The sequence below is a fragment of the Amblyraja radiata genome, chromosome 33, assembly GCF_010909765.2.
Source record: "Amblyraja radiata isolate CabotCenter1 chromosome 33, sAmbRad1.1.pri, whole genome shotgun sequence".
In the NCBI taxonomy this organism is placed as follows: Eukaryota; Metazoa; Chordata; class Chondrichthyes; order Rajiformes; family Rajidae; genus Amblyraja; species Amblyraja radiata.
The window spans coordinates 23,277,576-23,421,754 of record NC_045988.1 but is presented as its reverse complement, the minus strand read 5'-3'; the positions used below and the strand labels follow the sequence as shown (position 1 = coordinate 23,421,754).

General features: G+C 45.3%; 1 protein-coding gene and 2 long non-coding RNA genes across 9 annotated transcripts; 2 read left to right on the top strand and 1 right to left on the bottom strand.

The window, feature by feature from the left end:
- Nucleotides 1–47,650: 47,650 nt before the first annotated feature.
- On the bottom strand, nucleotides 47,651–117,728 carry fli1 (Fli-1 proto-oncogene, ETS transcription factor). Of its 7 annotated transcripts, XM_033049912.1 has the most exons (10): nucleotides 117,251–117,728; nucleotides 116,576–116,659; nucleotides 107,945–108,150; nucleotides 104,604–104,761; nucleotides 103,927–104,130; nucleotides 87,202–87,270; nucleotides 64,198–64,260; nucleotides 62,926–62,985; nucleotides 59,797–59,844; nucleotides 47,652–49,624 (listed from the first exon to the last, which is right to left on the bottom strand). In XM_033049912.1, exons 1-10 carry the CDS (start codon nucleotides 117,308–117,310, stop codon nucleotides 49,095–49,097), a joined length of 1,482 nt encoding a protein of 493 aa, XP_032905803.1. In that variant the 5' UTR covers nucleotides 117,311–117,728; the 3' UTR covers nucleotides 47,652–49,094. The 7 variants fall into 7 exon arrangements, with proteins under 7 accessions (XP_032905801.1, XP_032905807.1, XP_032905806.1 ...); XM_033049910.1 differs by lacking the exon at nucleotides 117,251–117,728 and having other exon boundaries at nucleotides 47,651–49,624; nucleotides 116,576–117,184; XM_033049916.1 differs by lacking the exons at nucleotides 116,576–116,659; nucleotides 117,251–117,728 and adding an exon at nucleotides 111,981–112,126 and having other exon boundaries at nucleotides 47,651–49,624.
- On the top strand, nucleotides 115,658–118,060 carry LOC116991349. The gene is made up of 2 exons (XR_004416765.1): nucleotides 115,658–115,737; nucleotides 117,728–118,060. It is a non-coding gene; the product is annotated as an uncharacterized LOC116991349 (long non-coding RNA).
- An 11,685-nt stretch (nucleotides 118,061–129,745) lies between these two features.
- On the top strand, nucleotides 129,746–137,589 carry LOC116991233. The gene is made up of 3 exons (XR_004416717.1): nucleotides 129,746–129,756; nucleotides 132,599–132,604; nucleotides 137,455–137,589. It is a non-coding gene; the product is annotated as an uncharacterized LOC116991233 (long non-coding RNA).
- The last annotated feature ends 6,590 nt before the right edge of the window (nucleotides 137,590–144,179 follow it).

The window sequence follows — 144,179 nt, the reverse complement described above, 5'->3', positions numbered from 1 at the left end:
GAGGGAGGGTATCCCTCTTCCCCGGACTCATCTGAGTCGACAGGTTTGTCAGACTTGCGGGTGGTTTTTACGTCCCGCAGGACCACCACGGAGCTCCTCCTCCTGCACCAAGTCTTCTCCTGCCGGTTCTGCTGCCGGTGCTAATGTCGGGAACAAGACCGTCGCCCGCTACTGGGAATGCTGCGGTCTTCGGCAGCCGACTTCCCCGCGGAGCGTCTCCTCGACATCTGAGCTCTGAAACAACAAAAAGCTTCAAGCCCGAATAAACGCAGGTAAGTAATTCAGCTTTCCTTACCTGCCCATCCCGACGGACTGGGAGGACGCAGTGCCTCTGCCAGTCCGTCGTGCACGTTGCGTTCAGACGTAATGATGCGCACGCAGACAGATGGCCCTTCTTCACCTAGTCACTCACGTGACTCCGAAGTAAAATTAATAGTTACTAACAATTGAGTCATGGATACTCCACAGAATCACCGAGCCCAAAGGTTTCAAAGGTCTTTTATTGTCACGTGCACCAATTAAGGTACAGTGATATGTGAATTACCATACAGCCATACTAAAAAAGCAACAAGACACACAATTACATAAAAGTTAACATACTGTAAACATCCACCACAGCGGATTCCCCACATTCCTCAATGTGATGGAAGGCAATAAAGTCTAATCTTCCCTCATTTTTCTCCCGTGGTCGGGGCAGTCGAGCCACCCACGGTCGCGGCGGTCGAAGCTCCTGCGTTGGGGCGGTCGAAGCTCCCGTTCAGGTCGGTCGAAACTCTCACGTCGGGGCGGTCGAAGCTCCCGCGTTGGGGCGGTCGAAGCTCCCGCGTTGGGGCGGTCGAAGTTCCTGCAGCCGCTGGTTGAAGCTCCCGTTCAGGGCGGTCGAAACTCTCACGTTGGGGCGGTCGAAGCTCCCGCGTTGGGGCGGTCGAAGTTCCCGCGTTGGGGTGGTCGAAGTTCCTGCAGCCGCTGGTTGAAGCTCCCGTTCAGGGCGGTCGAAACTCTCACGTTGGGGCGGTCGAAGCTCCCGCGTTGGGGCGGTCGAAGCTCCCGCGTTGGGGCGGTCGAAGTTCCTGCAGCCGCTGGTCGAAGCTCCCGTTCAGGGCGATCGAAACTCCCACGTTGGGGTGGTTGAAGCTCCCACATCGGGGCGGTCGAAGCTCCTGCTGCTTCGATTTCCCAAAGTCGGTTTCTGACTAGAGACCATGGCTCCACAATGTTAAAGCCCGCAGGCACCCGCGTTACAGCGCAGAGGTCGATCCCTGGTAAAGGGACTGAGGGTTCCACTATGTTAAAGTCCCGCAAGCACCTGCGGTGGAGCTCTCGAAGTTGGTCTCCAGCAAAGGCCGGCTATTCCTCGATGGTGGAACTCCTATTTGAGTATAGGAGCAGGGAGGTTCTACTGCAGTTGTACAGGGTCTTGGTGAGACCACACCTGGAGTATTGCGTACAGTTTTGGTCTCCTAACCTGAGGAAAGGCATTCTTGCCATAGAGGGAGTACAGAGAAGGTTCACCAGACTGATTCCTGGGAGGTCAGGACTTTCATATGAAGAAAGACTGGATAGACTCGGTTTGTAATCGCTAGAATTTAAAAGATTGAGGGGGGATCTTATAGAAACTTACAAAATTCTTAAGGCGTTGGACAGGCTAGATGCAGGAAGATTGTTCCCGATGTTGGGGAAGTCCAGAACAAGCGGTCACAGTTTAAGGATAAGGGGGAAATCTTTTAGGACCGAGATGAGGAAAACATTTTTCACACAGAGAGTGGTGAATCTCTGGAATTTTCTGCCACAGAAGGTAGTTGAGGCCAGTTCATTGGCTATATTTAAGAGGGAGTTAGATGTGGCCCTTGTGGCTAAAGGGATCAGGGGGTATGGAGAGAAGGCAGGTACAGGATACTGAGTTGGATGATCAGCCATGATCATATTGAATGTCGGTGCAGGCTCGAAGGGCCGAATGGCCTACTCCTGCACCTATTTTCTATGTTTCTATGTTTCTATGTTAGGCCGCAGTGCGGACAGAGATATGATAGGGAAAGAAATCGCATTTCCGTCGAGGTAAGTGATTAGAAAAAGATTCCCCCAACCCCCACATAAAACAAGCTAAATAACAGTAAAAACATACATTTAACACATACTAAAAAAACAACAAAGAAGAAAGTGACCGGTAGACTGTTGGTGAGGCAGCCATTGCTGGCGCCACCTGGTGATAACACCAAGTATGAGCACCAAGTTTCTGCTAGTCACCCATAGAGTTCCATTTAATGAACACATACATTTTGTTCCCTTTGGCAATTCCAAAGACTATCTGGAATATTGTATATTTTTAAGTTTTAAAAGACATATCGTGGAATCTGGCCCTTTGGCCCACTAGGTCCATGCCGACTATCAAGCATTCGAAAAACATGTGTGTTCTATGTTATCCCACTTTTTCCTCCACTACCTACACATTGGGGGCATCTTACAGAAGTTAATTACCTACGTCTTCAGGATGCTGGAGGAAACTTTAGCATCTGAAATAAACCTACAGGGAGAATGTGCAAACTCCATTCAGACAGCACTGGAAGGCAGTATCAAACCCAGGTCTCAAGCGCTGTGAAGCAGCGGGTATTACCAGCCAGGGCCGGCCTTAGGAGGTGCGGGGCCCAATTGGGAACAATTTTGGTGAGCCCCAGGTTCCCAGCCATGGTCTCTAGAATCATAAAAAATATAAATAAAGTCTATTATATTTATATCTCTATGGTAGAATGGAAAGTAATCAAAATGTGCGCTTAAAAAGTGCGTGCGAGTTACTGAACCAAACAGATCTAAGCTACATTTTAATAGAAAATTGCATGCATGTACCTACAAGTAACAAACAAAATGTGTAGATCAACTCTGAAAAGTACATAGTTACAATACCACTTGTTTTAGTGACTGTGAAATGAAAAAAAAAAGTAATTTAATTAACTAGATCCTGGAAAACCAATAACCATTGGCGAAAAACCAGTCCAGGCATTAAATGTTGGGCTTCAGCCCCATCCTAGCCTTTGGGCTTCTACCCCATCCTAACATCCTAGTGGGTGTGTGTGTGTGTGTGTGTGTGTGTGTGTGTGTGTGTGTGTGTGTGTGTGTGTGTGTGTGTGTGTGTGTGTGTGTGTGTGTGTGTTTGTGTTTGTGTGTGTGTGTGTGTGTGTGTGTGTGTGTGTGTGTGTGTGTGTGTGTGTGTGTGTGTGTGTGTGTGTGTGTGTGTGTGTGTGTGTGTGTGTGTGTGTGTGTGTGCATTATGTGTGTTAGTTGGCTGTGCGTTATGTGTGTGTGTAGGAGGGAAGGAGAGAAGGGAAGAAGGAGAGAAAGGGAGGGAGGGAAGGAGAGAAGGCAAAAGAGAGAGAGGAAGGAGGGAGGGAAGGAGAGAAGGGAGGGAGAGGGCCGGCGGCAGGAGCGGATGCTGGGGTCCGGGCAGATGGGTGTGAAACTGAGGCCGAGGTTTGTAAACTTTGCTCTATCCCCGGCCCGGCCCTCCCTGTATTGTTCACCACGTCTCCGAGGGGAGAGAGAGGGGTGGAGCCGGGGCTGTGTGCGTGAAGCACGGCGACTGGAGGGGCGGGAGCGCTGCCCCAGGACTCCCCCTCTCCCCTTCTCCATTATCCCTCACACCCCCCTCCCCGTCTACCCCTTTCTTCCACCTCCACCCCTCTACTCTCCCTCCACCCCTCTCTCCCCCCTCCACCTGGGGTAGATCTACCCGAGCCGAGAGTAGATTACTCCAGCGCGGGGTCCTCTTAGGCCCGGGGCTCAATTGGGAACAATTGGTCCAATTGGCTTAAGGCCGGCCCTGTTACCAGCTGTGTGTAGAGGGCATCAGAATGGGATTAGCAATGATACCTGCCCTACTAACACCCCTGCCATCCAGGAGTTGCATTCTGACCTTCCAATCTGACAAAATGATGTCATCTTCATAATCTAAATGTTCTCAATCGATCATCTTCACCTCTTATCTTCTCAAAGAAAAACAAGACCAATGAACTTTCCCCATTCGTGAGAAAATTTTATATTTATTCAGGTTAAGGGTTCTCATTATGTAATTGTAGAACAACAGTTTACTTGGAGAAATGTATATGGTAACAGCACCAGTCTTGATATGGGGAAACCAATAAGACTGAAGGTACTGGAATCTGAAACAAAAACAGAGGCACAAGTCAACTTTTCTGGTCAAAGACTATTCATTTTGTTCCAACAGTTCAAATGCAAGTTCGCAGACCTGAAACAATACTGGGTTTCCCCTGCCACAGTTGTTGCTTGTCTGGGTAAGTTCTTCCAGCATGCCTGTTTTTGTACCATATCATGATATAGTCAGAAGCTTACACGAAGTTGTGGAGTACCTCAGCGTCATCTCTGGAGAAGATGGAATGACGATGTTTTGGGTCGGGACCCAACTTCAGACTCGGTCTGAAACGTTGCCTATCCATGTCCTCCAGGGATGATGCCTGACCCGCTGAGTTACTCCAGCATTTTATGTCTCTTCTTCGTACATCAGCTCCAGCAGTTCCTAGAGTCTCTGTGATATAGTCAGGCTAGAATATTTTAGACTTTAGACTTTATTGATACAACGGGGAAACAGTCCGAGTCTGCGCCAACTAGCGATCACCCCGTACACTAGCGCTATCCTACACACTGGGGATAAGTTACAATTTACAGAAGCCATTTAACCTACAAACCGGGACATCTTTGGAGAATGGGAGGAAACAGGAGCACCCAGATAAAACCCACGCGGTCACAGAGAGAACATGCAAATTTCAACAGACAGCACCTGTAGTCAGGATCGAACCCGGGTCTCTGGCGCTGTAAGCCAGCAACTCTGTGCTGCCCCCACTGTATTATACCTAATATATAATCATGAATTTGTGGATTTCTCGGGCTAAAGGTCACTCAAGATTTAACTTTTTTATTCATTCAAAAAGAAGAAAAAATAAATCAGTTAGCTATGAAGCTCCTTTCCACCCTTCAAGTAAATTAGATATTGACTTATCTGTAATCTTTCAACTGTGTCCTTCAGTCTGCAGTCACTGCCAGGTCTCAGTTTGAAAGTGTCAATGGCATAAGAATGTATGCAGCTCGCTATAGATTGTGTCTACACTTAGTAAGATCAGATTTAAGTGGTTTTGCTCTCATTTTGTTTGAGCCTCCAATTCTGGGTTACTCGTGAGAATAATTCCACTCCTGTTACACATTCAACTCCCTTAATCATCAATGCTCGCATTCGATCATCTATTTAACTTCAATTCTCAAGAAAAAGATGAAGTAAATTTAGGTTTGTCCTCGTTATTTTAACCATTAGATGGCATTAAATAATCCGCACTTGATTTGATTTGATTTGATTCAATTTATTGTCATTGCACTTTTCAGTGCAACAATATGGTTTAGCCTGCAGTCATAACATAGAATAAATAACACTCAACACAGTTTAATGTCCCAAAGTCATTGTCTCTTCCCTCCTTGCTTTCCCTCTGCGCTGAGGTAATCCAAGCCTCCGATGTTGTGACCCCGCCGGGTGATGGTAGGTAAGTCCCGCGGCTGAATCCGTGCTGCGCAAACGGGCCGGTTCAAACTCCGCGGCCCGGGGCGGTCGAAGCTGCCGAAGCTGCCGTCCTCCAGTCCAGCGGACGCAGCTGTAGTTGCGGGAGCTCCGGAAAACAGAACTCGAGCTCCCGATGATGTCGTACACTGGCCCGCGGCCGAACCTCCGAGGCTCCAAAGTCGGGTCGGAAATTGGGTCGCCCCGCAACCACAGCCCCAAAGTCGGCCAGCCTCACGTTGGTAAGTCCTGGCTCTGCCTCCGCAGCCTTGAGGTCGGTCGCAGTTGGAGGCCGCCAGCTCCGCGATAGGCCTCAGCGCAGACAGACACGGAGACGGGGGATACGGCAGGAAAGGTTGCATCCCCCCCGAAGGAAGAGTCAAAAAACACACCACACCCACCCCCCCACACACACACAACTAAATAAACCGAAATAAACTGTAAAAACGGGACAAAAGAAAACAAAAAAACAAAAAAACAGAAAAGACAAACGGACTGCAGGCGAGCCGCAGCTGCAAGGCAGCGCCGCCACTTCATCCGCCATTTGCGACACATTCTTTTTGAAGTGTAACATCCAGAAATGAAAGCAGTGAACAAAATGGGGTCAGACCAGTGGTTTACATAACCTTATCTAACCTCAACTCATTTTTCACCCAGATCTCTGAGAAAGAACATATTTAGCAAACGTCCTAGCTCATGACTATATAGAAAACAACCTGACCTAGACAAGAGTCATGTGTAGGAAGGAACTGCAGATGCTGGTTTAAACCGAAGATAGACACAAAGAGCTGGAGTAACTCAGCAGGTCAAACAGCATCTCTGGAAGAAAGGATCTTCAGAGTAGAAGAGTCTCGACCCGAAATGTCATCCAGTCTTTTTCTGCAGAGATGCTGTCTGACCCGTTGAGTTGCTCCAGCTTTTTGTGTCTATCTTCCAGTCAAGAGTCAAGCGTGTTTAATTGTCATCTGTAACGACAATTGAACAATGCAACAACTTTCTTAGATTCAAATAGAACAATAGTCCAGGAATCCATACACTCCCACATTGTATGCCACCCGGTTCAACTTTGCCTTCTCTTGCCTACTCACTAAATCCCTCTATGTTTGAGGGGGGATTGAGGGGGGATCTTATAGAAACTTACAAAATTCTTAAGGGGTTGGACAGGCTAGATGCAGGAAGATTATTCCCGATGTTGGGGAAGTCCAGAACTAGGGGTCACAGTTTAAGGATAAGAGGGAAGTCTTTTAGGACCGAGATGAGAAAATCATTTTTTACACAGAGTGGCGAATCTGTGGAATTCTCTGCCACAGAAGGTAGTTGAGGCCAGTTCATTGGCTATATTTAAGAGGAAGTTAGATGTGGCCCTTGTGGCTAAAGGGGTCAGGGGGTATGGAGAGAAGGCAGGGATGGGATACTGAGTTGGATGATCAGCCATGATCATATCGAATGGCGGTGCAGGCTCGAAGGGCCGAATGGCCTACTCCTGCACCTATTTTCTATGTTTCTATGTTTCTATGCCCCATTGCAACAGTCTAACACTAACCTACACTCCAGGGACAATTCACAATTTATGACGGCAATTAACCTGCAAACCTGGACGTCTTTGGAATGTGGGAGGAAATCGGCGCACCCGGAGAAATCCCACGCGGTCAGAGGGAGAACGTGCAAACTCCGTCCAGACAGTCCCCGTAATCAGGATCGAACCCTGTGCTGTAAGACAGCAACTCTACTGCGGCGCCACTGTGCCGCCCTTGAATCTCTCCTGCCTCTTAATAAATTCCTTACACTTTTACAAGCTATCTATTACCATTCTTACCTTTGTCATGTGGAACACTTTGTATATATAAATATAAACCCCATGCTTAGATATTGGAGCTGAAAACAAACTGCTGGAGGACATTAGTAGGTCAAGCAGTATCTGTGGGGGAAAGGAAATTATTGAAGGTTTGGAACAAGATCCTACATCAGGGTGGCACGTTGGCGCAGCGGTAGTGTTCTGACTGAAGAAGGGTCTCTGCCCGAAATGTCACCCATTCCTTCTCTCCAGAGATGCTGCCTGTCCCGCTGAATTACATAGAAACATAGAAACATAGAAAATAGGTGCAGAAGTAAGCCATTCGGCCCTTCGAGCCTGCACCGCCATTCAATATGATCATGGCTGATCATCCAACTCAGTATCCTGTACCTGCCTTCTCTCCATACCCCCCATTACTCCAGCATTTTGTGTCTTTCTTCAGTTTAGACCAGCATCTGCAGTTCTTTCCTGCACAAGGACTAATGTTTCACCTCTTGCAGTTGCAGGAGAATGCACCAGGGCTCAAGGAAGTGTGGGTGGAGAGGGATGTGGAGTCACAGGATGAGGAAGGAAATGGGAGTTGTGTCTGGTGGTGGGATCCCATTGTATCTAGCGGAAATGACAAGAGATGATGTACTGGATGGGGAGGCTGGTGTGTGAAAGGTAACATCTATGGCAGCTCTATCTCTGTTCCATTTGGAAGGAGGTGGGCTGAGAGCAGAAATCTGAGAAAAGGAGGGAACTTGATCAGTGGCTCCATTAAACACACTTGAAGTACAACAAAGATTAAAGATGTCACCAAGACTGGAGGATTTTAGTTGTAAGAAGAGACCAGACAGGCTGGGAATGTTCTCCCAGGAGCGTATGAGCTGAAGGGTGATCTTATAGAGGTTAATAAAATCACGAGAGGCATAGATAAGGTGAATGGCCAACCTCTTTTCCCCAGGGTAGGAGAGCACAAAATTAGAGTGCATAGGTTTAATAAGAGAAGGGTAGGATTTAAAGGGGGCGTGAGAGGGGACTTTGTAACACAGAGTGTGGTGGGATGTGGAACGAGCTACCAGATGGCGACAGATGGCACAATGGGCTAAGTGTTCGGCTGGCGACCGGAAGGTGGCCGGTTCGAATCCCGCTTGGAGTGCATACTGTCGTTTTGTCCTTGGGCAAGACACTTCACCCACCTTTGCCTGTGTGTGAATGTGTGTGAGTGATTGGTGGTGGTCGGAGGGGCCGTAGGCGCAGATTGGCAGCCACGCTTCCGTCAGTCTGCCCCAGGGCAGCTGTGGCTACGGAAGTAGCTTACCACCACCGAGTGTGACTGAGGAGTGAATGAATAATGCGATGTAAAGCGCCTTGAGTATTAGAAAGGCGCTATATAAATCCCATCCATTATTATTATTATTACAGAAAGGTGGTGGAAGCGGGTACAACTGGAACGTTAAAAGCCATTTAGTTATGTGGAGAGAGAAGGTAGGGAGGAATAAAGGTCCAGTACTGGGTTGGGCAACTTGGTTGGCATGTATAAGTTGACCTGAAGGAGCAGAGGAGTGGGGGGGGGGGGAATCCGATGGAGCTACATACAATTATGAGAGGCAGGGATGATCATAAGAAACCTTTCAGCATATCAAAGGTGCTGAAGACCAGAAGGAATAGGTTTAAGGTGAGAAGGAAGAGGTTTAGAACGGATCTGAGGAAGGATTTGTCTTGTTTCACCCACACAGTAGTTACAGTCTCTAACTCAATGTCTGAGAATATATTGGGGGCATGTTGTCTCACTACATTTAAGAAACATCTAGATGAGAACTTACTGTGATGCAGTCAGAGCAGCACCATGGCGGCAGCGGTAGAGTTGCTGCCTTACAGTGCCAGAGACCCGGGTTCGATCCTGACCACGTGTGCCATCTGTAGGCGGTCCATATATTCTCCCTGTAACCATGCAAGTTTTCTCTGGGTGCTCCGGTTTCCTCCCACATTCCAAAGACGTGTAGGTTAATTGGGTTCTGTAAATTGTCCCTGGTGCGTAGGATAAAAATAATAGCGTATGGCTTATTGATGGTTATGGTGGTTGAAGTGCATGTTTCCATGCTGTATCTCTAAAACCACCATTAAAACTAAAAGGCCACAGATCAATAGATGCTAAATGGGATTAATATGGATCAGTACTTGATGGAACCTATAGTCTTATAACATCACCTATTCCTTTTCTCCAGAGATGCTGTCTGACCTGCTGAGTTACTCCAGCTTTTTGTGTCTTATTCCATGACCCTTGTACAATCTACTGTCCAACCTACTGCAGCCATTTTCTGCCTCAACTCTTCAAAACCAGTCTTTGATAAGTTTAAAACGATGGTTCTTACTATAATTTATCCTCCCCTCTCCCTCATCTACTATCAAATTCAGTCATGTTGTGATCTCTGGAGGTGCATCTTATTTTATATTATTGAGTTATTCATAAGGTCATGAGGTCATAAGTGATAGGAGCACAATTAGGCCATTCGGCCCATCAAGTCTACACCATTCAATCATGGCTGATCTATCTCTCCCTCCTAACCCCATTCACCTGCCTCCTCCCCATAACCTCTGACACCCGTACTAATAAAGAATCTATCTATCTCTGCCTTGGAAATATCCATTGACTTGGTCTCCACAGGCCTCTGTGGCAAAGAATTCCACAGATTCACCACCCTTTGACGAAATAAATTCCTCCTCACCTCCTCAACTAAATCTAAAGCTGGGCAAGGATTCCTGCACTTATTGTTCAGCAGAATGAAGGTTATTTATTATGCCGATGCAGTCAATGTTTATTTAGCCAGAGTACAGTTACATTGTAAATCGCAATGTTTATAGCAGTGCAGTGTGGAAAGCTCATGCCAAAGACCAGTCTAAGTGGAATGTGTTGAATGTTGTGTTGCTTCCTATTGAGGATCCTTTATGTGTAACATATGATAAGTGTTAAGCACTTTAGCTCGATGTGTCTGGGAGACTTCTGCCAGTGGGAGTATTCAGTACCGAGGGCGATTCACTGCTTCCTCGGATGTCATGTGGCCTAGCTCTGCCCTCAATCTCATGGGGGGGGGGAGGTACCAGCTGTGGGGGCGGGAGGTGTCTGCCATCAGGATCTGATTAATCTAAAAATAAACCAGCCTCTGGAAAACTTACTGAGAACCAACAAGAGCCTTGCTCTCGACAAATAAAAGACCCCTGCGCCACAAACAGCATGGTGGCGTAGCAGTAGAGTTGCTGCCTTACAGCGCCAGGGACCTGGGTTCGATCCTGACAACCGCTGCTGTCTGTATGGCGTTTGTACGTTCTCCCCGTGACCTGTGAAGGTTTTCTCCTGGTGCTCCGGTTTCCTCCCACACTCCAAAGATGTGCAGGTTTGTAGGTAAATTCGTCCCAACGCCAGAGTTTCGATCATCCCGACGAGAAGGCCTCAACATCGGACCGTCGGCAACGGCAAGTGCGGAGGGTTCAAGGCCCCGACCAAGGTGAACAAAGAGGAAGATGCCTGAACTTTATTACCTTCTACACGTTCTCCATTGATGCTGACTGACCCGCTGAGTTACTCCCATCACTTAGTGTCAACAATAATTTTCTGTTAGTTCTCCTAACTACTTACTCCACATGCATACTGGAAAGTAACAAATCATATACTCAAACACCCAGATAGACACAAAATGCTGGAGTAACTCAGCGGGGCAGGCAGCATCTCTGAAGAGAAGGAATGGGTAACGTTTCGGGTTGAGACCCTTCCTCTACAGAGATGCTGTCTGACCCGCTGAGTTACTCCAGCATTTTGTGTCTATCTTCGGTATAAACCAACATCTGCAGTTCCTTCCTACACATTAGGTCTGCTTTACTGTGAAATCTCCTCAAGATATGCCTACTTTGAAGAAGTCCAGTCTGAACAAGAGTCCCGACCCGAAATGTCACTCATCCTTTTTCACCAGTTCCTTCCTGCACATTCCCAGGAGCAGCAGCTTACATTAGGGGAGTGATAGTGGGGGGGAGGGGGGGGGGGGGGGGGGGGGGGGGGGAGTGGGATAGTAAAAAGTTTGTAGACAAGTGAGGGTGGGTAACATTTTATTGAGAGTGGAAATGGACTCTGGAAAATGTGGGGCTTTGTGATGAGCTGATATCCTGTATTGGCACCTTGTGTTTCATGTGCGTGTGCTAAATATGTACGCTGACATCTTGGTTACATATGAAATTCATGCACATTTAATGTATCTGTTTATATATGAAGGAAGGAACCGCAGATGTTGGTTTAAACCATTATCGTACCTCCTCCACTGTCAGAGTTTGGCCAAATGCAAATAGGAGGAGCAGCACCTCATATTTTGCTTCGGCGGCTTACAAACCAGCGTTATGAATATTGATTTCTCTGACTTCAAGTAACCCTTGCATTCCCTCTCTCTCCATCCCTCTCCCACCCTAGTTTCACTGTCGTCCTGCTGAATTATTCTGTCTGTATTACTCTGTTTCACCTTCTCCACAGCCATTGTGGGCTCCACCTTCCCTTGATCACCGTTGCTGGCTTTGATCTGTCCTTATGCATATCTTTCTTTTTTTTTCCAATGTGGCCTTTCCTATCTCTCGTTGCCCTCTCCCCTGACTCCCAGTGTGAAGAAGAGTCTCGACCAGAAACGTCACCTAATCCTCAGCCTGACCCGTTGAGTTACTCCAGCTCTTTGTGCCTATCTTGTGTGTTTATATATGTCTGTGTGTTTGTGGTGCATAAGCACATGTATGTGCATGTGTGTAAATGCAAGTGTGAATGCATATATCCAGTTGTGTCACTATATGAATGTGTGAACTTGCACTCACCATTGTAAACACCTAAATATATAGAACATAGAACACATAACAGAAACATAACAGGAGCAGGCCCTTCAGCCCACAATGTCTGTGCCAAATATGATGCTAAGAATGTAAGATACATTCATCTCTACCATGCATGATCCATCTCCCTCTGCTCCCTGCATATCCATATGCCTACCTACTTAAACACCACTATTGTATCTTCCTCCTCCACCATCTGGGTAACGTTGTCCAGGCACCCACCACCCTCTGTGTAAAAAACATGTCCACACATCACCTTTAAAATTTGCCTCTCTCACGTTAAAGCTATGGCCTCTAGTCGTTGATAGACCACTGAGCCTTTTGAACCACTGAGGATGTCCTGCTGAAGATGCTCCCATATTTCATCTTTTCTCCCCATATTGCATTTTGGTTACCTTCTGTTGTTAATTAAAAGTTTCCCAATTGTCTAGCCTCCCACTAATCTTTGCAATGTTATACCCCTGCCACTTTAGTTTTAAGCTGTCTTTAACTTCCCTTGTCAGCCACAGTTGCTTCATTCTCTCCTTAGAATCTTTCTTCCTCTTTGGAATGAAAAGATCCTGCGCTTCCGAATTATTCCCAGACATTTCTGCCATGGCTGTTCCACCGTCATTCCTGCTAGGGTCTCTTTCCAGTCAATTTTGGTCAGCTCATGCCTCTGTAGTCTCAATAGACAATGGACAATAGGTGCAGGAGTAGGACACACGACCCTTCGAGTCAGCACCGCCATTCAATGTGAACATGGCTGATCATCCCCAATCAGCACCCCGCTCCTGCCTTCTCCCCATATCCCCTGACTCCGCGATCTTGAAAGTATCCAGAGAATCAGCCTCCAAGCAGACGCAGAGAATTTCACAGACTCACAACTCTCTGTGAGAAAAAGTGTTTCCTCATCTCCGTTCTAAATGGCTTACTCCTTATTCTTAAACCGTGGCTCCTGGTTCTGGACTCCCCCAACATCGGGAACATATTTCCTGCCTCTAGCGTGTCCAAACCCTTAACAATCGTATATGTTTCAATAAGATATCCTCTCATCCTTCTAAACTCCAGAGTGTACAAGTCCAGCCGCTCCATTCTCTCAGCATATGACAGTCGCGTCATCCCAGGAATTAACCTTGTAAACTTACGTTGCACTCCCTCAATAGCAAGAATGTCCTTCCTCAAATTAGGGGACCAAAACTGCACACAATACTCCAGGTGTGGTCTCACTAGGGCCCTGTACAACTGCAGAAGGATCTCTTTGCTCCTATACTCAACTCCTCTTGTTATGAAGGCCAACATGCCATTCGCTTTCTTCACTGCCTGCTGTACCTGCATGCTTATCCTTTGCTCAGCTGTAAAAGCAACACATTTGCTTTCAACTTCACCCTCTCAAATTGCAGGTTGAATTTTATCATATAATGGTCACTACCTCCAATCAAATCCGGCTCAATACACTTCACCAAATCCAGAATTACCTTTTCCTTGGTAGGCTCAACTACAAGCTGCTCTAAGAAACCATCTCGTAGGCACTCTACAAATTTTCTCTCTTGGGGTACCAGCCTGATTTTCCCAGTCTACCTGCATATTGAAATTGTCAATTGTCTCCTGATATAACTTGTACCCTATATCCTGGCTACTGTTCATAAGGATTCTACATCTAATCATCTGTCACCCCTTGCTAAGGACCGAATTGCATTCCTTACCAGCAAAGCTACCCCACCCACTCTGCCCACCTGCCTGTCTTTTCGATAGGACATGTAGCCTTAAATATTTAGCTCCCAGCTCTGATCCTCTTTCAGCCACGTCTTTGTACTGCCCACAATGTCGTGCCTGCCAATTACTAACTGTGCTACAAGCTCATTCACGTTGTTCCTTATACCTTGTTCCTTATTCAAACATAACACCTCATGTGGAGATAATTAAATTGTTGGGAGACTATGCTTTGGGTTTACACAGGAATGGAACGAGTAGGCATGAGTAGGTTAACATATGATGAGTGTTTTGACGGCACTGGGCCTGTACTCGCTGGAATTTAGAAGGATGAGGGGAGACCTTATTGAAACTTACCGAATAGTGAAAGGCTTGGAAGGAATGGATGTGGCAAGGATATTTCCACTAGTGTGAAAGTCTAGGACTGGAGGTCATAGCCTCTGAATCAAAAGACATTCCTTTAGGAAGGAGATGAGGAGGAATTTCTTTTCTCAGGGGATGATGAATCTGTGGAATTATTTGCCACAGAAGACAGTGGAGGCCATGTCAATTGATATTTTTAAGGCAGAGATAGATACTGTAGATTCTTGATTAGTACGGGTGTCAGGGGTTGAGGGGAGAAGGCAGGAGAATGGGGTTAGAAGGAGAGATAGATCAGTCATGATTGAATGGCGGAGTAGGCTAGATGGGCCGAATGGCCTAATTCTACCCCTATCACTTATGACCTTATCACCTTATGTGATGGTAAGGATCTCAGGAGGAAATCAAATCACATATTTGGAACTTCCGGCTGTACACATTGTAAATGCTTCACCTGCTCTTTACCAACCACATGCTGGCCCCAGTATTATTGAGAATGGGGATATTCCGAGAGCCTCCCTTTTAATCGCTGTTTAATTGGGCACCATTATTTTATTTTTAGTTTAAGGTTTGGTTTTAGAGATATAGCAGGGAAACAGGCCCTTCGGCTCACCAGGTCCATACCGACCAGAGATCCATGCAAATTAGCACTATCCTACATACACTAGGGACAATCGACATTTATACCAAGCCAATTAACCTACAAATCTGTACATCTCTGGAGTAAGGGAGGAAACCAAAGACATCAGAGGAAACCCACGCGGTCAAGGGGAGAACGTTCAAACTCTATACAGATGGCACCCGTAGTCGGGGTCGAACCCGAGACTCGGGCTCTGCAAGCATAGTAAGGCAGTAGCTCTAACCGCTGTGCCACCATGCCCATTCACAAGTTTATTCACAACAGGATGTGGTAGAATTGCAGACAATTTATGATTGTGACGTTTCTTGGCTATCTATCGCACATGGAGCATTTCCAGCAGTTTCTCCTTTTGCCACAGGATGGCAATGTGGTTCTTCACTGAACTCATTCAGGAAGTGTTAGATCGAGAAAGTTCAACCACAAGTAATATTATTTAGTGAATAATATACATGATGCAGCCTGTCCCGCTGAGTTACTCCAGCATTTTGTGTCTATCTTCGGTGTAAGCCAGCAGCTGCAGTTCCTTCCTACACAATATTATTTAGTTCCATTATGAAGATTATTTAATGAAACCCAACTAGTCCAAATAATGTGGTGCTATTTTCATTTCCATTATTTATATCTAATATTGATCCTTCTTTGAATTCTTTGTGATTACCATTCCAAGTGATGTTGTACGACTAAAGCCGTCCTTGACCTGGTATGATGCAGTTGGTTTATTATTGGCACATATGCCAAGATACAGAGAAAATCTTTGTTTTGCTTGCTCTCCAGGCAAATGATACCATAAAGTATAATCAAACCATACATAATTTCATCAGAGAGTGTAAAAGGGAAAATAAACTTAAATTCAGAATATAAGGTTAAGGGCCTGTCCCACTTGGGCAACCTAATCCGCGAGTTCTGGTGAGTTTGCCCTCATACTCGCAGCATGGTCGACACAAGGTCATAGGAGGTCTTCGTAACTCTCCTTCGTGTTCGAGAGTGGTCTCCGTGTACTCGAGGACTTAGCTAGGTCGCGAAGTTTTTTACAATATGTTAAAAAATGCCCGCGAGTAAAAAAATAAGTCGCCATGGAAAAAATCGATACTTTTTTGCATTCGTAGGTTTAGTCGTAGTAGGTCGAGGTATGTCAGCATGTTAGTCGTAGGTAATCGAGGGTAGTCGAAGGTAGTCAAAGGTAGTCGTAGATAGTCTTCATCATAGTCGAAAGGAGGGTGAAGGGAGGTCGAAGGAAATCGAAGGAGGTCGTCATCACTCTCCACTATTCGGTGTCCAATTTTTCCGAAGTTAGTCGTAGCTAGTCTTCAACATAGTCGAAGGAGGTCGAAGGAGGTCTTCAACATGTCATTTTTTTCAAACTCTTCTAAACTCGCCAATTAGGTCGCCCAAGTGGGACAGCCTCTTTACAGCTGCAGAGAAAATGCAGTATAAATAAAAGTGTACAGCCACCATGAGGTAGATTGGAAGATCAGGAATTCATCTTTAGCTTGTGAGAGCTCATGATGTCTTAAGGAAATAAGTGATATGAGCAGAATTAGGCCATTCGGCCCATCGTATACTTTGGCATTCAATCATGGCTGATCTATCTCTCCCTCCTAACGCCATTCTCCTGCCTTCTCCCCATAACAAGAGCGTTTTATTGTCGTAAGTCCCAGATAGAACAATTAAATTCTTACTTGCATCAGCACAACAGAATGTGTAAACATAGTACACTGTAAACAATATAATAAACGAGAGAGAAACAAAATTGGGCGTGTATATATACACACATATTCACAAATACACACACATATATATGTCTACACACACACATATGTACACACAAAAAACAAACAATAATAGTGCAATAATAACAATAATAGTCCACGTAGCTCAGAGTTTATTTGAGGTTGTGGTGTTTAATAGCTGAATGGCTGTAGGGAAGAATCTGTTCCTGAACGTGGACATTACAGTTTTCAGGCTCCTGTACCTTCTTCCCGATGGCAGGGATGAAGTGAGAGTGTGGCCAGGGTGGTATAGAAGTAAAAGCAGCAAGTTGTGTTGTGATGAAGTGATATTGGCTTGAAAAAATAATTCTGTTTCTCTCCTCACAGATGCTGCCTGATCTGCTGAGTGTTTTAATTTTGATCTAATTTCAGATTTCCAGCAAATGTACTTTATTTTTATTTTTACCGATCTCTGTAAATGTTTTGTTTCCTCTCCCTCCCCTCCATTGATAATCTTTTGCATAATCTCCCAATTCCTTTCACGCCTCTTTCTTCCAAGGTCAAGGTGACATGACAGCCTTTTGTTCTGCTCATTTCCTTTTCCTTAGTAATCACGATTTCTCTGTGTTCCTCTCTCCTTTTGCCCTGGATTTCCTGGAATTACGAGTTTGTTCCCATGGTTTTCTATTATAAAGGCAGATGAAACATAATTGTCCAAAGTTTCTGCCATTTCCTTTTCAGGCTCAGGTTTAGGTTTAGGCTTATTATTGCTATGGTTAGTTTAGATTAGTTTAGAGATATAGCGCGGAAACAGGACCTTCAGCACACCGAGTCCGCGCCGACCAGCAATCCCCGCATATTGATACTATACTAGGCATTAGGGACAATTAAAAAATACACAAAGCCAATTAAACTACAAACCTGTACATCTTTGGAGTGTGGAAGGAAACCGAAGACTTCAGAGAAAACCCACGCGGTCACGGGGAGAACGTACAAACTCCGCACAGACAGCACCCGTAGTCAGGATCAAACCCGGGTTTCATTTAACCAGCTTTAGAGAACCTGGGTTTCAGGTGCTGCAAGTGCTGTAAGGCAGCAACTCCACTGCTGTGCCACACTGTGCCGCCCAAGGCATGAACACAACCAAACCCAAACAGAAATCCAGTCCAGTTCCAGCTTAGTTTATTGTCACATGTACCGAGGTACAGTGAAAAGCTTTTGTCGCGGAATGGTTTACTCATGCCATCCAAGCGAGCTTTCAGCATATTTGGCTGGGGAAATAAGTGTAAAATGACAGCACCAAAAAGCAGTAAAAAAGGTAAAAAGGTTGGAATAAATAACACCAGGACAATATGCACAGCTCTTTTAGGCAGGCTTGAACTAGGGTGGACGGGTGATCCGTGTGGACTCCGTGGGCCGAAGAGCCTATTTCCGTGCTCTGTCCCTAAACTAAACTAAACCATCTCTGGATAGTGCTCAGTGCCTTCATGTCCTCTAATGTCCTCCTTTTATAATTGCATGTAGACCTCTATTAAAAGGGCATACCATGGATTAACTCTGACTGTGTTAACACCCACACCTGTACAGTTAGAACTGAGCATAGTGCTTCAGAATGTAGGGGAAAGGAACTGACTATCTTACTTATCGAGTGGTTATGCTAGAATGCATGGATCGGGGGGTGGGGGTGTAAGGTCATGTTTATTATCAGCTGTTACTCCAGGGATAATGATTCATAGACAGACATGGATTAAGAAGCAGCTGCTGCCAATGATGAAAGTAGCTTATGTAGATCAGTGCATGCTCCTTTAACATAGTGACCTCACCACTACTAACCACTCCCCATTATCTTCAGTATAACTGTATCCTCCCCACGTCTCTCTCGCTCTCTAGCTCCAGTGACAGACCACGGACAGCTATGGCACAGTGTGTGTTTTATACCAGTATCTATAATAAAACATGTAGTGAAGACATCACGAGTTTGGAAATCTTTACATGGTGTCAGAAGTGGGATTTGAACGCCTCCCGGACGAGGAAGTATGGCGCAGATGAGCGACGTTCGGGCCAGCCACGGCGGATGACATCCGCAAGCTGCTGCAGGGCAGGATCCTTGGCAGTGTGATGGATCAGGGACTGTATCTGCTGGGAAGGCACAATGTTAACGTTTAATACCATCAGGTCAGACGACTCGTACGGGTGTTGGGCAGTGGACGTCAGCGGTGCGCGGGACAGCGTGTCGGCCACAAACATGTCCTTGCCCTTGCGGTACACAATTCGAAAGGTGAAGCACTGGAGCTGCAGCATCATACGCTGCAGGCGGGATGAGGCAACGTGTATCGGCTTGTTCAGGATCGTGACCAGCGGCTGGTGGTCGGTCTCAATAGTGAAGGTGTTGCCCAGAATGTAGTCCTTGAACTTCGAGCAGGCAAACACCACGGCAAGGAGCTCCTTCTCGATCTGAGCGTAACGTTGCTCAGCAGGGGTCATGGTGCGGGAAGCGTAGGAGACAGGCAGCTGCAGCCTGTCGTAGAGCTGCAGGCAGGCGGCACTGAGGCTGAACTTCGAGGCATCGCAGGTGAGGACGATGGGGCGCTTCAAGTCGAAAAATTTGAGAGTGGGGGCACGGACCAACTGGAACTTCAGGGCTTCGAAAGCCGACTGATGGTGCGGGAACCAAACCCAGGCGGTGTCCTTCTTGGTCAGTTCCCTCAAGGGCGCACTCAGCTCGCTGAGGTCGGGAATGAATTTCCCCAGGTAGTTCACCATGCCCAGAAAGCGCTGCAGGCTGGGCACGTCGGTCGGAGCGGGCATCCCCGAGACCGCAGCCGTCTTCTGTGGGTCTGGCTTCAAACCCTCAGCCGTGAAGACGTACGTGACCTCCGGGACACGGAAACAGCACTTCTTGGGGTTCAGTTTGAGGTTGACCTCACGAGCCCTATCCAGGACTTGGCGGAGGTGGAGGTCGTGCTCAGCGATGTCCCTCCCGTACACCAGGATGTCGTCGACAATGATAGCACACGGCAGACCGGCAAACAGCTGCTCCATGGTGCGCTGGAAAACCTCGCTGGCAGAGTTGATCCCGAAAGGCATGCGGAGGAAACGGAACCTGCCGAAGCCACTCTGTCCCAGGTCCAAAGTCAGTTTTATTGGCCCGGCATGGCGCAAGACATCCGGGACAGGGTCTCTGCCTGCTCGACCTGCAACTGCCTCGCTCCCCATCAACAACGCCTGCCGCTCCCGCAGCAGCCTGCCCCCGCCCTGCCGTGGGTGTCAGTCGCCACTGACATTTTTGAGTGGCGTGGCAAACACTTCCTGGTCCTTGTGGACTCCTACTCCAGCTGGTTCGAGGTGGATCAGCTGCCCACCCTCACATCTGCTGCTGTCATCGGGAAGCTGCGCTGCCACTTTGCGACCTTTGGCTCTCCAGTTACTTTGCAGTCTGACAACGGCGGCCAGTTCTCCAGTGCGGAGTTCAGCGCCTTCGCTGCATCCTGGAACTTTCGCCACATCACCAGCAGCCCCGAGTACCCGCAGAGCAACGGCCTTGCTGAGCGCGCCGTCCGCAGTGCAACAGAGTTGCTGGAGCATTGCAGACTTTCGCGGTCAGACTTTTACCTGGCCATCCTCAACCTCCGCAACATTTCCCGTGACCCTGCCCTGGGCTCGCTTGCTCAGCGACTCATGTCCCGCACCACACGCCCCCCGATCCCTGTCTCCCAGCGATCTCTGCAGCCCGCCGTCCTCAGCCCTGCCACCGTCCAGGAGCGATTTGCCCAGAAACAGGCCATTCAGAAGCGCTCCCACGACAAGTCCTGTCGTCCCCTTCCGCATCTCTTCCCGAATCAGGTGGTCCGGATGCGGTCCCCCTCCGGCCACTACCGGCTAGCCGTGGTCGTCGGCTCTGCGGGCTCTCCTCGGTCTTACCTCATTGACTACGAGGGTACCATCTACCGCCGGTCCCGCCAGCATTTGCTCCTGGTCAACGAGCCCGCTCCACCTCCTGCAGCTCCTTTTGCCCCTCCGGTTCCTTCCTCTCTGCCCTCCACTCCTCGCATGCCCAGGACCCTGCCGTCTCAGCTCTGTGTGCCCCGTTCTCCCCCGGCTCCTCCCAGTCCGCCTTCGCCTTCCTCGCCCGCTCCCGTGCCCGCTTCTCCCGCTTCTCCTCCCCGCTCTCCTCGTCCTCCCTCTCCGACAAGTCCTCCTGCCCGTTCCCCTGTCGCCGCCCCGGCTCTCGTCCCTGCTCTTCCTGCGGAGGGGGGGGAGGGTGGGCTGCGCACCCGCTCCGGGCGGTTGGTCAAGCCGCTTGTACGTTACGGGGAGTTTGCGTGAATGTGTTAACTGTTTCTTGCCGGTGTACGCGGGGGGGGGGGGGGGGTTTCTAGCGTATGAGTCGTGGTCGCACTGTCACTGCTATAATACTTTGTTTTCCGAGGGGAAGGATGTAGATCAGTGCATGCTCCTTTAACATAGTGACCTCACCACTACTAACCACTCCCCATTATCTTCAGTATAACTGTAGCCTCCCCACGTCTCTCTCGCTCTCTAGCTCCAGTGACAGACCACGGACAGCTAGGGCACAGTGTGTGTTTTATACCAGTATCTATAATAAAACATGTAGTGAAGACATCACGAGTTTGGAAGTCTTTACAGCTTAAATCTAATAATGGTACCTTTTTTCAGTTTAGATATACAACGTGGAAACAGGCCTTTCGGACTACCGAGTCCGAGCCGACCAGCGATCCCCACACTAACACTATCCTGCACACACTAGGGCCACTTTACAGGAGCTAATTAACCTACAAACCTGTACATCATTGGAGTGTGGGAGGAAACCGGAGCACCCGGAGAAACCCATGCGGTCCCAGGGAGAACCCACAAACTCCATACAGATACCCATAGTCAGGATCGAACCCAGGTCTCTGCCATTGTAGGGCAGCAACTCTACCGCTGAGCCACCTTGCCATGAAATGTTGCTGATTTCATCATTTTTTTTACAGATTGCATCAGAAGCTTTCGAATTGTTGAATATTCACCAGAATCCAGAACTGTGAGCTACTGAATCAATGTTGGCAGGGAGATATCATCTGAAAAACACATCAGCACAAATATTGGGAGGAGAATGGTTTTGTATTTCCCAACATTTTCAAAGCCCAGAAGTTACCTTCAATATTTTATCTCTCGTGAATTAATCATTAATGAAAAGGCAAGCATTTTAGTTTAGTGTAGTGTAGAGATACAGCGCGGAAATAGGCCCTTCGGCCCATCTAGTCCGTGCCGACCACCGAACCCCGCGCCAACTACGTCAACCGGTGACAGGTACAGGCGACTGAATTGTCTTCAGTAGTCTTCAGTTGTCGCCGACAGGGTCGTTGCTTGTCGTAGCTTGTCGCAGGTGGACGTAGGTTGACTTTGTTTGTCAACCTACGTCCTATCCTACACACACTTTGGACAATTTACAATTTTACCAAGCCAATTAACCTACAAACCTGTACGCCTTTGGAGTGTGGGAGGAAACCGGAGCTGCCGGGGAAATCCCTCGCAAGTCACATGGAGGTAACTGTACAAACAGCACCCGTGGTCAGGATTGAACCCGGGTCTCGAGCGCTGTAAGGAAGCAACACTACCACTGCCACATGTGCAGCAGGCTGTAAATTGGACAGTTCAGTGAATTTCTGTAACATTGTTGGCACCAAAACATAGCAACACCTGTGTATTGTGTACTGCCCAGGTGAGGTCTGCTGTATGAATTTACCAGGTGAGTTAACTGCCAATTCAAGCAGGCTGTTTCTTGCTTGATGGTGTTGATTAGTGCTAGTCTGTACCATTGCCTCAACAATTAAATCAAAGGGCTCACTAACACCATGTGTAGGAAGGAACTGGAGATGCTGGCTTATACCAAAGATAGACACAAAATACTGGAGTAACTCAGTGGGTCAGGCAGCATCTTTGTAGAAAAGTTTAGTTTAATTTAGTTTAGTTTAGTTTAGAGTTCAAGTTCAAGTTCAAGTGAGTTTATTGTCACGTGTCCCTGTATAGGACAATGAAATTCTTGCTTTGCTTAAGCACACAGAAAATAGTAGGCATTTACTACAAAACAGATAAATGTGTCCATATACCATGATATAAATATATACACACATGAATAAATAAACTGGTAAAGTGCAAATAACAGAAAGTGGTTGTTAATAATCAGAGTTTTGTCCGAGCCAGGTTTAATAGCCTGATGGCTGAGGGGAAGTAGCTATTCCTGAACCTGGTTGTTGCAGTCTTCAGGCTCCTGTACCTTCTACCTGAAGGTAGCAGGGAGATGAGTGTGTGGCCAGGATGGTGTGGGTCTTTGATGATACTGCCAGCCTTTTTGAGGCAGCGACTGCGATAAATCCCCTCGATGGAAGGAAGGTCAGAGCCGATGATGGACTGGGCAGTGTTTACTACTTTTTGTAGTCTTTTCCTCTCCAGGGCACTCAAATTGCCGAACCAAGCCACGATGCAACCGGTCAGCATGCTCTCGACTGTGCACCTGTAGAAGTTAGAGAGAGTCTTCCTTGACAATCCGACTCTCCGTTATCTTCTCAGGAAGTAGAGGCGCTGATGAGCTTTTTTGATAATTGCGTTAGTGTTCTCGGACCAGGAAAGATCTTCAGAGATGTGCACGCCCAGGAATTTGAAGTTCTTGACCCTTTCATCCATCGACCCGTTGATATAAATGGGGCTGTGGGTCCCCCTCCTACTCCTTCCAAAGTCCACAATCAGTTCCTTGGTTTTGCTGGTGTTGAGGGCCAGGTTATTGCACTGGCACCATATGGACAGTTGCTCGATCTCTCTTCTGTACTCTGACTCATCCCCATCAGTGATATGCCCCACAATAGTGGTGTCGGCAGCGAACTTGATGATGGAGTTCGCACTGTGGTTCGCTACGCAGTCATGGGTATAGAGTGAGTACAGCAGGGGGCTGAGCACGCAGCCTTGAGGTGCTCCCGTGCTGATTGTTATCGAGGCTGACACATTTCCACCAATACGAACAGACTGTGGTCTGTGGACGAGGAAGTCGAGGATCCAGTTGCAGAGGGATGCGCAGAGACCCAGTTCTGCGAATTTGGTAACCAGTTTGGAGGGGATGATTGTGTTAAATGCCGAGCTGTAATCAATGAATAACAGCCTGACATGAGTTTTTGTTGTCCAAGTGGTCCAGTGCGGAGTGGAGGGCCAGCGAGATCGCATCCACCATTGATCTGTTGTGGCGGTACGCGAACTGCAGTGGGTCCAGGTTTTTGTCGAGGTAGGAGTTGATTTGCTCCATGATCAACCTCTCAAAGCACTTCATCACCACCGGCGTTAGTGCCACTGGTCGATAGTCATCGAGGCACGTCACCTTACTCTTCTTGGGCACCGGTATAATTGATGCCCTTTTAAAGCAGGTGGGGACCTCAGACCTCAGAAGTGAGAGGTTGAAAATGTCCGTAAAAACTCCCGCCAGTTGGTCCGCACATGTTTTTAGAACACGACCGGGTATACCATCAGGTCCAGGTGCTTTTTGGGGGTTCACCCCTCTGAAGGATTTCCTGACATCGGCCTCTGTGACTGAGACTGAAATGCCATCACAGCGAATGGGGGATCGGGAAGGCACATCAGTATTCTCCCTGTCAAAGCGTGCGTAAAACGCATTGAGCTCGTCAGGGAGTGATGTTACACCGGCATTCGAGCTGCCTCCTGGTTTTGCCTTGTAGGAGGTGATTGCATTCAGGCCCTGCCACAGCTGCCGAACATCTGTCTCGTCCTCCAGTTTGGAGCAGAAGTCCCTTTTGGCCTTTTTGATGGCCTTACCAAGGTCGTATCTGGTCTTCATGTAGGCCACTGTATCATTGGAGGTGAATGCCCTGTGTCTCGACTTCAGGAGAGTGCGGATCTCAAAGTTCATCCAAGGTTTCTGATTGGGAAACACTCGTAAGGTTTTTGTAGGGATGCAGTCCTCCACACATTTCTTTATGAAGTCTGTAACGACTGTGGCATATTCGTTCAAGTCCGTTGCCGAGTCCTTGAACATTGCCCAGTCTACAGACTCCAAACAGTCCTGGCGTTGTTCTTCTGCCGCCCCCCCCCCCCCCCCCGACCAGCTCTGTGCTGTCCTCACTTCTGGGGGTGCGCTCTTTAATTGCTGCCTGTAGGCAGGAAGAAGCAGCATCGTGGTATGGTCGGACTTACCGAAGTGAGGGCGAGGGATAGAACGATAGGCATTCTTGATGGTGGTGTAGCAGTGGTCGAGGGTGTTAGGTCCTCTGGTGCAGCAGGAGACATGTTGGTGGAAGTTGGGGAGTGATTTCTTGAGGTTCGCCTTATTGACGTCCCCAGCAATGGTGGTAAATGCCTCGGGGTAAGACGTCTGGTGTTTGTTGACCACGGCGTGCAGCTCCTCCAGTGCCAGACGGACGTCTGCCTGGGGTGGGATGTAGACCGCGGTCAGGATAACGGAGGTGAATTCTCTCGGGAGGTAGAAGGGACGGCACTTCACCGCCAGATGTTCAAGGTGTGGAGAGCAGGAGTTGGACAGGACTCCCACGTCGGAACACCACGCAGAGTTGACCATGAGGCAGACGCCCCCTCCTCTCCCTTTCCCAGATGCCAGTGTATGGTCCATGCGGTGGATGGATAATCCTTCAGGCTGGACCGCTGAGTCTGGGGAGCTGGGGGTGAGCCATGACTCTGTGAAACAGAACACAGAGCATTCCCTCTGCTCCCTTTGATAAAGCAGTCTTGCCCTTAAGTCCTCCACTTTGTTTTCAAGGGACTGTACATTAGCCAGTAGGATAGTTGGGAGAGGGGGCCGAAAGCCCCTGCGCTTCATTCTGACCTGAAGTCCTGCCCGACGGCCACGTTTCCGGACACAATGGAGGCTTCCCCTTTGTTTCCAGGTACTGTGCTTGCTGTACCTGCTGTTTCTGCAGACCTGCGCTGGATACAGCGCAGAAACAGGCCATTCGGCCCACCGAGTCCGCATCAACCAACATTAACACTATCCTACACACACTAGGGTCAATTAATCTACACACCTGGAGTGTGGGAGGAAACCGAAGATCTCGGAGAAAACCCACGTGGTCACGGGGAGTCCGGCACTGCAAGCGCTGGAAAGGGCCTGTCCTGCTTAAGTGATTTTGTTCGGAGACTGCCAGTGACTGTCATAGCAGGTCGCCGAAAAAGCGGCGACTGGACCCCCGCTATGACAATGTCTACGGCAACCTACCACCTAGTCGAAGTCAAGCTATGGCAAGCTACCGACAACCGGCGAGCCAATTGTCGCGACTTAGGACGTCCACCTACGACCACACCTACGACAACCTACTACCACACAGGTGACAACCTACGACAAACAAAGTCAAACTACGTCCACCCGCAACAAGCAATAACCCTGTCGGCGACTACTGAAGACAATTCAGTCGCCAGTACCTGTCACCGGTTGACGTAGGTAGTCGCCATTGGAATTCACCGAAGTCAGCACCCGGCGACAACCTATGACAACCTATGACATGAGAAGGCCGGCAACGTCAAGCCCACTGTCACCGAAAAGTTTTGAACATTTCAAACTCCAGCGGCGACAAGAAAAAAGTTTTGACACTTGAGGAGACAATTCACGACAATATAGGCGTCACCCCGCGACCATGTGGTGACAGCCCATTTTCCGGCTGTTGCCAAAGTGGGACAGGCCCTTAAGGCAGCAGCTCTGCCGCTGCGTTACCGTGGTCTGTCACTAATGCTGTCTATCACTAATCAGTCTATCACTAACACCGTGTTCTGATTTCCGCCTCACTCTACCATGCGATTCACAGCTCTGCTTCAAAAGGATGTGGGAATTATGCCTGTGAAATAAAGGATATTGAGATGGGATTACAGCTAGGTTATGCTGCGAAGTAAGTTCTGGAGGATATCGCCAGCACACACTTGAATGAAAAGCACTTAGACCACTTGTGAGTTGTGACCAAGAGAAAACTTAAGGTAAACCAACATTGTGACCTCCATGGTGGTCAAATCCTCATGTACTTCCTCACACTCGATCTAAACCCTTTGCCTGAAGAGTACACTGGGTGCCATCCAAGTTGTCGGCTTCAAAGAGAAGAGAGAAAAAATACAGCATTTTTAAAAGTGTAAATTGTAAGTATAAATTGTGTAGTTTGATATATAAATATGATTCTGGGCTCTCTTGGAAAATATACCATTCCTCTCAATCGCTGTCCTATGTTCAGTAATAAAGTAATATGATGCCATTTGTTGCTAGGGGAAACCAGCAATGAGAAATATTTTATTAACAAACAGAACTTGTAAAGACAGTGATGGTCTTGTTTTTCCCAGTGCCAAACCTCTCGACCCTTTCCTCTTGACATATTTATTCAGACACCATCATAGCTCTGTGCCTTGGCTGTGATTTTATCAAAAAAGTTCTTGTTTACCAAGTAGCAATTGACATTTTACCCGCCCTATAGGGTCCCCAAATCCAGCTCCATCCCCAGCATTTGCTCCAATGCTCCATTGCCTGCAAAGAATGGAAATTAATGGGGAAAAAGGGAAAGAATGGGAATAAACGTGACCACCAGGTGGCGCCGTACGATGGCAGCATCGCCAACAGTCTGTCTCGTCCTTTTTCTTCTTTTGTTGTTTTTAGTCTGTTGTTAAATGTATGTTTCAGCGTGTCTCTAGTTTTGTATTTTATGGGTGGTGGTGGGGTGGGGGAAACTTTAAAAAAAATATTTTCCTCGACGGAGATGCGACTTTTTTCCGTATCGTATCTCCGTCCGCGCTGCAGCCTAACATCGTGGAGCTGGCGGCCTCTTGCTGGGGATTGACTTCGAGAGCTCCAGCCACAGGAGCTTCGACCGGCCCAAACGCGGGAGCTTCGACTGCCTGTTCAGAACGCTGTTGCTAGAGTTCTAACAAAGACCAAAAAATTTGAGCATATTACACCAATTCTTAAATCCTTACATTGGCTCCCTGTATGTCAGAGAATTGATTTTAAAATCCTGCTGCTCACCTATAAATCACTACATGGTTTAGGGCCAAAGTATATCACTGACATGCTTCCACTATATAAGCCTTCTAGACCGCTAAGATCTTCTGAAACCAATCTGCTAGTGATTCCCAGAGTAAATACAAAACATGGGAAAGCAGGATTTAGTTACTATGCAACAAATAGCTGGAATAAACTTCCTGAAGATTTAAGACTTGCCTCAACTTTGACCACTTTTAAAACAAGACTGAAAACTTTTATGTTTACTTTAGCTTTCAGCTAAATCTTAACTACATTGCACTTTTAACTTTTGCACTTTTTATAATGCATTTTTAATTTTGCTTTTCTTTTCTTTTCGTTCTTCTATTTTATTTCATTTTATTATTTCATTTATTGTATGACATGTTTTTATGTGAAGCACTTTGAGTCTGCCTCGTGTATGAAATGTGCTATATAAATAAAGTTGCCTTGCCTTGCCTTGCCTTGCCTGAGGCAGGAGCTTCGATCGCCGGCTATGGGAGCTTCGATCACCCCGACTGCGGATGGTTCGACTGCCTCGACCGCAGGAGAATAAGGAGGAAAGAAGATGACTTTATTGCTGTCCATCACAGTGAGGAAATGTGGGGAGCCACTGTTAAATTTTATGTGGGTGTGTGTCTTGTTGCTTTTTTGCTATATGGCAAATCAAATTCCATGCATGTGTTTACTTTGCTAATAAATGAATTACAATACCATGCAATAAAGACCTGTAGGAAAGAACTGCAGATGCTGGTTTAAATTGAAGGTAGATGCAAAATGCTGGACAGGCAGGACAGGCAGCATCTCTGGAGAAAAGGAGTGGGTGATGTTTCGAGTTGAGACCCTTCTTCAGACTGACCTCGACCCGAAAAGTCACCCATTCCTTCTCTCCAGAGATGCTGCCTGTCCCGCTGAGTTACTCCAGCATTTTGTGTCTACCTAAGGGAATAAAGACCTTCAGAGAATTGTCTTTACACAGGACCGGTACAGTGGCACAGCCTGTAGAGCTGCTGCCTCACCACACCAGAGACCTGGGTTCAATCCTGACCTCGGATGTCGCTTATGTGAAGTTTGCACGTTTTACCTGCCACCACGTGGAAGTATCGGTTTCCTCCCACATCCTAAAGACATGTAGGTTTGTAGGTTAATTAGCATCTGTAAATTGCCCTTGGTGTGTAGGGAATGGATGCGAAAGTGGGAAAACATGGAACTAGTGTGAACGGATGATCAATGGTCAGTTTGGGCTTTGTAGGCTGAAGGGCCCATTCCCATTCTGTGCAGTTAAAGGTAAACTGAAAGAGAGTAGTGAGACATTAAGGCTTTATAGGGGGATCAGGTGAGATAGAGGCCACTGCATACTTTACGATGTAAGTATCCTATGGTTAGACTCACGACGATCTGGGTTTTGGGAAAAACTGGGGCATTTGGATTTTGTATTGTTTTTACAGAGGACCCCACAGCTTCGATGAGCTAGGTTGTTCTGTTCTGTAAACTTTAGTCAAACTTTGTGTATAAGCTAAGACAGTGAATGTAGGCAAATTTGTGATCTCTTTGGGGAGAGTGAGGACAACATAGCTATCCTCTCTAATTCCCAAACATATAGTGGCTTGCAAAAGTATTCATACCCCTTGAACTTTTCCACATTTTGTCACGTTACAACCACAAACGTAAATGTATTTTATTGGGATTTTATGTGATAGACCAACACAACGTGGAGCATAATTGTGAAGTGGAAGGAAAATGATACATGGTTTTCAAATTTTTTTACAAATAAAAAACTGAAAAGTGTGGCGTGCAAAAGTATTCAGCCCCCCTGAGTCAATACTTTGTAGAACCACCTTTCGCTGCAATTACAGCTGCAAGTCTTTTGGGGTATGTCTCTACCAGCTTTGCACATCTAGAGACTGAAATTTTTGCCCATTCTTCTTTGCAAAATAGCTCAAGGTCAGTCAGATTGGATGGAGAGCATCTGTGAACAGCAATTTTCAAGTCTTGCCAGAGATTCTCATTTGGATTTAGGTCTGGACTTTGACTGGGCCATTCTAACACACAAATATGCTTTGATCTAAACCATTCCATTGTAGCTCTGGCTGTATGTTTAGGGTCGTTGTCCTGCTGGAAGGTGAACCTCCGCCCCAGTCTCAAGTCTTTTGCAGACTCTAACAGGTTTTCTTCCAAGATTGCCCTGTATTTGGCTCCATCCATCTTCCCATCAACTCTGACCAGCTTCCCTGCCCCTGCTGAAGAAAAGCATCCCCACAGCATGATGCTGCCACCACCATGTTTCACAGTGAGGATGGTGTGTTCAGGGTGATGTGTAGTGTTAGTTTTCCGCCACACATAGCGTTTTGCATTTAGGCCAAGAACTTCAATTTTGGTCTCATCTGACCAGAGCACCTTCCTCCACATGTTTGCTGTGTCACCCACATGGCTTGTGGCAAACTGCAAACGGGACTTCTTATGGCTTTTTTTCAACAATGGCTTTCTTCTTGCCACTCTTCCATAAAGGCCCGATTTGTGGAGTGCACGACTAATAGTTGTCCTGTGGACAGATTCTCCCACCTGAGCTGTGGATCTCTGCAGCTCCTCCAGAGTTACCATGGGCCTCTTGGCTGCTTCTCTGATCAATGCTCTCCTTGCCCGGCCTGTCAGTTTAGGTGGACGGCCATGTCTTGGTAGGTTTGCAGTTGTGCCATACTTTCCATTTTCGGATGATGGATTGAATAGTGTTCCGTGAGATGTTCAAAGCTTGGGATTTTTTTTATAACCTAACCCTGCTTTAAACTTCTCCACAACTTTATCCCTGACCTGTCTGGTGTGTTCCTTGGGCTCCATGATGCTGTTTGTTCACTAAAGTTCTCTAACAAACCTCTGAGGCCTTCACAGAACAGCTGTATTTATACTGAGATTAGATTACACACAAGTGGACTCTATTTACTAATTAGGTGACTTCTGAAGGCAATTGGTTGCACTGGATTTTATTTAGGGCTATCAGAGTAAAGGGGGCTGAATACTTTTGCACGCCACACTTTTCAGTTTTTTATTTGTAAAAAAATTTGAAAACCATGTATCATTTTCCTTCCACTTCACAATTATGCGCCACTTTGTGTGGTCTATCACATAAAATCCCAATAAAATACATTTACGTTTGTGGTTGTAATGTGACAAAATGTGGAAAAGTTCAAGGGGTATGAATACTTTTGCAAGCCACTGTATATAAACTATAAAAAGTGGTGAACACTGCCCAGTCCGTTACAGGTACTGACCTCCCCACTATTAAAGGGATCCATGTCTCAAAAAGGCAGCCAACATCATCATGGCTCCACACCAACCTGACCTCGCTCCACTTTTACTCCAGCCATCAGGAAAAAGATAAGATCCCGAAAACTGTGCGGTTCAGGTTCAGGAGCAGCTTCTTCCCAACAATCATCGGGTTATTGAACATTATGGACTCCAACTAAACTCTGAACTATGAACTGTGCGGCACGGTGGCGCAGCGGTAGAGTTGTGGCCTTACCGCGCTTCCAGCACCGGAGACACGGGTTCGATCCCGACTACAGGTGCTGTCTGTACGGTGTTTGTACGTTCTTCCCGTGACCGCGTGGGTTTTCTTTGAGTTCTTCAGTTTCCTCCCACTCTCTAAAGACGTACAGGTATGTAGGCTAATTGGCTGGTATAAGTGTAAAATTGTCCCTAATGTGTGTATAATAGTGTTACTGTGCGGGATTCGCTGGTCGGCGCGGACTCGGTCGGCGGAAGGGCCTGTGTCCACTCTGTAGCTCCAAACTACGCTAAACTAAACCAAACTATAATGATTATTAGTCAGAGGTCAGTCGTGAGGGAACATTGCAAAGGCGCTCATACCCACGCCAGCCATCTCCACCCAAAGTTAAAATGTCTCCCTGGGTGTCGGAGTTCCTGATATTTTTCTTTCCATGATCTGGAGTAGGAAGGCAAATAGCAACACCCAACTGTTGATTCAGTTGAAATCAATCAGCTCGGCTCAAAACTGGGGATCGTTCAATGGACTGGTTTTAAATTCATGCCTTGAAATGCATCCGCTTCATGTGTACTTGCAAGAATGTCTGAATCTTCTCGGGGGACAGGCCGACTGCAGGCCGGTGCTTGAAGTTGTTTGTTATTTCCACTGCGAGATGCCTGCTGGGGATCAGGGCTGGCTGCTGCTCTGAGGGTAGGCTGCCTTTAATCCGTAGTTCACACTGAGCATCACTGTTACCTCCCTGATATAAAAACTGGCAGCAAGAGCCACGGCCAAAATGGCTGCCCTGAATCAGCGCCGCTGCCACTTTGAACGTAATTGCAGAAACATTAAAGGCTCTGTTTCTAAAAGGGTCCAGTCATTCGCAGGCTGTCTCTTAAACCGTTCCCAACCTCATTCTGTCTTTTTCTGAATGTGGTTACCATATTTTCACAACCTGGATTTGTGCTTTGTTCAAACTTAAAGCCATTTATCTCACCGGATGAATAGGTTTCCCTTCCATTAACCTCCTAGTGATGGAAGGGTCCAGTCATTTGTCTGAAAGACATCAAAAGCTGCCATCTGTTAGAAAGGGTCTCCAAGCCATTTGCAATCACCAGGAATGCAAAGTCATTCCTTACTCTTGCCTCAAAGGAAGGTGCAAATTGTCAAAAACCAAGACTTGTGGAGGTTCCTGCTGAAACCATGAAGATTGCCAGCACAAGGCTTTGATTAGCTTCAAATCATTTGCTCAGCTTGGCTTACGCTGGTTAATGGGTACCGTGGTAAAATGGTCAGGTTCCAGGACTATTTATCCAGAGCCATGAGTTCAAATCCCATCAAGGGAGCTGTGGAATTTGGATTATAAAAACCATCTGTCTGACTATGCACAGTGTGGGGTGGAGAACCGTTAACTTTACCTGGTTTGTGCCAGGTCTTATGTATTTCCAGACTGTTCTCTGGAGTCTGAAGAAGGGTCCAGACCCGAAATGTCACCTATCCATGTTCTCTAGAGATGCTGCCTGAGGCGCTGAGTGAATGAGTTACGTAGAAACATAGAAAATAGGTGCAGGAGTAGGCCATTCGGCCCTTCGAGCCTGCACCGCCATTCAATATGATCATGGCTGATCATCCAACTCAGTATCCTGTACCTGCTTCTCTCCATACCCCCCGATCCCTTTAGTCACAAGGGCCACATCTAACTCCCTCTTAAATATAGCCAATGAACTGGCCTCAACTACCTTCTGTGGCAGAGAATTCCAGAGATTCACCACTCTCTGTGTGAAAAATGTTTTCCTAAGCTCGGTCCTAAAGGATTTCCCCTTTATCCTTAAACTGTGACCCCTTGTCCTGGACTTCCCCAACATCGGGAACAATCTTCCTGCATCTAGCCTGTCCAACCCCTTAAGAATTTTGTAAGTTTCTTTAAGATTCCCCCTCAATCTTCTAAATTCTAGCGAGTACAAGCCGAGTCTATCCAGTCTTTCTTCATATGAAAGTCCTGACATCCCAGGAATCAGTCTGGTGAACCTTCTCTGTATTCCCTCTATGGCAAGAATGTCTTTCCTCAGATTTGGAGACCAAAACTGTACACAATACTCCAGGTGTGGTCTCACCAATACCCTGTACAACTGCAGTAGAACCTCCCTGCTCCTATACTCAAATCCTTTTGCTATGAATGCTAACAATTCGCTTTCTTCACTGCCTGCTGCACCTGCATGCCTACTTTCAATGACTGGTGTACCATGACACACAGGTCTCGTTGTATCTCCCCTATTCTTAATCGGCCACCATTTAGATAATAGTCTACTTTCCTGTTTTTGCCACCAAAGTGGATAACTTCACATTTATCCACATTATACTGCATCTGCCATGCATTTGCCCACTCACCCAGCCTATCCAAGTCACCTTGCAGCCTCCTAGCATCCTCCTCACAGCTAACACTGCCCCCCAGCTTCGTGTCATCCGCAAACTTGGAGATGTTGCATTCCATTCCCCCATCCAAATCATTAATATATATTGTAAATAGCTGGGATCCCAGCACTGAGCCTTGCGGTACCCCACTAGTCACTCCCTGCCATTGTGAAAAGGACCCGTTTACTCCTACTCTTTGCTTCTTGTTTGCTAGCCAGTTCTCTATCCACATCAATACTGAACCCCAATACCGTGTGTTTTAAGTTTGTATACTAATCTCTTATGTGGGACCTTGTCGAAAGCCTTCTGAAAGCCCAGATATAACACATCCACTGGTTCTCCCTTATCCATTCTACTAGTTACATCTTCGAAAGATTCTATAAGATTCGTCAGACATGATTTACCTTTCGTAAATCCATGCTGACTTTGTCCAATGATTTCACCACTTTCCAAATGTGCTGCTATCCCATCTTTAATAACTGACTCTAGCAGTTTCCCCACTACCGATGTTAGACTAACTGCTATGTAATTCCCCGTTTTCTCTCTCCCTCCCTTTTTAAAAAGTGGGGTTACATTAGCTACCCTCCAATCCTCAGGAACTACTCCAGAATCTAAAGAGTTTTGAAAAATTATCACTAATGCATCCACTATTTCTGGGGCTACTTCCTTAAGTACTCTGGGATGCAGCCTATCTAGCCCTGGGGATTTATCGGCCTTTAATCCATTCAATTTACCTAACACCACTTCCCGGCTAACCTGGATTTCACTCAGTTCCTCCATCTCATTTGACCCCCGGTCACCTGCTATTTCCGGCAGATTATTTATGTCTTCCTTAGTGAAGACAGAACCAAAGTAGTTATTCAATTCAACCTGTTTCTGACTACAAGGGACCTACATTTGTTTTAACTAATCTCTTTCTCATATCTATAAAAACGTTTGCAGTCAGTTATTATATTCCCTGCCAGTTTTCTTTCATAATCTATTTTCCCTTTCCTAATTTAGCCCTTTGTCCTCCTCTGCTGGACTCTGAATTTCTCCCAGTCCTCTGGTAGGCTGCTTTTTCTGGCTAATTTGTACGCTTCATCTTTTGTTTTGATACTATCCCTGATTTCCCTTGTTATCCATGGATGCACTACCTTCCCTGATTTATTATTTTGCCAAACTGGGATGAACAATTGTTGTAGTTCATCCATGCAGCCTTTAAATGCCTTCCATTGCATATCCACCGTCAACCCTTTAAGAATCAATTGCCAGTCAATCTGGGCCAATTCACATCTCATACCCTCAAAGTTACCTTTCTTTAAGTTCAGAACCCTTGTTTCTGAATTAACAATGTCACTCTCCATCCTAATGAAGAACTCAACCATATTATGGTCACTCTTGCCCAAGTAATGAGGAAGGGTTAGTTAGCAATATTGAGCAAAAGCAACGAAGATCGTTTTATTAATGGAGACAGAAAAAATAAGAAAAGGGAGGTAGCACTGTACACAATGCCAATAGAACATCACTCGTGTGTTGTGTAAAAAAAAAAAAGTGCTAGAGTAACCCAAGGGTCAAGCAGCATCTTTGGAGAACATGGGTGGGTGATGTTTTGAGTCAGGATCTTTCCTGCATTCTCCCCCTCCACCACAACCAATGTAGAAGGGTCCCAGCCCGAAACGTCACCTACCATGTTCTCCAGAGATGCTGCCTGACCCGTTGAGTTACTCCAACTATCTGGGGTGACTTGGTTGCAATAAACTTGATCTCGCTAACAGTCCATGTTCTCTGAATAGAGAAAGAAAAGATTAAATACACTAATGTCAGTCAAGTTGGGCTCTTAAATGTCAGAAGCTTAAGTGCAGATACTTGCATGAGATGGGAGATGGCAATGGAGTGGTTTAACTTTCTTATAGATTGAGACAAGCATCTGAACCTATATATTAATGGTAACACATGTGTGTAATACATATGTACAAGATAATAACTTATAACAAATGTTCTGCAACGAAGACAGTTGGCCTATGTAATTTTGGTAACATTTAATGAGCCAGATGTATTTAACAAAGGACCAACACATGGTCTGAGCTGCAGGGAGAGGTTGAATAGGCTGGGACTCTATTCCTTGGAGTGCAGGAGGATGAGGGATGATGTTGTAGAGGTGTATGAAATCATGAGAGGAATAGATCTCTTTCACAGAGTCTCTTGCCCAGAGTTGGTGAATCAAGAACCAGAGGACATAGGTTTAAGGTGAAGGGGAAAAGAGGAATCTGAGGGGTAACATTTTCATATAAAGGTTGGTGGGTGCATGGAACAAGCTGCTAGAGGTGGTAGTTAAGGCTGGGACTATCCCAATGTTTAAGAAGTAATTAGACAGGTACATGGATAGGACAGGTTTGGAGGGATATGGACCAAACGCAGGCAGGTGGGACTATTTTAACTGGGACATGTTGGGTGGTGTGGGCATGTTGGGGTGAGGGGTCTGTTTCCATGCTGTTTCACTCTGTGGCTCTATGAATCTGTAGCTGTCCCACTGCACCAGAGGCTCAGGTTCGACCCTGAGCATGGGTGCTGTCTTCGTGGAGTTTGCATGTTCTCCCTGTGTGCTCCGGTTTCCTCCTACATCCCAAAGACGTGCAGGTTTGTCAGCTAATTAGCCCCAGTAAAAACTGCTGCTACTGTGTAGAGAGTGGGCGAGAAAGTGCGGTAACATGGAACCAGTGTGAATGGGTAATCGATGGGCGGCATGGACTCGGTGGGCCAAAGGGCCTGTTTCCATGTTGTATTTCTATGCAAATCAAAAATACTAACTGACTTCAAGATCTGAGTAAGGTTTGACTTCCATGAGAGATTGTACACGGTAAACTGAGTAACTCTGCTTTTGAGTAAAAAAGAACACTGCGATAGCTTACAACTCAGTAGGGCAAGACCTCTTGTCATATATAACTTTGGATGACTGAAATGGTCGGGGACAAAATCAAGCTAATACAAACATACTAACATGAAAACCACAGAAAAAGCTGAGAAGGTTTGGCATGTGTTCACCAACCCTCAGGAACTTCTACAGATGCAACGAAAAAAGCATTTTCTCAGGATGCATCACAGTGTGTTCTGCGAACAGCTCCAGCCAAAACCGGAAGAGATTGCAGAGAATTGTGGATGCAGCCCAGGCCATCACACAAACCAACCTCCCTTCCATTGACTCCATCTACACTTCACGCTGCCTGGGCAAGGCCAGCAGCATAATCAAGGACCAATCCCAGCCGGGAGATTCCCTCCTCCCCTCTCCCATCAGGCAAGAGATACAGAAGTGTGAAAACGCACACCTCCAGATTCAGGAAGATTCTTCACAGTTATCAGGCAACTGAACCATCCCATTGCCAACTAGAGAGCGACCCTGACCTCCCATCTACCTGATTGGAAACTCTTTGGACCATCTTTAATCAGACTTCACTGGACTTTATATTACACTTCCTGGAAGTGGGCAATGATAACACAGCTGAGATTATAATGATGAGATTGCCAGTGAATGCAAGCAATGATCGCCACAGTGTGGGACATTTCCATATCATTCCAAGTGCAGATGGTGGCAATAGCTTGTTGTATTCTCCTGGTTGGGTGGTCCGTGTGGATCTCAGGCAGATGAAGCAAGACTCTAAAGGCAAGCAGCAGGCAAGGATAAGACCCTGGTTGGAAAGCACCAATGAAACAGTGATCAGGGTCCAAGTACACTTGTGGTCAAGGGTATATTTGAGCATTTCAGCATAACCAAGAGATGGAGCCAAACGAGAGAAAAACACCATGTTAGATGTAGCATCTTGGACAATTTAGGCTGAAGATCCCGTTTCAATGCTTGAATGACTCGAAGACTATCTCTGAACTATCTGTCTGTGTGATATGGTGCACTGTGTACTGATAATATTGCATAGGCTTTCTGAACATATGATTCAGGACAGGGAGTGTGTAGGAAGGAACTGCAGATGCTGGTTTAAATCGATGATAGACACAAAAAGCTGGAGTAACTCACTGGGTCAGACAGCATCTCTGGAGAAAAGGAATAGGTGACGTTTCGGTTTGAGACCATTCTTCAGACTTCAGGACAGGGACTTGGGGTCATGTAATGGCTGAATGACAGGATACGTGATCCAGACACCAGAACTGACATTCCGGAGTACTCAAAATGTTTAAGAAGGAACTGCGGATGCTGGAAAAACTCTGGAGACAAAAATGCTGGAGAAACTCAGCGGGTGCGGCAGCATCTATGGAGTCTGAAGAAGGGTCTCGTCCCAAAATGTCACCTATTTCCTTTGCTCCATAGATGCTGCCTCACCCGTTGAGTTTCTCCAGCATTTTTGTCTACTTCTGGAGTACTCAGTTCAATTCCCACTGCTGCGGCTTGGAAGTAAAAATTCTGTCATTAAACTGGAATTTAGAAAAAAAAATCGATTGATCTCAGTAACGTTGACAACAGCAGCCCACCAAACTATCTTAAAGTCATATCTGATTCATGACTGGTCTTCAATGGAGGAAATCTACCATGCTTCTACAGCCTGGCCTATGTGTGACTCCTCATGTCCTTGCCTAAAATCTCCTAACAAGTCAATCAGTTGTAATTTAGATAGTTTAGAGATACTGGATAGCACGCAACAAAAGTTTTTCACTGTAAACGTGACAATAAACTAAACTGAACTTCATGAAATAACACTGAACTGAATGGAGTCCTACACTATGAGCATAGTCATTTGGTGTAGAAATAGGCCGCTCAGCCCAACTTGCCCACGCTAACTATCATATGTGTTGTACTTCCGGTGGCGCTGGCGTCAGCTGCCTCCACCTACAGCCCGGTATCTTTTTGTTTTTTTGTTTATTTAGTTATGTAAAAGTGTGTTTTTTTGTGTTTTTTTGTGTGTTTTGATGTGGGGGAAGAGGGCACGGTGCAGGGGATACCGTCCTTCAGCCGCTTCCTGGTGAAGACGCGACTTTTATTCGAGTCGCGTCCTCGCCCCCCCCCCCCCCCCCACCACCAGCGGCCTACCTACTGGATTGGCGTGGACTTCCCTGCGACCAGAGCTCCAGCAGCGGCGGGACAGCGCTGATACATCGCGAGGCTGGCGATGCCTTACCGGGGGTCGCCGTCTGGAGCCCGGAGTGCTGGACCTGCTGCACCGACATCCTGGAGCTGAGATTTGCGGAGCTCCCAACGCGGGCGGCGCGGATGGACAGCGCGGGGTCCTGTGACTCTGCCCAGCTCGGCGCTGCGGACTCGGGCGCTGCGGACACGGGAGCTGCGGGCTCGGGAGCTGCGGACTACGGCTGCGGGAGGCGGCTGATCGGGAGGTCCGGGCCGCTGAGGAGGACGATGTTCACCGTCGGGGTTCGGCGTCGGCGTTCCACCAGCCCGGCGTGAGGGCCTGAACATCGGGCCACCCAGGGCGGCGACTGCGGGTGCTAGGAAGGCCTCGACCACGAATGAAAATCTGGGAAGAACGGAGTGGAGGCTGGCTGGACTATGGTGCCTTCCTCACCTTGGTGCCACTGTGTTATGTTGTGTCGTGGACTTTCAGTGTTTGTGCTTTTTTTAAATTCTATTTTATTTTTAATATGTTTTATTATTTATTATTATTTATTTATTTTTATTTTTATTTTTATGATACTGCCTGTAAGGGAAATTCATTTCGTTGTCTCTAACTGAGACAATGACAATAAATTTGAATACAATACAATACAATACAATACAATATGAGCATATCTCATTATGAATGGTGGTGAACACTTGTATCCCTAACAGGAGGAGGAGGCTTCTAGAACATCTCCCATCTTCAATGATGGTGGAGCTAAGCAGGTGAATGTGAAAGACAAGTCTGAAGCCAACCATGTTCCTGCCAAACAGATAATCCATTTTGTGTTTGCCCTGAGATCCCCACCTCACAGAGATCAATCATCAGCTGAGCCAACCCTTTCATTGAGATGTCTACATGCACTGATTACAGGATGGAAACTGTTGCCCATGGTGCGCTTACTACTGAGACCCTTTATGGCAGCACGGTGGCGCAGCAGTAGAGCTGCTGCCTGACAGCACTGGCAGCGCCAGAGACCCGAGTTCGATCCCAACTACGGGTGCTGCCTGTACGGAGTTTGTACGTTCTGCTCATGACTTTGTGGGTTTTCTCCGAGATCTTCGGTTTCCTCCCACACTCCAAAGTCGTACAGGTTTGTCGGTTAGTTGGCTTGGAATAATTGTAAAATGTCCCTAGTGTGTGTAGGATAGTATTAATGTGTGGGGATCGCTGGTCGGGGATTCACCAATGCAATAGTATACATGGTATCCATAATGTATGTACAGTATGTACTTCTGTGAGGATGCATGCAGTTTACAACATGTTTTTACTTACTAGCTTTTGGTTGACGGCCATTGTATGAAATACAACTCTATCATGTTGGACAACCTGAATTAGCCTACTTGCAGCAAACAGCATCTTGAAATAACATTTCAGTGCAAGGTGCTACAATTAATCCTCCACGTGTGTGAGCTAAGCAATTGAAATTTTACTTCGGAGTCACGTGAGTCACTACATGAAGAAGTCCCGTTCAGCCGCACGTGTGTCATTACGTCAGACACATTGGTGCAGGCGGCCGGTTGGGGCAGCAGCTCACCAGCCCAGTAAGTTTAAACTTCAGGTAAGCTGATTTTTTACCTGTTTTATTTCCTGCAGGAACCTCTAGTTCCAGAAGCTTCCTGCCGGAGGATTCGCGAGGCCCGACGAGGGAACCAGCTGTGGGCTGTGGGGAAACCCCGGTTCTTGCCGCCAAGCGCGGGTAGCTGGAGAATGTCGGGTGTCGCGAAGTGGGTCGCTGACGGGTGGTCAGTGGCTTACAGGCGCTCCGGGTGCCGGGAGGGGTTCCTCCGATAGGCACAGAAACTCTGGGGTACCCAGGGAAGGGACCTCCAGTAGGCCGGGTGCGAGAGGGCATTTTCCCTCTGATAAGACTATTTATTCTGGGACCGCGAGTAGAGCGGGAGTCGGGAGGGGGTTTTCCCTCCGATATGAATGTTAATGCTGGGGTTCCCGTGGAGGGGACCTCCAGTAGACCAGGAGTCTGGAGGGGTTTTCCCTCCAAGATAAATATTTATGCTGGGGTTCCCGTGGAGGGGGCCTCCAGGGGGAGTAAATATATATGCCGGGTGTTGGGAGGATTTCCCCGATATCCATATAGAGGCTGGGGTTCCCGGGTAGGGGAATCCAGTAATTATGCGGCTTGCAGACCGCAGATGTCCCCAGGTAAGGGGTTAAACGGACCGGAACGGTCAGTCCTGGGGCCGGTAGGGGTTTCCCTCCGGTAATATATAAGGGTGCTGGGATTCCCGGGGGTGGGGAATCTACCAGCTAGGCGGTACCCAGACCGCAGAGGTCCCCAAGATATGGGGTAAATCGACCCAAGTGGTCAGTCCTGGTGCCGGGAGGGTTCCTTTCCGGTAAAAATAAATAATGTGGAAGTTGGCCAGGATGGAGCCTTATTGAGAGGAGGCTCAAGATAGATACACCCTAACATCAGGAGATATGGCAGTGTTGGGCAGATGGGAGAGCCTTGCCAGCAGCGCCTTGTAACAGGGCTGCATAATGGGGATGCCGAATATATGGCAGTGCCGACCTATTGCTCTAGGCCTTGTCAGCAGCGCCTTGTATAGGGTTGCTTAAATGTATGGCAGCAGCACCTGGAGAAGGGCTGCAATGATGTCTCCCTCATGGAGAAGGTGAGCTTTCCGGGGCATTTTCTGATCCTGAAGGGTGGACCTGTTGGAGAGGTCATGCCAGCAGCGCCTTGTAGTAGGGCTGCTTAATGTCTCCCTTATGGAAGAGGAGAACATGCCGGGTCAGTGTAATCTGATGCCGAGGCTGAGGGTATAGCGTGGAGAATACCTCAAGGAATGAAGGGCACATGTCAGAGGTACGATTTCTGGGAGCAAGGTTGCCATTACAACACAATGCAGTGAACACCGCTATCAGGGGAGTTAGAGCCACCCGCCGAATATTCTATTCGGGTGAGACATATTCCACAGGCAAAACCTGAAGGGCAAAGCACATAGTTTAGGGGGAAGACGCACCCCACGGCTTCATCGGCAGGAAGCGGTTCACTGAAGCTGGTAGCAGCATTAAGCTGACCAGAGTTACTCTACAACTAAGTGACCACGAACAAGTTGGTAAGATTTACAATTGGTTGGGCAACACACAAATAACTGAGACATTGTCATCTACTCAGAGGCATTTTAACCAGGTAACTGGAAAATACTAGTATTCCAAGAAGGTTAGAATTTGGCCAGAAGAGTGTTGATCCAGGTCCAGTATTTTAGCCAGGTTGCCTTCGAGACAGGCTCGGAGATATGGGGAATTGTCTTTCAAGGCAAGGTCAGAATTATGGCAAGAGTTGTCATGGGACATGTGAGAATTATCAGAACCGGGCCAGAGTTGTCGTCAGGGCAGACTTGAAATGATGGCAGGTGTGGCCTGTTCATTATGAAAGAAGGGTGATCAAACTGATTTCATAGGGTTTTCCATGTACAATGATCATCAGAGATGTTTGAAGGCATTGTTATGATGAGGCAAGTTAAGCAGTATGATAACAATAAATCATTCAAAGGACTACTCAGAGTTCAAAAACAAATGTGATGTATTGTCTGGATTATATTTTGATGCTGTATTTGACTAAAATCCACTCAGTTTCAAGCTAATTGAGGAATTGGTTTCTCCTATCCAGTAAATGAGGTTGTTATCAAATGGAAAGTCGGCATGTGACTCTGCCCTGGGCAACAGATTGCAACCAATAGAAACCTGGAACAGCCTTGTGGTTATAAAGGAGTTCCTATTCATTAGACTAACTGGCAATATAATAGATGTGATGCAGCTGTGCATTTGGGAGAACTGACAGCATGCCTAATGACAAACAATAAAGGTCATGAAGGTCATTGATAATACAACTTGCTATTGCCAACTGAAGCTAAGAAAGCCACTATGATGGACAAACAGTATTCAGTATTGCTCCAGTAGTTGATCAATAAATATGTCATTATATTGCAAAAAAGATGCTTTGGCTTAAGTTGGGAGCATGCGAATGTCATCTCTAGTAGGAGGTGCAGGAGATTTGCAATGAGTTATTAACTCTTCAGTATTGGTATCAACTATCTATAGACCCTAAGTGCATTATGGGTTAAAGAGTGATTGAGTGAATATGCATAGGTGCATGCTCAACTTCATGTTGATACACTAAGATGTGGCATATGATAAGCACGAGAGTGCAATCAGGGAAAAGATCCTGTAAAAGGTACATAATCTAATTTGCCACTGGAGTATCATTAAGTACAGATCAATGACAACACAGAATGGGTGTTGGACCACGCAGTAGTTATGAAATTCTGATTTAATGCAACACCGAATATAGATATATTGTTTTCATGCTAATTAAAGGTTGCAAAAAATGTGTGGCATAACAGTGGCGAAAGATACATTCTCGCTACAAGCATGAGGAATGGTCTTTTATGTCTTCCTCCAATTTGCTTTATGAGTTTGGTCTTGAAATAGAGTCATCAAGAGTCGCTTTAGGTTCCAGCTGTGGAATTGGCCTATGCAGTTTGATTTCCGATTTGTCGGGAATAATAATAATGCGACATTATATGGTTATTTAAACGTAACTTGCTGGTCCAGCCTGCGGCTTGAAAGATCAGCCGTTGCATGATAAAATCAATATATGTTCTACAGATTCTCAATAGACTGCTTGTGGCTTGGGTTTGTCATGCCTATTTTTGTATGTATTCACAGTGCTGGAATGGTACCAAAAAAGCGGTACTTTGCTGCTTCAGGAGATGGGAAGCGCTCATGTTATATTTTAAATGGTACAGATTCTGAGTTATTGCAGTTCATTTAAATGGTCTTTGACAATATTGAATTATAGGATCATTAACTGTGCCAAGGGGCTTTCCATCAGACTTACTGCAGCTAACGAGGGCCAAGTTGTTGGGTTCACCTCGGATATCGAGTTAGTAAAGGATACCTGTTACACAAGTTTCCCAGGACAAGTACAATGCAGTATGGGAGATTGACATTGTGTAACACTATTTGAACCACGGGGTTCCAGCTACATTCTTAGCTTTGATCGGACCTCATTAGGTAGTTATCCTCCTGGCGCTGGTTAGCGCAACAGGTCACTCGCTACATTATTGTGACAGGAGAGGATGATTACATCTGCAAATATATGCATAGTATTTCATGCTATAATTAATTTAAGCAGAGCAGTAGGGGTGTCGGGTCTCAAAATAGCTCAAGACATACCCAGGGATTTCTCGTTATGTGGGGACACACATATACAACAATACGTCAAGGTCACCAAGAGTCTTTGAGACTCTGAGCTAACTATGATTGTTAATTACAAAAGACGTTATAAGAACCTATCTGCTCAGATCTTGTCAGGTGTTAAAACGGAGTTGAGGTATGCAGGAGTAGATACTGATCTGGATCTCGCTCCACCAGGGCTGCTATAACAGCAGCAGCAAGGGTTAATTACGTTCCGCTGGACCACATCATAACGGCTGTAGTGTGGTCAAACGAACAATATTTCAAACATGTTATAATAACCCGTTGCTAGACCAGAGGTATTCTCAATTTATTTTATGTTCTGTTATAGGTTCCATCCGGATGAGAGATGTGACTATTGTTATTGCTTATTTAACAGCATCAGCATGTTTAAATCTATGTCATGACTGTATGCATTATGAATGTTTTCCCTCATTTTGTCAATGAGGCAGTTGTGGTTATGTAGACTTGTTTCTCACGGCATGAAATCACAGAGCTTTGAAATCTTCACGTAGTCACTCACGTGACTCCGAAGTAAAATAGTGAGATTAAACGAGAACTTATCAGTTTGAAGTTTGATCTTTATTTTATGAGGAGTTACGATGAGGGAATATGTGCCCTCCGCTCCCAGCCCTCGTTAAGCTCATCTGGTAGTTCTGGTCTTCTTTCATCTTACTATCATACTTCAGTCACTGTTATTATTATCTGTGATTTCACACCGCTGCTTTGAAGATTGACGCACGTGCGGCTGAACGGGCCTTCTTCACGTATTCCCTCATCGTAACTCCTCATAAAATAAAGATCAAACTTCAAACTGGTAAATTCTCATTTAATCTCACTATTCTGGAGCATTATATAAAATGTGAGTTGTTGATTTAATACAAACAATGAATGATAGCACCTGCGGATCTGTTGACAGAAATAGCGACCGACGCTATCTAACCAGTAATTAATCTATTTATAAAGAATTTAAATCCTCTGCTTGTTCCTTTTAGTGCAAATACTTTACACGGATCAGCCTTTTTTGTGGCAAGGGAACACCTTGAGTACATTATTTAAGTATATTCTTACTTGGTGTCCCATTGACCAAAGGACATAGGTTTAAGGTGAGGGGGGAAAGATTTAATAACAATTGAGGGGTGTTTTTTTATTTTACACAAAGGGTGGTGGGTGTATGGAAGGACCTGCTGGAGGAGGTTGTTGAGGCAGGGACTACCGCAGCATTTAAGAAACATTTAGACAGGTACACTGATTGGATAGTGTCATGGTAACGGACGTTGTATTTAAATGTATCACGTCCTACGAAAAGTCAGAATGGTCAGAGGACACATGTGACCAGGATGTAAAGGGATAGAGACGAATAAAACAACACGCTGTGTGTTCAGTGTCCTTGGAGTACAAGACGAGGATCTGACAAATAGGTTTAGAGGGATATGGGGTAAATGCAAGCAGGTGGGACTAGTGCACAGTAGTTTAACTTAGTTTAGAGATGCAGCGGGGAAACAGGCCCTTCAGCCCACTGAGTCCACGCCTACCAGCGATCCCCGCACATTAACCCTACGCAAAGCACGCAAAGCTGCAGGGCCGGACAACATTCCTGGATGCGTTTTAAGAGACTGCGCCGAGCAACTGAAAGATGTCTTCACAAACATTTTTAACATCTCACTCAGCCAGGCAGTAGTGCCCAACTGTCTTAAGAGTGCCACCATCGTCCCTGTCCCGAAGAAACCAAACCCAGCCTGCCATAATGACTTTCGACCATAGTAATGAAGTGTTTTGAGCGACTGGTTATGCAGCACATCAAAAATAGTCTACCTGCCGACCTAGACCCACTGCAGTTCGCCTGCAGAGCCAACTGATCCACAGAGGACGCAGTCTCAACAACACTGAACCTCGTACTGTCACACCTTGATCGGAAAAATACTTATGCCAGGATCCTCTTCATAGACTTCAGGTCTGCTTTTAACACAATCATTCCGCAGCAGCTGGTGGAGAAGTTGGAGCTATTGGGGGTTGATGCTGGCACATGTAACTGGGTCCTGAACTTTCTATCGCAACGGCAGCAGACAGTCAGGGTGGGCAGTAGGACATCAAAAACCATAGCCGTGAGCACTGGCTCGCCCCAAGGCTGTGTCCTAAGCCCCCTGCTGTTTAGTCTGCTTACACACGACTGTACTGCTAGACTCAACAACAACTTCATCAACAAGTTCGCTGATGACACAACAGTGGTGGGTCTCATCAGTGACAATGATGAGTCGGCATACAGGATGGAGGTGGAGCTGCTCACAGGATGGTGCAAATCCCACAACCTCATTCTCAACGTGGGAAAATCTAAGGAGATCGTGGTTGATTCAGGAGGGCGGGAAAACAACACCATACACCTCTGCACATCGATGGAGCTGATGTGGAAAGGGTCAGCAGCGTGAAGTTCCTAGGACTCCACCTGTCAGATGACCTGACGTCCACGACCAACACCACAGCACTGGTCAAGAGAGCCCAGCAGCAACTACACCCTCTCCGAAGACACTACGGAAAGCAGGTCTCCCCACTACACACCTACGAACTTTTTATAGGGGGACAATCGAGAGCACATTAACCTACGGCATCACTTCCTGGTTCGGGAGCTGCAAGGCGTACGAACGGCACCAACTAGACAGGATTGTGAAGACCGCCAGCAGGATTATTGGTGCTCCACTCCCTTTCCTGCTGGACATATACAGGAAGAGATGTATCAGCAGAGCCATCTCCATCATCAAAGACCCCTACCACCCATCGCATCACATATTCTCCATCCTGCCATCTGGGAAGAGGTACAGGAGCATTAGCTGCAAAACCAGCAGGATGCTCCTCAGCTTCTTCCCGCAGGCTATAAGACTAATAAACGGACTTTCCCCATGCCAAAGTATCGCGCACCAACCACCAACCTGGACACACTGCAGCAGAGCCACTGTCGTGTTGCTGCCGATCGGAACGCCTGTTGATGTTTAGTAGAGAGTAGAGTGTTTAATTTGTTCATGATATATGTATTTTTATTTCTACTTCTTTTTTACTGCACACTGAATGGACACTGGTTGAGCAACGTTTTTTTGTTTCCTCTGGGTATGTGAGTACTCAGGAAAATGACAATAAAGATATACTATACTATACTATACTACACACTCTAGGGACAATTTACGACTTTGACCACACCAATTAACCATGAAAACCTGTACATCTTAGGGGTGTGGGAGGAATCCGGAGATCCCGGGAAAACCCACGGGAAGAATGTACAAACTCCATACAGATAGCACCTGTAGTCAGGATCGAAACCAGGTCTCTGACGCTGTAGGCAGTAACTCTACCGCTGCGCCAGTATGCCGCCCCAATATTTAGTGGAGATGGGACATGTCGGTCGGTGTGGGCAAGTTGGGCCGAAGGGTCCGTTTCCACGCTGTATGACTCTCTTTTTCTTTCGCTCTATGACATTCACCATTTCATTTTTCATTAGCAAGTTACTTATCCAAGGTAACCTCAGCTTAGGTTATGGGACGAGTGCCTAAAAATGTAGAGAAGAGAAGGAAAACCAACAGAAGGACAAAGACTTTGTGTTTAAGAAGGAACTGCAGATATGCTGGAAAATCGAAGGTACACAAAAAAGCTGGAGAAACTCAGCGGGTGCAGCAGCATCTATGGAGCGAAGGAAATAGGCAACGTTTCGGGCCGAAACCCTTCTTCAGACGGAAAAAGACCTTCGCTGGATCCCACTTCATCCTCACTGATGGGGATAATCCTCACATTTAACTTTTGACAACAGGTTTATTTTTCCCAGAAGTTACATCAGTGACACTCGGACATGACAAGGCCTTGTAAGGCACTTCCTGATGCCATTGTTTATTGAACATGTTTGCATAGTGTTAGAAACCTTCATACATGCTGTTGCATCAACAGTACACAGTTCTCTTCACATAAAGATACATGTGTGTCGTAACAACCATCTGTCTAAGCCCTCGCAATAGTTCATGGCAGTAAGTCTTAAATCAGAAGTGGCCCTTGTATACGTGTCTTGGTTTAATACAATATGCTGCAAGGGATTATTTGCAAAGGTACATAATTATCATTAAAAACTAATTGCATATATAGTAGGTGGTGCCCCATTTTAATGGGAAAATAGTGTCAGTGATTATTTAAAATGCTACATAAAGAGTTCAAAAGCACTAAGGATTAAGGAATACATTGCTTCCAGCTATTTACAAGTTATAGAAAATAGCTATATCAGTGCTTCTGTCATTAGCAACACTTTGTAAGAATAAAGTCTTCTCAACAATTTCTCTCCTATGTGTCCCTTTACTCAGTAAAAAGGCAGAGCCCATATGTACAGATAAGATCTACAGGCTACACAATGACTATATTTCGTCAAAATGAACTTGATAGCAAAACTGCATCCGTGACCCGAGGTCAACTCGTGTAATACTGTAAAATAAAAGAATCATTATCATCTGCATAACTTATACAGTAACTTGCTTTATACGAGGATGCATGGTTGATCCAACACTGAACTCTTACAAACGCACAGCGTTCGTGTATCCTGCGTAATCTAATTAGCTCTTGGATTCCCAAGGACAAGACACAGCTCATTGTAGCAATTTTCCTCACGTCTCAGCATTGTCCTGCGTGTCTGAGACGCCCACACATGCAACACTTACAGTTCATTCCACTGAGGGTGTGTCTCCTTTCAAAAGAGGTCCTCACTAGAACAAAGCTTCATCGGCGAAATAGAGCGCTGTGGAATATCCAGGTCCGACAGCCCTGTATCTGGCAACGATATGCATCTGAACATCCAACTAGGAATAGGTTGGCAGATCCATAGTTATTGAAGACTGCAGTTACATTGTAGGTCTGGTTAATAATCCAGATTTGCTAGTTGATTGAAGAAACAACATCTTTGATCGCCAAGGTCAACAATTCGTTCAAAGCCCTTAATTGGTGCAAATGTAGAAAGCATCTTGGAGGGTGATATATTTATTGGCCAGGGTGGTTTTTATACTCACAAATGTGTAAAGGTTTTAAAATGTTATCGATGTAGACATCCAGGCAGCAAATTAACAACTGGTGATTTATTTTTTTTGAGATGGCAAAAAGCCCATTGCTGGCTGGTGATGCAGGAGTAGATAGAAATCCAATTTAGTAGCAGGCCTAGCATTCATTCAAGTTCCACAGCCAAGAAAAAGTTCCTGAGTGCCCAGGGTTCAAACATTGGGCGTGGATCTACATAGGTTGGCAAGCAGAAAGAACAAGAGTCGTCGTTAGTAATAGTTGCCCAGATGGGAGGGAACGTGTGTGTTGGGATGACGGGGTACATTGGGATTGGGGTAAATGCCCGCCGTGGGAGAACTCCAGTAGGGTGAGGTTGCTCCAAAGAAGCTGGAGGAGGTGACTGGCATAGAGGAGGGATGAGGAGACACAAAGTTCATCTTCTGCTGGTGTGCATGGTAGGAGGGCACGTAAGTCAGGTCTGAGGGATACTTGTACATCGAGGACTCAGTCGGGTGGGGTTGGAGAGCCTGTGCAATGCCATGAAAGTCAAACTTATAGGCGTAGCGTTTGCCGTGAACTTTGGTCATAATGTTTTTGTCGTAGTAGTAACGCAGTGCTCTGCTCAGCTTGTCGTAGTTCATGTTGGGTTTACTTTTCCTCTCTCCCCATCGTCGGGCCACTTCGTCCGGGTCCGTCATCTTAAATTCACCATTGGTTCCTTCCCAGGTGATACAACCGGCATTCGAACTGTCGGACAGCAACTCCAGCAGGAACTGCCAAAGCTGTATCTGCCCACTTCCTGCATAAAAAGAAAGTATGCATTGGCGTTAAATTCATCAATGTCACGTGTACTGAACGAGGTACAGTGAAAAGCTTTGCTTTGCATGCTATCCAAACAGATCAGATGTACCATACATAGTCACAGTCATGTCAAACTCAAGTACAATAGATAGAGCAAAGGGGAAGATAGAGACTGCAGGATACAGTTCTCAGCATTGTAGCGCACCAGTTCCATAGACATTAATGACGTGACTTCAATCACACACAATATTATATGTCTGCCGCGAGGAAGAGACCATGTTTCACGTGTACATGGAGTGTGAGAAGTTGCATCCCCTGTACGAGTATCTGAAGGGGCTGCTCCTCACGTTTTGGTTACATTTTAGTTCCACGATTTTGATATTTGGGCACAAGGCAGGGAGTGGGGAGGGCCGATCGGGAGGGTGGGATCTCTCTGTTGGTTTGCTCCTGGGCCTGGCCAAGATAGCCATCCATGGGTCCAGGCAGTGGGTAGTCCATGATCACACCAGAGTCGGCTGCCTGCCCCTCTTCCGGGCCTATGTCCATGCTTGTGTGTCCCTAGAGAGGGAACACGCGGCGTCCACGGGGACTAGAGGCCTTCCATGAACGCTGGTCGCCGGGGGGGAGGGGTCGAGTGTATTAGAGATAAAGATTGCACTATTTTATTATATGTGTATTATATTATACATATTGTATTATTGTATTATATTTACATACTATTGTATGTAACATGCAATTGCTGAATAAAGTTTTCAAGAGAGAGTTAGATTTAACTCTTCGGGCTAAAGGAATCAGGGGATATGGGGGAAAAAGCAGGAACGGAATACTGATTTTGGATGATCAGCCATGATCATATTGAATGGCGGTGCTGGCTCAAAGGGCCCAATTGTCTACTCCTGCACCTATTTTCTATGTTTCTAAGTCCTTGCTAAGAAGGGGAAAAAAATAGTTTAACAACAAATTCTTTAACAAACAAAAAATTCTCTATTTCTATAATGCACACGGAAATGTGAAAATAAGGTAATAGGGTTGAAAGTATGGCAATGCAAGGGAATTTGTAGTTAATGCCATTCCTGTGTGACTTTAGGTCCTGGTGGTACTCCTCAGGCATTCAGGATTATTTGAGGTATATGTTGTAGTAATGTACTTTGGAGCATAGTGCACAGTGTATACAGGGAATGGATATTTAGGAAAGATCAGGTGCTTGCCAACCGGGTTGTGGGAGATCATAAGATGATAGAGCAAAATTAGGCCATTCAGCCCACCAAGTCGGCTATGCCATTTGATCAAGGCTGATCTATTTTTCCTCTCAACCCCATTTTCCTGCCTTTTACCTGTAACCTTTACTAACCAAGACCTATAAATCCCCGCTTTAAAAATAACCAATGACTTGATCTCCAGCACCATTTGTTACAATGAATTCCATAAATTCATCATTCTCCGGCAAAAAGATATTCCTCCATTCTGAAGGTATGTCCTTTTATTCTGAGCTGTGCCCTCTGGTCCCAGACTCTCCCACTACCAGAAAGACCCTCTCCACATGCACGCTATCCGAGTCTTTAATGATGCTGTAGTTTTCAATGAGATTCCCCCTCATCCTTCTAAACTACAGCGAGTACAGACCCAGAGCCAACATGCTGCCTGACCAGTTGAGTTACTCCAGCATTTTGTGTCTATCTTGAGAATTAAAATGTTGTACCACCTCTGATAAATTCTCATTAAAATATTTTCAATATGTTGACAATGTTATTTCACCATGTGTTTGATTGAACCGAGATAACATAAATTAAAATAATATTCCACAGCAAAAGATGGTAGCAAATCGTGATGAACAGCTCTGCAGTAAAATATTGACATAATGCAGAAAATGCTAAAGGTATTCAGGAAGGCTGGGCAAATTTGTTTTCGACTGCATGTCATAAAATATTAACCCTGGGAGCATCTCTAAAAGCACACCTTTGAGCTAAAATTCTGCAGCAGCAGACCCTTGCCTCTTGTAAACCCATAAAACCATCAACTGGATCGGGAGAAAATAATCTACATCTACAAACATGCTGGAAAAAAGCTTTGACAACTGATCCACCACTGATTCGCTCAGCTGGCTGTCGAAAAATTTTCAACATTTCTAATGTCCAATTATTTTCACAATTAATTCAATTTAAAAAATCAACAATGCCTTGAAACATCTTAAAACGGAACCAAAACAGATTTTCTGAAAAGTTTTGACAATAATTAAACAATTTAAAATATCTGCAATAATTAAATTATATAAAAGTAAAAGCACAAATACTTACCTTAATCTCCGCAGATATTACACATTGCTTTAGAGATACAATATGGAAACAGGCCCTTTGTCCCACCGAGTCTGCACCAACCAGCGATCACCCCATATACTAGCAGTACCCTACACACTAGGGACAATTTACAATTTACAGATGCCAATTAACCTAGAAGAAAACCCATGCAGTTCACAGGGAGAACAGACAAACAAAGTACAGACAGCACCCGTAGTCAGGATCGAACCCGGGTCTCCAGCACTGCACGGCAGCAACTCTACCGCTGTGCCACTATGCTGCACTATTGTCTTCCCTTGATTGTCTTCCTCATTAGTGAGGAGGACTCCCTGTACCAGGTTATTTCCATATTTATATGTATATATAGGACGAGGAAGGATCTGAAGAAGGGTCTCAACCCGAAAAGTCACCCATTCCTTCTCCCTAGAGATGCCGCCTGTCCTGCTGAGTTACTACAGCATTTTGTGTATATATACACATATATTGTATAATATCAATCTAAATATATATAAATAAGGAAATTGCTATAACTTGAAACTTTGGCTGAATATCAAGAATAATCTTGGAATCACCAACAAATATTAAACAGTAACTGAATTCCGTGGAAAAACAGCACAAAGTTCCTGAACGGGTTGACATTTATGTAATTTACACGGGGAAAGATTTCAAGTTTCATACAAGCATCCTCTTTAACCTAATATTTATCCCACACAGGAAATATTATTCAACTGAAATGCTTATTGATGGAATGGTGCAGCCTGTAAGCAGGCCCTTCGGCCCACCACGCACATGCCGACCCATTTACACTAGTTCTATGTTGCAAGGGATGGATGGAAAAGAGGAGAGGAGGGTGGATGGGGAGTGAGTAGAACGAGGAGAGGGGGAGAGTTTTACAAGAGACTATGGGCGGCACGGTTGCGCAGTGGTAGAGTTGCTGCCTAACAGCGCCAGAGACCTGGGTCGATCCTGACTACGGGTGCTGGCTGTATGGAGTTTGTACATTCTCCCCGTGACAGGCCCTTCTTCAAGAGCTTCGGTTTCCTCCCACACTCCAAAGACAAACAGGTTTGTAGGTTAATTGGCTTGGTATTAATGTAAAATTGTTCCTAGTGTGTGTAGGGTAGTGTTCATGTGCGGGGATCGCTGGTCGGCGCGGACTCGGTGGGACGAAGGGCCTGTTCTTCGCTCAAAACTATTCTAAACTAAACCAATGTCTCACACAAAAAAAACCTATTAGTCATAGAGAATTTATGGCACTGAAGGAAGGTATTTGACTGATTTTAGTTTAGATTTTAGTTTAGTTTAGAGATACAGCTTGGAAACAGGCCCTTCGGCCCATCGTGTCCGTGCTGACCAGCGATGCCTGCACATTAACACTATCCTACACCCACTCGGGATAATTTTTACATTTACCAAGCCAATTAACCTACAAATCTGTACGACTTTGGAGTGTGGGAGGAAACCGAAGATCCCGGAGAAAACCCACGCAGGTCACGGGGAGAGGCCTCCTTCATTGTCAGAGTGGGGCCAAATACAAATTGGAGGAACAGCATCTCATATTTCACTTGAGCAGCTTACAACACAGTGGTATGAATATTGATTTCAAGTAACCCTTGCATCCCCCCTCTCTCTATCTCTCCCCCACCCAAGTCATACCAGCTTGGTAAGGCTCATTGTCTTGTTAAGTCCGATTGCAACTCGTTTTCACATAACACACAGCTAAAAATGCCCTGTTTCCTTTATCATCGTTTTTTGCATATCTTTCATTCTTTGTTCTATATCTCTCTACATTACCGATTTAAACCAGATACTGTAGTTCATTCCTACATCTATCCATCCATCTATCCATCCATCCATCCATCCAACCATCCATCCATCTATCCATCTATCTATCTATCTATCTATCATTGAATTTGCTAATGGACATGTTTTTGTGTGCTACAATTAATCCAGATATCCAAAATACATTATGCAATGTCAAGAGCTTGTTAACCAAGATATTCTCATCTGCTTGAGACTAAAATACTGGCCAAAGTTGGAAAACCTGAACAAATTAAATAGTTTCCTAAAATGGAAATAAAACATATTGTGGGTGTGGATAAGTGGAAGATGGGATACTTTAGCATTTGTTGGAGTGAATTATTCGTCAGTAGTTTCCTTTATCTAGTAGCATGGGGGGTGAGAGCAGGTATTGAGGGGGGTAGTTCTGGGACATCAGAACTAACTGTTGAGCCTTCCTGTGGTGTCGTGGGCCTAACTCGATGAAAAACCAGTGAAGAGAGATGCCCACTTGATAACCCCAATGATACACTTGCATCTACACTATCAGTTTGTTTTAATGTGCTTGTTAACATGTAGGTAACTGCTTATTGCACACAGTTATAGGCAGATTGTCCTTAGTATAAGTTTGTAGAATCAGTTTAGATAGTACTTTGACTTTGGGCTTGGTTTTCATTCTTGAGCACTTAGCCTGGTGTTGTAACACGTACTTTGTGTTTTAATAGTAATTTGTGCCACCCAATGATCAATGGAATCACAAAAGCATACTGCGTCACCCTGGAAGGAACTGAACTTTAAAATATTACTTCATCCTGTGAAGTAAAATTCTGGGCAGCGCAGTAATAAACCGGACCACAATAAATCACTCCCAACTCTGTAATGAACTGCACAGTAAAATAACCTACCACCTAGTGGAATGTACCACCCAATAATCAACTGGACCTCAACAAAAATGTCCAATACTTTGTTAATCTACCACACATTAAAATGCTGGAGCATACCAGTAACTGCAGCATTAAAAATATGTACTACCCTGTGATTAATTGCTCACTAAAACAGAATCATTGTGCTATAAACTGACCTGGACTAAAATGTTCTTCCACACGGTTATAAAATATCATAGTAAAATTATTTTCCATAATGTAATAAACTTTAACAATCTAAAATACTCGAAACCACTATAACCACAGAAACACAAGAATGCTCTATCAAGCTGTGATAAGTCAAACCATACAAAAACATTGTACCACATTTTAATAAAATTCACTGGGCTCCAAAATAAGCAGCACTGAAATACTGTGCCGTGTTGTGTTATGCTGACCCACAGTAAAGTACTCATACCACACACTGTGGTAAAATTAGGAACCATAATAAAGACATGGGTGCCGGTCCAGTTGACATCCACCTATGGATCCTTGTGGAGATGAGACTGGTACTGTGTGAGCACTTTGCCTGTATCTTTAATAGCTCACTGGAACCTAGGATGGTACTCTTAGACCAAAGGTGGCTGATGTTATTACAATACCGCAATAAAATGGGTCTGCTAAAATACTTTTTGAAACCAAACCACTGCAAATACTGAACCACATTTTCATAATTAATCTACAATAAGTACTGCAGAATAATGATGAACAGCTATATACTAAAATACCTTATTGCAGAGTCATAATCTGCAGCATGTCAATGACTCGACTGTAATCATGTATTGTCTTTCCGCTGACTGGTTAGCACGCAACAAAAGCTTTTCACTGTACATTGTTACATGTGACAATAAACTAAACTAACTGAAATATGTATCATGTCCTTATATATAATGCCGCATCTGATGAGTTATACAGCACTAAAAATATTGTACCGTAATGCAATAAATTGTAATCCATTTAATGACAGCATCGCAATGCAATAAACATTATATTTTCACATCACATAACTCACCGCTAAAGCATAACTCACTGCCCCGTTACTTACAGCACATTTACACAATATAATAAACTGAACCTCTTTAAAAATCTTTCATAGAGTATCAAGCTGCAATACACTATAGCCTGGAATTTACTCTATACTTAAATACAACACATAAATATTGAACAAACAGCAAAATAGTATAAATTTGGGGGATTCTAAAATACGACACTTATCAACCCGTACCAAACATAAACCACCACTTATCATTAAATGGTTAAGAAAGAACTGCAGATGCTGGAAAAATCGAAGGTAGACAAAAATGCTGGAGAAACTCAGTGGGTGAGGCAGCATCTATGGAGCGAAGGAATAGTTCGAGCCCCTTCTTCAGACTGGTCATTAAATATCGTCTTTTATATCGAAGAAAAATTCTAAGATTCTGCACAGGAACAATTAACAACAAAACCGACAGTGGAAATTTGGTTACAGAAATGGTTGTTGGGACCTTCTTAAAACGAGGGAATGGAGGTTGAGGTACATAGAGTTGAGGTGCTTCATAATATAGCTGGAGCAAAGAACATCAGAGGTCCCCGAGAGGCTACAAATGGAGCATGCAGAGCTTTTGGAGGGTGTTGAAGTTGGGTGGAGGCATGAAGGGATTAAGAGGTAAAGAAGTGATACAGTAAGCATGCCTTCATAGGTCAAGGCATGGCGTATAAGAGTCAGGATGTCATGATGGTGATTCATAGGACTTTGGTTAGGCCACGTTTGGAATATTACCTGCATTTCATGTCGCCCCATTACAGGAAGAATATAAAGGCTTTGGAAAATGAGCAGAGGAGGTTTACAGAATGTTGTCTGGATTTGGGGGTATAAGATACAGGGAGAGATTGGAGACACTTGAATTGATTTAACTGGAATGCCGGTGGTTGTGAGGAGACCTGATATATAAAGTATTTAAAATTATGGGAGACATAGATGGCGTTGACAATCAGAAAGTTTTTCACAGGATGGAAAAACAAAATACCAGAGGGTATAGCTTAAGGTGTGAGGGGCAACGTTTAAAAGAGATGCGCAGGGCAACTTTTACACAGAGGGTGGTGAGTGCCTGGAGGCAAATATGATACTGGCATTTAAGAGGTTTTGGATGGGCACCTGGATATGCAGCAAAAGCTAAACCTATTCGGAACAAAATCTGTCACCATTTACAGCCAATGACCATAGGACCCAGGTTAGGTAACCATCAAAACAACCAGAGTGTAGATTCATAAGATCATCAGTGATAGGAGCAGAATTAGGCCATCCGGCCCATCAAGTCTACTCTGCCATTCAATCATGGATGATCTATCTTCTCCTCTCAACCCCATTCTCCTGCCTTCTCCACACAACCCCAGACACCTTTATTAATCAAGAATCTATCTAAAGTAAAGTAAAGTAAAGTATCCTTTATTGTCATTCAGACTTTTCAGTCTGAACGAAATTTCGTGCCTTCCAGTCATAACATAGAATAAAATAACAGAACACACAATAAACACAGATTTAACATCCACCACAGTGAGTCTACCAGGCCCCCCTCACTGTGATGGAATGCAAAAGTCTTAAAGTCCTTGTCTCTTCCCTCCTTGTTCTCCCTCTGCGTTGAGGCGATCCAGGCTTCCGATGTTGTGACCTCGCCGGGTGATGGTAAGCAAGTCCCTCGGCTGAATCCGAGCTCCGCGAACAGGCCGGTTCAAACGCCCGGGGCGGACGAAGCTGCCGCCCTCCAGTCCAGCGGACAAAGCTGTCATTGCGGGATCTCCGGAGAACAGGTCACCAACCTGGGACCTGCGAGCTCCCGACGTTGTCGTCCACTGGGCCCGCGGCCGAGCCTCCAAGGCTCCAAAGTCGGGTCGCTGCCGCCGCAACGCCACCACAGCCCTGAAGTCGGCCAGCTCGGAAGTTGGTAAGTCCTGGCTCTGCCTCCGGAGCCTCGAGGTCGGTCCCAGTTGGAGGCCGCCAGCTCCGCCATTAGGCCTCATCGCAGACGGAGACGGAGACGGGGGGGGGGATACGACAAGAAAAGGTCGCATCCCCCCCGAAGGAAGAGACTAAAAACAAGTCCCCCCCCCCCCCCCCACACACATACACAACTAAAATAAACTGAAACAGGACAAAATAAAACAAAAAAAGAAAAGACAAACGGACTGCAGGCGAGCCGCAGCTGCAGGGCAGCGCCGCCACTTCCGGAATCTGCCTTAAAAATATCCATTGACTTGGCCTCCACAACCTTCTGTGGCAAGGGATTCCACAAATTCACCACCCTCTGACTAAAGAAAATCCACCTCATCTCCTTCTGAAAGGAACATCCTTTAATTCTGAGACTATGGCCTACTCTCCCACTAATGGAAACACCTCTCCACATCCACTCTATCCAGGCATTTCATTATTCTGATAGAAAATAATATGTAGAAGATGAAGAGAATAATTTTTGAAAGCAGTGATTTTTGTTAATCTGAACTACAGATTATAAAAGAATAATGGAATTAGATCTTATTGTAATTTTGAAAAGGAAATGTTTTATATATTTGAAAAGGATAAAAAATTGCAGAGCTAACGGAAAGAGCACATGGAATAAATTAAATACGTCGTTCAAAGATCCAACACGGACATGATGAGCCATAATACCTCTCCTGTACTGCAGCATTCCATGTCATGGAATGGCCGACACGGTGGTGCAGAGGTAGAGATGCTGCTTTACAGCCCTTACAGCACAGGAGACCCAGGTTCGATCCCGACTACAGGTGCTGTCTGTACAGAGCTTGTACCCGTGACTGTGTGGGTTTTCTCCGAGATCTTTGATTTCCTCCCACACTCCAAAGACGTACAGGTTTGTAGGTTAATTGACTTGGTATAAATGTCAAATGTCCCTAATATGTCTAGGGTAGCGTTAATGTGCGGGGATCGCTGGTCGGTGTGGACTCTGTGGACTGAAGGGCCTGTTTCCGCGCTGCATCTCTAAACTAAACTAATATATTAAATTGTTTAAGAAAGAACTGCAGATGCTGGAAAACCCGAAGGTAGACAAAAGTGCTGGAGGAACTCAGCGGGTGAGGCAGCATCTATAGAGAGAAGTAATAGGCAACGTTTCGGGTCGAGACAAAAGAGTCTGAAGAAGGGTCTCGACCCGAAACGTCGCCTATTCCTTCTCTCCGTAGATGCTACACTGCATCACATGATAATATATTGCACTAAGGCTGCAATATTCTATTCTGTGCTGCATTGCATGCGGCAAGGACTGGAGAGATTCACAGAAATCTTTGAAACAAATGCCTTTTCAGTTTGCAAAACATTTTTCAGTTTGGTGTTATTAAACTTCCCCATAACCATATTCCAAAAATATTTTCGACATTACTCTACAAAGCGCATCTAAAAAGGACTGGGAATTATTATTCCAAGGTAGACAAAAGTGCTGGAGAAACTCAGCGGGTGCAGCAGCATCTATGGAGCGAAGTAAATAGGCAACGTTTTGGGACGAAACCCTTCATCAGTCTGAAGAAGGGTTTCGGCCCGAAACGTTGCCCATTTCCTTCGCTCCATAGATGCTGCTGCACCCGCTGAGTTTCTCCAGCACTTTTGTCCACCTTTGATTTTCCAGCATTTGCAGTTCCTTCTTAAACAAATATTATTCCAAATTTATTATTCCAAAATGTCCAGTGCTTTGGAATATTCTCCTGATTATTTTGACAGTTATAGCAAATAGGCCGGCCTGTGCCTCTTTAGACATGGAACCGTCGTTGCTCCAGTACTTTAGTTTAGTTTAGTTGAGAGATGCAGTGAGGAAACAGGCCCTTCAGCCCATCAAGTTTGTGCCAATCACCAGCGATCACCACACACACACTAACACTATGCAACACACAATTTACGATTATACTGAGCCAATTAGCCTACAAACCTGTACGTTTTTGGAGTGTGGGAGGAAACCCAAGATCTCACGCATGTCAAGGGGAGAACGTACAAACTCTGTACAGACAGCACCCATAGTCAGGATCGAAACCTGGTCTTGGCGCTGTGAGGCAGTAACTCTACCGCTGTGCCACCATACCACCCAGTAATGAAATTACTAAATTGATTTTTTGCACATAACTCCAGTACACACAGCGTACAATCATGCATATTGTTGGTAACGGGAGTCTCTCTGATCGATTCAGAATCTTACCTGGATTGGCTAACCGGCTGCTGGTTGGTCCTAGAATTTGATAAGGATCTGAAATACAGAAGCACTCTCCTCAGTATTCACCAGAATGGTAAACTAAATAAAAATGGATTTAAATTAAAAGAAAATTCACTTTAAATGCTGGAATTCCATAATAACCAAGCAGCTAAATAGAAAGAGTTTAGTTTAGTTTAGTTTGGTTTATTTAAGTTTAGTGATAGAGCATGAAAACAGGCTCTTCGACCCAATGATCATGGATCACCCCATACCAATTTTACCAGGCCTATTAACTTACAAACCTGTACATCTTTGGAGCGTGGGTATAAACCGGAACTCCTGGAGAAAACCCACATGGTCACAGGGAGAATGTACAAACTCCATACAGACAGCGCCCGTAGTCAGGATCGAACCCGGGTCTCTGGCGCTGTTGGGCAGCAACTCTACCGTTGTGCCACCGTGCCGCCTTCAGGTAATAACTATGTTAAAATTGCGTACATCAAACCTCCTTTCGCTCATTTCTGCATTATGTTCCTTCTCTCTCACACACTGACTGAGAAGGTACACTGGCTTGTGTTAATTAGGCTGGAGAGAAATTGACCCTACCCAGAGTATTTACCTAGCCAGTGTGAAACATCCCATCAGTTTTCACAACGAGTCACTGGGCCATTCACAAAGGGAATACCAGTGAATTGAACTTTTATTTTTCCTTTAATACTTAACTCTTAACATCCACATGCCTGCATGAAATAATCCCAAATATATGAACATAGAAGCAATTATTTTTCTACAAAAATGTTGCCTGTCCCACTGAGTTACTCCAGCATTTTGTGTCCACCTTTGGTATAAACCAGCATCTGCAGTTCCTTCCTACACATAGATCCACTATTTAACTGATTTCATAGCTAAATCAGCTCTGTTCCAGTCTCAGTATATGTGGGGCTTCCAATGAACTCTAGTTTAGTTTAGTTCAGAGATAGAGAGTGGAAACAGGCCCTTTGGTCCACCGAGTCCGCGCTGACCAGCGTTCCCCGCACACTAACACTATTCTACACTAGGGACAATTTACAATTTTACCGAAGCCAATTAGCCGACAAACCTGTACGTCTTTGTAGTGTGGGAGGAAAGCGGAGCACCCAAGGAAAACCCACGTGGTCACAGGCAGAACGTACAAACTCCGTACAGACAGCACCCATAGACAGGATCGAACCCAGGTCTCTGGCACTGTAAGGCAGCAACTCTACCGCTGCACCACTGTGCACCCTCTAAGATGACAATCTCATAGGTCCAAGGAAACTTTTGAAGTAAATGATAAGGAAACACCCTGATCATTTTCTAATCTTTCCATTGTAAACTGATCGTAGCTGCGACACCATCTAATGACAGTTGATGAGGCCATTAATGATGATTGTTATAGGGGTTAAATCAGCTGGAGCTCCGGGTGCTGACTGCTACCCAATAACCCCATTTTGAAGAAGCATCCCGACCCAAAACATCACCTGTATATTCCTCCACAGATGCTGCCTGACCCGGTGAGTTACTCGAGCACCATGCTAGAGATTCCAGCAACTGCAGTTCCTTGTGTCTCCATTGAGAAATATCACTGGTCAGCATGTGGACTTGGATTAGTTACTGCATTTGTATTTTATTTCCCATTATTTTGACCATTCGGGCAGGACACTGGAAGCCTTACCAACTGCAAGCTCTAAGAGAGTTGTTAAGGAAGAATGATATTACAAAATACTTAAGGAATAAACTTTATTCATCTGTATCCCATTTGTATATCGTCTATTCCTATATCAATGCAACTATGTGTAAACCGCTGAGTTATCTATCCAACTATCTATACAACTATCTATAAACCACTGTCGAAAAACCCTTGATAGACACAAATAGCTGGAGTAACTCTAGGTCAGACAGCATTTTTGAAGAAAAGGAATAGGTGGCGTTTTGGGTCAAGACTTCGGGGCTGGGGCTGAGGTTGCGGTGCGTCACAACTTCCGACCCGACTTTGGAGCCTCGGAGGCTCGGCCGCGGGCCAGTGGGCCAGTGGACGACACCATCGGGAGCTCGAGTTCTGTTTTCCGGAGCTCCCGCAACTACAGCTGCGTCCGCTGGACTGGAGGACGGCAGCTTCGGCAGCTTCGACCGCCCCGGGCCGCGGAGTTTCAACCGGCCCGTTCGCGGAGCTCGGATTCAGCCTGCGGGACTTACCTACCATCACCCAGCGGGGTCACAACATCGGAGGCTTGGATTGCCTCAGCGCAGAGGGAAAGCAAGGAGGGAAGAGACAATGACTTTGGGACTTTAAACTGTGTTGAGTGTTTGTTATTTATTCTATGTTATGACTGCAGGCTAAACCATATTGTTTGGTTTGTTTTGTTTTTGTCTTTTGTTTTTACCTTGTTTGGGATGTGTTTACCTTGTTTGGGACTAAAGATGGAAATTAGCTACTGGCTACAATCTTGCGTATTACATGCAAATGTTTATTAATATGCACTGTCCCTAATAAAATCAATTTCAATTTCAATTTCAAGACCCTTCTTCAGACTTGACCTGAAATGTCACCTATTCCTTTTCTCCACAGATTGTTGAGTCTCGTTGTAACTCGCTTTCACCTAGCCCACAGCTAGCAATGGCCCATCTCCTTTATCATTGTTACTTGTTTGTATATTTTTCATTCATAGCTTTTATATCTCTCTCTATATATCACCATCTATATCTCTCGTTTCCCTTTCCCCTGACTCTCAGTGTGAAGAAGGGTCTCGACCTGAAACGTCACCTGTTCATTTTCTCCAGAGATGCTGCCCAACCCGCTGAGTTGCTCCAACTTTTTGTGTTCATCTTCGGTGTAATCCAATATCTGCAGCTCCTTCCTACGTCAAACCACCCTCCTCGTCTGTGTTCACATATTACCTGGCTAGGTTTTGTACTCTTTTTACTGCCCCTCCTCTCATCTTTCATATCCCCACCCCCACTCCCACCCTCTGTAATCAGTCTGAAGAGTCCCGACCCAAGGCAGCACCCACCCATGATCTCCAGAGATGCTGCCTGACCCGCTGAGTTACTCCAGCACTTTGTGTCTTTTTAAATCTGTAAATCGCTCGAGTTCTCTGTTTTGCTCCTCACTATTACCTGGTTGGGGGCGTGGTTGTTCTGCGCTTTTATTCACACTCTGGGTTGCTCCAGGTGAAGCTGAAAAAGAGATTGATAAGTAAACTTTATCCTGCTGTAACAATGGGATCAGGATCACATCCTTGTGACACCCAGATCACTGATGGCCCAGCACAAGACCAGAGACTGAACCAATCTGCAGAAGTCGCAGAGCCATAGTGTGATACAACATGGAAACAGGTCCTTCGGGCCAACTTGCCCACACCAGCCAACATGTCTCAGCTACACTTGTCCCACCTGCCTGCATTTGGCCCATATCCTTCCAAACCTGTCCTACCAATGTACCGCTCTAACTGTTTCTTAAACCTTGGGATAGTCCCAGGCTCAAATACCTCCTCTGACAACTCGTTCCATACACCCACCACCCTTTGTGTGTAAAGTTTACCCCTCAGATTTCTGATAAATCTTTCCCCCTTCACCTTAAACCTATGTCCTCTGGTCCTCGTTTCACCCACTCTGGGAAAGAAACTCTGTTCATCTACCCGATCTATTCCTCTCATGAGGAATATTTACCTGCACCGAGGGTGGTTAAACGTGGAATAAGTTCTCCCCTCTCCCATCAGGAAAAAGGTATCGAGGTGTGAAAAAACGCACCTCCAGTGGCGGTGCTTGCTGGAAGGGCCGAATGGCCTACTCCTGCACCTACCTTCTTTCTATACATACCTAATGATCATCTCTCTCTTCTAACAACATGCATTCATTAACCATGCTCCATTTTACAGTGAAAGTCATTCAATGTGGAAAGAGGCCCTTCGGCCCAACTTGTCCATGCCGACCAAGATGTTGCATCCAAGTTAGTCCCATTTGCCCACATTTGGCACATACCTCTAAACATTTCCTATCCATGTACCTGTCCAAATGTTCTTTGATATGCTGTTATAGTGACCTGGCTCGACCACCTCCTCTGGCAGCTCATTCCATACATCCATTAAAATGTTGTCCCTCAGATTCCTATTAAATCTCTTACCTTAAACCTATGTCCTCTGCTGCTCGACTCCCCTACCCTGAGTAAAATACTCTGTGCATTTACACTATCCATTCCCCTCGTGATTTTACGCACTTTTCTAAGATCACCCCTCAACCTCCTGTGTTCCAGGAATAAAGTCTTAGCCTGCACGACCTCTCTCTATAGCTCAGGCCCGCGAGTCCTGCAAATGAATGGTCTGTTCTGTGTTGCGTTCATTGTTGATTTTGTCAATCTTTGAGGTTTAAAAGATATTTAAATGTACTTACTTTTTGTCATGTTGTTCATATTATTGCCCCATCCGGTTCTCCGGACAGTGTCGTACAATGGATCTGGAAAACAATTTAAAAATGGGATAAATCGATGAGCCATATGGCAATTTACGAATCCTGATAATCCCAGGCCTGTTCCAAAGGCACCGCACAATCCAAGAAATCACTGCTTCATTTAACTTTCCAGACTCATCAATAGGAAACAATCCTAGCTGTTTGAGCAGGACTTTACAAACCAGATTCACGATCTGGTCAGCCACAACATCACTAAAATGGTTTAGCTGATCATTCAGACACAAAAATGCTGGAGTCACTCAGCGGGTCAGGCAGCGTCTCTGGAGAAAATGAGTAGGTAATATTTTGGGTTGAGACCCTTCTTCAGACTAGCTGATCATTTATTAGATTTATGATTTGAGAGGTTTCACGGAATGGAACTGGTGAAGTTTCTACACTTCACTGGGGCAAAGTTTAAAGGCGATGTGCTGGACAAGTTGTGTGGTACCCAGAAAGTGGTCGGTGCCAGGGCAGATGTGATAGTGGTCTTTAAGAGACATTTAAACAAGGACATTTGACAGCTTTGGGCTCCATATCTGAGAAAGGATGTGCTGGCATTGGAGAGGATCCAGAGATGGTTTACGAGAATGATCCCAGTAATGATTGGGTTAACATATGATGAGAGTTTGATGGCACTGGGCCTGTACTCGCTGGAATTTAGAAGGATGAGGGGGACCTCACTGAAACTGCCTGGATAGTGTGGATGTGGAGAGGATGTTTCCACTAGTGGGAGAGTCAAGGACCAGAAGCCTCAGAATAAAAGGGCATACCTTTCGAAAGGAGATAAGGAGGAATTTCTTTAGTCCGAGGATGGTGAATCTGTGGAATTCATTGTCACAGACGGCTTCTGGAGGACAAGTCAATGAACATTTTTAAGAGAGCGATTGACGGATTCCTGATTAGTAAGGGTGTCGGAGGTTATGGGGAGAAAGAAGAATGGGGTTGAGAGGGAAAGATAGATCAGCCATGATTAAATGGCAGAGTAGACTTGAATGAACAGAGACCGAATGAACTACTTCTGCTCCTATAACTTACGAACTTAAGACCGACGGGGAATGGAGAGATATGGATCATGTGCAAGCAGAAGAGATTTTTATAACTTGGCACAAATTGTGGGCTGACGTGCTGGTTCCTATGCTGCATCCTTCTATGTTCTATTGGTTGTAAAATAAATAGCCAACGTTTTGAAATTGATTCGATAGATGCAACATTTAAAAATAATTCTGCCATTAACACACGGTGAACTTCCACGACAGAGCAACACTGGCAGTGTCTTTTCCCAAATACACTGTCTGCTTGTCCCAGGCACCAGTGCAATCAGCTGATGTGACTCAGACTTTTATGGATTTGAATGGAACGGTTTTGTTCATTTATCAGTGAACAGTTAATCTGGTGCAAAAATAAACAGTAATTAGTCTGGTGTAATACAACGACGTGTGAATAGCGGTAACCTGCATGTGCCAATGTCTGGTTTAGACTACACTTTAGAGATACAGAGTGGAAACAGGCCCTTCGGCCCACCAAGTCTGCACCAAAGCTGTCAGAGGAGATAGTTGAGGCAAGGATTATCGCAGCGTTTTAAGAAACAGTTAGACAGATACATAGGTAGACAAAAATGCTGGAGAAACTCAGCGGGTGAGGCAGGAGCAAAGGAAATAGGTAACGTTTTGGGTCGAAACCCTTCTTCAGACAGGTACATAGATAGGACAGGTTTGGAGGAATAATGCAGGCTGGTGGGACTAGTGTGACTATGACATGTCAGCCAGTGTGGGCAAGTTGGGCTGAAGGGTCTGTTTCCACTCTATGTATGGCTCTATGCTGCTGCAATTTGTGGGATCATGAAATATTACAGAATGGGCTCAACTAACGATTAATATCATCCAACTAACCCATAAATTCAAGGAGCTCGTGATTCCTGCATGTTGTGAATTGTGGTTAAAGATTATTTTGGATGTAAAATTTATAATTTTAACCTATTTTCTTAACTTTTCTTATCCCGTTCCCTCTCTTCCCCCAATGTATTCCTCACTTGGTCCTGATTTGAATGTAATTTGACTTCCATCATTCTCTGTTCTTCTCATTCAATCCCGTGGGCTCAGGAGCTGCCTGGTTGGTCCCATCACTCACTGAGCTCCCACGCACCCTGTTGGCTCAGTTCATCTGACTTTTAGTTGGCTGAGACTCAGTAATAAGGTTGTCCCTCAAAGGAACGATTCAATTATAAACTGTGACATTCGCAGATCCAGCAAACAGCCAGATGTTCTCGTCACCGGCTCTCCCCACAACTCCTCCAATCTTGCACAAATGCATAAAGCCCCCGGCCCATGATGCGAGTTCACCCAAGAGTTCTCCCGAGTTTAAAAAAAAATCAAACTCGTGGTACTTCATCACAAGTATTTTTTTTACTCTTGGAAGTTTTTCACAGTGTTGAAAAAAACTTCAGGAGTTTCACGAGCTTACCGCGTTTCCCGAGTATCTACCGTTAGCGTTACGAGCCGCTACGAGACGTCCACGGCCTCCGACGTACCCGCTACGTACATTTTACGTACTTACCACGAGTTGGTTTTTTTTTAAAACTCGGGAGAGCTCTTGGGTAAACTCGCATCGTGGGACAGGCCCTTAAGCCCGATTATCCTGGACTTTCCCATCCCAGTGGTCAGGCTGTGAGGTACAATGAGACTTCAGTAAAGCTAGGCTTAACACTACCTGACTGAAGGCTCCCGACAAATATTGAGATGCTGTTAAGAGTTTTTAAAATGCCACTGATCAATCTTTATAAATGATACACTAGACTTTAGAGATACTGTGCAGAAACAGGCCCTTTGGCCCACTGAATCTGCGCTGACCATCAATCACCCTGTACACTGGCACTATCCCACACACTAGGGGCAATTTACAATTGGTACCAAACCTACAAACCAGTGTAAGGAAAAACTAAAGAAGGGTCTCAACCTAAAACATTGCCCAATCCTTCCCTCCAGAGATGCTGCCTCACCCGCTGAGTTACTCCAAACCGGCTCTTCTTTGGAGTGTGGGAGGAACGGGAACACCTGGGTAGTGGAGATGGTCCACAAATTTGAGTTCCTACATGCAAATATCACAAACAATTTGACCTCATACAACCTAATTGGCACTATGACCAGGAAAGCCCACCAAAGCCTTTACTTCTTCAGAAGACTAAGGAAATCTTAGACTTAGTCTTAGACTTAGATCCTTTATTTGTCATTCAGACCTTTCGGTCTGAACGAAATGTCCCCAACATGTCCCCAACATTTCCCCAATGACTTGGACCAAATGCAAGTCATTGGAGAAAGCATCCTCTCCATGTACCACAGCTTGGGTTGGCATCACGATGGCATGGTCTGCCCAAGGTCGCATCACTATGGCATGGTGGCGTAGCGGTAGGCTATTGCCTTATAGCGCCAGAGACTCAGGTTCAACCCTGGCTATGGGTCCTTGTCTGTACAGAGTTGGCACCATCTCCCATGAGCTGCATGGGTTTTCTCCGCGATCTTCGCTTTCCTCCCACACTCCAAAGACGTACAGGTTTGTAGGTTAATTGGCTTGGTGCAAATGTAAAATTGTCCCGAGTAGTGTGTGTACGATAGTGTTAGTGTGCGGGGATCGCAGGTCGTTGCAAACTCTGTTTCCACACTGTATTTCTAAACAAAACTAAAATCACACAAACAGCCGTCCACCCCAGGGAACCATCTACACTTCATGCTGCTTCAGGAAGCTGTCAACATTATGAAGGACCACTCAGACTCATTCTCTCTTCTCCCCTCTTCCATCAGGCAGAAGATTGAAATGTTTGAAAGCACGTACCACCTGATTGAAGGACAGCGTCTTATCAGACTCTTGAATATACCCATCGAATTCTAAGAATGAATTCCTGATCTCCCAATCTACTTGGACATCCCTTGGACATTTTTTATCGGGGCTTTCCCTGTAACATTATATTCTACATTCCACACGCAGATTGTGTTTTTAATTAAGTAGGAATGATGGCAAGGAAGGTGATGAATGGAAATATTGGCTAGTAGATGGATAAATCTGCGATATATGCTGTCATTCACATGGCTACCCGTAAAATAAATAAGATACACAACCCTCAGGCAGTTGATGCTTAGATGCTGTTCTTGCTCCTCTGCCTTGTGTTAGTAAATTCTCAGCATTTTCACCCAAGCTGCACATAAAGTATTAGCTATTAATATCTACCGAGACAAAGTAATCACATCCGTTGAATGAAAAGTGACATGAAATATCATAAACATTGAAAGTGGATTGAAGGGTGCTGATATTTCCCATTCCCCACTATTTGTTGTTCTGGAATGCATTTCCTGCAAGGAAAGTGGAAGCAGATTCCGGAGTAATTTTGAAAACGATTTGGGGTTGTAACAGGAAAAGGAAAAATTTGCAAGGCTTTGCAGAAAGTCAAGGGGAGTTTGGTTAATTAGAGTGGACACAAAATGCTGGAGCAACTCAGCAGGTCAGGCAGTATCTCTGGAGAGAAGGATTGGGTGACGTTTCAGGTCAAGACCCTTCTTCAGACTGAAGAAAGAGAAACTGGAGATAGGGAAGGGTACAAAGAGAATGCAAGGTTTTAAAATGCCAGATCAAAGCAGATGATGATCAAGGAAATTTACAATGGTTCATTGATGACTGAGGGGAAGGTGACAACGAGGCATACAATCAATAAAATTAATCAGGAGGACAGTGAAACTAGTAAGAGAACTGGGGTGATGGAGGGATGGAGAGAGAGGAAAAGCAAGGGTTACTTGAAGTTAGAGAAATCAAAATATTTACCGCTGGATTGAAAGCTGCCCAAGCAAAGTAGAAGCTGGTTTAGTTTAGTTTAGTTTAGAGATACAGCACTGAAACAGGCCCTTCGGCCCATCGAGTCCGCACTGACCAGCATTCCCCGCACATTAACATAAGCCTACACACACTAGGGACAGTTTACACTTAAACCAAGTATACAAACCCAAGCCAATTAACCTACAAACCTGTATGTCTTTGGAGTGTGGGAGGAAACCGAAGATCTCGGAGAAAACCCACGCGGTCACAGGGAGAACGTAAAAACTCTGTCCGGACAGCATCGGATCGAACCCGGGTCTCGGGCACTGCAAGGCAGCAACTATAGCCTGCACCACAGTGCCCCCATATGGTATGATCGCATTGGACAAAATAGTGTCTTCTGCATTATTTAATCCTATGAGCCTTGGTATTTAGCACCAATCTAGCAGCCAGTAAAATAATACTGCATACTATTCTACCTTCACTTTTTTAATCAATTATACACACTACATCTATTGTTCCTTGTATTTGAAATAACTACACAATTATTTGCAAATGTTGCAGCATTTTTCCAAATATAAAGGTTTAAGGATATGTAGATATAAAAAGGTCTGGAATGTTTCGCAGCTCTCCAAAGCAAACAATGTCATTTCAAAATATGATTGGATGAGGAAAAGTAAAATTGAACTGAGACGGGGTAATATTTAAAACATGACAGCTTAAATTTGTCTGAGAATTTTAAATGCTGGCCATGTCAAGGCAAGATCGTGGATTTAAGTAATTACTTGGTAGCCAGACTGCAAGAAATAACACACAAACAGGACCTAGGAAGTGGGCCAGAAGTTAATGATTTCACTGTAAGCATGTTAAGAGTGCACAGTGCTATAATTTTACAATCACCGAGCTTGTACACAAACCCTCAACCAGCCCAGAGAAACATAATTTAAAAAATCCTTTCTGCATTTTCCCCCACCGTTGACTTGCATTTTGTTTACTTTTGCCTGAAAGGAATCAGATGATTTATTACAACACAAAAAGGACATATTTGGAAGTTGAGGTGCTTCCAGATTAATAAACCTCCCCAAACTCTCTTGCACAAGAAAGTCATATAGAAAAGAATGCGTTTGAGCCTAAGCAAACAATTTTCAATCAATGATCTCAGTGAGATTCAACAATTGAAAACAGATATCTAAACTATTTCATTCACCAAATGCTTGCTATCTAGTAAATCTTGCTTGGAAAGAGGAAAGCTATAAGTCGTTTGTTTTAATATGCTTTGGCTTGTTTTATTAGTTACTGACATTAGGTTTAAAATGAATAGTATCACTTTGTGATATTTAACAGAATAATCCTTAAATAGGGCAAAAGTCACTCAGGGAAGTGCCCCAGGGAAGTCATCAGCCCTGTCCCCCCAAACTGGTTGATTCACCAGCTCCAGTGGTTTATAGGATCCCCAAAGAGTTGTGTTTCCTGAGCTGTGGGTTCGTGCACAGAGCTCTCTTTGTCTCACTCTCTCCCCACCTCCCCCAATCTCCATCACAATTATCATATGGTGCAGCCTTGTGGATGAAGGGCTCAAACCAAACCAAACACAGAAACGGGATCCAGCTATTCTGAGCACCCACTGCCCTTCGTCTTCACAGCAGTCAATGCCTCTGCCTATCTTTGCCACATAAAATGAAAACTGCAGTCAAAGAAACACATCAATGTGTGGATATTTTGTTAGTGCAGGATGTAGATTATGAAAAAAATGAAATGTACTAGGTCATTGCAGATCAAAACCAGATATTGATATGGGAGTGACAGTGTAGCCAAAATAGTCAAATGTTGCACAAATAAACCAGAAGTCGAATAATAACTGAGAAAATGCAGATTCAAATCACGATAGAGAGTTTGAAATTATTTAAGAACCTGAATATAAATAACATGCATCAGTAAAATTGACATCTGAACCCTATGTATAGTTTATATCGGTTTTGAGATATAGCGTGGATACAATCCCTTCGGCCCACCGGGTCCACGCTGAGCATCAATCACCCGTGCACTTGTTCTATTCTAAACACTAGGGATCATTTTTACAGCAGGCAATTAACCTACAAACCTGCTTGTCTTTGGGATGGGGGAGAAAAACTGGAGTTTAGTCATCGGAGACCTGAGATGTACATGCCCCACGCTACATCAATGGTGCTAAAGTGGAGAAGGTTGAGAGTGGCGTTGCGGTAGAATTTACAGCGCCGGAGACCTGAGTTTGATCCGGACTATGGCTGCTGTCTGTAGCAAGTTTGTACATTCTCCCTGTGACCGTGTGGGTTTCCTCCAGGTGCTCCAGTTCCTCCTACATTCCAAAGACGTGCAGGTTTGTGGGTTAATTGGCTTCTATAAATTGTCCCCAGTGTGTAGGGTAGAACAAGTGTACAGGTGATCGTGGTCAGTGCGAACTCGGTGGGCCGAAGGGCCAGTTTCCACGCTGCATCTCCAAACTAAGCTTTGTGTTCCAAAGCATAAATATTGCCAACAATTGATTTTGGCCCAATTGCATTGACACCATGAAAGCACACCAACCCCTCTACTTCCTCAATAGACTAAGGAAATGTAGCAGGTCTCAAATTACACTTAACAATTTAGATGCCCTGTAAAACAGCATCCTATACTATATTGGTTTGGGACATGCTCTACCCAAAGCTGCAGGAAACACATCCCATTCCATCACACAAACAAGTCCTCCCCCATTAACCGCATCTAGAGTCCACGCTGAATGAATGAATGAATACTTTATTGTCACAAGTAACAAATCACAGTGAAGTTATTTGCTTGCATTCCCAAGGTATGCAATAGTCACCACATAAAGGGCCCTTACAAAGTTACAAAGTACCCCACGCCCAGTCCCCTTTTGTTCTCTCCCCCATTGTTATTGGACTCTTGACCAATTCATTCATATAATAAGGATTTACATCCCATCTCCCAATCTACCATGTTGCACTTTTTCTAACTTCACTTTTTCTGTCGCTGTAAAACTATATACTGTTAACTGTTCATTTTTCTCTTTTTGCACTACCTGTTGCACTCACATAAGGATAATTTACCTGGACAGCTTGCAAAACAATGTTTTTCACTGTAATCTCGATACACATCACAATAATAAACCATACTAAGCCAAACCTAATGAATTATTAGAAACACAAGGAACTGCAGACGCTGGAATCTTGAACAAAACATAAAGTGCTGGAGTAACTTAGCAATTCAAGCAGCATCTGTGGAGGGAATGGATATGCAACATTTCTGGTCGGGATCCATTTTTTGGACCAAGTTATCATTCCCTCCACAGATGCTGCCTGACCCATTGAGTTACTCCAGGACTTGGTGTTTTGTTGGTGAATTGTTAACAGCATCTCAAAGTGATCTAACGACCCTCTTAGTTTAAGAAGAAAACCCTTTTACATCCTCCTAGAATAAATGTTGATGCCCAAAACTGCCAACTCTTCACCTCCGAGGTATAGAGTAAATGAAAAAGAATGCATCAGATCAAATAACCAGACTTTAACCCAGTGGGGCTCCTTATCCATGCATTTCATCCATTCTTGCTGGGAATTGAAAACTCAGATACGATAGTCCACCATTTAATAATATCTAAGTTCAAACGGTATCTTTGACTAGGCTAATACAGAAACATCAATATGAGACTAATAGGTCTGGTAACAAATACATCTTGAAACACCATTATTCTACACTGCACAGTGGTTCCAGTACTGTAAATGTTTTAAAGTATTCCTCCAGGATATCCATTAAATATTAATGCAGGAGGAAGTATCTTAAGACAGTAAAAAAAACTCTGCTAAGCCTGAAGACCATACAAACATTTCTTTAAATCCGACTGTGCGTACCACATAAATTATACTCTGTATATTTATATCTCCTATGGTGTGATATTCCTGCACTAGGAAGCTATGGGGCTATGTCTTATAATTATCCCTTATGCCTAGACTCTCAGACACTGACCGCAGAATCCCAAATATACACTACCACATTGTATCATAGTGTATCCCTAGAACCTATTGTTATCTATCCAGAAAAATCCAAAATGTACCTATCCCTTCCATTGACTCCATTTACACCTCACGCTGCCTCGGCAAGGATATCAGTATAATCAAGGATAAGTTGCACCCCGGCCACTCCCCTCTCCCATCGGGCAAAAGGTACAGAAGTGTGAAAACGCACACCTCCAGATTCAGGGACAGTTTCTTCCCAGCTGTTATTAGGCAACTGAATCATCCTACCAACAACTTTTTGCTCTATCTCGGTACACATATCAATAAACTAAACTCATGGTCATGGTGGGCAGGTACCTGATGTAGCAGAGGAAGGAACTGCAGATGCTGGTTTAATCCGAAGATAGACATAAAAAACTGGAGCAACTCAGCGGGACAGGTAGCATCTCTGGAGAGAAGGAATGGGTGATGTTTCGGGTTGAGACCTTTCTTCAATCTGAAGACGGGACTCGACCTGAAACATCACCCATTCCTTCTCTCCAGAGATGCTGCCTGTCCCACTGAGTTACTCCAGCTTTTTGTGTCTACCTGATGTTGCGGGGTTGGTGGAGTTCCCAATCTGCCAGCGGTAATGCCAGATTCATAGAACATAGGAGCAGGCACAGCACAGGAACAGGCCCTTCAGCCCACAATGTCCATGCCAACCCCGATTCAAAGTTAAACTAATCTCCTCTGTCTGCAAGTGATCGCCTGCAATAATCTTGTGCCTATCCTAATGTCTCCTAATTTCCACTATTGTATCTGCTTCCACCATCACCCCAGGCACTCAACGCCTTCTGTGTAAATAAAACTGACCACACATCTCCTTTAAACTTTACCCCTCTAACCTTAAAGCTATGCCATCTATGCTTTGGCATTGCCACCCCAGAGAAAACCCTTCTGACTGTCTACCCTGAAAACTCCTGCCAGGTCTTCCCTCAAACTTGGACATTCAAGAGAAAACAATTCCAAGATTGTCCAAACTCGCCCAACAGCTAATAACCTCTAATGCAAGCGGTGGGTTAGGGCGGCTGTTAGAGTTGCTGCCATGCAGCACCAGAGACCCGGGTTCGATCCAGACTACGGGTGCTGTCCCTACGGAGATCGTCCGTTCTCCCCGCGACCTGCATGGATTTTCTCCGGGATCTCCGGTTTCCTCCCACACTCCAAAGACGTACAGGTGTGTAGGCTAATTGGCTTGGTAAAAAAAACTGTAAACCGTCCCTATTGTGTGTAGGATAGTGCTGGGGACCGCTGGTCGACATGAAAGGGTCTGTTTACACGCTGTATCTCTAAACCAAACTAAAAACGATACAGTGTGTAAGAAGGAACTGCAGATGCTGGTTAAAACCGAAGAGAGACACAAAAAGCTGGAGTAACTCATATGTAAATAATATATATATATATATATATGTCGACATACATACATATCTAAAACAAACAAATAATAACAGTGCAATGGGCCAAATTGAATGCCTCTGCGTCTTATTTGGAGGTTGTAGCATTTAATCTGATGGCTGTAGGGAAGAAGCTGCTCCTGAACCTGGACTTACAGTTTTCAGGCTCCTGTACCTGTTTCCTGCGGTGAATGTTTTGAAGCAGCGGTTCCAGTAAGTGCATTCGATGGTGGGGCGGTCAGTACCCGTGATGGACTGGGCAGTGTTCACAACTTTTTGCAATCTTCTTCGCTCCGGGGCGTTTGAGTTGTGAATGGGAACCAGACCATGATGTATGCTCTGTCCTTGTACACCTGTAGAAGTTCAGGAGCATCCTCGCTGACACACAGAGAGGGTTGACCCTGGATCTGAATCTAATACTTACTCCTGAACGGCACCATCTGCACCGGTTTGCATTAGACCCACAAATCATGGGCCGCTGCGGGAACTGGTGGCCAGGAACGGAGAAGCAATTGTAGCGCCGTTAATAAAACACAAAGTGCTGGGGTAACTCATTGGGTCGGGTAACATCTGTGGAGGCAACGGACAGGCGACGTTTCGGGTCGGGAGGGACCCTGGTTCAGACTTCATCCATTCCCTCCACCAGTGTCGCCTGACCCGCTGAGTTCCTCCAGCACTTTGTGTTTTTTTTCGCTCAGGATTCCAGCATCTGCAGTTCCTAGTGTCTCTCTGAACTTTAGCCCACGCCGTGATAATATCATCAGCCTCGGCCGGCGCTCTCACTCGCTGCAGAGTGGGCATTGCACGCAACCCAGGCGAGTCTGGCCACGAGGTTGTGGACAAATCTAACGCACGGTTTTCACCCAAACTTCCCATTTACTGAAAGCCACGAGAAGGAGGGGGAGAGAGGTTCATGGGTGATGTTTGTTCTCAGTACAGTCATTAGATAGCGGCGTGCTGTTGCAATACCATTGTGAACCCACTGCCCTCACCCTCCCCCCCCCTCCTCCTCTCTCTCTCTCTCTCTCTCTCTCCCCCCTTCCCCCCTTCCCCCCTTCCCCCCCCCCCTTCTCCCTCCTCCCCCTCCCTCTACCTCCCCCCCTCTCCCTCCTCCTTTTTCTCCCTCCTTCCACCCTTTCTCCCCCATTTCTCCACCCCTTTCCTCTCCCCCATCTCCTCCCCTTTCCTACGCTCCCCTCCTCCCCTTCCCTCCCATTTTCCTCCCTTCTTCTCTCCTCCCTTCTTCTCCCCACCCCTCCCCTCCCCTCCCCTCTCCTGGACTCGGGAACTAGAAGCACAAGCACGCTCTCCTGTTAATTAAAGAGACAATGCCCGACTTTTCTCGCCCTCACTGTATCAATAAAGAGCGATGCCGATTGTTCTGCCTTTGTCGGCCGCGCCACCTGTCCCACAGTCACGCTCTCGCCTCTCCCGATCAACTATTTGTTCAGCCGCCCCTTTCACACAAATAACACGACGCGGGTTTAAAGAAAATCTCATTATAGCCACCAACCGGTGGCCCTTTGTCCGGGTAATGCATCTTTTATTTTCGGATTCAGGTAGAGGCGCAGGGCTGGTGAATAGCAGCGAGTGGAGTGTGTGTGTATTGTGTATGCGGGTACAATGGGTGCACCTGCAGCGACGGGGCGGGATGGAGCTGGGTCGCCCGTTCACTGGGCATCACTGCCCGCTTCTTGTCCATATTATCCAAATCACACTGAGAAGAATGCTCTTCGGCAGGGAAGATACAGCATGGGAACAGACCCTTCGGCCCACCGAGTTCATCCTAAGCATCAAATCCCTATTTGCACTCATCCTACACTAGAGTCATAGAGTCATATAGCGTTGAAAGACACCTTTCCTCCAGCTTGCCCACGCAGACCAACATGTCTCAGTCTGAAGAAGGTTCTCCACACAAATCGTCACCCATTCCTTATATCTGGAGATGCTGCCTGTCCCGCTGAGTTACTCCAGCATTTTGTGTCTATGCTCCATGTGCACTAGACTCACCTTCCTGTGTTTGGCCCATAACCCTCAAAACCTCTCCTTTCCATGTTCCTGTCTAAATGTTTCTTAAGCGTTGCAATAGTACCTGCCTTGACTACCTCCTCCGGTAGCTTGCTACAAATACCTACCACCCTTTGTGTAAAAAATTGTCCCTCAGGTTCCTATTAATTCTTTCCCCCCTGGTTCCTCTGGTTCTCGATTCACCTACTCTGGGTAAAACAATTAAATCACAGAGTCATGGAGAGATACAGCAAGGAAACAGGCCCTTCGGCCCACCGAGTCCGCACCGACCAGCAATCCCCGCATATTAACACTATCCTACACACACTAGGGACAATTAGATTTTTTTACCAAGCCAATTGACCTTCAAACCTGTACGTCTTTAGAGTGTGGGAGGAAACCAACGATCTCAGAGAAAAGCAACGCAGGTCATGGGGAGAACGCACAAACTGCGTACAGATAAGCACCCGTAGTCAGGATCAAACCTGGGTCTCAGGCACTGTAAGGCAGCACCTCAACCGCTGTGCCACAGTGCTGCCCCTGGTGGATTTCCTGGAAGATGATGTATGTATTTTTTTGTTTTAAAGATACAGCTTAGAATCAGGCCCTTCGGCCCACTGGGTCCATGCTGACCATTGATCGCCCAAAAATCACTGGTTCTATCTAGATACTAGCTTAGTAACTAGAGAAGCTAGTTGTAAGGTAACTGGCGAAGAATGGAGAAAGAATGAAGATGAATTATTTGATTTAATTTGTAATGAAACCTGAAAGTGGTAAACACAGGATGTGAGTTATTATTGCTCAGTTTGCTGTTATATTAAGAGAACAGCTAAAATGGGTGAACCTATTAATATGATATTCTTTCATATGACTGAGGCCGTTACTTCGAAAATAGATTGTTCTCCAATGTCCAAGACTGTACTGTGGTATAAATCAGTCTCTACTCTTACATGCAAGGCTGTGTGAGGATATACTATGATGCAGATGAGGTACTGCTTTTGATTCAGGTGGGCAGCACAGTGGAGCTGTGATAGAGTTGATGCCTTACAGTGTCAGGGACCCGGGTCCAATCCTGACTACAGTTGCTGTCTGCACAGAGTTTGTACGTTCTCCCCGTGACTGCGTGGATTTCCTCCGGATTCCTCCCACACTCCAAATACGTACATGTTTGTAGCTTAATTGACTTCTGTAAATTTAGGGTGCAGGATAGTGCTAGTGTATGGGGCGATCGCTGGTCGGAGTTTGACTCTGTTGGCCAAAGGGCCTGTCTCCATGCTGTTTCTCTAAACTAAACTAAAGGTGTGATATCAAACTGCTGAAGCAGCAGCAGCGTTTGTCTTTTGCCACAGTTGTTTGTCCTTACAGATCCTCATTTTCATAGTCACATAATAATAATAACCCTAATAACTTGTAGAGCACATTTCATACAATTGAATGCAACCTAAAGTGCTTTTCACAAAAACACAGATCTACACAAAAATAGAATTTAAAACAGTAAGGACATAGGCAGTTAATAACATAAAAAGCACGGATTTATATACAAATATAACATTTTAAAAAATTGGGTGTAAAAGGACAAAAAGCAAAATTGTAGACACAAAATGCAAGAGTAACTCAGCGCGTGAGGCAGCATCTATGGAGAGAAGGAATTGGTGACGTTTCCAGGCGAGACCCTTCTTCGAGACCCTTCTTCAATGTTTCTGAAACATTGTGATAGTGCCATCCTCAACTATCTCCTATGGCAACTTGTTTCATACACCCACCACCCTTTGTGTGAAAAAGTTACCCCTCGGGTCCATATTAACGATTTCCCCTCCTCGCCTTAAATCTATGATTCTTGATTCCCCTATTCTTAGCAAGAGACTCTGTGCGTCTACCCAATCTATTCCTCTCATGATTTTGTACATTTTCAAGCTGACATTTTCTAAAAACAGCTATACAATTAGTCCCATTCCCCTCAACCTTTCCCCATAGCTTTTTCAAATCCTCAAGGACTCCTTCAGTTACCATTCGCTGTTCTGTGGCATTCAGAGATCTACACAGCAGCATTCTGTTCTGTGGCTGCAGCAAGCAATGTAATCTGCTTCACGCAGCTGAGCATCTTGATGTAGAATTGCATTTTCGCTTTAACAGTGTTGACAATATGACATACTGTTTCTTTTTCTAATGCCCCAACCGATGAAGGCAAGCAAACCACAAGCCTTCTTCACCGCTCTGTCTACTTGTGTAGTTACTTTCAGGGAGCTATGGACTTGAACCCTTAGATCCCTCTCTACATTAACGCTGATAAAATTCTTGCCATTAACGGTATACTTCCGCCTTGATTTGACTTTCCAAAGTACAACACCTCACACTTATCCCAGATACAATTCCATTTGCTATTACTCCACTCATTGCTATTTGATATGGAATTCAACTTCGTATTTTGTACTTTTGCAGTTTGATCTTTCAGTTTCTTAGAATTTATACAAGCAGCAAAAATATTTAAGGGTCCTTAAAATATGGAATCATTATATTAGAAACCCAAGGAGATTATCTGAGTGAGGCATTCAGAACTATGGAGAAGATAAGACAAAAAGCTGGAGTAACCCAGCGGGTCAGACAGCATCTCTGGAGAAAAAGAATAGGTGACATTTCGGGTCAAGAGCCTTCTTCAGACTGAGAGTCAGGGAAAAGGGAAACGTGAGATATAGATGGTGATGTTGAGAGATATAGAACAAATGAATTAAAGATATGCATAGAAGTAACAATAATAAAGGAAACCGGCCATTGTTAGCTGTGGGCTAGGTGAAAGCGAGTTACAGACAATGAGACTCAACAAGATGACTTTGAAGCTCGTACGACGGGTGGGGAGGCATGGAGAGAGAGGGGATGCAAGGGTTACTTGAAGTTAGAGAAATCAAAATTCATACCACTGGGGTGTAAGCTGCCCAAGCGAAATATGAAATGCTGTTCCTACAATTTGTGTTTGGCCTCACTCTGACAATGGAGGTAGCCTGGGACTAAAGGTCAGTGTGGGAATGAGAAGGGGAATTAAAGTGTTTGGCAACTGGGAGATCAAGCGGACTAAGCGAAGTTGTAACCGGGAGATCAGTTGGTCCAGGCGTACTGAGCAAAGGTGTGAACCTAATAAGTAAGGTTGCCAAAGCTGAAAGGATGGGATGATTGAGGAACAGAGAACCAAGTTGGGAGAGAGAGTGAGGAACATAAATAAGATGTGTGGATTACAAGGCATAGCACAAGAGCACAACATTATTCTCAAGAGTCGAGAGAGTCAAGAGTGTTAAATTATGATATGTAACGCCAAAGGAACAATTAAATTCTTACTTGCAGCAGCTTAACAGGCCTGTAAACACAATACACACAGATAATATATAACACACAAAAATTCAATTGTATTAATCTGATTTTAATAAATAATAGCGCTCATCAATGACTGAGGGAATGGGTGACGTTTCAGACTTCAGTCTGAAAAAGGGTCTCGATCTGAAATCATCTATTCCTTCTATCCAGAGATGCTGCTTGTCCTGCTGAGTTACTCCAGCATTTTGTGTCTATCTTCAGTGTAAACCAAAGTTGCAGTTTCTTCCTACACATCAGTGACTGTTCTAGTTGTGAACCATGGGACTGATAAAAAAAACCCTCAAAGATTTGATCTTGATTGTTCAATTGCAGGTAAAGGGCAAATTGAATATCGCTCAAGCTGGGACTCATGACAGGGTGTTTGGAAACGAGAATTCATCACAACAACCTCAGAGAGAGAAAATAGTAACTTATTTTCAAAATTCACGTCTCAAACATAAAATGGCCAGTGGGCTCAGCAGCAAGAGAAGAGGCATTTTAAAAAAAGAAAATCACCAATGACTATGACTGGATCTTGTCGCGAGGTAGTTTGTGTAGATTGAACAAACAGGAAGAGTAGTTGGGTGAGATAGGAGGAGTGTGAGTTAGCTCCGAGCCCCAGTTTTGCAATTAGTCTTTTATTAGAAGTAGCAAGTCACCAGTAGATAGTCACATTTGCCAACACTGAAATAAATGTGGGAATGTTTAAATAGACGCCTGATAGAGAGTGTACTATAATTATAATTCGCTCAGTAGTCCACCAGGTAATTTCCTTAATACATCCATTAGTCCTTTAACTTAATTTGTTTATCAAATGTTAATATAATGCACGAGGGTTTCCATAGGAAGAAGTTAATACAATCGGATATTGACCATGTATTGATACTGTCAATGAAGCTCAAATTTAATGCAGCATTTTAAAATCTTACATATTCTGTACGGTGAAAAAGAATGAAATGGAAAACAGAAGTCTCTGTGCTACTATTCAAATGGCACTGCAGATATAGTCGGGAGCTGATGTAGGAATTACATTCTGCTGGCTTTTGAGGTGTTAATGCAATGGGACAGTCAAGTGGCAGAATCACATAATGGCTGTGGTGTGGAAGGAAGTCTTTTGCCCCATTGAGTCCATACTGTCTTTCTATAAGGACAATACCACTCTGCGTTCTCTCACCATCCACCTGCAAACATTTTCCTGACCATTGCTTCTCCACTTCACATTTGAATGATCCTAGTTCCCAGCAAATGGTGACACAGGTGGATGGGTTCATGAAAAGGTGCTTCACTCGCTTGCTTTCATAGCCAGAGGTATCAGTCTCTTCTGAAACCACTGGAAAAGCATTTCAGAGCCTTACAATTCACAGTGTTAAAAGAAACCCTCAGGCCACTTCTGGTTCTTTTTTGCCATTCAGTTTCGTTCCTTGTTCTCGCTTCTTGATTCTTTTGTGGTCAGAACAGTTTCCACCGACTGCAACACAAAGAACTCAGAACCCAAGTCGTACCAGCTTCAAAGTCGTCTTGTTGAGTCTCATTGTCTGTAATTCATTTTCACCTCAGCCTCCAGACCAAATCTCACCCTATCCATCCTCTTCCTGTAACTAAAGTCCTCCATTCCAGGCAACATCCCAGCCAACCTTTTCTCCACTCTTTGTAACGTTACTACAGTGTGGAGACCAGAACCAAACACAACTTTCCTGGTGTGGCCTAACCAAAGTCTTGTACAACTGCAATATGATGTCCCATATTTTATACTCAATAGCCCTGAAAAACAAGTAATCGAAGCATCTTTTCATGATCCCATCTCATGATCTCATGGAGCTTAACATCGAAGATGGTTCAAAAACCAAAAAGACTCTTTGCATGCTGGTCCCAGACGTAAATCTGAAATCATTCATTCCAATCACTCCACTATTTTAAATCATTATTCCAGCAGTAGCACTAAATGTTATTCCATGTTTAGCTTAGTTTAGAGATACAGCGCAGATACTTAGTTCGCACCGACCAGTGATCCCCGCACATTAACACAAGCCTACACACACTAGGGACAATTTACACTTATACCAAGTATACAAACCCAAGCCAATTAACCTACAAACCTGTACGTCCTTAGAGTGTGGGAGAAAACCGAAGGTTTTGGAGAAAACCCACGCGGTCACAGGGAGAACGTACAAACTCTGTACAGACCGCACCTCTACCGCTGTGCCACCGTGCTACCCACATCTGTATCTGTACACTGTAATAATCATGTATAGTATGTTCGCTGACCGGATAGCATGCATCAGGAACAAGTGCTTTTCACACTACCTCGGTCGACATGACAATAATAAACTAAACTAAAGAACTAAACCTTGAAGCTGCACTCCACTGTCCCTTGCACAAATGGCAGGTATACTTCTTATGTTCCCTGCCATTTCTTCTATATGTCCAGCCAATTTATTACACTCCGGATGAAGAAAGTTTTTCACACCTTGGTCATAAATGGCTGATATCATAATCTGAGACCATATCTCCAGTTCTAGAACCCTGAGCCAGGGGAAACACCTTTCCTGCAACTATTCTTTCAAACGCGTGATGAATTTTTCAATCAGATCAGTTCTTACTCTTCTAAGCTCTTTAGTGTTATCTTTCTTTCTGCCGACTGGTTAGCACGCAACAAAAGCTTTTCACTGTACTTCGGTACACGTGATAATAAACTAAACTGTAACTGTAACTGTAGTAGAAGCCCAGCCTGTTTAATCCTTCTTCATGCGAAAGGTCTAGGGTCCTGACCTACCATCGACCTCTTTGGAGACTTTTGGACTATCTTTAATCGGACTTCACAGGATTTTTTCCTGTACTAATCCTTATTCCCTTTATCCTGTATCTGCACACTGTGGACGACTAGATTGTAATCATGTATAGTCTTTCCACTGGATAACACGCAACAAACCGGCAGAGTTGCCCGGCGGTGGAGCTGTTGACTCACAGAACCAGAGATCCTGGTCAGGTTTGATTCCAACCTCGGGTGCTGGCTGCACAGAGTTTGTACATTCTCCCTGTGATCAAGTCGTTTCCTCGGGGTGCTCTGGTTTCCTCCCAAGTGCCAAAGACGTGCGGGTTTGTAGGTTAATTGGCTTCTGTAAATTGTCCTTAGTGTGTAGGATAAAACAAATGTACGGGCGATTACTGGTCGGCATGGACTCGGTGGGCTGAAGGGCTTGTTTCTGCTCTGTATCTCTAAAACTAAACTAAAACTAAAAAAAGTTTTCGCTGTACCTTGATACATGTGACAAGAAGCAACACTGATCAACAAACTAGCCTTTGTTGCACTCCCTCGACAACATCCATGGTCGAGACATCAGGTCTTTATGCACCAGTGCACCCTTACCAGAGTCCTAATTAAATGCAGTAAGACGTTTTTTAGTTCTAGCTTTAGAGATTCAGCGCGGAAAAAGGCCCTTCGGCCCACAGAGTCCGCACCGACCAGTGATTCCCACACATTAACACTATCCCACACTAGGGCCAATTTTTTTTACATTTATACCAAGACAATTAACCTACAAACCAATATGTCTTTTGAGTGTGGGAGGAAACCGGTTATCGGAGAAAACCCACACTGGTCACGGGGAAGAACGTAAAAACTCGGTACAGACAAGCACCCGTAGCCTGGATCGAACCCGGGTCTCTGACGCTTTAAGCGCTGTAAGGCAGCAACTCCACCGTTGCGTCACCATGCCGTACACATCCTTTCTCTTGAATCCTCTGGCAATACGCACCAACATACCATTTGCCTTCTTAATTGCTTACTGTACCTGCAGGTTAACTTTCCGTGTTCAAGATCTTCTATGAAATGGATGACCTCTCATTGTATCAGATCATATTAAATCAGATACTGTACATCCACCTATTGACAGGAACACTAGCAGCACATACTAGTCACAACTCCAAATGTGAACATGGTCCATTTATTCCTGTTTACTGTTTTGCTAATCAAATTTCAGAAGGATTTAGACAGTCATATGAACAGGCAGGGAGGGAATAGAGGGATTAGGACAGGATGTGGGCAGATGAGATGAGTTTAATTTGGCATCAAGTAAACAGAATGGGCTGAATGGCCTGTTTTTGTGGTGTATTTAATGTGTTATATGTCCTCCTTCTATGTTCTAAGTTCACCTTGTGTATTACACCAGTCCCATGTACTTGATCCTTGTTTTAATAACTTGAGATTCTCCTACGGTTCATGTTGAATTAATATGAGGAAGCACGGTAAATTGACGACTGACATCTTGCACAGAGTGCCTCATTCCATCGAGTTTGTGAAGAGGGACTGGAATATCACATGTGAATCAATGTCTGTTGGCAGTCTCCTCCTGCGGCCGCGTGGCAGGGAATTCCCTGGCTTACGATATTGAGGCAGCCACCATTGTGAGTGAAAAGACTGTCACTTCTCAGTGAATTTACAGGCCAAGTGTCACCCTACATTTATGATGTTGGTTACTCCAGTCACTCTGCGCTGTGGAAAATAATCGGGCTACATAAATCCATAGGTTTATAAGTCACTGGAGCAGAATTAGGCCATTCGGCCCATTGAGTCTACTCCACCATTCAATATTGCCTGATTTATCCCTTTCAACCCCATTGTCCTGCCTTCTCAACATAACCTCTCACACCTTACTAATCAAGAACATGTCAAAAATACTTAAAGATTTGGCTTCCACAACCATCTGTGGCAGTGAATTCCACAGATTCACCATCCACTGACTAAAGATATTCCTCCTCATCTCCTTTCTGAAAGTATGTCCGTTTATTGTGAGGCTATGCCCTCTGGTCCTAGACTCTCCCACTAGTGGAAACATCCTCTCCACATCCACTGTAACCAGCCACTTTCATTATCCGGTAAGTTTCAATGAGGTCCCCTCCTCGTCCTTCTAAACTCCAGCGAGTACAGGCCCAGAGCCGTCAAACGTTCATCATTGGTTAACCCAATCATCCTCAGGATCATTCTCGTGTTGGGTTCTTTACTTTTCTTTAATCGTGGGCAATCACAATAGCAGGTAACTCAACGCCGTCTCCACGTGATCCCCCAGGGGACTTCCTGCGCTACACGAAATACGTCCCCAATACAACAATTGCAGGTAGGAATTAAAATTAATGCGGGGCGTGGCTGACTTACCAAAATATTATACAATCATTATAATATAATTAGTAGTCAATTAATAATAACTATAGCAATAAAAATTATATAGTATTATTATAAACCTTACAAAAGTAAAAGCAATACAATAAGAAAAGATTGCACAAGTATTACGACTCGCAGAATTAGTGTATGGTTGGTTAACTTGGTAAATACACCTGCTCTAAACATATATTGTAGTTCAAAATATTAACAAACAACGGGAAGGAAGAATGGATTGTAGATAAATATGTGGGAGCTATGTCGATAGATACGTGACTGACTCATACACACAGCTGAAAGGCATTATGATTTAAAGATAAGAGCTGGAATGCTCAAGAACCAAAGGACATAGGTTTAAGGTGAAGGGGAGGGGGGGGGGGAGAAGAAGATTCAATAGGAACCTATTTTCACGCAAAGGATTGGAGGTGTGTGGAACAAGCTGCCGGAGGGGGTAGTTGAGGCTGGGATAATCGCTACATTGAAGAAACATTTAGACAGGTACATGGATAAGACAGATTTAGAGGGATATGGGCCAAATGCAGGCAGGTGGGACTAGTGTAGAAACTGTCCCTGAATTTGGAATTATGTCTACATCCAGGCTTTTTTCAATTAAGAAACTAATGGCATGTTTAATAGTAAAGAGGAAATATTTAATAGGATGCTAAGTGGCAACTTTATCACTCAGAGGGTTGTAGGTATACGGAATGATCTGCCATAGGAGGTAGTTACAGCAGAAAATACAACAACAGTTAAAAGACAGGATAGGTACATGGATAGAAAAGGTTTAGAGGGATATGGACCAAATGCGTGCAGGTGGGACAAGTGTAGATGGAGCAACTTGGTTGGCATGGGCGAGCTGGGCTGGAAGGCCTGCTTCCGTGCTCTATGTCTCTGTGTAGCATTAATAGAAATAACTCATCTGATGTTTGCGTAAAATGCAAATTGCATTTTTACACCAGTAATGTGAGAGAGGATGGGTCCAATGTGGGAGAGAGTGTTTAAGAGAGAGAGAGGGAAAGCAAAGGTTTGGTTGATTCATTCCTGGGATGTGGCTCCCTTTGGAAATGTCGGCATGTTATGTCCAACTGCAATTATTTTCCAACTGCAGCCTAACTACGATCCAGTAGTGCCGCCATGACAATGGTCCTTTAAGGTCAAGTTAAGACTTTACAATTTTAAGAACTTTGAAACTCGAAGGTTATAATATGGTGCCAGAAATGTGATGACTCTTGTGGACTGCCTAGGTATAATTACTACTCTTACACTGTTGTACTGGTGTATAATTGTGCTTATGTATAACAATATTACACTGACTTGTGTGCAAAAACTGTACCTAGGTACCTATGTGACAATAAAGTATATTGAGTTCTTGAGTTCTATAAAGAATTAATTATTTTTGCAGCGTCCACTGGAAAGTTGTTGTACTCGCTAGAATTTAGAAGATTGAGGGGAGGTCTTATAGAAACTTACAAAATTCTTAAGGGGTTGGACAGGCTAGATGCAGGAAGATTGTTCCCGATGTTGGGGAAGTCCAGAACAAGGGGTCACAGTTTAAGGATAAGGGGGAAATCTTTTAGGACCGAGATGAGAAAAACATTTTTCACACAGAGAGTGGTGAATCTCTGGAATTCTCTGCCACAGAAGATAGTTGAGGCCAGTTCATTGGCTATATTTAAGAGGGAGTTAGATGTGGCCCTTGTGGCTAAAGGGATCAGGGGGTATGGAGAGAGGGCAGGTACAGGATACTGAGTTGGATGATCAGCCATGATCATATTGAATGGCGGTGCAGGCTCGAAGGGCCGAATGGCCTACTCCTGCACCTATTTTCTATGTTTCTATGTTTACCTGATGCCTGTGTATAATATGGTCATTGCAAATTGGCTATGTTGTCTAGGAACCATCTAATACTGATTCTAAAGGAAATACGAATCAGGCATTTTCTATAAATGAAAATGTATCTGTCAGATCAATTTCCATGCATGAGCAATAAGTTGAGAAACTATCCGTGGAATTGTAACAAGTGCAGACACTGCAGAACGGAAAAAAATCTTGTGCTGAACCTGTGAACAGCAGTTTCATTAATTGAGTTCTGTTTGAAAAGTCTGACCTATGGAGATTAATAACATACCATATTATCTTCAAATGAGACTGACTGAGAACGTTAAACCCAAAAATGCACTGCAAATCACCTTTAAAAATGGTGGAATAAAGGAATAGAACTCACCTTCTTTGGCTGGGAGACGGGGTGACTGGTCAGAATGAGATGATGTGGAATAGCTGAGCGGAGAACTACCTGTGGAAGGAGATGGACCAGTTAGTTGATGAGTCGACAAACATCCAACTAAGTACAAGTTTATTACGATAACTTTCTGTACATTTCCAGAGCCATTCTGGGTGCAGGAAGCAACGGTTTACAAGTTTTACAGAAAATGTCTATATTTCCTAGGCAGCTTACAACACAGCGGTGTGATTGTTGATATCTCTAACTTCAAGTAACTCCTGCATTCCCTCTCACCCTCCCGCCCCCACCTGGTGGTTCCCCAGCCCAATATGGGCCATTATGGGCTCCACCCTTCCTTGGACATCTATTGCCGACCCTGATTTGTTCTGGCCTTTCCCTACCTCCAGTCTGCCGCCCACATTTTCACTGAAGATGGGTTCCGACCCGAAATATCACCCATCCTTTTTCTCCAGAGAAGCCTGCTTCAATACGATTTTGGCCCCAACTCCACAATCCAGCCTATTCTTCATACTCTCTGACATCCCTCTGCAGGGAGTCCTTAGATTAAACAACGATTCTGTGCGTAAACTTTGGGTAACCTGAACTGGTTGTAAGATGGAAATGAACAGGCAGTGTATGGGACAGGACCACAGGAGCAGCGGTGATGGGAGAGTGAGTTGGCATGGGACGCCGGCCTCACTGGCAGTGAGTTTCTTTAGTTTTAGTGATACATAAATTCATTAGTGATATGAACAGAATTAGGTCATTTGGCCCATCAAGTCTACTCCACCACTCAATCATGACTGATCTATCTTTCCTTCTCAACCCCATTCTCCTGCCTACTCCCCATAACCCGACACCCGCACTAATCAAGAATCTATCTATCTCCGCCTGAAAAAAAAAATCCATTAACTCTCCCACGAATGGAAACCTCCTCTCCACATCCACTCTATCCAGGCCTCTCAGTATTCTGTAAGTTTCAATGAGGTGTCCCCTCATCCTTCTAAACTCCAGCGAGTACAGGCCCAGTGCCGACACACGCTCATCATATGTTAACCCACTCTTTCCAAGGATCATTCTTGTAAACCTCTGGAACGTCTCCAGAGCCAGCACACCCTTCCTCAGATATGGGGCCCAAAATTGCTCACAATACTCCAAATGCTGTCTGACCAGTGCCTTATAGAGCCTCAGCATTACATTCATGTCTTTGTAATCTAGTTCTCTCTGAATAAATGCTAGCATTGCATTTGCCTTCCTTACTACCTGTTCGACCTTCAAATTAACTTTTTGGGAATCCTTAAGCAGCATTCCCAAGTCCCTTTGCACCTCCAATTTCTGGATTCTATTCCCATTTAGAAAATATGCCTTTATTCCTACTACCAAAATGCATGACTCCACACTTTGCTACGCTGTATTCCATCTGCCACTTCTCTGCCCACTCTTCCAATCTGTCCAAGTCTTCTGCAGAGTCCCTGCTTTCTCTACACCTATCTTCGCATCATCTGCAAACTTGGCCACAAAGCCTTCAACCCCCTCATCCAAATCATTGATATGCAACATGAGGAGTAGCGCCCCAGCACCGAGCCCTGTGGAATTCCGCTAGTCACTGTGAGCCAACCAGAAAAAGCCCCCTTTATTGCCACTCTTTGTCTTCTGCCATCTAGCCAACCTGCTATCCATGCTAGTAGCAATGTTACAAAATTTTGAGATTTTAAAAATCAAGTCTGTAATTTATCCCATCAGATAAAGCATAAAAATAAGTTTAATTTGACATCTAATTCACTTTCATATCTCAAGTATTAAAAAAGTTATGGCCATTTTCATACTCGGAAATGAGCATCTTGTTCCCTATTGATTTTCTATGGACATAACAAAAAAGTTGTGATCGTGAACAGTCAAAAGCCCATAACTTTCTTAAAAATTAAGAGAACTGAATGAAATTTTCAGTTATCATAGATTGAAGCATTCTGAAACAAATATAAAATAATCTTACTTGGATGACCTGAAATTAAAGCATATAATTAGTTAGTTACCTAATTGTAGCTAATTTCAGACTTCAATTACTAGATCTAAACATCTATCCATTTCTTAATAAATGATTAACATTTTTAAATAGCCTAAATGTCCAAATAATATTCACAAATAATTCACAATAAAACATGATTTTTAAATCTCATTTACATTAATTTATAGGCCAAATGGAAGGAATTCAGTGTTCAATTGCTGTAAATAAATGCCCATTTAAATCAGCTTTCTAGTGGGTCTCTGTGGAACGCGCTGGTTTAGAACGTTCACATTGCGGTAGATTTGTGCCTCAAATGCCGAGAAAAATACTGCGCGATATAATGGGCCCAAATTGAGCTACTCGCAATATTAAATTTTGTATAAAAGGATCTTTAGAAGCCCTTTTGAATGTAAAAATATACAGCCCACCTTCTGCTATTTTCTTTATGAGACCCTGCGGTTGCTGACGGTCGCGGGTTTAAAGATTGATTTTTAAACTACTATAACTATTATTCAAGGCCTTTAAACCTAATAATAGCTTTTGCGACGGGGTCTTTCAGCGATTTTTCGTTAATAATTAACTAGGCTGAACATTTTCGATTGGAACAGTTTAGAGAAAATCGTGTTTTAAACCCGCCCCTTCTAAACGGCGCCAAAATCGCGCACAACCTCAGCGGCAGATATTCAGCGACACTTCAGGTAGGCTTTGCAACATACCTAATGCTAGTACCTTCTCTTTGAAACCATGGGCTCTCATCTTCTTTAGCAGCCTCACGTGTGACACCTTATCAAAGGCTTTCTGATAATCTAGGTAAACATCCATTGACTCTCCTTTGTCTGTCCTGCTATCTATTTCCTCAAATCATTCATACAGCATGGAAACAGGCCTTTCAGCCCCCTGAGCCTGTGATGACCAATGATCACCTACCTTACACACTAGGGACAATTTACAGAAGCCAATTAACCTACAAACCCACACGTCTTTGGAGAGCAGGAGGAAATTAGAGCACCCAGAGAAAACGGGGAGAACATACAAACTCCACACAGACAGCACAGTCAAAATCAAACTCAGGTGCTGTAAGGCAACAACTCTACCGTAGTGCCACTGTGCCACCCAATCTAGTGAACCTTCTCTGAACTGCCTCCTATGCAGATATATGCATCCTTATATAAAGAGACTAAAACTGTTGTGTGTTTTAGTCAACATTCTACGTATATAGTTGTAACAAGTCTTCAAACTTTATGCATCACTCCATTTACAATAATGGCTGACATACTGTTTGTTTTCCAATGACTTGTTATGCCTGCGTGCTAATTTCCTGTGTTTCATACTCAAGGATACCAAGATCCATATACACAAGAACATTCTTAAATCCTGCTTCATTTTAAAAATATCCTGCTTTTCTGCACTTCCAGATCAAGAGATATCCTCACATTTCACTGTGTTGTACTTGATACTGAGGGTGAAGTGGTGCTCCACATCTTCCCGCTAATTCTCCTACCAATTGGCACGCGTTCTTGTCCTCTGCTGATAGATATAGGTTCTCCTCATCCAATCTATCTACTGTACATACCTCAATTTTTTAGCCCTCAATTCATTTTACATAGAATATACAAGATAGAACTGGAATAGGCCTTTCGGCCCACAATGTCAATGACATTTTGGGTCTGTCCCTTTCTTCAGAACTGGCCCTTCCCGAAATGTCACCCATCCATTTTCTCCAGAGATGCGGCCTGACCGCTGAGTTCCTTGTTTCTATCTTCTGTATATACACCAGCATATGCTGTTCGTTTCTACACCTACAAACCTGTACTTCTTTAGCATGTTTGAGTAGTGAAGTGTACAAACTCTGCACAGACAGCACCCACAGTCAGGGTCAAACCCGGGTCTCTGGCGCTGTAAGGCAGCAACTCTACCGCTGCGCCACTGTGCCACCCCTTAAGACAGATGAGTGATTTTACCATTTCATCATTATTGTTCACGATATGAATTTTATTTAGGTTATGTGGCTACAGTAGAATTTTCGTTTTCATTCAGTTTACTTGCAGACCAAATGAGAAGACTTTAGTGTGACTAATCTCCGAAGTACCAACACACTGGCCACCTCAGCAAGCAGAACCCTACCATGTTTAGTCTGTGTTGGTGAACATCTTGCTGTCTTTCTTTACTCCCAACAGACCTTGATAAAACTAGTGCTCCACATCAGATACAATATATTACACTGGTGATTACATTGATCTATTACATCAGATTCCTGTACACTCTTCCAATGGTTCATCACTTCAATGGTTCAGTAGTTCAATGGTGCTTTTATTGCCCCATGTGCAAAGTGCAAGTACACAGTGAAATTACTTTCTTACAAATAGTCCAGTGGATTATTGCCGTAACTAAGCGCATCCCTGATTAGCAAGTGTATAGATACAGTCCACTGACACAAGAAGTGGCATGTTTTGGAGCCGTTTTCAAAGTCAATATGAGCGTTGCCCGATCCAGGCGAGCCCCAGGCTGCTGCGGGGCCTCCAGACATCGCCATCCTTTAACCATATAACCATATATAACCATATAACAATTACAGCACGGAAACAGGCCATCTCGGCCATACAAGTCCGTGCCGAACAACTTTTTTCCCTTAGTCCCACCTGCCTGCACTCATACCATAACCCTCCATTCCCTTCTCATCCATATGCCTATCCAATTTATTTTTAAATGATACCAACGAACCTGCCTCCACCACTTCCACTGTAAGCTCATTCCACACCGCTACCACTCTCTGAGTAAAGAACGCCTAGGTCTACCACTGTGCTTCCCCAAATGGTTTGATATGCACGACCTTCATTATCAATGTGAAATTGTTGGATTTACAATGCTGAATTTACATAGTAAAGAGTGGTCTAAGATGTATTTTGTATAATTTTGGTTTTTTGGGGGGATCTGAAGAATGTAATCAAACATAATGTGACTTTTTGCTTATGGCAGTTGGTATTGGTTTTGTTTTATATACTATTGTCATGTGTACCAAGTGTAGCAAAACTCTACTTCAGTGCTATGCAAAGTTTAGTTTGGAGTTTAATGATGCGGAAACAGGCTCTTCAGCCCACCATGATCAGCAATCGCCCCATGCTCTAGCACTATCCCACACACTTGGAACAATTTACAATTTTACTAAAGCCAATTAACCTTCTTTGGAGTGTGGGAGGAAACCAGAGCACCTGGAGAAAATCCTCGCGGTCACAGGGAGAACGTACAGACTCCATACAGAGAGTACCCGTAGTTAGGATCAAACCCGGGTCTCTGGCGCTGTAAGGCAGCTACTCTATCATCACGCCACTGTGCCAATCCAGTTAAATTATATTATACACAAAGCTGCGACTAAGTGCTTATTTAAATTGTATTAAATTTCTACAATTCTATGTGGCTGCAAATCCCACCCAGCCAATGCAACGTCCATTGTTAAGAACCTAAGTAACCTGATATTAACCCATAGTCAAAAATCATCCTGGCATGGTGGCCTGGAGATGTGGGGCAGTGAGGAGAATTAGAAGGAGTGATTCTCCTGAAGAAGGTTCTTGACTGAAACGTCACTTATTCCTTTTCTCCAGAGACATTGCCTAACCCGCTGAGTTACCCCAGCATTTTGTGTCTACCTATGACATTAAAGGCTCAGAATGCAGCAATGCAAGAAGAAGTATGCTTCACTCAGTAACTCAACACTAACAATGGATTTTCCATTTGCTGTAACAGATTGTTTTAGGTTAGACACCCAGGAGGTTTGGGAAACAACTTTGGGTCATGGAGCTAAATTCTTTCTTGTTCATTATCCAAACAGTCACACAGCATCTCTGGAGGAAATGAATAGTCAACGTTTCGGTCAAGAATCTCCTTCAGGCTGAAGAAGCATCTCAATCCGAAACGTTACCTATCCCTATTCTCCGGATATGCTGCCTGATCCACTGAATTACTCCAGCACTTTGTGTCTTTTTTTTTTTGTAAACCAGCTTCTGCAGTTCTTTGTGTCTCTATCAGTCATATTTGCCCAGAAAGAGAGAGGATGAATTACACATCACAAGGCAATTTGGATCAAAGAGTAACAAATAATGGGCGTAAGTGTTCCTTTATGCACCACTCTCTCTTTATGTCATAGAGTGATACAATGTGGAAACAGGCCCTTCGGCCCAACTTGCCCACACCGGCCAACATGTGCCAGCTACACTAGTCCCACCTGCCCGCGTGTGGTCCATATCCCTCCAAATGTGTCCTATCTATGTGCCTGTCCAACTGTTTCTTAAACATTGGGATAGTCCCGGCCTCAACTATCTCCCCTGGCAGCTTGTTCCATACACCCACCACCATGAAAAAAGTGACCCCTCAGATTCCTATTAAATCTTTTCCCCTTCACCTTAAACCTATGTCCAACTTTCAACTTGTTCATTCCAGCCAGCATCAACCAGCTGTGAACAATTTCACACATTTAGAGCCATCTTCTGCAAATTTTGATGCGAGGTCAATTGATAGAAGCCTATAAAATTATGAGATTTTTTATATATAAATTGCCCTCTCTTTAAAATATTTATTATTTTATCTTCACATTTCTATATATACATATATACAACCCATATACTTTGCAGGTTATCCTGTCCAAACACAAATAAACAGTATGAAGTTAAGTCGAATACAAAACACAAAATGGGGTGAGTGAAACAAAAAGTGCTGGAGTAGCACAGCAGATCAGGCAGCATCTGTGGAGGGAATGGATAGGTGAGGTTCTGGGTCAGGACCTATCTTCAGACTGATTGAAGAGTCAGAAAGGAGGATCCCATCCCGAAACATCGCCTACCCATTCCCTGCACGGATGATGTGTGTAAGAAGCAACTGCAGATGCTGGTTTATCCGAAGATATACACAAAATGCTGGAGAAACTCAACTAAACTGGCAGCATCTCTGGAGAGAAGGAATGGGTGACATCTGAAGAAGGGTATCGACCTGAAACGTCACCCATTCCTTCACTCCAGACATACTGCCTGTCCCACTGAGTTACTCCAGCATTTTGTGTCTATCCCTGCACAGATGCTGCCTGGCCCGCAGAGTTACTCCGGCACTTTCACTCAAGATTCCAGCACTTGCAGTTCCTTGCGTCTCCATAATGGTGTGAGTTTTGGAGGGAAGCATGAAGTGCCTAGCTAGAGGATGATCTACATGGAAAGATTAAATGTGCCCATTAATTGGTAAATACATTTGAGAGAAGGTGATGAACTGATGGGGGTGGAGACTGAAGGAATGAAGATTGCGAATGGCTCAGATCAGAAGTAACCGTAGCTGAGGAACCATGTGTTGACCAGATGAAACGAAGTGCTTTTAGCTCCACTACAGTGCCTCAAGATGGTGAGTTGTAAGTATAAATGGAAAACTCAGTTGGAAAACTTCTGTTTTTAGTTTCAGTATAGAGTCTTTCGGCCCACCGAGTACGTTAGGTTAGTTTAGAGATACAGCGTGGAAATAGGCCCTTCGGCCCAACGAGTCTGCACCAACCAGCGAAATGTAAAATAACGGGAAATGTAAAATAGTAAAAATATAAACCAATCACTTAAGTAATTAAGTTGTAGGAAGGAACTGCAGACGATAGAAACATAGAAACATAGAAAATAGGTGCAGGAGTAGGCCATTCTGCCCTTCGAGCCTGCACCGCCATTCAATATGATCATGGCTGATCATCCAACTCAGTATCCTATATCTGCCTTCTCTCCATACCCCCTGATCCCTTTAGCCACAAGGGCCACATCTAACTCCCTGTTAAATATAGCTAATGAACTGGCCTCAACTGTCTTATGTGGCAGAGAATTCCACAGATTCACCACTCTCTGTGTAAAAAATGATTATCTCATCTCAGTCCTAAAAGACTTCCCCTTTATCCTTAAACTGTGACCCCTTGTTCTGGACTTCCCCAACATCGGGAATAATCTTCTGTAATAATAGCCTGTCGAACCCCTTAAGAATTTTGTAAGTTTTTTTAAGATCCCCCCTCAATCTTCTAAATTCTAGCGAGTACAAGCCGAGTATATCCAGTCTTTCTTCATATGAAAGTCCTGCTGGAATGCTGGAGTAAATCAACGGGACATGCATCATCTCTGGATAGAAGAAATAATTAAGTTGTTAGTCTTTATTAAGTACCAATAAATCAATAAATCTCTGGCCATGTGTACATAACATCACAGGAGGCCTTTATGCTCAATATAACCACATTAACTCCAACACCCCTTTCCTGATTACCCATGCAAATCTACTTGAACTTTCCATTTCCAAAATACTTGTTTTATTTACTGAAAGTAACAACTTGCTCAGAACTTTATAGCCTTGTCAGAAATACTTGCCACAAACGCTACTCCTACAAATTAATAACTACATAGCTGGCAAACATGTGTCCTTGTCTTTGTATCTATCTTAAATTATTACATGTTTTAAACATGACTAATATATAAAATATGCTCCTTGTTGCAAATGTAATAAAGTTATGATGAAGTGAGAAAATTACACAATGTGGTTTCAGATTAAACCTGTGAGATTTGGAAATAGGCCAAAAACAGTACCTGAGTCACCAACGACAAAGGCATTTGGCATGACAGAGGGGCAAATAAAGAGATTACTGTGAGACATGTTCAGTTTCAAGTGAAAATATAGTCCATTGCAGGAGTTACCAGCAACTTATAGGGAAACAATACCTTTTGAGTGTGGTCTCTGTGCCAGAGAGCAGTAGGGAGGGTCTCACAGAACTCCCATCGGAGAGAGGAGGAGAACTTGTCCGACCGCATTTCAAGTATTGTGAACAATTTTCGGCCTCATATCTGAGGAAGGATGTGCTGGCATTGGAGAGGGTCCAGAGGAGGTTATAGTCATAGAGTCATATTGTGATACAGTATGGAAAGCGGCCCAACTTGCCCACACCGGCCAACATGACCCACCTACACTAGTTCCACCTTCTTGCATTTGGTCCATATCCCTTCAAACCTGTCCTATCCATGTACCTGTCTAACTGTGTCTTAAATGTTAGGATAATCCCAGCCTCAACTACCTCCTCTGGCAGTGTGTTCCTTACACCCACCACCCTTTGTGTGAAAAGGTTACCCCTCAGATTCCTATTAGGTTTACGAGAATTATCCTGGGGATGACTGGGTTACCATATGATGAGCGTTTCATGGCACTGGATCTGTACTCACTGGAGTTTAGAAGGATGAGAGGGGACATTGAAACTTTCCAAATAGTGAAAGACCTGGATAGAGTGGATGTGGAGAGAATGTTTCCACTTGTGGGAAAGTCTAGGAACAGAGAGCGAAGCCTCAGAATAAATGGACGTATCTTTCGAAAGGAGTTGAGGAGGAATTTGTTTAGTCAGAGTGTGGTGAATCTTTGGAATTCGTTCCCATGGATGGCTGTGGAGACCAGGTCATTGGGTATTTTTAAGGCAGAGATTGACATATTCTTGAGCTAACGAACTTCTTCACAATAGGCATACCTTGAAGAAATGTTACAGTGGAGTAGTAATATGTGGAAACAAGGAACCAAAGGATGTCTAACCCTTTAAGAGGAATTGAGAAAAGATTGAACAGCATTAATAGATCGTTGGCTGATATAATAAGCAGCAGGAGACCTGTACAGCTTCTCAAACGTACTGTGCCATTCAGTGATTTCAGGTCTAGTTTCAGACTGATGCCTTTACCTTATGTTAAAGAAGGAGGAGTTTGCACGTTCTCCCTGAGAACGTGGGTTTTCTCTGGGTGCTCCGGTTTCCTTCCACAGTCCATAGACGTGCAGTTTTGTAGGTTAATTGGCTTCAGCAAAAATTGTAAATTGTCTCTCATGTAATGGATAGAACTAGTGAACTGGGTGATCGGTGGTCGGCGCAGGTTTGTTGGGTTGAAGGGTCTGTCTTTAGAGACTCAAAGTGCCTTGGGGTAACACAGCAGGTCACGCAGCATCTCTAGAGGACATTGACACGTGATGTTCCTGGTTGGGACCTTTCTTCAGACTGCTTGCAGCAGAAAGCTGGGAGTAGTACAAAATAGTGCCGGTGATAGGTGAACACAGGTGAGATGGGTTTTGATCAGGTCAGAGATGAAAGCAGAAGGTGTGAGGCAGATGGATTGTGGAGGTGAAACCAGAGGAACATAGGAGGAGGAGGGGGAGAAATAATGTAAGTCCAGGTGGGAGAGGAAGGGGAGAGGGAAGGGTGGGGGATTGTGAGAGGTGACCTGAAATTGGAGGATTCAATGTTCATACGATTGGGTTGCTGTTCCATCAGTTAATATACTTTGGTGAAAGGAAATTAAAAATGCTGAAGGTATGTTGTGTGATAGGCAGCATATTTGGAAAGAGTGTTAGTATTTCAGGCTGGTGATATTTTTGAATGCATCTAAGTTTGGGGTGATCACAACGATAGAATCCGAGTGGCACGGATAACTAGAGTGTTTATAGAGCACGCGATACAAGAGTAGGGAACAACTGTTCTGCAAAATATTTAATTTCGATAAAGCTATAATTTATGAGCATGCAGCCTCATAACTAGGGATGTCTGACCCTTTGAACCCATATGTTCCTGAAATAATACAACATGCTATCAGTCTTGACATAAGCACATGTGCAGAGAGGAAGCCAGTTCATCCCTCAGGAAAAACCATCAGGCTATTAAACACTGCAACCTCCAATATAGACACAAAATATTGGAGTGACTCAGCGGGACAGGCAGTATTTCTGGATAGAAGGAATGGGTGACATTCCGGGTCGAGCCCCGTTCTTCAGACTGAGAGTCAGGGGAAAAGGAGGCATGGAGATAAGGAAGTGTAAGGTGTGAAAACGAGACATCAAAGGGGATGTCGTTTAAAGAAAATGTAACAAAGATCAATGTTAGCTTGCAGAAGGTGACAACGAAGAATACAGAGATAACGTGTAATTAGGGGGACAGTCAGACTGGTCAGAGAACGAGGAAGGGGGAGAGATGGTGTGAGAGGAAAAGCCAGGGTTACAGTACGTGAAGTTAGATAAGTCAATATTCATACCCCTGGGGTGTAACCTCCAACTAAGCTCCAAACTACATAAACTGGTTTTGTCTTTGCACTCTTATAGTTTGTTTGTTTGCATATATACCTGCTGCAAGTAAGAATTTCATTATTCCTTTTTGAGATAATATGATAACAAGACACTCTTGACTCTTAGCAGCAATACCAGAGTGATGGGAAAGGTGTCAGTCAGTGTGGTTCTGGGACACTTTACGGAGAGCAGAAAAACAGAGGTGACCACACCTCACCTTGGTAACATCGCAGGTCGCTTGATATAGAATGTAGCTGTGACCCCATTCTGTTCTCCCTTCACCTCTCCTTGCTGGGAACACACTTACACCTTGCCTTTGGTGCAGAGAATAGTGTCTGAACTCATTAACATGTATCTACAACGTAGAACAGCACAAGTCAAGAACAGGCCCTTTGGCCCATAATGTCTGTGCCGAACATAATGCCAAGATAAACAACAGTCATCTCCTCTGCCTGACATGATCTATATCCCTCCATTTGCTCCATTGCCGATCCAAAAGCCTCTCAAATGTCATTCTTGTTCTTCCAATGTACGGCTTTCTACATATAAGATGTTTCTGGAAAGACATGCAGTATTAGTGGGATTCCATTTTATACCTCACGCTGCCTCGGCAAGGCCAGCAGCATAATCAAGGATGAGTCATGCCCTGGCCACTCCCTCTTCTCCCCTCTACCACCAGGCAAAAGGTATAGAAGTGTGAGAACGCACACCTCCAGATTCCAGAACAGTTTCTTCCCAACTGTTATCAGGCAACTGAATCATCCTACCACAACCAGAGAGCAGTGCTGAACTACTATCTTCCTCTCTGGTGACCCTCGACTATCCTTGATCGGACTTTGTTGGCTTTACCTTGCACTAAACATTATTCCCTTATCATGATGATATACACAAAAAGCTGGAATAACTCAGCGGGACAGGCAGCATCTCTGGAGAAAGGGAATGGGTGATGTTTCGGGTCAAGACCCTTCTTCCTTATCATGCTGTAAATGGGTCCGTTGTAATCATGTATTGTCTGTCCGCTGACTGGATAGCACGGAATAAAAGCTTTTCACTGTACCTCGGTACACGTGACAATAAACTGAACTGAAACTGAAACTGAAACTATCGCTGAACAGCAACTCCTACCTTTATATCTTAACGAACATTTAAACCAATTCAACAGGCAATTAATTACATGGATGAAGTGCTAGTTTAACAGCCGTGACACTGTGCGATCGGTTAGAGCAGATCAAACTGCCAATCTTTGAAGCAGTCGCTCAAAATAGTTAGCAACATTTAACGTGTTTGCAAAAAATAAACGCGAGCACAAAGTGCTGGAGTAACGTCTGGCTTTAGAGACGTAACGGAAACTTGGTGGAAGAATGTGACTTTAAGAATCTATTTTTGACATTAAGCACTCCGCTGTTGATGGGCCGAACCATTCATTAGTTTGTTCCAATTAATGCAAAAAAATATCTTGTAGGAAGGAACTTCAAATGCTGGTTTAAAGCGAAGATAGACACAAAAAGCTGGAGTAACTCAGCAGGATAGGCAGCATCTCTGGCGACGTTACTTCTTCAGACAGGGAGTCAGGGGAGAGGGAGACATAGAGATATGGAAGGGTAAGGTGTGAAAACGATACATCAAAGGGAAGGTACTTCAAGGAAATTGTAGAATAGATCATTGTTAGCTAGGGGAAGGTGACAACGAGGCATACAAGGATAAAATATAATCCGAGGAACAGTCAGATTGGTCAGAGAACTAGGATGGGGAGGAATGGAGAGAGAGGGAAAGCAAGGGTTACTTGAAGTTAGAGAAGTCCTGTCCAACGCCACACACAAACCCCACAGACTCAAACACCGGTGCACCGCTCACCAATGCCCGTCCACCCACAGGGTGGCGTAAAAGTAAGTTCAAAACTAGGGGAAGCGATGGTCACTGTAGATGGCGAACCTTAGTGAGATGCTTTCCGAAGCCACAAGGCGTAGAGCACGGTAATCACCACTGACATTTCCAAGTCTACGGACTGGTCAGAATTACACTCATAGAGTTAGCCGCCCAGAGAGGTCCAAAAATGCCAAACTGCTGTGGTTCCAAAACTCACATCCACAGACAGTTCCTTAAACTGATCTCCCAGTCCTGCAACAAACCTAATGTGTGGGAAGGAACCGCAGATGCTGGTTTAAACACAACATGCTGGAGTAATTCAGCGGGACAGGCGGCATCTCTGGAGAGAAGGAATGGGTGACGTTTCAGACTGAAGAAGGGTCTCGACCCGAAACGTCGCCCATTCCTTCTCGCCTGTCCCACCGAGTTACTCCAGTAATTTGTGTTTGTCCGGCAACAAACCTCATGGGCCGAGCCATTTACGTCCTTCTCAATCATGTCCTCGTCTAAGCAAAGACAAGCTCGCTTTACAGCGCATGATAAGGGTTGTCACCTCTTCACCGCTACACAAGACAATTGGAGTCACCATCAGAAGAAAATTCACCCACTTTCATTATTATCTGCAAATAAAGGCATGCTGCAAAATGTCTGAACTACCTTGGATTAAAACGCTAGGATCAAAGAGCATCGGCATAAAACAAAACGGGCCCAGCAAATCCAGAGCAGCGAGATTAATTCAGGACAGCAGGTCCACCCGCGTCTGCATTACATTCCAACCTTTAGCCCACGTATCAAGAGTCAAATGTTATTTGACATTTATTGACATCTCAATTATTGTCATATGTCCCAGACAGAACAATGACATACTTACTTGCAGCAGAACAACAGAATGTCGAAACATACTACACTGTAAGCAATATAATACATGGGAAAACAACTTTCTCTATATATAAGGTAGACACTAAATGCTGGAGTAACTCAGCGGGGCAGGCAGCATCTCTGGAGAGGGTGGCGTTACGGGTCGAGACCCGGAACATCACCCATCCCTTCTCTCCAGAGATGCTGCCTGACCGCTGAGTTACTCCAGCATTTAGTGTCTACCTTCGATTTAAACCAGCATCTGCAGTTCTTTCATATATAAATATGTAAATATATATATGTGTGTGTGTGTGTGTGTGTGTACTGAACCTTTTCCATAGATGCCTGTATACCATGTGTATGTATATATACGTATATATATATATATATATATATGTGTATATGTGTGTGATACATACACATATATACATGCATACACGTCCATATACATATATGCACATGCACATACACACTCACATATGCCCATGTATGTGTATATAGCATACACACGCGCGTACACACACATATATATATATATATATATACACGAATGCATATATATACATACATACACGCTCTCTCTCCCTCTCCCTCTGTCTGTGTGTGTGCGTGCGTGTGTGCGTGTGTGTGCGTGTGCGTGTGTATACATAAACACAAAACAAACAATAATAGTGCAAAAAGACAACACCAATGCCCCCAGGTCTGTGTGGTTGGGAGCTTATTTGTCGGTTGTCGTGTTTAATAACCTGCTGGCTGCATCGATAGCTGATCAGAAGCAAATCAGTTGGGACAGAGGAACTCCCCACAGCGGCAAGCAGAAAGAGGTTGGTTGGCATTCGTTGGTAACCGGGTCACAGTGAAAAGCCGATATTGTACCCAACATTTGCGAACAAATCAAAATATAGGAATGTCTATGTGATCCGCTAGGCTGCAATCTGAATCCGTTTCATTCCCACTGAGTTCAGCCTCGGAGCAAACTCACATTTCAGCTGCAACGTCTGACAGAGAAACACATACACATTCACAGCTGAATACCCGAACGAAAGCAAAGCCCGCTTCTCAAACAGCCTGACTTTAGAGACGCCAGAATATCTTTCGTCCGCCAAGATAAATAACTCGGCAACGCACACGGCCTCGATGCCTCGGCCTGTGAACGTTCACATTTGCAGGCGGAAGGTCAAGCGAGAGCGGGACAATTACTGCTCGCACAACGACAATCTTATATCCATTACATTTCGTTCCCAATCCCGCACTGACTGCATAACACAGTATATTTTAAAAGGGCATAAAGTGCTGGAGTCACCCCTGCACTCTGTGTCGTTTTGTGGTTTAACCAGCATCTGCAGTTCTTTGTTTCTACAGTATATTCCAAAGTGTTCTGAATTCAAAGATTCCTCAGGACTGAAGATAGACACAAAAAGCTGGAGTAACTCAGCGGGCCAGACAACGTCTCCAGAGAAAAGGGAGAGGTGACGTTTCAGATCTGAAGAATGGTCTCGACCCGAAACGTCACCAATTCCCTTTCTCCAGAGATATCTGTCCCGCTGAGTTACTCCAGCTTTTTGTGTGTCTATCTTCGGTTTAAACCATCATCTGCAGTTCCTTCCTACACAGGACTCTTTAGGACTAACAGGTTTAGATAAATTGGTTTCAGAGACAAGGGAGGTTAGGATGCAGGAGAAACTAGTTCAAGGTATTCTCCGAACAAATACATTTTAATCGTTCAATTATACCTGATATTTATATGTAATTGAAACATGCTTTCAGTAATATGATGGGTTCACTTTGCAACATCGTGATCGGGGTTTGTAGTTTAATAAAGTATGATGCAACTAGTTTCTCTCCTGCATGCTACCTCTTTGCACCGCGAACGCACCAGATCACAAACAAGGCAACAACTTTAAGCAGTTGCAACGGTGAAGAAATGCAAGCAGTCTGCAGACCCGGCCCAGCCCCGACACGCGAGTCCGCGCCTTCACTCCTCTCTGCTGTTTAACCTCCTCGCCGCCAAATCGGCAATTCTCCAAACTGGGAGATGTAAGATTCGATCACAGACACGGGTTTCAATGGGTGGGTGCGCTCAAACTATGTGAACGGGCGTATAACGAGAATGACCACGGCAGTTCTCTGGAAAGTGTATAAGAAGGAACTGCAGATGCTGGAAAATCGAAGGTAGACAAAAGTGCTGGAGAAACTCAGCGGGTGCAGGAGCGAAGGAAATATGCAACGTTTCGGGCCGAAACCCTTGGGTTTGGAAATAGGCAACGTTTCCTATTTCCTTCGCTCCATAGATGCTTCTGTACACGCTGAGTTTCTCCAGCACTTTAGTCTACCCCAGTTCTTTGGAAAGTTACGGATATTTCAATAATACTGGACCACACAAAGCGTGAAGATTGGTCTTTACTCCCAAGTCAAGTCGAATTAATTTTCATATTCGCACATACAAGAACATCGAGGTACAAGAACAGTGGAAATATCGCTGGCGGATTTTTCATCGGGTTAATTCCATAGCTCATTATGTTCAATTTTTGCAGCAAGGAATAGAGGATATTGTCATAGTTCCTCTGAAATGGCAACGTATTCAAAATATGTTCTAATTTTCTCTGCAATACTGAACCTGTGGATGGCAAACAGCGATGACCAGTAAATCACTGATAGACACAAAAAGCTGGAGTAACTCAGCGGGTCGGACAGCATCTCTGGAGAGAAGGAATGGGTGATCCTTCTTCAATCTGAGGAAGGGCCTCGACCCGAAACATCACCTGTTCTTTTCCTCCAGAGATGCTGCCCGACGCGCTGAGTTATTCCAGCTTTTTATGACTACTTTGGGTTTAAACCAGCACCTGCAGTTCCTTCCTACCAGTAAATCACTGAGCATTGTAAGTTACACCGCTGATAAAGAATTGAGATGGTCCTGTACTTACTTTCCCTGAGGTAATTGAGATGAGAGAGGAGGACCTCGGCGTTGTACAGGGAGGTCAGGCGGAGGAAGTCCTCCTTGTCCATTTTACAGAGTTCCTTGCCGTCGATATTGTGGAAGAGGCCAGTGTCCACCTCCAGCAGCCCGTACTCCTTAATAGCCCACTCCAGCCACTGCCGCACATGCTCCTGGCTCCAGAGGGTGGGATCTGTGGAACATCAGCCAAGTTCAGTAACGCATCCAATATCCTACACAAACCGCGCCGACTCCAATGCACTCGTTCCCCAGTCGGCACGTTGTTTTAGTTAAAGGGGCAGTTCCGTTTTTTTGGCATGCAGTAAACGATGGGGGCTATCTCCCAGCCAGCCAGCGACTGATTTACTCATTCCAGATGTATGCAACCCACTCGGCTAATTTCTGGTAATAGCAATTCAGTGGATAATTGGTTCAAAGTTGGTCAATCTCTGCATTGTGGTGGGGTTTAGTTTTGTTTTTAATTGGCGATTCTCCTCAAAATATTAACAACGGACAGATGGGCATCTTGCAGCCGCTGAGTATGAGTGGAGAAACAGCCACTGTTGTGGGAAAACCAAATCCCCCCCCCCCACATCCCCACGCTGGGCCCAGAGACAAGTGCACCACCTCTTCCACCCTCCACCCATTTGATGCTGACTAACTTACCTGCCGGGACGATGACTCTCCTCTCGTTGGTGGTCATGTTGGGCGGAGGAGGACCGTCCTTTTCATCCATGTAACTGCTGTAACTCAGAGAGTTGTTGCCCTCGGTGCCGCTCGCCAGCTTGTTGCATTTCGCCACGCTGCAATCCACGGGCGAGTCCCTGTAAGCGGAGGATTGGTGAGAGAAAGGAAGACGCCACAAATGTAGAACTTCAGTTCGGACACACGGAACGGTACAGTGTCGGAAGGAACTGCAGATGCTAGGCTTACACCGAAGATAAGACACCGAATGCTGGAGTAACTCAGCGGGACAGGCAGCGTCTCTGGAGAGAAGGAAAGGGTCTGAATAAAGGTCTCGAAACGTCAACCATTCCTTCTATCCAGAGATGTTGCCTGTCCCGCTGAGTCACTCCAGCGTTTTGGTAGCGCACATGAAAAGATCCTTCGGCCCATAATGTCTGTACTAAACGTGAGAACGTTGAACTAATCTCATCTGCCTGCACATTGATTGTATCCCTCCACTCCCTGCATAGTGGTTGGTGCCGACCTAAAAACCTCCTAAACTCCATTATGATATCTGCCTCCACCTTCATTCCCGGCAGTGCGTTCGAGGCCCCTGAGGGCGCTGGGGGCCTAGAACCACTGCCGGGAATGACTGTATACCATATATGTTACTCTCATAATTTAATATGTTTCTATCAGGTCTTCCCCTTAACCCCCGACGCTCCAAGAGAAGTATGAGGTCCTTGTGAACAAGTTTGTGATGTTCCCTGGTCACATATACTGCCTTATGCCCCTGTCCCATTTAGGAAACCTGAACGGAAACCTCTGGAAAACTTTGCGCCCCACCCAAGGTTTCCGTGCGGTTCCCGGAGGTTGCAGGTGGTTGCCGGAGGTTGCAGGGAGTGGAAGCAGGTAGGGAGACTGACAAAAACCTCCGGGAACCGCACGGAAACCTTGAGTGGGGTGCAAAGTCTCCAGAGGTTTCCGTTCAGGTTTCCTAAGTGGGACAGGGGCTGTGTAACTAACAAAGGGGCCGCTCTAAGATCTTTGTTCACTACTGACTGCCTTCCTCGTAATAAACGGTGTGTCAGACCCAAGAAAACCAATTCATGCATGTTTCAAATGATAAAATGTGCTTCAATTGCCATCAAGGGAATCGGAAAAGAGTATCAAAGGAGAGTTGGACAAGATGTAAGGTAGCAGGTATCCCATTCCAGAGACCTGATGACTCAAAATCCAAGCTGTTATTCCTGTGCCATAGATGGATGCCCGTCCAATGGAATTGTACACCTAGACCTGGGGGAGGGGGGGGGGGGGAGGGGGAGGGGGAGGGGGGGGAGGGGGAGGGAGGGGGAGGGGGGGGGTTAGTCACCAGCATGCTCAGCCAATAAAATACTAAACAATGAAGTCATTGAGGAAGGTACAAAGGGCTGGAGTGGCTCAGAGGGTCGATCAGCATCTGTAGAGGGAATGGGCAGACTCAGTTTCCCATCGGATATTCTTCTGGGGACTGCGAAAGGTCGTCAACTCATTCACCTGACCCGCTCCATTACTCCAGCACGTTGTTTGGCCCAAGATTCCAGCATCTGCAGTTACCCTTGTCTCCACGTTACAAGTATTTCATTGCTTTCCCCGTTTACAACAGCAACCGAACTTGAAAACAACTCAAGCAGCTGCAGAGTGTGGTGGCAATTTTGTAACCAGACGAGTGTTGATGAGGCCTGTACCAGAGAGCGCAAGTTCAAATCCCACCCTGCCAAATTGGCAATGTAAATCCAAATACAAAAAATATGGAACCAGTAAAAGTGCTGACATTATATAAACTCCCTCGCCCCCAGCTAGCACCAAACAACTTATTATGTCTGCGAGGGAAGGAAACTGGCTGTAATTCACCAGTCTGAACTATTATCGATTTCATAGCCCCTATTTCATAGGACTACTGTCGACATGAGGAAGTTAGGGAAGGGCCTGTAGGCCAAGCGCTCTATTATAGGTGGTAGAACCTATTACCAGAACTCACCGGTCTGACCTCCTATCGATTCCATTTGCAAAGTGAGCCAGCCTTCATTTTGTAAGCACAAGTAGGAATGGTCCTTGTCTGCCGACTTAGAGCATGTATAAGATTGACCCCATACAATCCCAGCAGCCAAGGAGCAGCCACAAGCCATGACTCAAGTTAGTTGTGGTTACTGACATTTGACCTATTTGTTTAGCGTTATCACTGACCCTCCCTGCTAACACAGAAACGGCCCATAGGGAGCTGACAGCTAACAACGGAGACACAATGAGCTGCAGATGTTGGCATCTGCAGAAAAGCACAACGAGCCGGAGAAACCCAATGGGTCAACTGTGGAAGGGCATGGACAGTTGACGTCCCGCTTCAAGACTCTACTTCAGACTGATGTGTCAGAATATCTTCAATTTGTCAGTCTGGAGAAACATAACATGTCCATTTCCCTTCACTGCCATTTCACTGTCCATTTCACTGTCCATTTCCCTTCACCGATGCTGCCTGGTCTGCTGGATTCCTCCAGAGCTTTGTCTTTCAGCAAACAGTCAGACTCTGGGGCGGACAGGCAGCAAGGTGCGCTACTGAGAAGCTCGAGAAACTAATTCAGAGAACGCATTGTGCTCTTATGAACTGCTATGAGTATTCCGCAAGTATCCATATTGGAAAGATAAAGTAAGTTTGTTTCCAGTGTACATCTTACAAATACAATGGGCCTGGAGTATTTTAGCAGGTCAGGAAGCATCTCTGCAAAAAAAAGGATAGGTGCAGTCTCGTGTCTAGCTTTCAGTGTAAACCAGCATCTGCAGTTCTTTCCTACACGGTAGAATGGGTCTACTATAATTATACAGAAATGCCCTCCCTGTGGCCTCGTTTCTAAGCAAAGGTGCGCTAATTCCAATTTAATGCTGTTATTTTCAAACTTGTGCATATCAACTGGACTGGCCAGGCTGGTAGGCTGAAGTTTAAAGAAGGGTCTCGACCCGAAATGTCACCCATTCCTTTGATCCACAGATGCTGCCTGTCCCGCTGAGCTACAGCAGAATGTTGTGTTTGCCCAAGCTGGTGGGAAGAATCCCCGAGATCATCATATCCGGAACCATTACAACATCTCGGCTGTCCAGAGGGTAAGAGGAATTTTGAACAGAGTGGTGCGAGCAGGGGTTGTGGGCTGGTGCGTGCGGGCTAGGCAGAGTTGAAACTCAAAAATCTTACATATTGAGCCAGCAGGGATAAAATTAGATAGGATCAAGGAGGGACTCCCATGCTAAGATGTTGACTAGAGGTCGGGAACCGCATTCCCTGAGCAAGGAGCATGTACATCCGCCATTACCTGGAGCCGTTCATGTGGTCATACTCTCTCTTGATATTGATCCTGACGGGTTGATTGATCCATTCTTGTTGCGGCAAAGGGTTAATCTTGTGCGTTGGTCCATAGTCGGCGGCGGCTGAAGCCGTCATATCCGACTTGGGAAGCTGTGCCGCGACGTACGTGGTGTCGAACAGGGACTGGTCGTCGCTCACAACGGACAGGGCCTCCTGGCGAACAGAGCAAACACGGGAAGATTATAGAGACCCGCACAAACCACTGCACCATCCAGCTGAAGCAGACAGACATGCACATACAGCGCCCCATCCCCTCACCAACATTGTTATATCGTGTAGGAAGGAACTGCAGATGCTGGTTTACACCGAAGACAGACACACAATAACTCAGCGGGACAGGCGGCATCTCTGGAGAGAAGGAATGGGTGACATTTCTTCAGAAAAGAGTCTCGACCCCATTCCTTCTCAACAGAGATGCAATATTGCCATATAGACAGCGAGCTGAATGGACAACGTAACGCTAAGACAATGGGCCATCAAATAACATGAGATGTATTCGCCGTCACTTTGTGGGCAAAATGCTTCATCCCGTGTCCCGGTCCCCGCGTGTAACACTGTGGGCTCAAGTGCTACGGTACGGTGTTTCCATTCGCTCAGTATCTATTGATGGGGCACTTTGGGACTCTACGATATTCCGTTTAAAACAGAAAGACACACATTTAAGCGGGTTGGAGAGCATTGAATGTTACCTTTGGGGGGGGGGGGGGAGGGGGGGTTGTTGCTACTCGATTTACGCCTCAACTTCTACAAAACATGGAACTTGTTGGGAATGGTTGAGATGCACCAACACTTTGGATGAAAGCGGTGCAACGTCTGGGTGTAGATTGGATGGTGGCTTCGGCAGGATAGTTTTGCAACCTGTTAAGGTTGTAGGAACACTGTGGGATGGAGGGGAATGGTGAAAGGTGCCCTTGGCGTTTGGGTTGATCCCGTGCTGGGTTACAGGGCAACGGCAAACATCAGTGAAGCACCAAAGATAGACACCAAGTACTGGATGGACAATCTGAGGAAGGGTTTAAATCCGAAACGTCACCCATTATTTTCTTTCTCCAGAGATGTTGCCCGACCCGCTGAGATACTACAACATTTTGTGTCTATCTGCTGGAGTAACTCAGCGGGTCAGGCAACAGGTCTAGAGATAACGGGCAGCTGAGAATTCGGGTCTGGACCCTTCTTCAGACTGCCCTTTATCCCCAGAGATGCTGCCTGACCCGCTGCGTTATTCCAGCACATTGTCATAGGCCATAAGGCCACGTGACAGGGGCAGAATTAGGCCATTCGGTCCATCAAGTCTACTCCGCCATTCAATAATGGCTGATCTATATCTACCACCTAACCCCATTCTTCTGCCTTCTCCCCGTAATACCCGTGCTAATCAAAAATCTATCTATCTCTGCCTTTAAAAAATATATCAATTGACTTGGCCTCCACAGCCTTCTGTGGCAAATAATTCCTCGGATTCACCTCCCTTTGTGTCTATCTTTGGTGTACACCAGCATCTGCAGTTCTTTGTTTCTACGCCAGTGAAACGCCCGACGATCAGCCGATTGGCGTTTTCATGAGTTTGCACTTGTCTGCTCTCAAAGATCGTTGGCGCAGTCCGAGCCAGGGCGCACTGAGCTGAGTCAATGAGCGATAAGTGCAATGGAGAGGAATCTGGAGTGGTTGATCCTAATGTATGACAGAGCAAGTTGCCAGAAACCCCCCCCCCCCCATTAAAAACAATGAACGCGCTGACAAACACGCAACACAAACACTCTGACTTTCATTTAGCGAGTGCGGCGAGAGAAAGGACTTCGTTTTTCATCTTTAGTGATTAAAGGAAAGGGAAATCTGTCAGGAAACATGGGTGTAAAGAACGGAAGTGTATGTTTGGTTGATAAGGACGGAGGATTGATGACAAACTTGGCGTTCAGTTATGAGTCAATCAAACCTTTAACCAGTGTAGACGCAAAAAGGCTGGAGTAACTCAGCGGTTCAGGCAGCATCTCTGGAGAGATGGAATAGGTGACGTTTCGGGTCAAGACCCTTCTTCAGACTGAAAGTCAGGAGGAAAGGGAAACGAGAGATATATTCAATGATGTAGAGAGATATAGAACAATGAATGAAAGATATGCAAAAAAGTTATGATGATCATGGCCATTGGTAGCTGTTTGTTGGGTGAAAACGAGAAGCTGGTACGACTTGGGTGGGGGAGGAGGGGGGGGGGTGAGAGAGGAACTGCCGGGGTTACTTGAAGTTAGTGAAATCAATATTCATACCACTGGGCAGTTAGCTATCCAAGCTATTTTTAACCAGTATAATGTCTCCGTTTGTACAGCGTTCGCCCTCTCTGCCGCCGCGAGTTCTCTCATTTGTATTTCTATAAGTGGTTCCCTCGCTGCTTGTTCCGTGGGACCCGCTCCCATACGGAGGCATCTCGCAATTACAGATTGAACATCTGAGACAAATAAATTCTGTCTGTAAACTGCAGATGGCGGGACGCGCTGCGATCTCGCCGGCGCACAGAGCTGGGGAAAATACGCGTCTAGTCTCAAACAAATGTTAAACACATGAACGGGGTCATTGCATGCTTGCTCGGCGCAGGGCGGCGCAGCGCACCTCTGGGGCGGCGAGGGGCCCGTCTGTTTGAGGAATGAAGAATGAGTCTCGGGCTGTGAGCCGTGTAACGTTAGATAGACCCCAAAAATGCTGGAGTGACTCAGCCAGCATCTGCAGTTGCTTCCAGCACACCCATTTAACGTTGCTCAGTTGGTGAGAGTCCCGACTATCGTGGGGCAGATCTTGGTCAGCTTGCGTTTGAGTCCTCGGACCCCCCCCCCCCCCCCTCCCCCCCTTCCCCACCTCTCTCTCCTGCATTCATCCCATCTCGTCCCGAGTCAGTGATGGACAATTTTGCGAGCAGCGTCCACGTTGGGAACACTCTATACAAGTAAATAAGTGGAGCGCCGCTCCCTCGGTGTATAAGGCTGACACCTACCGGGACCCCCACCCCCCACCCCCACCCTGCACGCCCAATGACACAGGCGCCCCACTGACTGAGACTGAGACTGAGTCTCCTACTCCGGGCTTCGGGGTTTGAAAGGAAAAGGAAATTTAGCAGGACGTGGAAGAATGAGGAAATCGGATTACCGCTCTGGGCTGGAAAGTTGCTGAGCGAAAGGGGCCGGGTGCGAGGCGTAGATGACGGGAAGGAGCCACTGAAACGCACCCCACCCCTTCCCCGTCCACCCTTACCGTAATCGTGCCGTCCATTTCACCCGGTTTCGTCCCTTTTCCCCAAATCGGAACAATATGTCAAACATGACACAGCCAGGAGGTAATTACAACCGCGGTCCTTTGTCGGGCAGGCGAGGTAACCGGATGAAAGATTGGCAATTCTGGGAAGTGAAGTCAGCCGTTTCAGAGGAAGCCGCTGAACCAATGATGGGGGCTTATTGCACATGTTTCTAAAGCAGGATATTTTGGCCGTCAAGATAAGGAAAGAGAAACAATAGCGATTTTCTCCTTTCCGTGTTTCAAACGCGCTTTCCTGTGGGGAAGAGTCGCTCAACCTACACCGGGATCGATTGCTACCCCCCTCAACACACACACACACTCTCTCTCTCCCCTTCACACAAACCCTCCACTTAACCCTAAAGCTTGCAGGCTAATCCCTTTTTTTTAACTTCAAAATAAACTATCAACATTTTTTTTAATGTGCCACACACACAACCCGAGGTGAGTTTTCCGCAGCGCGTTTCCTGCTGTTTCTGACGGATTATTCACATTTAAAAACAAAACTAACAGCCACGAGGAACAACAACACCGCTAACAAGAACGGGCAAAACAATAGTTGTGCGAAATAACCTAAAACCTATTTTAAAAAGTGCCGATCAATCTCCTTCACATGAATCGCAGCAACACCGGCAATCTTCTCTTTATACAATCACTACCTTTTTCAACATTTCCCGAAAGAGTACAATTTAGAATGAAGAAGTTACCTGGTGAAACTTTTATACATTTAGGTGTATTTATGTGAAATCCCCCGTTATGGCTAGACTTTGTGCTCCTGTTATTTGGACGACTCCACAGGTCTCCAGTCTCCTTATTCGATTTTTTTTTCTCCCCCTCACTCTCTCTCCCCCTTCACTAAATTGGCGAGTTAAATCCACAGCGCCCTCCCCTCCCTCTGAAATTATCCTCATCAATCCAGCCGGCTTTTGAGTGCAGCTGCAGCTCCCGACGTGGGGAGACTGCGGGCGAGTCACGGTGTGCAAGTTGGTGGGGTGACTGTTCGGCCCATTGACAATTATCCGTCCCATATTTACATTCCTTCGATCAGCCATTGGAAACCCGGTTCCGTGTCCGAGCCCCAATTCATCTCTCAGTTCAATGTGAAGGTGCGTGTAGCAAGGAACTGCAGATGCTGCTCTAGACCGACGATAGGAACAAAATGCTGGAGTAACTCAGCGGGTCAGGCAGCAGCAATGGATAGAATGAACAGGTGACGTTTCGGGTCGAGACTCTTCTTCAGACACCTTCCTCAGTCTGAAGAAGGGTCTCGACCCTAAACGTCACCCACTCCCTTCTCTCCAGAGATGCTGCCTCTCCCGCTAAATTACTCCAGCGTTTTGTGAAGGAGCCTTAAATCCGGACGGGTACCTGTGTTCTTGAATTCTTTGTGTGTCAATTATAGAGGAATGTTGTTGAGAATAACATTATTCTAAATTATGTTTTATTAGTCCGGCTATACACGCGAGGGTGTGCTGTTCAGAATGCTTGCTCCAGTGGCATTTTCTGCGGCTAACGTCAGAATAGGAGTTTACAGGGCCAAGCTTTCTCCAGAGGACAGTCCTTGCTGCCATTATGGGGAACGGATCTCATGCGGAAGTTTAAAGTGGACGGCGCACCCGTTAGACACCCCCCCCCCCTCACCCCCTCCCCCCCCCCCCACACACACACACACACACACACACACACACACACACACACACACACACACACACACACACACACACACACACACACACACACACACACACACACACACACACACACACACAATGTACAGGCCTTGCACAGGACCCGATCCATTACACTCATTATTTTCGTCACACACTCGTTGTTGCGGCTTGACACAAAAAAGTTGGAGTAACTCAGCGGGACAGGCAGCATCTCTGGAGAGAAGGAATGGGTGACGTTTCTGGTCGAGATCCTTTTTTCAGACTTCTGCAGTCAGCATCTGCAGTTCCTTCCTACACGTTGTAGCGGCGATGTAGACATGGGGTTTTCACGCACGAACACAGACTTGGGGGGAAAATAGCGCCTTGTCCCACCGGGTCCCGCGAGAGAGTCGAGGTTCCCTCAGTCCTTGTCACAAGGAAGATGCAAACGGGGCACGAAAATATCAACAGCAAAACAGACACAAAAAAGCTGGAGTAACTCAGCGGGACAAGCAGCACCTCTGAGGAGAAAGAATATGTGACGTTTCGGGTCGCATGCTGCCTGTCCCGCTGAGTTACTCCAGCACTTCGTGTCTATCTTCGGTGTAAATCAGCATCTGCAGATCTGGATTAGAAGAAGGGTCCCGACCCGAAACGTCACCCATTCCTTCTCTCCAGAGATGCTGCCTGTCCCGCTGAGTTACTGCAGGCCCATCCTACACAAAGCAACAGCAAGATGGGTTTACGCTTCAGAATGGGCCAATTATACTCAGTTTTTTTCGGACATGGGATTCCAAGATGCTTGTGGTAGGGATGGCGATCTGTGAACATTTTGTAACTAAAGAGATTGTTACAATTTATGAACCTGCTCCGGATTTGGTAACATGTATAATTTTGATGGGAGAAGAACAATTTGGAGATTCTAACACAATGGGCCAGATTAACTATTTCCCCTATTTTTTAAGAACGACAAGTTCCCACAATTACAAGAGAAAATGGTGAGAGGGGAGAAAGAAATCTGCTACTCCAGCGAGCTGTCTGGAGCGCTGCTCGGGGCCATAATTAATTTGAGATTTATTTTTATTGGAGAACTCCTAGTCTCCGCTGACCTTAGGAAAACAAGTCTGAAACCAGGACCTGGATGCGCTTGAATGAAACATAATATAACTGCAAAGTATTTCTTGCTTTCCATCTTTAAGGTTTTGTCTCGGCATGCTTAAAAATTAATGCATAGTTAGAAAGTAATAAATGTCTGAGATGTAATTAGATCATGGGCCCGCAGTTCGCAGCATTGTAATGAAGGGCAGATTATTACCCCACGCGAGCACCAAGGAGGGGGTTTATCCCAAATATTTACCCCCCCCCCTCTCCCTCACCCTCTGCCTCTCACTCTCTCTCCCTGCCTCTCACTCTCCCTCTCTCTCACTCACTCCTTCTCTCTCTCCCTTTCTCCCCTCTTCCCCCCCTCTCTCTCTCTCTCCCCCATTCCCTTCCTCTCTCCCCCTCACTCTGTCCCTCTCTCTCTCTTCCTTCTCAACCCCTCTCTCCCTCTCCCTCTCCCTCTCGCTCTCTGCCTTCTCACCCCCGCTCTCTCTCCCTCTCTCCCTCCCCCTCTCCCTCTCTCTCTCTCTCCCTCTCTCTCTCTCCCCCCCCCCCCTCCCCCCCCCCCTCTCCCCCCCCCCCCCTCCCTCTGTCCCTCTCCCCCCGCGTTCCCTCTCTCTCTCTCTTTCTCTCGATGAGCTTTAGTTGAACCCTGGCTCAGAGTGAGAGCAGTGAACAGACTCAGAATTGTTCCACATTCGCAGACCTCTCCCAGTTGGACGGAGACTGTCTGAAAACCAGCCTTTGTATAATAACACAAACGTTATGACTGGATGAAAAAAAAGTGCTATTCCAAGGGCGTGAGGTACAAGCCCGAAGTCCGCTCACCGCCGTCTTAGAATATTAGAAGCATAAATGTTTTCTGAAAGTCCTCTTTCTCTGCGATATTGCTTCCTTCTGATTAAGCGTTACTGCATACAGTGTCTGAAATAAATGGACCCAGATTCTACGCACCTGCAAATGGCTGCTTTCCACTTTGTAAAAAGCTAGAGAAAGGTTAGAAACATCCGGAGATCGCACGGGATATTTACTTTCCGTTAGATTTAATTAAAAACGTCAGCTTTTTTTAAACGAAAAATCTTCATGCCACATATACGCACACATAACAACTTGTGTGAATGAATTATATTTAACTAAGGGATCAAACTGGGGCGCTCCAAATGTACTTAAAAAAAAACTTTTAAGGATATATATACTGTAACAGTTTTGCAATGTAATGGGGTCCGAAGGAACTAATTATCCATTCTTCCGTCGGGAATTCAACGTATTCGAGTCTTCAACATAAGCGGGGAGAAATGGACATTTCAGCTCATATTTGGAATGTAGGACTACACAATTAAATCATTGCGATTCTGTTTTTATGTTGATAAAATCCTGAAAACTTAGCTGACAAGACAAGGCTGTTGATACCCTTCACCCAGTCCCTGTCAGATGTAACCGGCCATTTCAAAAGCAGTTCAGCAGTTACTATGCACTTAGAATGTTTGCAGTCCGTGGGTGAATGCGAAAGCAACACCACTAAATTGCTGGTTACTAATATATTACACTGACCTGGACTCACACACGCCGTAACAAGCTAACATTGACGCAGTGGGATAAAGGGATAATTATGTTAGGATTTGGAATCGATGCTCGCCGCCTTTTAGAAATGACATACAAGGCGGAGTGTCAATTGGGAACGAATGAACGACACACACCAGGTAATATCACTCCGGTAAGAACAAACTGGGGCTTGCGGTACGGAGCGAATTTCATTCGTACATTAAGGAAAACGGCTAGCCGGGTCCTTCTCTTTAATAGACTCGGGAGACCGCAGATGCTGAAATCTTGTAAGCACAAAGTGTTGGAGAAAGCCAGTGGGTCAGAGAGCATTTGGGGAGAGAGAGAGAGATAGAGAGAGAGAGTGGACAGGCGACGTTTCAGATCGGTACCCTTCTTCAGACTGATGGAGGGATCCGACAGAAAGGTTTTCAGTTCCATTTCCTCCACAGATGCTGCCTGACCTCTCAATTCCTCCAACACTTCGTGTTTTTCTCCTGTTCGTTGGCGCCAGCCTGAGGTGGAACCCGCGGGTGGTCACGGTTTAACTGGGAATCTTAAATTAAATACATTATAAATGGGAGTTAATTTATAGCAGGGGCGTTACGCGCTGGTCAAACAGTGCTCAATTCGATATCGCGTTTCCAGCATACATCGAATACGCTTCTGTGTAGGAAGGAACTGCAGATGCTGGTTTACACCGAAGATAGACACACAATGCTGGAGTAACCCAGCGGGACAGGCAGCATCTCCGGAGAAAAGGAACGGGTGACGTTTCGGGCCGAGACCCTTCTTCAGACCCTCCTTACGACACAAAACGTCACCCAATCCTTCTCTCCAGAGATGTTGCCCATCCTGCTGAGTGACTCCAGCATTTCGTGTCTATCTTCAAATAATCCTCTGTTCTTCCCTAACACCAAAGGACATCTTCCCTCGGCTACATGTCTTGACTTTATCTCCAGGTATCATCTATCTGCGCGGCTCCGGTTGGGTTGTTGCCGCCTCGATCTTACCTTCACGTAAGATGAGGTGTCCGGGACAGTCTGAAACATTGTCCTCCAAGCTGCCCCGTGCCGCGAGCCGTTTGCTTCCACGTCCTGCAAGAAGTCCCACATTTGAGAGCGTGCACAAAAGTGGGATTGGGCCAGTGCCCCTCTTCGCCCAGATCTCCCTATATTTCCTGTCGGGGCCGTGCAAGTGTCCAACTCCAACCTCACGGTGCGGGCAGGGCATGGACCCAAACTCATTCGGATAGAAAATTACTCTCCCCCTAATCCACGCACACACTCCTGCAAAGTGATGCTGCTTCTGAACTGCCCGGCCCTCTTCCCCCAGATGTTTATCTAGCTACCCAAGATTAATTTAGATAGACACAAAAATCTGGAGCAACTCAGCGGGGCAGGCAGCATCACTGGAAAAAATGAATGGGTGACCTTTTCAGGTCAAGACCCTTCTTCAATCCCATCTGTCCTTATCTATTCGCTATCGATATCCCTATTTTCCACTCACTGCATCTATCTCTGCTTCTCAGACTTCCTTCATTCCTGCGTTATCTCTGGCAGGTTTAACAGATGTCCTGCACCCCACTGCCATGTTTCCACTCATTCCCTCCACGTTTCTCACAATAACTTTCCACTACGCTCTTATTTCCTCCCTCGATTTCTTTTCGGGTTCCATTCACTTCTTACCTTCACGCCCTCTGCGATCTCCCCATATTTCGCGGGTTTTCTTCGATTGTCGTGTTGCATCCGTTAAGTCGGTGTAATCAGATCAATTAATATAATTGCATTTATTCTCAAATGCTTTCAACGGCCCCTTCCACTCCAGGTCGTCTGTGGATCATTTATCGGTTATATTTGGTTATTTTGCTGGTGATAGCCCCCTGCTCACTGACTTTTAATGTTGGTTAAAAGACCTGTTATGCTCTGTGACTCCGCTACCGTGCGCTGGAGTTAAGCGGGTTAGCAGTGTGTAGCTAGCCCAGTACTAAGTGTCTTAACAATGAAGCCCTAGTTGCAACAAAGCCCGCGTGTCTCAAAGTACCGGAGAGCTGCTGTTTGGAAAACCCCAGGATAATATTATGAATGCTGGGCAATGATGATAACTTTTTTTTAAAACATATATATCTATCTGAACTTTGTTTACTATTTTTTTTTCTCTATCAGTTCTAATTAATTGCTGTGGAATTGAAATGGCGACCAGCCTGGGTAAATTGTGGGGTCGCCCGGAGGATAAGTCGAACAAATAACGCCAGCACTCACTCACCGAAAACCCTCGCCAGAGACTGACTTCTCTCTCTGCTCTTTGGAAAAGTTAAACCAAGTGCTGAACGCTGTGTGGAGCTCCAAGTCCGCCTTTAAACTTGAGCATTTTTTTTCTCAAAAGCAGGATTCTTAGAAACATTTAAAATAAAAAATATATATATAAGGCTCCAAACCCAACCCAAGCACCAAAGAAAGAAGAAACAAAAAATAAAACACTCGTTATTTTGTAAACAACCAGTTAGGGTCGTACTGACATTGTATCTAATTGCTCCTTAAATCTGGCTACTCCCCTCCCCCAGAATGGGCCAGACTCAAACATATTGAAACATTTTTCTCTGTAACATATAAAGAGTCGGGGTGAAAGGGGCCAGGCGGGTCGCTTCGTCTGAGCTCAGGTCTACCGTCAATTATACTCTAACGGAACTGAGCAAGGTATTTAAATTCCAACCAAGTTTTTAACTAGTTCGTGGCTTTGCGGGGGGAAGTTTCAGTTGAGAGGGCAAGTTAGTCTCCTTCATTCAGAAATCGCATCGTGTTAACGAATTATAGACACAAAAAGGTTGAATCGTTTTTTTTTTAAACCTTTGGGGTTGTTGCTTACGTTTCGATTCGCTCAAGCAACAGCGCCTCCGCTTCCAGACACACACCTACCTCTCGGTGTAAACCAAGGCGGGGATGAATGAATGAATGAGGGGGATCTGGCACAGGGCCCAGCTCTGGATCCAATGAAAATAAGCAACACCAGGTCTGGACAATTTTTAAATCTGACATTCATTCGTCGATAGAAAAAAATATGAAGGATTTTTTCCCTAAAAGTGAGGCACCACATTTACATGCAGACTTCATGTGCGTGCGTCTAGCTATTAAAGGCTCTTGATTGATTGGATTGAGTGAAAGATACAGCAGGGAAACAGGCCTTTCGGCCCACAGAGATCATGCCAACCTTTATTTTTATTTTATTTTTATTTTTAAATCACCACTCCTGTGATGCTTCTCATTTTGGAGATGATTGTGGGCTTCATAAGTTGATAGGTTTCAGGAGCAGAATTAGCCCATCTACTCCGCCATTCAATCATGGCTGATCTGTCTTCCCCTCTCAACCCCAATTGTCTTGCCTTCTCCCCATGACCACAGACACCCGTACTAATCAAGAATTTATCAATCTCCGCTTTAAAAATATCCGTGGACTTGGCCTTCACAGCTTTCTGTGGCAATGAATTCCACAGATTCACCAAGTTACGGGTCGGAACCGGTATAAACCAGCATCCGCAGGTTTTCTTTCCTACACCGCTGGTTCTATGTTATCCCACTTTCTCATCCACTCCCTACACATTAGGGACAATCTTCATCGGCCAACTCTTGACTCAATTTTCCATAGTCTAAACTCTTGACTCAACTGGAATGTTTGATTTACGCCACATTCCCACTCTTGTTCGCAGTGTCTATTCACTCCAAAGATAGACACAAAACGTTGGAGTAACTCAGCGGGGCAGACAGCATCTGTGGAGAGAAGGAATGGGTGACGATTCGGGTCGAGACCCTTCAGACTGAGGTCACCCTTTCCTTCTCTCTGGAGATGCTGCCTGATCCGCTGAGTTAATCCAGAATTTTGTGTCTATTTTCGGTGTAATCCAGCATCTGCAGTTCCTTCCTACACATTATTCACTTTAAATTGTAAACTCGTTTGAATTCAGTTAAGAATGGCGATGATAATGGTTGTGTTATCATTATCTGAGCCTCGAGGACATCATGGACACACATTGGAATTCACATAAACAGGATAAACAGCAAGGATCGACAGGGAACATTTTAAAGGCGGTAGACAAAAGTGCTGGAGAAACTCAGCGGGTGCAGCAGCATCTATGGAGCGAAGGACGTTTCGGGACGAAACGTTGCCTATTTCCTTTGCTCCATAGATGCTGCTGCACTAGCTGAGTTTCTCCAGCACTTTTGTCTACCTTCCATTTTCCAGCATCTGCAGTTCCTTCTTAAACATTTTAAAGACGGAGCTTGGACACAACATTGTTTACCTATTGGGGGAAATCGTTTAAACATAGTTTCTTCAGTCTGAAGAAGGGTCACAGTCACGACCCAAAACGTCACCCATTCCTTCTATCCAGAGATGCTGCCTGTGCCGCCGAATTAATCCAGCACTTTCTGTCTCTCTTTGGTGTAAACCAGATTCTGCAATTCCTTCCTACCCATTTATTGGCATTTGGCCCATATCTCTCTATACCTATCATATCCATGTATCTGGCCAAATTATTTTACTGTCTTAACCATCCAACAGTATCTGTGTGAAAAACTTGCCCATCAAAGCACCAATGGATCATTCCCCTCTCACCTTACACCTCTGCTCAATAATTCTTCATTTCCCAACTGTGGGGAAAAAAGAATATGTACATTCACCCCCTCTACTTCTCTTATGATTTCCCATACCTCTATTACATCACCCCTTGCCTTCAAGTCTAGTTGAGTTTATTTTCATTTGTGAGATGAGGTACATCTGCAATAAAAATTCTTGCTTGCAGCAACATTACAGGCAAATGGACACAGATAGATACACCAATCAAATTATAAACATATTGTGTGTAAATAACATTACATTTCTCAAAGAATGAAGACTGTGGGAATAACACAAGACATTAGTACAAAAACAGAATTAGAAAGAAAAACAGCAAAGCAAAGGTGGATCATTGTGTACCATTGGTGGGGGAGGATGAGCAGGTTGGTTCAAGAACCTGATAGTTGTAGGAACCTTGATTGTGTGGGAATTCAGGCTTCTGTATCTCCTGCCTAATAGTAGTAGCGAGAAGAGGGCATAACCAGGATGGTGTGGATCCTTGATGACAGATGCAGCCTTCTTTGGACAGTGCCTCATATAGATAGTTTCGCTGGAAGGGAAGGTCTGGCCCTATGTTGGAATGGGCTAAGTCCACCACTCTTTATTTTAGACTTTAGATTTTAGAGATACAGCGCAGAAACAGGCCCTTCGGTCGACCGAGTCCACGCCGACTAGCAATCACCCCGTAGATTAGCACTGTCCTACACACTAGGGACAATTTACTATTTTACTGAAGCCAATTAACCTACAAACCTGTACGTCTTTGGAGTGTGGGAGGAAACAGGAGCACCCAGAAAAAACCCATGTGGTCACAGTGAGAACGTACAAACACCGTATAGACAGCACCCGTAGTCAGGTTCGAACCTGGGTCTCTGACGCTGTGAGTCAGCAACTCTACTGTAGTGTACCTAGCACTTGACTACCCATTTCTTCAAGAATGTGCAACTAAGGTCATCTGGAATAAATGTAGAAAGGACCAGAGGCTCCCGGTGATAAAGGATTCAATGGAGGAAAGGGTGGCAGATAACACTTTCTGTGGCTTCCTGGATGATGCTTGAGTTCTCAGGTGCCATGATCAAAGATTTCACTGTGCTGCAGAATAGTCTGAGATGGTAAGGGGCTTTAAGAAAGACGGGGGGTTGAGGTTAATGATAGTGGGGTGAGTGATGAACAGCTAAAACAATCACAGTACATATCGCCACCAAAAGTCTGGTTAGGAAGGAACGGAATTTAACTGTGAGCAATTTGGCGGAGGCACATATGATTTGATGTAACTTGGGAAGTCAAAACAGGGCAGGACTTACATAGTGAATGACATAATGAGTGTTATAGAACAGAGAGACCTTGGGGAATAAGTACATGGTTCCCGGAAAGTGGTGTCACAATCACAACTATTAAGAGATATTTGCTCAAGTACTTGAATAGGAAATGTTTAGAGGGAAATTTTTAGAGGGCCATGAGCCTAACACAGGCGAATATTAGTGGCTCAGGAAGAGATCAGTCCAGGTTGTACTACAGTTGTCCAGGGCATCCACCTCTCGGAACTATCAGACCACAAGGGGCCTCTGTCCAGGCTATATGACTATAGCAGTGTAAAGAAGGAGGCAGCACCTGTGGGGTACTAGGGGTGAAATATAAATGCAGGGAACTAGAGATTGAATTTAAAAGTAGGAACTCACCAGATTTGTACATTGTCATTCACCACAGACTACAGAAAGAAAAAGTCATTATGAATAAATACCTGATGGAAGGGATGATACAGATGGAGGAGTTAACACTCCTGCGGCACTGGGCCTGGTTCTAAGGCAATGTAGGAAGGAACTGCAGATGCTGAAGATAGACACCGAAAGCTGGAGCAACTTAGCTGATCAGACTACATATCGTCGAGGAGGCGACCAAAAGCAGCCCCCCCCCCACACACACACACAAGACACACCAAGAGACACCTAAACTAACATTAGACACACCAAAAAAAAAACAAAATGTGGAAATAACGATCACGCTGCTGCCAGGGCAGCTGACTCGCAGCGCCCCCACCGACTGAACCCCAACTACCGATCCAGCATGCATCTTCAGAGTCCAGTCCACACTTTATGTGTATTGTGAGTGGTTCCCGTTTCAGGCAGCACCCAGGCTAACCACGGGCCTCCAGCCATCGTCTTCCTTTGGATGTGTGGGTCGACCTGGGAACCAACGTCCCTCTCCTCGCCCGTCACCCTTTTGATGCCACCCCCAGCTGACCTTGAGGATGCGGTTGGCCAGATCCCGGTTCCCTCTCCTACCAGCCTTGCTCTTCGCCGCTCACGTCTCTGTCGTCGACGCCAGCTCCATCCACTCGGTCTCTGGTCCTCGGGGGATGAGCATGGCTCGGAGGGCTCCCCTTTCCAGGCAAGTTTTCTGTACCTGGGCTGGCTCGGGGGCTTCCCCTGTGGCTCTGCTTTCACCACTCTCTCAAGCAGCATATTTCAGGGATATGGGGACGGAATCAATAGACAATAGACTATAGACAATAAACAATAGGTGCAGGAGTCGGCCATTCAGGCCTGCGAGCCAGTGCCGCCATTCAATGTGATCATGGCTGATCATCCCCAATCAGTACCCCATTCCTGCCCTCTCCCCATATCCCCTGACTCCGCTATCTTTAAGAGCCCTATCTAGCTCTTCCTTGAAAGTATCCAGAGATCAAGGGGAATGGGCAGAAAGCAGGAACAGGTTACTGGTTCTGGATGATCAGCCATGATCATATTGAATGGCAGTGCTGGCTCGAAGGGCCGAATGGCCCGCTCCTACACCTATGTTCTATGTTTCTACTTACAATAGTCGGACTGAGAAGATCCCACCACCTGCGTCAGAGTTCTTACCACATTTCCTGAATAGATGTCCTCTAGTTTTTTCTATGCCTGATATGGGGAACATTTTCCTGCAGTCTATAGTATCTGTACCTCTCACCAACTTGCCCCTGAACCTAAGAGCCCAGCCAGTGTCCCACAAGTAACTTTGTCAAAAGCTTTACTGAAGTCCACGTAAACCACCTCTACTACTCTCCCGTCATCAATACACTTTAATCTTCCTAAAAAAAAGCCAGATTGGTCAGACAGGATCTGCCCTTAACCAAGACCTGCTGGCTATCTACATGCAATAAGATGTCTAATGCACAAGCCATGCCTACCTAGATTAGAGTAATAGATACAGGAAAGGGTTAGAAAAGTGATTGGAAAGAATTAGGTAAAAGTGATGAAAACAATTTGTAGCCAGGGAATGCCCAATTACTCATTGACTGACACTAGTCTGGCCCAGATGGCTGGTTCCATGTTATTTGTGGATATATACATCTTGGTTTGGGACTCGTGAAGTGGGAAATCTATTTCAGTTCATATAAAGACATGTTCGAATCAGCATAGCGCTATGTAAATGTTTGTATGTTGGGGTGAATTTAAGTGAGGTTATATTTGAATACATATTTTGTACATGTGTGTGTGTCAGGTTCATGTGTGTGTGTGTGTGTGTGTGTGTGTGTGTGTGTGTGTGTGTGTGTGCGCGCGTGTGTATGTGTGAGCATGTGTGTGTGTGTATATGTGTGTGTGTGTGTGTATGTGTGTGCGTGTATATGCTTGTGTGTGTGTTTGTGTGTGTGTGTGTGTGTGTGTGTGTGTGTGTGTGTGTGTGTGTGTGTGTGTGTGTGTGTGTGCATGTGTGTGCGCGCGCGTGTGTGCATTTGTGTGTGTGCGCATGTGTGCATTTGTGTGTGTGTGGGTGTGTGTGTGTGTGTGCGCGTGTGTGTGTGTGTGCGCGTGTGTGTGCGTGTGTGTGCGTTTGTGTGTGTGCATGTCTGCGTTTGTGTGTGCATGTGTGCGTGCGTGTGTCTATGTGCGTATGTACATATTTGTGTGTGCGTGTGTGTGTGCGTGTGCGTGCGTGCGGACGTGTGTGTGTGCGTGCCTGCTTGTGTGCGTGTGCGTGTGTGCATATGTGTGTGTGTATGTGTGTGCGTGTGTGTGTGTGCGTGTGTGTGTGCTTGCATGCGCATATATTTGGAGAGAAAACAATAACAGACATAAATATACCAAACTTGCTTTTGTGTTGTCAAAACTAAGGCCTACAGAATTCTTAGCATGACTATCCTGAGATAATTCATGGAAAAGCTGATAGCTGCAGGGGTCTGAAAGCAAATGACCGTGTGAAAGCTCCTGCCTACTAATGAGAGGATCATATTTCCTTAATCTGAAACTGCTGCATTCTATTTCATGAGGTCCAGATATTTGGAATCAAGCTACCATAGCCACCTATAGACACAAAGCGCTGGAGTAATGCAGTGGGTCAGGCAGCATCTCTGGAGAAAAGAGATGTGTGACGTTTGGGTCGGGACCCTTCTTCAGGCTGAACAATCTAGAGATGCTGCCTGTCCCGCTGGGTTTCTCCAGCATGTTGTGTCTATCATCGGTGTAAAACCAGCATCTGCAGTTCCCTCCTACACAAGGAAGTGTAGATGCTGGTATATACTGAAGATAAATGCAAAATGCTGGGGTAACTCAGCAGATCAGGCAGTATCCTTGGAGAAAACAGAAGGGTGACGTTTCAGGTCGGGATCCTTCTTCAGGCTCACTTGGGTCACCTATGAGGTAGATAGTCATTCAGGGCTGCTCTCTGGTTGTGGTAGGATGATTCAGTTGCCTGATAACAGCTGGGAAGAAACTGCCTCTGAATCTGGAGGTGTGCGTTTTCATACTTCTATCTCATATCGTGTGTTGATATTTTAATAACTAGTATCCTACAGTTTGGATATAAGTGAGTTAGTTTCATAGATATACTGTATATGGATTGTAATTCCTCTAGATTCCTGTCCGTGTTTGGATTGAGATTATCCTGGAATGGTGAATGTAGTTTAAATGGATATTGACCAGAAATACTGGCCAATATAATTTTATAGTTGTATAATTGGATTGGTAGTGTACTAGGACCCTCTAGTATATTTGGATTAATATCACAAAACCGTTATATATTTTAATCAGTGTTAGTCAAGAATCAAGATTGTTTAATTGTTGTGTGAACTGGCAACAGAACAATGAAATTCTTCCTGCAACAGCATGGCAGGCCTGCTAACACAATGTGATTCGGTAATATATAATAGTCAAAAATCCAATGTTAATAACCATAGAACATGGGCGCAGCGGTAGAGTTGCTGCCTTACAGCGCATGCAGTGCTGGAGATCTGGGTTCGATCTGGGTGCTGTCCGTACGGAGTTTGTTCGTTCTCCCTGTGACTGCGTGGGTTTTCTCTGAGATCTTCGGTTGCCTCCCTCACACTCCAAAGACATACAGGTTTGTAGGTTCATTGGCTTTGTATATGTAAATTGTCCCTAGTGTGTGTGTGTGATAGTGTTAATATGTGGGGATCGTTGGTCGGTGCGGACTCGGTGGGCCGAAAGGCCTGTTGCTGTGCTGTACCTCTAAACTAAACTAAACAGCACAAAAACAGGGCTTTGGCCCACAATTACTGTGCCAAACATGACAGTTTCCTCCCAGCTGTTATCAGGAAACTGAACCATCCTTCGACAACTAGAGAGCAGTTGGAGACCGGTGGATTACAGTATACTTGATCGACTTGACTCACTTTATCTTGCACTAAATGTTATTCATGGTATTCCCTTCATCATGTATCTGTACAGTGGATGACTCGATTGTAATCATACAGTCAGCACGCAACAAAAGCTTTTTGCTGTAGCTCGGTACATGTGACAACAAACTAAACTCAAGCTCAAACTCAAGCCAAGACCAAAAGGACACTAAATACTGGGGTAACTCAAGGAGTCAGGCAGCATTTCTGGAGTACATGGGTAAGCGACGTTGAAACAAAAAACTGCAGATGCTGGTTGAAACCAAAGGTAGTCACATTGCTGAAGTAACTCTGAGGCTCAGGCAGCATCTATGGAGAAAAAGGATAGGTCACGTTTCGGGTCAGGACCCTACTTTAAATTCATTTTAATTGTGAAGAAGGGTCCTAACCCGAAATGTAATGGATTCTTTATCTCCAGAGATGCTACATGATCCGCTGTTACTCCAGCACTTTGTGTCTATCTGTGGATAGGTGAAATTAGAGCCTTGGAAACATCATCTATCCATGTTTTCCAGAGATGTTGCCTGGCCTGCTGAGTTACTCCAGATCATTTGTGTATCAAACAGCATCTGCAGTTCTTTGTATCTACACAAAGCCAAATCCAATTCTTATCGGCCTGCATGTAATCCATATCACCCCGGTTGCAACGTGTTAGGTTATCTAATCCCGAGCTCATCAGGCTGTTCCTCCATGACTTTCTTCGCCTTTATCTTGAGCCAGCGGGCGGCTCTGGAGAAATGGAGCCGGATACTTACACTGGTGGCTCCCCCAGCATCTGCATCCACACAGCCTTTACTCAGGACCTGAAGCAAATACCAGCTCACTGTCAATCTCTCTTCACACGTCCGGGTCCACGACACACAAAGCAGCTGCCGTTAAAGCAACGCGGCCAGTTAGAAAAATCTTGGAGGATGAGATGGAACTGGAGCCATGGTCAGCAGGGTACAGGAACCATGCAGGTGAAACACAAAGGGATCCTGCCTGAGGCCACTAGGAAGAGGGCCGTCTTAACAGCATTATAGGCCCCCGGGCAAAGCAGTGCACTGGGGCCCCTACACTTCCAGTTTCTTGATGCCGAATCAAATATGCTATCATGCACCTGTGATGTTCATCTCGGTTTTCATGTTCTACAATAACATTCTACAATACATAGATTAGCATGGGGCCCCTATGCTCGAGGGGCCCCAGGCAACTGCCCAGCGTGCCCATGCGTTAAGGCAGCCCTGAGTAGGAAGGAAGTGCAGATGCTGGTTTAAACCAAAGATGGAGAAACTCAGCGGGGAAGGGGGGCTGGAAGATTGCAACCTTTGCGTGGTCCACCCTGTTTCGACTAATGCAATTAACTCGACGTGCACAAACGGAAGATCAAATAGAACAAGTTGTCCAACAACTTTAGGCTGTGCACGCCACACGAAAGAAGAAGAAGAAGCGGGAAAGGCAACATCTCTGGAGAGAAGGAATGGATGACGTTTCAGGTCGATACCTTCTTCAGACTGAGATTGTGTGGGGGGGGGGGGGGGGGGGGGGGAGGTTGGAAGATTGCAACCTTCACGTGGTCCGCCCTGTTTCGACGAATGCAATCAACCCGGCGTGCATAATCAAATAAGCTCAAATAGAACAAGTTGTCCTACAACTTTAGGCTGTGCACGCCACACGCAAGAAGAAGAAGAGTCTGGGGGGAAAGGGAAACAAGAGATATAAACAAAGATATAGAAAGGCATAGAACAAATGAATGAAAGATATACAAAAAAGTAACGATGATAAACGAAACAGGCCATTGTTAGCTGTGGGCTCGATAAAAACGAGTTATAGACAATGAGTAGTAAAGTTGTCTTGTTGAGTCTCATTGTCTGTAACTCGTTTTCACCTCGCCCACAGCTAACAATGGCCTGTTTCCTTTATCATATCTTTCATTCATTTGTTCTGTATCTCTATTTCACCGTCTATATCTCTCGTTTTCCTTTCTCCTAACTCTCAGTCTGAAGAAGGGTCTCGACCCGAAATGTCACCTGTCCCTTTTCTCTGTCTGACCCGCTGAGTTACTCCAGCTTTTTGTGTCTATCTTCTGGAGCCAGGAATAACGGGATAGCGTGAGAAGAAAATAAGGTGCAGAGAGTGAGAGTTGAAAACTGAAACTTGGGGGGGGGGGGGGGAATAATGAAACGAGGAATAATGAAAGATGGGATCGGTCGAAAGTGAGAGAGTGGGGAACTGGTATTAGGGAAGCGGAAATGAATGCACGTCTAGTCCAGACTATGTCCTTCCAGTTTTCTCTCCCCTAATACGTTCAGTCTGAAGAAGGATACGGACCCAATACGTCACCTATCCATGTGCTCCAGAGATGCTGCCTGCCTGTCCGGCTGAGTTGCTCCAGCACTTTGTGTCTATCTTCAGTATAAACCAGCATCTCCAGTTCCTCCAGAGACGCTGCCTGGCCCGCTGAGTTACCTCGTGTCTGATCTTTTAAAATAAACCAGAATCTGTAATTCATAGAGTCTACATGTGTAGGGCGGAACTGCAGATGCTGGTTTGCACCGGAGATAGCACAAAAAGCTGGAGTATCTCAGCGGGACATGCAGCATCTCTGGAGAGAAGGAATGGATGACATTTCGGGTCGAGACCCTTCTTCAGAAGTTACTCCAGCAGTTATTGAGTTACTCCAGCATTTTGTGTCTATCTTCACTCTATCTACATCTCCATAGCTGAACAGTCTAAATATTGCGATAGATATTTACGGAAATATGTGGAGACATAAGGAGCCGCAGATGTTAGAATACGCAGCGCAGAAAGCGCCGCTGAGTTACTCCAGAACTTCGTGTTCTACACAATATTCTGTCTTCTGAAATGTAATACGGTCATATTTTGAATGGTGGTTTTAATAGTGGTTAATATTTGTTCAAGGTCAGAGTATCTCTACTCATTGCTCTTCTGATTTTACTTGCCATTAACAGCCGGCATGTCTAAACAAGTGGCATAGATAGAGTAAAGCAATATTTGCGCTGTGATCACTTCACTTGCGAGGTACAGTGGCACAACAGGTAGAGCCGCTGCCTCGCAGCGCCAGAGACCCGGGTTCGATCCCGACTTCTGTTGCGATCTGTGTGGAGTTTGCACGTTTACTGCGTGTGTTTCCTCCCACATCCCAAATATGTGCGGGGCTGTAGGCTAATTCACCGCAGTGACATTGTGTCCCAAGTGCGCAGGGAGTGAATGTGAAAGTGGGATAGCATAGAACTAGTGTGTCGGGTGGACCGGCAGGTATAAAGGCAGAAGCTGGTTTAAAACGAAGATAGACACAACATGTTGGAGTAATTCAGCGGGTCAGCCAACATTTCTGGATAAAAGGAATCGGTGCCGTTTCGGGCCGAGACCCTTCTCCAGAATGGTGTGTACGGGTGGTCGATGGTTGGCGTGGACTCGGTGGGCAGGAGGACCTGTTTCTGTGTGGAGTTTGCACGTTTAAATTCTGTAGCTTTAAATTCAATCAACCATGAGCACCAGTGAAGTTACCAGTCACCCATTCCTCCACTGCCATCCTCCACAGATTCACCACCCCCTGACTAAAGAAGTTCCTCCTTTCTTAAGGTACTCCCTTTTATTCTGAGGCTATAACTTCTGGTCCTAGACTCTCCCACTAGTGGAAAATCCTCTCCCCATTCCTTGTATCTAGGATTTTCATTATTCGGTAGGTTTCAATGAGGCTCCCTTCAACCTTCTAAACTCCAGCAAGTAGAGGCCTAGAATGCACTAGATTATTCAAGAAAGGTCCCGGCATGAAACTTCTGTCCATTTCAGTCTGAAGAAGGGTCTCGACCCGAAACGTCACCTATTCATTTTCTCCAGAGATGCTGTCTGACCCACTGAGTTACTGCAACATTTTGTGTCTACCTCCCCCAGATGATGCCTGACCCGCTGAGTTACCCCAGCACTTCATAGCTTGCTCATATCTCTAAAGTGCAACTATTGTTTTCAGTGTCTATGGTCGATTCATATAATAAAGAGATGGCTGCAATTATTATTAAACACAAAGCACAGAAATAGGGTCATTTAATGCAGGAGAACAAGTCAAAGTTAGACCTTGTTTTAATGGAAATCCAAAGTAACAACAGATATATACATCAGCAAAAGCCCTTCGAAAACACTAGTGCCAGGGCCAGCTACCACAGTTTCAGTTTAGTTTATTGTTACGTGTACCGAGGTACAGTGAATAGCTTGTGTTGCGTGCAGCGGGAAGACAATACATAATTACACTCAAGCCATTTACAGTGTATACGTGATACGTGATATGTATACATGTTACATAGATACGTGATAAGAGAGTAATGTTTAGTGCAAGGTAAAGCCAGCAAAGTCCAGATCAAGGATTGTCCGAGGGTCCCCAATGAGGTAGATAGCAGTTCAGGACTGCTCTCTGGTTGTGGTAGGATGGTTCAGTTGCCTCATAACAGCTGGGAAGAAACTGTCCCTGAATCTGGACGTGTGCGTTTTCACACTTCTATACCTTTTGCCCGATGGAAGAGGGGCGAAGAGGGAGTGGCCAGGGTGCGACTCATCCTTGATTATGCTGCTGGCCTTGCCGAGGCAGCGGGATGTAAATGGAGTCAATGGAAGGGAGGTTGGATTATGTGATTGTCATTCGCTGTAATTTCTTGTGGTCTGTACCAGCGCTGGCAGCAGCACCTGTGCAAGCAGAACCAGAGTTCACGTGTCATGACCAATGCCCCTGTCAGTCCGAACTACAAACCTTAACCCTGTTTCTCTCTCCACAAATGCAGCCTGGCTTGCTCAGTGTTTCCAATGTTTTCTGTTCATTTGTTCCCTGATACCCAGCGTGTACAGTGCATAGAACATAGAACAGTACAACACAGGAACAGGCCCTTCGGCCCACGATGTCTATGTCCCAAATTACATATTTTGCATTACTTATTTCGCTGTCAGGCTAATAAAATGGGCAATGGTCAAATGATCTAAAATATCTTTACTATTACTAAAACTCTCATCTTGACCACTTCCGGTTTGGTTTTTTTTTAATTGAGCAAAAACGGTACCCTTTATTGCTCGGATTATTTTCGCCACCTTACTCACCGTTCTCCTCTCCTGCAAGCCCACCAAGTTCTTTTCCCATCCGTGGATGATTACAAAAGATATGAATGTTTAAAAAACCGTGAGTTCAGCAGATTGGTCTTCTCACCTGTCAGTCACCATGAAGGCAACATCCCTTCTGGCACCCGCTGGAGAATAAAACCCCGGAGGCGGGGCTGAGCACAAGTGCTGATTGAGTCAGCGGGAGTGGAGTCGGGAAAGTCGCTGTGTGGTGTCGCAGCCGGTGGCCGTTGAGTGGATTCCCTCCCCACTTCCTCCCCTCCCACACCCCCCTTCCCCCTCCCCCCCACACCCCCTCCCCAACACCAGCCCACCCACCTCCAACACCATCCCACCCCCCCACCCCCACCCCGCAACACCACCCCAACCCCCATCCCCAACACCACCCCACACACCCAACACCACCCCTAACCCCCCAACACCACCCCACACCCCCAACCCCACCCCCAACACCACCCCAACCCCCCTCCCAAACACCACTTGAAGGGCTACTTGAAGTTAGAGATGTCAATGTTCATACCGCTGGGGTGTAAGATGCCCACGGGAAATATGAGGTACTGTTTCTCCAATTTGTGCTGGACCTCACTCTGACAATGGAGGAGGCACAGGACAGAAAGGCCAGTGTGGGAATGGGAGTGGGAAGTAAAGTGTTCAGCAACCGGGAAATCAGGGTATGTTGAGGTGGACTGAGCGGAGGCGTTCAGCGAAAAGATCGCCGTTTTGCACAGGAGTCCACGCCTGGAACAGCGGATACAGTAGATGAGGTTGGAGGAGGTGCAAGTGAACCTCTGGGTCACCTGAAAGGGCTGTCAGGGTCCTTGGATGGAATCGAGGGGGGAGGTTAAGGGACGGGTGTTGCTTGAGTTTAAATCACTCCGCGCTAGATGCTCATGAATGTCCTTTCAGGGAGACTAAATGGGGTGGAAGATTGCAACCTTCACGTGGTCCGCCCTGTTTCGACTAATGCAATCAACTCGACGTGCACAAACGGAAGATCAAATATAACCAGTTGTCCAACAACTTTAGGCTGTGCACGTCACACGAAAGAAGAAGACCAGGTCTATCTTCCAGAGGATCTGCCAGAAGCGGCTGACTCTACCAGCCCGAGGACAACCACACACCCTTCCAAGGCTGTCCTTCCAGAATATCCATGTGTGTGTTTGCCCACTCCTGCCCTCATGGGGTAAAATTATTTCAAGTAACCATTTTCAACCCGGTTAACGCCGTTACTCGAATCCTTGGTCGCGCATCAGTTACAACCCTTCTCCCCCGGAAACCAACCGTGTGTGTGTGTGTGTGTGTGTGTGGTGGCGTTTCTCTGGCCAATGTGGAAAATGAAATTCGCTTCCAATTAAGGGTGTTTCAGCCAAGGGGTTGCGCCTCCCGTGGCTCAAAGCCAAGGATCAATAACAGGAATGCTCGCAGGGTGCAGGTTGCAAGCAGCGAGCCGGGGCTCTCTGAGATGTTTCTGTAGCAATGAATCGCCCCATTTATTCCCACCCAGCGGTTCCCCTCCCTGCCGTCACCTTTCTACCGTGAAGGATCCGTTTCATTTCTCTAAGAGGCCGCCAGGTTTCAGACCTCCCGGGATACTTTTACTGAAAGGCCTATTTTGAGGCACAAACTCCTCATTCATTCGGAGAGGGCGGGACTGCCGTTCAGTTTCAGGACAAGACCGTGAAGGTTTTGTGTGTGTAGGAAGGAACTGCAGATTCTGGTTTAAACCGAAGATGGACACAAAAAGCTGGAGTGACTCCGCGGGACAGGCAGCATCTCTGGATAGAAGAAATGGGCGACGTTTCGGGTAGAAACCCTTTTTCAGACTCTCTGGAGAGAAGGAAATAGTTTAGATCGTAAATTGCAGTTGCCCTGTGGTAGAAGAAATGGAGTATTCAGACTCCTGAAGTCAGAAGAAGGGATCGACCCCAAAACATCACCCATCCCCTTTTCTCCAGAGATGCTGCCTGTCCCGCTGAGTTACTCCAACTTTTTTGTGTCTATCTTCGGCTTAAACCCGCATCTGCAATTCCTTCCTACACACAAAACCTTCACGGTCTAGTTCTGAAACCAGTCCCGCCCTCTCCGAATGAATGAGGAGTTTGTGACTCAAAATAGGTCTGCTGAGTTACTCCAGCACTCTGTGTCTATCTTCGGTATAAACCAGCAACTGCAGTTCCTTCTAATACAATTAAATGGAGTCTGGACATAAATAAGATGGAAGCACAGAGTCTTTTGCCCAGAGTAAGGAATCAAGATCCAGGGCACATAGGTTTAAGGTGAGAGGGGCAAGGTTTAATAGGAACCAAAGGGGTAGCTTTTTCACTCAAAGGGTGGTGGGTATATGAAACAAGCTGCCAGAGGAGGTATTTGAGGCAGGTACAATTACAACAAAAAAGAACTAGTTTCGATGGGACATCTTGATCAGTATGGATAAGTTCGGCCAAAGGGCCTGTTTCAGTGAAGCATAAGAGAAGATCTTGCTGTTAATTAGATGAGGAAAGATGTAATAAATCTCAAATTGAGATTAAATGTCAGCATGATTCAGTGTAAAGAAGGGTCCTGAGCAGAATGTCAAAGCCATCCTGCGGCAGCTGAGGAAGCACAATCTGCCACAGGCAATGATGGTCCAATTCTATACGGTCATCATAGAGTCTGTCCTCACCTTCTCCATCATGGTCTGGTTTAGCTCAGCCACCAAGCACGACATCTGGAGGCTGCAGCGAATCGTCCGATCAGCTGAAAAGGTTATTGACTGCAACCTTCCCTCCATTGACGAACTGTCCACTGCAAGGGCCAGGAAGCGAGTGGGTAAGATCATCTCTGACCCTTCTCACCCTGGCCACAAACTCTTTGAATCACTTCCCTCTGGAAGGCGACTCCGGACTGTCAAAGCTGCCACAGCCAGACATAAAAACAGCTTTTTTTCCACGAGTAGTAGCTCTACTCAATAGCCAAAAATATGTAGCCTCCTTTTGCACTGGTGTTTTATTTAATTCACATGTTTAATCAATATTTATTATTGATAATAATCAATATAACATGTTTAATGTTTTATGTATCATTTTTAACTGTGAGTGTATGTCATGTTGTCACTTGCGGGCGGAGCACCAAGGCAAATTCCTTGTATGTGAATATTTGGCCAATAAACTTATTAATTCATTCATTCAGATACGATGTATGGAAGAAAACAGGTCAATCAGACCAATCTATTTTGACTGGGACCACAAGAGACTGCAGATGCTGGAATCTTCATCGAGAAACAAAGCGCTAGAGGAACTGGCACTATTCTCATCTAATCTAATAGCGTGACCCTCTCCCATGCCTCTTCATCAGTATAAGATAGGTACCTTTTAAATACTGTGTAGGAATGAACTGCAGATGCTGGTTGAAACCGAAGACAGACACAAAAAGCTGGAGTAACTCAGCGGGGCATGCAGCATCTCTGGAGAGAAGAAATGGGTGACATTTCGGGTCAAGGCCCTTCTTCAGACTTTTAAATACTGTAACAGTACCTGTCGCAATGACATTTTCTGGCAGATAATTTCATACACCCGCGTGAAAAAGTGTAATGTGAAAAAGTTACCCCTCAGTTTCCTATTAAATATTTCCCCTCTCATCTTAAACCTATTTCCTGTGGTTCTTAATTGCCCTACTCCAAGTAAAAGACTGCATTCACCCTAATATAGATGTCAAGATGTACAACAGGGAATTGAGAAGGAACATTTTTACCCAAACAATGGTAAGAATATTGACATTGCTGGTGCAGGGAGAGGTTGATCATAGAAACATAAAAAATAGGTGCAGGAGGAGACCATTTGGCTCTTCAAGCCAGCACCACCATTCATTGTGATCATGGCTGATCGTCCCCAATCAATAACCCATGCCTGCCTTCTCCCCATATCCATTGATTCCACTGGCCCCTGGAGCTCTATCAACTCTCTCATAAATCCATCCAGTGATTTGGCCTTCACTGCCCTCTGCGGCACGGAATTCCACACATTCACAACTCTCTGGGTGAAAACGTTTTTTTCTCACCTCAGTCTTAAATGGCCTCCCATTTATTCTAAGACTGTGGCCCCTGGTTCTGGACTCGCCCAACATTGGGAACATTTTTCCTGCATCTAGCTTGTCCAGTCCTTTTATAATTTTATATGTTTCTATAAGATCCTCCCTCATCCTTCTAAACTACATGTGAATACAAGCCTAGTTTTTTCAATCTTTCCTCATATGACAGTCCCGCCATCCCAGGGATCAATCTTGTGAACCTACGCTGCACTGCCTCAATCACAAGGATGTCCTTCCTCAAATTAGGAGACCAAAACTGTACACATTTATCCAGATGTGGTCTTACCAGAGCCCTATACAAATGCAGAAGAACCTCTTTACTCCTATACTGAAATCCTCTTGTTATGAAGGCCAACATTCCATTAGCTTTCTATATGTCTAAGACAACAAGTGTTGTCTCCACACCAGGGCATCGGGAATGTCCTCGCTCTTCAGGGAACAGGGATTCCCCTCCTCCACCATAGATGAGGCTCGCACCAGGGTCTCTTCCATACCCCGCAACACTGCTCTCTCTCCCCATCCCCGCACTCGCAACAAGGGCAGAGTCCCCCTAGTCCTCACCTTTCACCCCACCAGCCGGCAAATACAACAAATAATCCTCCGCCATTTCCGCCACCTCCAACGTGACCCCACCACTCGCCACATCTTCCCATCTCCCCCCATGTCTGCCTTCCGCAAAGACCGCTCCCTCCGCAACTCCCTTGTCAATTCTTCCCTTCCCTCCCGTACCACCCCCTCCCCCGGCACTTTCCGTTGCAACCGCAAGAAATGCAACACCTGTCCCTTCACCTCCCCCCTCGACTCCATTCAAGGACCCAAGCAGTCGTTCCAGGTGCGACAAAGGTTCACCTGTATCTCCTCCAACCTCATCTACTGCATCCGTTGCTCTAGATGTCAGCTGATTTACATCGGTGAGACTAAGCGGAGGTTGGGCGATCGTTTCGCCGAACACCTCCGCTCAGTCCGCAATAACCTACCTGAACTCCCGGTGGCTCAGCACTTCAACTCCCCCTCCCATTCCCAATCGACCTCTCTGTCCTGGGTCTCCTCCATTGCCAGAGTGAGCAACACCGGAAATTGGAGGAACAGCACCTCATATTCCGCCTGGGTAGCTTGCGTCTGGATGGCATGAACTTTGAATTCTCCCAATTTTGCTAGCCCTTGCTGTCTCCTCCCCTTCCTTAACCCTCGAGCTGTCTCCTCCCATCCCCCCGCCCTCGGGCTCCTCCTCCTCCCTTTTTCCTTCCTTCTCCCCCCCACCCCCCATCAGTCTGAAGAAGGGTTTCGGCCCGAAACGTCACCCATTTCCTTCGCTCCATAGATGCTGCTGCACCCGCTGAGTTTCTCCAGCATTTTTGTGTACCTTGTCTTTGATATAGCTGGCAGGTTGCGGTGCCAGTTTGATTATGAAAAGTCAATGTATTCTTCTACCCTGTAGGATTCACTACTGCACACATTTGAATTTCACTGTACCTTAATTGGTACATGTGACAATGAACTGGCCTTGAAACATTGGGTCTAGAGTTATTTTTCCAGGCCCTGTCCATCCAGTGTTTGATATTTTGAGGTGAATGTAGAAGCTTCTCTCCTGCTGCTGTTTCTCCCTCTGCAATTGTTCCATTCGTTTTTGGTTGATGTGGCAAGGTCTTTGGAGATCTTCTAATGTCCCCAGTTTTCTATGGTTTGTGATGGGCTTTGTTAACTTCCTGTTCCAAGTACTGCTTTTGATAGAGGGTGTGATCAAGGATGTCAGGAGATTTCAATCGTTAAAGTGATCTATTAATTTTTTATTATAGCCAAGTCTATCTAATCTAGTCTTTGTGGAGATGGTATGAAGATAAGGTCCTTGTTTAGACCCTCTCGTGGTTTCAATAGGGATACATCTTTGAGAAAGGTTAACAATGTATTTTCCTACTTACTTTGTGGTCATGTTCCTTGTATCTCAGGGTGCTGGAATGTTGAGCAGAAGTGTCTACAGGTTCAGGTCTACAGTCTCTTGTGTTTCCCTTGTGACATTGCTGTCTCTAAATATATAACATTCCTTGTAATCCCCATGTGAGAGTGTTGCTAAAACAAAAACAGAATGTCTTCTCTCCCATTGTGTGGGGTTGCTGCAGCACTGAAGGACTGTAGAGTTGTTATCATATCATGGAGTCATATAGCACAGAAACAGGCCCTTAGGCTCAACTTGCCCATACCGACCAAGGTGCCCATCCAAGCTTGTCTCCGCATTTGACCCATATCCACCTAAACCTTTCCTATCCATGTACCCACCTAAGTGTATTTTAAATGCTGTTACCGTACCTTCCTAAACTACCTCCTCCCACAGCTCGTTGCACACACCCACCACTCTCTTGAGTGAAAAAGCCACCCCTTTGGTTCCCATTAATCTTGCCCCTCTCATCTTGAACCTGTCCTCTGTTTCTTGATTCCCCTACTCTGGGCAAAAGACTCTGTGCATCCACTTTATTTATCCCTGACTCGTGTGTTTCAGTTACACAGGGCACCATGTAATAGCAAAGATATTGTCGAGCTTGAAAGGGTTCAGAGAAGATTTACGAGGATGTTGCCAGGACTAGAGGGTGTGAGCTACAGGGAGAGCTTGAGTAGGCTGGGTCTCTATTCCTTGGAGTGCAGGAGGGTGAGGGGTGATCTTATAGAGGTGTATAAGATCATGAGAGGAATAGATCGGGTAGATGTACAGTCTCTTGCCCAGAGTAGTGGAATCGAGGTCCAGAAAATATAAGTTCAAGGTGAAGGGAAAAAGATTTAATAGGAATCTGAGGGGTAACTTTTTCACATATGGAACAAGCTGCCAGAGGAGGTAGTTGAAGCTCTGACTATCCCAACGTTTAAGAAACAGTTAGGCAGGTACATGGGTAGGACAGGTATGGAGGGATATGGACCAAGCGCAGCCAACACTGCAACATTTTGTTGTTGTGTACATCATCAATAGTATTGTGAGTCCAGAACCAGGGGCCACAATTTACGAATAAGGGATAAGCCATTTAGAAGGGAGATGAGGAAACACTTTTTCACACAGAGAGCTGTGAGTCTGTGGAATTCTCTGCCTCAGAGGGCGGTGGAGGCCAGTTCTCTGGATACTTTCAAGAGAGAGCTAGATAGACCTCTTAAAGATAGCGGAGTCAGGGGATATGGGGAGAAGGCAGGAACGGGGAACTGATTGTGGATGATCAGGCATGATCACATTGAATGGCGGTGCTGGCTCGAAGGGCCGAATGGCCTACTCCTGCACCTATTGTCTATTGTCTATTGTCTATTGAAAATCAGGAACCGTTCTTAAGTGGATGCTCACTCCAGACCCAATGCTCGGAAGCTTTGGTATAACATGCAATCTTGGCACTGGTTGCCGAATTGTACAATTTGAATTAGTCTTGAAGTGCGAAACCAGAAACATACAGGTTTAACATTCAATTGCTAATTAGCTGCTGATTAGAACCATGTATTTGGGCTGGATATAACAAGAGAAAATGTAAAGTTCTCTGGCTGTCTGACAAAAACACTTTGCAGAATGGCTCACAGACTGGGGGGGTTGTCCTGGTGGCTTTATGTGCAGGAAGGAACTGCAGATGCTGGTTTGAGCTGAAGATAGACACAAAATGCTATGGTAACTCAACCGGTCAGTTAACATCTCTGGAGAAAAGGAATAGGTGACATTTTGGTTCGGGATCCATCAGTCCACAGAAGGGGTGCAGCGAGAGAGGGTGCTGCAGAACTCTCATTGGAGAGAGAATCTGAAGAAGGGTCTCATCCCAAAATGTCACCTATTCCTTTTCTCTGGAGATGCTGCCTGGCCCGCTGAGTTAATCCAGCACTTTGTGTTTATCCTGGTGGCTTTTCCAATCATCCTCAGATTTCTTTTCCGGAGGGAAGTTCCTTCCTCAATGTCTATGATCAGTGACACAGCTATTAGAGTTGAACTTCTGGAGGAAATGGGAGGAGTCAAACGTGAAGTTATTGAGGGTGAGGACCAGCTCCGCTAGGCGGAGGAGAGTGTCAGTGGCTGGGTATAGGTTGCTCCTCTGGTCGAGGATGTTACCTATTTCCTTCGCTCCGTAGATGCTGCTGCACCCGCTGAGTTTCTCCAGCATTTTTGTGTACCAGCTATTAGAGTTTCTGCCTCACAGCACCAGAGATCCGGGTTTATACCTTGTCCTCAAGTGCTCTCTATGTGGAGTTTGCACATTCCTACTGTGACCGCGTGGGTTTCTTCGGGTGCTTTGGTTTCCTCCTACTCCTTCAAAACGTGCATCTTTGCAGGTTCATCGGCCTCTGTAAATTGTTCCAAGAGGCTGCTAAACAGTCACTCCATCTGATTCTGCTGCTTTGCCCTGACAAATTAATAATTGGCACTGAGCAATAACTCTGGCACTGGCACTGGCCACTTAAATCAGATGCCCTGGACATTTTATGAGTGTTTTTAATTGTATTTTAATGTTGCTGTTTTTACCTGCACTTTTTTAAACTATTCGTACTGTTTTATCAGGAACTGGATTTTTTTATTTTTTTTTATGCGTGAAATGTTTAAGTTTCATGTGCGATGCTCCGGTATTCCCTGGGAAACGTCTTCTCATTTTGCACTGTACAACTGTTGCTTTGCAAGATGACAATAAAGGAGGATGATGATGATGATGATGAAGTGTGCAGGGAGTGGATGCGAAAATGGGATAACATAGAACGAGTGTGAATGGGTGATTGAAGGTCAGCGTGGACTCGGTGGGCTGAAGGGCCTGTTTTCATACTGTATATTTAAACCAATTGATCAAACAATCTCGTTCTACTTGCCACTGCTGGGTTTTTTAAGGTAAAAATGACACGTCACATTAGGTGGTAAGTTTAGCAATGAAAAGTTATGAGAAAATGTCTCAGCAAGTGACATGATTCTGAGATTTTCCTCACAGTTGAATATCTCGATTTTTAATACCTGAAACTTATAATGCTCTCTACATTCCTAAGTTCAAGCTAGCATCTTGCTTTAACTTCAAACCTCTTCACATTCCATCAATCTCTCAAAATCCCTTTCCTCCCGAAAGTTCTCAGTGTTTCCCAAATTGTTTGCACATCTTTATCAGGGACGGTGGCGTTTGTCACAATTACACTCGATACCATTCACGACTAATCTGAGCCATTTTGATATTGCAGCAAAGCTGGTGGAATTGAAACAAGGAGTTTGTGGCAAAATGAATATATATCAAGATGGTAGAAAGGAGAAACAAGGAACTGGAGATGCTGGTTTACTAAGATAAGACACAAAGTGCCAGAGTAACTCAATGGGTCAGGCAACATCTCTGGACTCTCCCATCAGGCAAAAGGTTTAGAAGTGTGAAAACGCACACCTCCAGATTCAGGAACAGTTTCTTCCCAGGTGTTATCAGGCTACTGAACTGTCCTACCACAACCAGAGAGCAGTCCTCCTGAACAACTATCTACCTTTTCGGTGACTCTCGGACTACTCTTGATCGGACTTTGCTGGCCTTATCGTGCACTAAACGTTATTCCCTTAACATGTATCTATAGAGTGTAAGTGTCTCGATTGTAGTCATGTTTTGTCTCTCCGCTGGATAGCACACAACACAAGCTTATCACTGTACCTCGGTACATTGACAAGAAACTAAATTGAACTGAAATCGTTAACATCACAGAATTCCTTTAATAGCTTTATATTAATAGTCAATGTCAATAGTCAGATTTATTCGTCACATACAAAATGAAGTGCAGTGAAATGAACTTGTGTCATTAGTGGTATTTTGTCATTAGTTTGTGTCATTAGTGGTATTTCAGATTCACTGCAGTCCCATTGTTCATCTAATAAGTAGCTTTGAAGACTAAAGGGCCCGCCCCACTTGGGCGTCATTTGCGCGTCACACAGATGCCGTGTGAAGACTTTGTATGTCCCAAAATCCTGGGGTGCCGCGCGAAACCGTGCGTCACTGCCTACGTCGCCACGCACCATGACACATGCGTCGTGCGTTGTGACGCATAAGTGATGTCGCATAAATTACGCGCAAATGACGCACAAGTGGGACAGGCCCTTTACCCAACAGAGGGGTCTGGGAGTACAGGTGCATGGATCCCTGACTCAGGTAGGCAGTGTAGTGAAGATGGCATTTGGCAGACTTGGCTTAATTGGAAGGGCATTGAGTACAAAAGTTGGGACATCATTATGCAGCTCTACAAGTGGTTTAGTGAGACCACACTTGGAGTACTGTATGCACTGCTTGTCTCCCAAGTACAGGTGGGGTGTCATTAATTTGGAATGGGTGCAGTAGAGATTCACTTGGACGTTATCTGGGATTGAGGGCATGAGTTAGAGGGTGAAGTTAGATAGTATGGGTCTTTTTTCTTTGGAGCGTAGAAGGTTGAGGGGTGATCTTTAGTCAGAGGGTGGAGAATCTGTGGAATTATTTTCCACAGAAGGCTGTGGAGGCCCAGTCAGTGGATATTTTTAAGGCAGAGATAGGTAGATTCTTGATTAGTACAGATGTCAGAGGTTACGGAGAGAAGGCAGGAGAATGGGGTTAGGAGGGAGATCAACCATGATTGAATGGCAGAGTAGACTTGATGGGCTGAATGACCTAATTCTACTCCTATCACTTATGACCTTATGACTTCTGACCTTATTGATGTATGTAAGATATGAGAGGTATTGGTAAAGTGAATACTCACCGTCTTTGTTCCAGTAGAGGATTCTAAAAACTAGAGGGCATTGGATTAAGATGAGAGAGAAGGAATTTAAGAGGGACCTAGCGGGCAGCTTTTTCACACAGAGGGCCGTCCGTATCTGGAATATGTAGCCTGAGGAAATTGTAGAAGCGAATGCAATTGCGACGTTTAAAGATATTTGGATAGATATATGGATGGGAAGGGTGTAGATGGCTGAGCACCAAATGTAGGCAAATGAGACTAGCCTAGTTTGGCAACTTGGTCGTCATGGTCAAGGTGGGGCAGAGGCACTGTTTCCATGTTGTACAACTCGATGACTATGTCCCTCTGTGTTATTCAGTGTTACTGCAGGGCTCGCACTGTCTTCGCCTTCCCTGGCAGCCTTTAGGCAATGAGAATGTCTTTTTCAGAGATACAGCGTGGAAACAGGCCCTTCAGCCCATCGAGTCCAAGCCGACCAGCGATCCCTGTACATCAACACTTATCCTACACACACTAGGGACAATTTTACATTCATACCAAATCCAATTAATCTACAAACCTATACGTCTTTGGAGTGTGGGAGGAACCGAAGATCTCTGAGAAAACCCACATAGGTCAAGGGGAGAACGTGCAAACCATATAGACAGCGCCTATAGTCAGGATCGAACGCGGGTCTCTGGCGCTGTAAGGCAGCAACTCTACTGCTGCACCACCGTGCCGCACTCTAAGACATTTACTAATAGTCTGCTTTTGTTCTGTACGGGGATCGAACCCATGACCTTGACATTATTAGCACCATGCTGTCTGGCAAATAGAGGCGATCTTTTGATCCAGAGACAAACCAATGACCAGAGGCAGAGCCAGGTTTCTACTTCATTCAGTGTCATTGTTTGTTTCGTGTGTGTTGGAATATTAGAAGTCGCCCTGCGCTCTAGGACCAGTCTGGCCACCTGTAACATTCAGTTTGGTTTAGTTTAGAGATACAGCACGGAAATAGGCTGAAGTGGGCGCATGTGTGGAGCTCTTCTAGAGTGTGCGCATGCGCAGGACATTTCTAGAGTGTGCGCATGCGCAGGACATTTCCGGAGTGTGCGCATGTGCGAAGTATTTCGGGCGGGAAAAGCCAGCGGAATCAGCCATGTTTGCCAGACGTTTCTGAGTTTGTGTATTGCAGAAATAAGTTGCTTAAAGCTTAAATAAAGTTAAGTTAATTACGAGTAGTGAAAGTTTCATTTATTTCATAACAATTTAAGCAACTTATCTCAGAAGTCAAACAGTCCGACTTGGGAAGGAGAAGCTACTGAAACCACAACGCTTGGATCTGGATCCCAACTCACCTGCTGCTGCAAAGAATTGGAAGCACTGGCTTGGTATACTAAATAACTTCTTTGATGAGTGTGGCAATGATGCACCACACAGACTCAAGACATTAATAAGCTTTGTCTCTTCTGATGTATATGATTACATAGAGGAATGTACAACTTATGACTCTGCTATTGATGTTCTAAGCAAACTCTTCGTTAAGACACCCAACGTGATATTCGCTCGACACCTCCTTGCGACTCAGAAACGTCTGGCAAACATGGCTGATTCCGCAGGCTTTTCCCGCCCGAAATACTTCGCACATACGCACACTCCGGAAATGTCCTGCGCATGCGCACATGCGCCCACTTCATTCTCCCTTCCTATTTATAAGTTGAGACGGTCAGGAGGTTTAATACGTCTTGATGACCGTCGCAGCACTGGAGCCTCAGGAGCTACCGGTGTTTCAATAGCTGGGGGTAGATATATTGCTTGGTCATCAACTTCACTCATATTGTTATTTAGATTTTCAATTTTAGAATTTCTTGTAGAAGTTTCCATAGAGGATGCTGGAAGTGTTGGAGGAAGTTCCCGATTAGTGTTATCAGGAAGTGACGGAGCTGATGGAGAAGATGGACATGGTGCAAGGCCACGAAGTGAGACAGTTGACTGACGTCCATCCCGATACTTGATAGTCGCATAAGAAGGGTTGACATCAGTCAGTTCAACTTCATCAACAAAAGGTTCATTCTTATTTAATCGGACGTAACGACGAAGCAACACAGGCCCAGGGCTCGTCAACCATGATGGCAGAGAAGTACCACTAGAAGAACGCCGTTTGAAGTTAAAGAACCGCTCGTGTGGAGTAGTATGGTAGCAGTTGACAGTAGAGATCTGATGGAGTGTAATGCATCTGGTAGAACACATTCCCACTGCTGATCTGGTATATCATTTGACTTTAAAGCCAGTTTCACTGCTTTCCAAATGATTCCGTTATACCTCTCAACCTGACCATTTCCAATAGGATGATATGGTGTTGTTTTACTTGTTGCAATTCCTCTCTTAGAAAGTTAGTCCTTTAAATCTTTTGACATGAATGAGGTGCCCCTATCAGAATGTATGTAACTTGGAAATCCACAGAATGAAAACAGTTGATCTAAACATTTGATAACCATGGCAGCTGAAATATTTGGACAAGGAAAGGCAAATGGAAACCTCGAATATTCGTCAACTAAGGTAAGTATATAAACATTTTGAGA

What these genes read in the sequence shown, in the direction of transcription:
- fli1 (XM_033049910.1), bottom strand. Translation starts at nt 116,809, where the DNA reads ATGAGTTTGGGTCCATGCCCTGCCCGCACCGTGAGGTTGGAGTTGGAC. An exon ending in ACAACCACGCCCCCAACCAG is followed by an intron (nt 59,845 to 62,925) that starts GTAATAGTGAGG and finishes TCTGTATTTCAG; the next exon opens with ATCCTTATCAAATTCTAGGA. An exon ending in CAGCCGGTTAGCCAATCCAG is followed by an intron (nt 49,625 to 59,796) that starts GTAAGATTCTGA and finishes CTTTTTATGCAG; the next exon opens with GAAGTGGGCAGATACAGCTT.